The 121,896-nt window shown below is 36.7% G+C and overlaps 8 protein-coding genes across 11 annotated transcripts; 5 read left to right on the forward strand and 3 right to left on the reverse strand.

Moving 5' to 3' along the window:
- Window positions 1-22,352: 22,352 nt before the first annotated feature.
- Window positions 22,353-52,359, forward strand: shisal1a (shisa like 1a; the record flags this gene model as incomplete). 4 transcript variants are annotated; one of them, XM_079818180.1, is made up of 5 exons in its annotated part: window positions 22,353-23,179; window positions 32,539-32,699; window positions 39,141-39,354; window positions 41,460-41,753; window positions 50,439-52,359. In XM_079818180.1, coding segments are annotated over exons 2-5 (576 nt in total). In that variant the 5' UTR covers window positions 22,353-23,179; window positions 32,539-32,632. The 4 variants fall into 4 exon arrangements, with proteins under 4 accessions (XP_079674306.1, XP_079674304.1, XP_079674307.1 ...); XM_079818181.1 differs by lacking the exon at window positions 22,353-23,179 and adding an exon at window positions 24,631-24,777; XM_079818178.1 differs by lacking the exon at window positions 50,439-52,359 and having other exon boundaries at window positions 22,964-23,179; window positions 41,460-41,757.
- A 10,920-nt stretch (window positions 52,360-63,279) lies between these two features.
- Window positions 63,280-67,146, forward strand: akr1b1.1 (aldo-keto reductase family 1, member B1 (aldose reductase), tandem duplicate 1). The gene is made up of 10 exons (XM_079816867.1): window positions 63,280-63,485; window positions 63,743-63,910; window positions 64,239-64,355; window positions 64,445-64,522; window positions 64,641-64,763; window positions 64,865-64,971; window positions 66,078-66,159; window positions 66,246-66,329; window positions 66,475-66,557; window positions 66,650-67,146. Exons 1-10 carry the CDS (start codon window positions 63,423-63,425, stop codon window positions 66,690-66,692), a joined length of 948 nt encoding a protein of 315 aa, XP_079672993.1. The 5' UTR covers window positions 63,280-63,422; the 3' UTR covers window positions 66,693-67,146.
- akr1b1.2 (aldo-keto reductase family 1, member B1 (aldose reductase), tandem duplicate 2) lies at window positions 66,907-73,013 on the reverse strand. The gene is made up of 10 exons (XM_079816866.1): window positions 72,800-73,013; window positions 71,739-71,906; window positions 71,499-71,615; window positions 71,277-71,354; window positions 69,823-69,945; window positions 68,337-68,443; window positions 68,125-68,206; window positions 67,963-68,046; window positions 67,803-67,885; window positions 66,907-67,488 (listed from the first exon to the last, which is right to left on the reverse strand). The coding sequence occupies exons 1-10, from the start codon at window positions 72,863-72,865 to the stop codon at window positions 67,446-67,448; spliced, it is 951 nt and encodes a 316-aa protein (XP_079672992.1). The 5' UTR covers window positions 72,866-73,013; the 3' UTR covers window positions 66,907-67,445.
- A 174-nt stretch (window positions 73,014-73,187) lies between these two features.
- On the reverse strand, window positions 73,188-80,063 carry prdm4 (PR domain containing 4). The gene is made up of 12 exons (XM_079816914.1): window positions 79,963-80,063; window positions 79,571-79,621; window positions 79,377-79,489; window positions 79,075-79,263; window positions 77,592-78,344; window positions 77,371-77,520; window positions 76,607-76,725; window positions 76,117-76,202; window positions 75,863-75,990; window positions 75,361-75,786; window positions 74,910-75,078; window positions 73,188-74,170 (listed from the first exon to the last, which is right to left on the reverse strand). The coding sequence occupies exons 3-12, from the start codon at window positions 79,486-79,488 to the stop codon at window positions 73,837-73,839; spliced, it is 2,466 nt and encodes an 821-aa protein (XP_079673040.1). The 5' UTR covers window position 79,489; window positions 79,571-79,621; window positions 79,963-80,063; the 3' UTR covers window positions 73,188-73,836.
- A 197-nt stretch (window positions 80,064-80,260) lies between these two features.
- Window positions 80,261-84,842, forward strand: psmc2 (proteasome 26S subunit, ATPase 2). Its single transcript, XM_079817410.1, has 12 exons — window positions 80,261-80,431; window positions 80,802-80,839; window positions 80,935-81,016; window positions 81,105-81,204; window positions 82,622-82,753; window positions 82,834-82,906; window positions 82,990-83,085; window positions 83,204-83,368; window positions 83,465-83,552; window positions 84,026-84,228; window positions 84,339-84,435; window positions 84,554-84,842. Exons 1-12 carry the CDS (start codon window positions 80,362-80,364, stop codon window positions 84,709-84,711), a joined length of 1,302 nt encoding a protein of 433 aa, XP_079673536.1. The 5' UTR covers window positions 80,261-80,361; the 3' UTR covers window positions 84,712-84,842.
- A 1,069-nt stretch (window positions 84,843-85,911) lies between these two features.
- Window positions 85,912-100,334, reverse strand: slc26a5 (solute carrier family 26 member 5). Its single transcript, XM_079817411.1, is given in 20 exon segments — window positions 85,912-86,089; window positions 86,091-86,200; window positions 89,600-89,654; window positions 90,136-90,342; window positions 90,631-90,759; window positions 91,030-91,122; window positions 91,357-91,426; window positions 91,866-91,972; window positions 92,140-92,235; window positions 92,383-92,460; window positions 92,673-92,786; window positions 93,877-94,024; window positions 94,126-94,208; window positions 94,303-94,455; window positions 94,736-94,900; window positions 95,477-95,649; window positions 97,627-97,737; window positions 97,907-98,046; window positions 98,785-99,047; window positions 100,216-100,334. Coding segments are annotated over 19 exon segments (2,217 nt in total). The 5' UTR covers window positions 98,940-99,047; window positions 100,216-100,334; the 3' UTR covers window positions 85,912-86,059.
- Window positions 100,335-101,735: 1,401 nt separating this feature from the next.
- Window positions 101,736-109,898, forward strand: tspan33a (tetraspanin 33a). Its single transcript, XM_079816367.1, has 8 exons — window positions 101,736-102,056; window positions 104,032-104,086; window positions 105,560-105,690; window positions 107,191-107,265; window positions 107,682-107,777; window positions 107,859-107,987; window positions 108,434-108,595; window positions 109,337-109,898. Exons 1-8 carry the CDS (start codon window positions 101,970-101,972, stop codon window positions 109,436-109,438), a joined length of 837 nt encoding a protein of 278 aa, XP_079672493.1. The 5' UTR covers window positions 101,736-101,969; the 3' UTR covers window positions 109,439-109,898.
- Window positions 109,899-113,134: 3,236 nt separating this feature from the next.
- Window positions 113,135-121,298, forward strand: smo (smoothened, frizzled class receptor). Its single transcript, XM_079817241.1, has 12 exons — window positions 113,135-114,001; window positions 114,565-114,773; window positions 114,850-115,059; window positions 115,183-115,355; window positions 115,543-115,762; window positions 115,858-115,981; window positions 116,080-116,172; window positions 116,601-116,709; window positions 117,348-117,533; window positions 117,632-117,780; window positions 117,931-118,065; window positions 118,526-121,298. The coding sequence occupies exons 1-12, from the start codon at window positions 113,737-113,739 to the stop codon at window positions 119,110-119,112; spliced, it is 2,460 nt and encodes an 819-aa protein (XP_079673367.1). The 5' UTR covers window positions 113,135-113,736; the 3' UTR covers window positions 119,113-121,298.
- The last annotated feature ends 598 nt before the right edge of the window (window positions 121,299-121,896 follow it).

The raw sequence follows: 121,896 nt of genomic DNA on the forward strand, positions 1-121,896 counted from the left end.
TTTGCATTGAGTGTGCTTGCAAGCTCATGAAAACTAGCTTGTATAATATATTTTTTTAATTGAGTAAAAAGGAACTTGCATCTGTATGATTCAGCTGTGGATGCCAGGATATTGGGGCGATTTCAGACACAGGATTTTGCAAAACTTCAGAAATGGACAACTCCCATTGAAAATGAATGACTTGAGGTTGCTTTGTCGGTGCAAATCACTGTCAAGAGTCAACGTGCCTGAAGGCAGCCTCCTAACTGAAATGGAAGTGACTGATTTCAAATGCTATACATAGGCAGCAACTTTGTACAGCACAGCATACTAAAAGTCCTTACAAGATCTACTATCGTTTGACTAGTAGCAGGCTAAAATCAATAATGATTTTATTGGGTAAAACACCCATTGTTGGGTAAAAGGTTCCCATTTTAATTAGACTGAAAAATGTTTGCAGTGCTGAATGAAATAATCAAAAATGATCACTGAGCTTATCACAATGCATTCTGGGTTTGCCATGTCCATGAAGGATGCAATGCGGCCAAAATGTGACATCTTATCTTAGCTCTTTGAGTCTGGAGTGCACCTGCGACATCTTAAAATCCTGTCTAGGTAGTCAGCTCACTAGGTGTCCTATATGTACCTATATACAGACCTCTTTTCATTGCGCTATTGTGCTCTGCAAGAGAAGGTGATTGGAAAAGAGTGAAATTGTGTATTATTATCACTTGAGAGCAGTGCTCTCATTCAACTCTTTTGTAGTAAGGATGTCAAGGACTGACTCTCACAGCAATTTTGGATGGGTGCTCTGTGATCTTGTTTTCATGAACACCGCAATTACTTGCCCATCTTTTCCCCATGGACCCTTTGCTCCACATACACTTGTTCTCTTTGATTTGCTGTCTGCTTTTCCTCTTTTATTTAATTTATATACACTATTCAGCCAGTTCAGGGTGCCTCAAATTCAGCATGTTTTTTTAAAAATAGTTCTGGACGAGTTTTGTATGTCACCCTTTTTCTTTATGATCAGACAATTTAATAAACTTTGCAAAGTTTGCTTGCTACTGGGGTTTTTTAAACAACGTTTTTGACAGCTGATGGCAGTCTGAAAGTTATTGCTGCTACTGAAAATGCATGATTTTGCTAAATTGTTGCATATTCAATGTTCAAAGTAGAAGAGTGCCTATAGGGCAAAGCGTTTAAATTGAAATATTATCTCTTGCAACGTTCCATGCTCCATTGCTGATGCAGATTAATACATTTTTCCACTGGTTAAGAACCTTCTTAGTTTGCCGTCATTAGGCAGGTTTACTGTAGATATAATTAAAATATTTAATACTTGCTGTCCAGGCACTCGCTTGTTCTCTAGAGATTAGTTCAGGAACAACAGGAGCACATCGAAACTGAAATTAAAAAGTTGTTGTTTGTAAAACAGATTCAAAATTTTAAGTGCTTCCTAGTGAAACTCTAAATTAAAACATCCTGCACAGTGTGCTTCATTTGGTTCCAACCAAATTAACTTTCAGTAATCAAACTAATGGAGGGGTGGAACGGATGTTGTCAAAAGATGTTCACGGAGTCTCCAGCCAAACCTAAATGTTTGATAAACAAAGGATTGTCTCCCTCCTGATTTTTAACAGGATCACCATGAGCTCTGGCTGTGAGCCTATATTACTGGATAAAACTTGTAATACCAATTAAAGATGCTTTTAATCAAATCTTTTTCATATTTGAACTTTCTCTAAATAAATCTTTTTATTGGAAGATGGCCTGATGGCTGCAAGTCATGTTTTGTGTTATTAAAGTGCTGTCTGTTGCTTGAGTGCGTAGGAGATTTAAATTTTCTGTATTTGCCAAACACTCCTCAGACTACTGAGTCATGCCTCGGATATCTGTCAGTGGACTTCAAGAAAATTCAGAAAAACACGCCTGTACACAGCGGCTTAATATTAAACAATGTTGATCTTCACATTCTCATAATAATGATTAATACTGGGGGAAGAGTGAAAATATCTTCAATACTGGGCCTATGTTTAATCATAAAACCAAACTGACATAGACTCCAATTACCCTACAAGAGGAAAAACTAATAAAGCAAATGAGAAATATTTATCACTGTTCACAGATTGTGTATATACAGTCTGAAACTCTTAATAAATGAAAGAATGATTTTCTAATAAACAATAAATATAAAAATGAAATAAAATGAAACTCTAGAGGGCGCAGGCTGATCCTTTACATGCAATTTCCAAGCATTGATGCATTGCACAAGATGATTGGCTAGCTCAACCTTTAAATAGTCTGGGTTATTATTGATTGCTGTAAGCTAGTCCTGCAGCAAACTATCTGAGTTTCTCTGAAACCCTCCACCTCCCCCAGCTCCACCTGCCTAGATCTACTATGGGATTTATGTACGTCTTATGCAGCAGCAGCATATCTTACATGCTCACCGCAGCATGTTGTGTATCTATTAGCAGTAGTAAATCCATACTTGTTCTAGCCTGGATGCCAGCCGAATTTAGCCCCGCCCACAACATTTGAGGTCGGGATGATCGGTCTGGACTTGATCCGTTGTGGAGCAATTATGCTCGAACCAAAGCTGTTTGGACCAATGAAATTGTCAGGGCGGGCTTTATACGATGATGGACAGTGACGTAACTATCCACGTCATGAGCGCTTGGGTTGAATTCATTTGAATCTGAGTATGACAACGTCAGGCTAAAGTACTCTGTGTATCCTTAAATTATTTTTACAACACCGGCAAAGATCGTTTACACTCATCTTCTTCTACTTCTTCCAGCGTGTGTGCTGTTGAGTTCTGTTGACAACTATGCAGGTTTTTGTATATGTATTAAACATTACTAAACATCACAGTATTAAAGCAATACAGATAGACATGTAAACGAAAACTATGCGTTAGTGATGTGTCGTTCATGAACGATTCATTCTTTTTGAACTAATTTTTAATGTGACAACGAGTTGTTTCAGAGAGCCATTAGTTCATTTTGTGTTGACTGCGCATGCACTACATGCCATCGGTTCTGTTCAGGATCGAACGAATTACTCAAACCTGAAGACTCGAGAGGTGAACTAATCTTTCCAGGGAACAGACGTGATTAAATGTGAAGTGACAAAAAGAAAGAACGACTCGGATTCGGAGCTGAGGTGAACTACTAACAGACTGCATAGCCGGAATACCCAGCTAAGCTATTAATGAATCATTTCTTTCTTAAAGTCTGGCCTTGGCTGCATTAGCTTATAATTTATAATTTATTCTAAATGTGATCAACATTTGCATAAATACTAGATGTATTGGGGAATTTAACATGTGACATTTGAATTATATTCTGCTGAAATGAACGAAATGACTTGACGAAAGATCCGAGTCCGTAAAATGATCCCAACTTCCCACTACTACTATGCGTCGCTCAACATACGTCACTTACTCCGTTGCTCTGATTGGTTGTAGGTCTATCCAATTGAGTGCAGAGGCATTTCGGTTGAGTCACGCCCCATAATCGCAGCCCAATGTAGCAGTATCAGACTCATATTCTGACTATAATTGAGTATGACAACGTCAGGCTATACTTGTTCTATAGCAGCAGCAATAACCTATAGCAGCAGCAATAACCAACAGCAGCAGCAGCATAGCATATCTAGTCTGCCAAGTCCAAATACTTTAACATTGCCATATTTAATAACATGCTAAAACTATTCCAAGAGTTTTCGTGATTGAAATATAAATATGCATGGGTAACAGGGTTGCAAATTTTGCCTAAATTAAGCTGTCACTCAGTAGAAAGTTGCTAATTTGGGATCAAATGCTACTTTGTAGTTAGTTATAAACTATGATTTATCATAAATGAATTTGTATTTGATAATTTTTTCTTACAATTAATTGAGTAACAGTGTAGGTTTAGATTGACCAAAGCAATTTGTGTTAAAATAGAATACAATTATTTACTTCAATCATGTGGTAACAGCTTTGGGCAAAATGTGTCATAGCTAAATACATTTTTTTTTTGGTAATTGAAATTAGTTAATAATGGAAAACAATTGAAAAATGGATAACATTAAATAATGGAAAACAAGATGTGCGCAAGACTAAATCATTCATGTCACTCTTTCCCACTCTTCCCTTCTCAAATGTTATTAAATGTTTGTTTTCATACAATGAACCTGACTTCTGCCAGCTACCATGGGCTTCTACATGAGACTGACCGCACAAGCCCTCAGCTGTGAGTCACTATTTCCTCATTAAAGGCCCAACGTTTCTGAGCAAGATTAAAAACTCAGACCAGGATAAAATGTTGCTTTTAGTCTGCTTTAAGGGGTCATGTAATGTTGGATAATTTCATGATAATGCTTCATTTGGCCTATTTCAGCATCATAAGCTCATTCTTTTTTGCACACAGGTCAGAGGCTAATATGGTAACACATGGTAATGTGAAACAAAAGTAGATATTTTATTATGATGTTATGCACAATCAGGTAAATGCGAAATCACAATGTGAGATATAAAGCCACATTGTGAGATATAATAACGTCGCATTTGGGACATATAGAGTCACATTGTGAGATATTATATAAAATCACATTTTGACACTGAGATATTATGGGATATGAAGTCACAATTGTGAGATATAAAGTCACAAATGGGAGATATGAAGTCATATTTTGATATATATAAAGCCACATTTTGAGATATAAAGTCACATTATCCGATATTAAGCCACATTGTGAGATATAGGCCTGGTTTCACAGACAGGGCTTAGACTAAGCCAGGATTAGGGCTGGGTATTGTTCAAAATCTTTCGATCCGGTGCCAATTTCGATACTTTTTTCGATACCATATGTTTTAAAATCCATTTCAACATCAACAAAAATACATTAAACACAAAAAATTTTTTTTTTACCTTAATTAAAACTAATTCTGGTAACACTTCTCACTCAGGGTAACATTATTAATAAAACTGGTTGTGCTTTTTGTAAGGGTGCTCAGATCAGGATTTTTGGAGCCGATCACCGATCGTCGATCACAGGAAGCAGTATCTGCCGATACGATCACTGATACAGATCTATTTGAAGCCTTCTTTTTATCATGTAGAATTATTTATAGGGAATTTTACAGACATTCATTCAGGGCCTGAATTTTATTTCTGACAATGGGGGAATCCCCCCCTTAGGTGACTCTTGTCATATAAATGTATATAATTATCTCACCTAAATATTTGATCATGCAGTGCATTTTTGTTTTTAAAGACAAATTTTCAGGTAGGTCTAACATTAGTATTTAGGTAAGAAATACTAAAGACATTTAATAAGAAATCAAATGTAAATTAATATTAGTCTTCCCTGAATAAATTACATTAGATTAATACTTACACTTAAGGTTGCAAAAGTTAGTCATTCAAGAGCAGTGAGTGTCATAAAGGTTAATCAAACAACACAAGACAAAGAGAAACTCAGAGACATCAGCAGTTTATTCGACAGCGAACATGGATACGGTTACATGAGAGGTGTAAAGTCACCCTTTTTTTAGTATACCATAGACAGGTCACATCTGTAAAGGAAAAAATAACAATAGTCCAAATGACTTGAGTGCTATATTCAGAGTTGCCAAACAATACTACTTTGATGTTCCACTGAGAGATTCACAAAATAACGGGGTTTAGAAGGGTGAGTGTGAGAAAATAATGACTGAAATTTCATTTTTAAGTTAACTATCCCTTTAAGCTGAGATAGAGCTGGTTCTTGGTTCATTTCGCTTATGCACTGCTTGTGCAAAACCAGACTTCAGGCATTGTGTGTAATTCCAAAGATTAAATGCAGCTGTAAAATGTCAGCCGCTAATACTGAAAAATGAAGATAAATGCCGCTCTCCACAAAGCATAAAAACAGGGAGAGAACCATATTACAACAACTTTGCTTAATATTCTCCATTTTAGTCACTTCCATCAAGCATTCAGAGAAAAACATCCAGCTGGCTGCTTTAATTATGCTTCACCTCTTTGCCACGGACTGGCAGGCCATTGTGTTCCCCAGACTTTTGTTGTACGGGTGCTGTTGCCGTCGATGACTACGGGCTCCGTAGTGACAGGCTGCCCGGTGACAGTTTCCGTGGTGTTATCTCTCTGAGCAGACCACTCTATGACAAGCTTATTCTCAAAGCCAGGTGGGCCACAATTTCGGAGCATTATGACAACAGGCATTGTGTGTATGTCAAAGAGATGAGAGGACACGACAGCTCCATTAATGCCGGTGTAAATAGGACTCGACCGAGAGGTTATGTCTCCGAAATTGAGGCCCCATATCAGCCCACTGTTACCAGTAAGCTGCCCACAAGCCTGAATGGTCTTTTTATAACCATCCAGGAGACCGTAATCGGCATCTCATAATGGGGTTCAATAATAATGCAGGAGAATTTTAACCTTGATCAAACCATTCATGACACTTTCCATCATTTCACACCTTCATGCGGATTCATTGTCTAGCGTCTTCGTGTTCTGCTCTGACAGCTTTAAAACCTCGGCCAATCATTGGTTATCCAGGACAGCAATCTGACTGTAATGAATTGGAATATTCTTTGAATAGCTGTGGATGAAATGAAAGCATCCCTCATCTGACTGACATTTCATCCTTTATCCACCTCTCTTTCGTCTCACCACTTGAGTCAACATAATGGATGCCTTTTTAAAGTTTCCATTATCTGGACCCCAAAGTGATGCATCAAATTCATAGAGAAGGACCAGGCAGAAAATGCCAACTACCCACAAACGGCATGAGCGACATCAGCATAACAATCTCTGAAAGTGCAGGTTAAATGAACCATCTCTGTCCAAAGATTTATCGTTGTTTGGAACAAAAATTGTGACTGAAATTTAGAGGCCAACCAACTTGCGTGCCTGCAGCCTGTAAGGCTGTTGAATTGATTTCACTAAACAGCAGTGATTTTCCATAAAAAAAATATTGTTCAATAACCACCAGGTTAAACCAGATGCAAAATGCTCTAAAATAAATGTGCAGTTTTTGTATTTAAATTAAGTAATTTGCATTATCAGTGCAAACACTCCTCAGTCAGTATCGGGCTTGTGCTTTCGTCACAAAAGTTAATTATAGCTTTATAATCAGATGTGTGATGTAGATACGCACATTTTGTGTTTTTAAGATATTTATTTTTGACTTTATTTTGACAGGACAGTTCAAAGAGACCAGTAGCAAGAGCAAAGGTTTTAAGAAATGTCCATAAGCCAGGATTTAAACTCAGTCATCTAAAGCAATCGTATGAGGCATATGTCAGAGAGCTTCCCACAAGGCCATTGCTCAGACCGATGAACACATTTCAGATGAGCAATTCATACTTTTATTCTGCATGGATGCATTAAAGGCACAAAATGTAAGATTTTTGGATTAAAACATCCAAAAACCACTAGAACAATGTTATATATTTTGTTGACTTGTGTACTTACATTATCCAAAATGTTTCCAAGAATGTTTAAATCCAGAGGAATAAGCTATTTTAACCAGGACACGGGCCGCGTCCATGCGTTGTATATCAATCACATCATACCAGCGTTACCCATGATTTCTGGTTTTATTTTGTAGAAACCTTGGAAACACACAAGACGCTTTAATATATTATGTGTTTTATTAGACCAGTGAGCAACTGTTTGGATACATTCATCGACAGAAAGCGAATCATTGTTATATAGCTCAACACAGTTAGTCTTATTGTTTAAATCTTGTTTTCTTGATTTACCGCAAACACGTTTTACCATGACTAATATCGATCTAGCTTACTGCAGTGTGCAACAAGTGTCTCATAGTGGCACTGAGTGAACACACAGAGTAGCATTATAACATAACTTTCAACACACTCAAATGTATCTAATATGATCAACAGCTCTGCGTTACCCAACATACTCATGACCGAAAGGAGCAGAAGCCACGACTGTGGCATAATAAAAACTCCACTGCTCTTGTTCCGCTCCAGCGGCTTTCAGCCCCACTCTGCTTCATACTACAGTAACGTTAATGCATCTTTAATACATTAGCTCATCCATGAATATGATTTCTGCCTGAGTCCCGTCGGCTGTAGAGGTAATGACAACAACTCCCATGATTCCGCAAAATCAAGGTTTCATCAAGCTACGCCTTTGTTTTGAATAAGCGACTTTTAGCGGCGAAAATTACACATTGTGGCATTAATTTGATCACAAGCGACAGTAGACATTAATAATGTAATGTATCTATTTCAAATAAATGCTGTTCTACTAAACCTTCATCAAAAAATCTAGAAAAAAAATCTGTTTCCACAAAAATATTAAGCAGCACAACTGTTTTCAACACTGATAATAATAAGAAATGTTTCCTGAGCAGCAAATCAGCATATCAGAATGATTTCAGAAGGATAATTTGACACTGAAGACTGGAATTTACTGGATTTATTCTAGTTTATAAATAACTAGAATAAATTACATTTTCAAATATATTTCAAAAAAACAACAACACCATTTGAGCTACACTACATATTTTGTGGGTCCATTTGCACCATTAACTGATGCAAGCTGTTTGTAATTACTGCTGTTAGTTGGTGAGCCAAGCAGCCAAAAAACAAATAGTGAATTCATGTACATAGGAAGAATTTATGGTAAGAAGAACACTAATATTGATTTTAGATCTATTATTATAAGCGAATATCTTTAACACAGATGCCAGACACCAGCGCGTTATCATAGGATGCTTTACACAGGCAAACACAATCACAATGTCTCTCTTTCTTTCTTCCTCCCTCTCTCACACCACAAATCTTCCTGATCATTGCAGGTCTTATCAGGCAGTCTCTTTGTATTGCGGCCAGATACATAAATTCCTTCCGTGAGCCCAAGTAAGAGTTTCTGTTTATTCTACTCCTGGAGGACACCTGAAATTCGAATTCAAGGTTATCACTCTTTTCTGGAAGTTTGGAGGATTTGGAGAGAGCAAACAGAACCAAAACAAATGTTTCTATATAACGACAAATTCCTTTGAGAGCTTGAGCTATGGGCTTCGAAATATCCTGTTCTCCTTCACGCTGTAAAATAACAGCCGTCTAGCCGCTTTCCACTTTGGCGTGTGGTGAACATTAGCTGAAAAGATTAAGACAAATTAAGAGCGGATTAATGATTACTGAGATAGTTTTATTGCTTTGAATGTGCTATTGCGCCCTTCGTTGAGCCTAAAATCTCCCTCATTCAGAGCAAAGAGATTTACGCCGCCGAGTTTGACTGATGTGCCACCCTGTCATGTTTACTCCGACCCTTAACAGCCGGCTCGTTCTGAGAAGCTCTTCACTTCTCTCAGAGCACTTGACCTCTCTCACAGTCTCTCTGTTCGCGGTACAGTCGCCATGGAATCTCTGGCACTAGCGAGCCGGCTCTCTGAACATGGTAGAAATCCAAATGCCATCTGCCATCTCTGAGGACATCACCGAAGAGGACTTGGAACAACGGAGCGATATGAAAAGCCTTGTCGAATGCATGAATCTTTCAGTATGGATGGCCACTTCCACTCTGACAGAAGGTCGGGCCTCTGGTCCTGCTGCTTAATATAATGCTTGAATATTCAAGAACAACTGAAGCTTTTCAACACAGGGGCAACATTAGCTGGTCCTCACCATGGAAACCTTCCGGCCAAGATCGAGAGGTAAAAGAGTGTCTGCGTACAAATCATCTTAATTGTGTCAACAGGCATCATAATTGAATTTCTTGCAAAATTTTAAACCTGGGCGAAGCAGCTCTAGTTTGTTCTCAAAATGAATGACCAAATCAGTGACTTGTCACTGTGAATGCAACATTCAGCAAAGGTAATCACAGCCTTTTGTTTAATGTTTTTTTCAACATAGGCTCACTGAAAAAAACGCGCCTCTACCTACATTTTTGCAAAACTCCAACAGCGTACATTCAATTCACTGCAGTTTCCTGCTGAAATTAACACTAGAGGCAATAAAACACCAACCTGTTTTACTTTTTCACACAAATTATTATTATCGACTAAATAAATATGTCCGCAAAACACTTACCACAGTGCACAGACATTTTAGAAATCCTGACCAGGCGATGTTTTACGGCCATGTCTAGGATAAGGAGTATATGGTCACCCAATATACATACAGTTAGGGTGATATTAAATGACTTCATCTGTGATATAAGATTTTGGCCATATTGGCCATCTCTAATGCTGGGTACACACTACAAGATAATTGGGGCGATTTTGGTCCGATTTCTCCTCTTCCGACAATCCTAGGTAAAGTCCCGATTCTCTTGATGGTTCTACAGATTATTTCAAAAGATTTTCCTGTGGTGTGAAGTGTGTTAAAAGTGACTGAATCTGCTCGGAAGAACATCAGAGGCGCCCCAATCTCAAATCGTAAATATTCAGAATGTTGAATACTTACGATCAGAAATCCTGTTGTGTGGGGGGAACCCTGAGGACAAATGCGCGCATGCTTTGGAGATTATCACGTGAAACGAAACAATACCCAATCAGAAAGCGAGCTGACGGAAGACTCACCTCCAGCTCACACTGTAACATGTACAATCCATGGTCACACCCTTGCCACGACTTCTAAACATTTAAAGAAAATTCCCCCGCAAAAAGCTGTCCATATACTATAAGTGTCATTTCTTCTTGCCAGTCGTCCGCCATGTTTGTTTATTTTAAAGTCACATTTGATGCGAGAGACTTTGAGAGATTTGCCATGTTCACAGGCAGGACTCTTGTTTGTGAATGGAATCTGTTAGTGTGTGGTGTGCTTTCTTGATCACTCCACACACTAGAGGAACAAAACGGTTAAATCTATGATTTCTAATCGTCATTTTTGTGGTCGCTCACATTTTGAAAATCTTATAAGATTTAAAAAAAAACTTTTAGAAATGTCGTCACAGGCACATTTTTTTCCAATGAGCCTTGCTTGGATTTCTTCCATATTTTGGAAGGCAGGGTCGTTCCCACCATCGACATTGAGGGGGACAAGTCCCCTCCAATAATTAGACTTGGCCAAATTGTCCTCCCCAATATTTGAGATTCTTGCACTGCTCTGCTGCACTTCATTACGCAGAGCTCTGTATGTTGTTGTTAGGATGACAAAAAGGTTTAAAGATAAAAATTTCAGTCTCGTCTGCCTCTGTGGTCCAAAGGCCAAAGTATACTAGGGTCAGTGTACAGTGCACGTCAGTGATGCGCGGGTCAATGTATAAACAACCCGCACCCGACCGACGTTTTCAACTAACCCGCCCGCAACTCGGACCGCAAAAAAAAAGAAGAAAATATTGTACCCGACCCGCTTCCTGACCCGCATTTTTTAAAAGTAGTAAATGCTCATCGTAGCTCATTGGGCCATTGAGAAAATGTTTCAGGCCCTGGCGTGGTGCTCAGAGGTGCAGCAGCGAGAGCAGGAAGTTCTTGAGGCGGCCCATCATTTTCCATTTCAGCTCCAGATGCATATTATTGATGAACGCGATGTTTATGTTTCGACCCGGCTTGAAGAATTCATCAGCCCACATTTGGAAAACATTTGGAAAAGTGTGAAAGCCCTTAGGAGCGCAAACTGTTATTTTTCTGAATGCTGTATGATATAGCCTAGTGTTATGTAATACAGGCTTGATTTATTCATTTATTTCGTTTAATTTTCTTAACAATTAAGATGCTGCATGTGTTTATCCAGTCTAATCGAAGTGTGCGTCTCTCCCCCGACTTTCCCAACAAAAATCCCGCCCCCTCTCAGAAAATACATAAAACTGACTTTAAATGCGTTTAAAAGTAGCCTATTAAAATGGTACAATGGCATTGCTCAGTTCAACGTTTTGGGAAATCGGGCATTTTGTCCCGCGTCAGCATTTATTCAAAAGTTAATAACGCTCAACATTCAAAAGGTAAATAAGGATTTATTGACGATCCGACCGACCGTGACCCGAATATCATTAAAAATATTTTTGGATGACTCGTAACCGCGGGTAACCGCGGGTGGCCGCGGGCACCCGCTCATTTTGGATCAACCCGCGCATCACTGGTATGCGTGTACTGAACACACACCGCCGGATTTTTGTAACCACGCGTACTTTGTATGCGCAGGTTGCACATGTGCATTAAAACATTTTTGCAGTATTGACATGGGTTGGAAATCGTGCCGAGCGATTGCTCAAAACTGAACATGCGTTGAACGCCTGTGTACGCCTTAAAAGAAGTATATTTTGCCAGGCTGTGCGTTTGACTGTGCGCATATGCTCGCGTCCGTGTAAAAAAACAAACTATACTTGTCAAAATGATTGAGATGGCCAATCAAATCAAAATAACATCCAGTGATGCACACTCAACTTTTTTTCTTAAATATGGCAGTTTTGAAATGAAAATAAGCATTTGTGTGATTGATGTCATTCCAAAGTGTGAAGAGACAAGAAACGTTTCACGTTTTCGACATTTTAGGCATACAAATTAAAGTACATATATGCATATTTGAATGAAAATTAATACAAATATTATTTGCAAATAGTTTAAAATGATTATTTTCCAATTAGACCTAGAATTTCCTTAACTGTTTCTATAGGCTTTATAAAAAATTGGTCGCCCCCAATGTTTAAGACATGGTTACGGCCTTGCTCAAAAAGGTTCAAACCCCCGATTACATTTTCCTCCATCAACAACATCTATTTAACTTTGTAAACAGGCTAATGCACAACACAGCCTCTGTGGCTCTACGAATGCTTCTAAACTTTATTAATCATCAGTGGTTTTAACATTCCCCTACTTCTCAGCCTCACCATTCTGAAAATAACTCCACCTGATTAAGATTATTGACTTTGTGGATTTCATTTTTCTCATTAACGGCGATGCCAGTCAGAGCTCTGTGAGAATAGTTTTCGTCAGAAATTCTGCAAAGGAAAAAATGATCCATTTAATGGGGCACTTTTTTGTCTCTAGGGAGCCAATTGTCCTGTAGCTACCAAAAACTTCCCTCAATCCACATGTTGCCATTTCGGTGATAACATTTTCCGTCCCATAGCCTGCTCATCTGGTCCAGGGTGACAGATGGTGACCTATCAGCAAATACAATTCACGGGTCGATGATACACCAGCCATTGGCATAAAGGACACCCCTGCTGCTCTCGCTCGAATGGCAGCAAATCACTCAGCGAGCTAAAACGGATAGAAATGTCTGGCTTGTTTTCTGAGGAAGTCAAGTTTCTTTTTGAGAGAATAATAGCTTGAGAAATGTCATATTTGACTTTATTCAGACTCCAAAATATCAAATGCATTTCTCTAAGCTGCTTGGTGAGATGTGATGTGAAGACGTATACCAGTAGAAGGCGAGCAGATTTTTAACGCTGATTAGGCCTGATTAAATGCTCTGGAAAGCGAGGGTACTCATACATACTCCTGATTAGCTGAGAGGAAGCATCATTCATACAAACACCAATCATTAAAATGAACGAAGGTGATGATGATAGTGGTGTTGACGAGGATTTTCCTTTAGAGCTCAACCTGCATTCGGTACAATGCTTATTATCATTTTATCCCCTCTCCATCATCCCATCCCCTCCATCCTCTTTCCTCTTTAATTATTCGCCTGACCTGTTGATTGCAATCTGCCATCAGTGCAAATGAGGCCATGTGAAGTATCTCAAAGCATCACCTGTGTCTCGAGATGAGGAGAGATTAAGAACTGGAAGGGTGGGAGGGAGGGGAAGAAATAAACCAATGATCAGTTTTAGAGATGTTTTTCTCATATTTAGAAGAACCTGAAATGAAAGAATCAGATATAAAATCACCATGCAGAGACTGCAAGGAAACATTATATTAATATTCCTCAAAAAAGATAAAAAAATATTAAACTATGTGTTTTTATATCTTTACCTTTCTATTTAATATATTTTGTAATGTAATATTTTTCAATTTATTTATATTACATTTATTTGTATTATGTATACATATCTTAACAAGTATTAAATATATTCATTGACTTAGTATATTCAAGTGACTATATATACTGTATAATTTAATCAATTAAATTAAATATATATAAATAAAATACCATAAAATTATAATATATACATTTTATTTTAACATTTTATTTGATATAATATAATTGTTAATTTTATATCTTTTATTTGATTCTTAAAGATAAATTCTGATTGACAACAGCAAAGCGGATCTAAAGGAGCGTTTCATTTACGCAGGACCTAAACTCTAAACTTACCCGGCAAGTTTAACACTATTTCTTTGCTATATTCCAGCACAGAAATTTCATTTCGAAAAGGCAAATTTAGTTAACTACTATTTTTTCCCAGACAGGAAAGTCTCACATTAGCTGTCCATGAGCAATTCCTCTGAAGGAAAATATATAATAGAGATGTACAGTATTGTCATGCATTTTGAATTTTTATAAGCCAAGCCATTTAGAGTTAGTATTTCTCTAAGTAAATATATGATTGACATGCCATAATGTCATTGCATTTATTGATTCTCCTCAAGCTTCACTACGATAAGAACCTAAATGAGTTTATCCCAATGCAATCAGCCTCTAATGAAAAGTAAGTAAAAATCATTTTATGGAATTCCTCTCGAATCCTAAGGTCCACTTTACCAGAGCAGATGCATCGCCATGGTAACAGCTACATCCTGTCAACCTTGCAGGGTAGGAAACAGACATTTGAGAAGACAAGCTGACCGACAAAATCATCATTGACTGTATTATCCACCCAATTAGTGCTTACAAAAAATTTAGTATATCCACTGATTGCATTTATTCATTTGTACATGCTGTCTGCATTGTTTTAGCACCAGATTCACTGAAGCAACAATTATGCAAATTAGGTAATGCCACAAACAATAGTGCCATACTTAAATAGTGCCATACTTAAACTTTCAAAGTAAAGTGAATGTGAATGTGATTGTTTCTGCATTTGCCATAAATTAATCTCATAAATACTTTCATTGCACCATGGAACTTTTCTACGAAAAGCAGGAACGTAGCATTAAGCCCCAAACAGCTCAACGACCCAGGCTGCATCTATAAAAGAAATGTGTATTTCTTTAATAAATAAATAAATAAAATGAATAACAGTTTTCATGAACGGCAGAATGGGGCCAAAACAGCTGCTTTGTGTTTGTGTGCGCCTTTAAAGTCTGTCCTCTTCCAGCACTCTTGGGTTGGATTAACAGGCTTAATCGCATCAAAACGAGGATGGCCTTATAATCATTCCAGGAATTTTGGATTTCCATTTATTAAAAACTCTTTTTAGATTCTTTTTTGGCCAAAAAAGCTCTTGCCCCTTTTTCCATCCATTTCGATCTACCTCTAATCGCTTTCATTCCACATGAAATGTTGGTAATATCTAACAGCTTTCTGCAGGTACAAATAATAAATCATTAGCCATGCGACTATCATAATCACAGCAAAAGCATAAGCAATGTCACTTTCTCAGGTCTTGTGTTAGAGAGGTGACTGTCACCTTCAGTTGCCGTGCAGATCTGGACATCAGCCAGCGTTGCTCTGGAGCCTGGGGTAACGTACCTATTTTTACCGATTGTCCTCAGAGGACATGTTAGCATGCGTTTTCTATGTATCTATGCATAGATGACCTTGTGAAGGCACTATACAGCAAACATGAGACAAGGAGACCTATAGGAGAGGCCGTAGTAGTTGCAGATGATTTTGAGTTTGATGTTTGAGCATTAATGGTTGATGAATGGATTATTAACTGAAATCCCTGTTGTAAATCAGCTTAAAACAACCTTAGATGGTTAGACAGTCTCCAAACCAGCTGCACTGCTGCAGAAAATGTTGACCAGTATTTGAAGTTTGAGCAACAAGCTCATGATACAGCTACTGATACAGCAGGAATCAAACAGCGGTGCCCTATAGAGAATGATGTCATTGCAAGCAGATTGCGTTAAGGACCTATCAGCCTGTGCCATCTAGAGTTTCATATTAGAACTTTGTATTTAAACCAAACTAAAAAAAGACCAAAAAGACACTTTAGACAGCATTTATTTTTGTCTGACAGGGATGGTAATCTAGTTTTGCTATTTAGTAGAAAAAAGAAAGTCAAAGTGTTTCCATAGTTACTAGAGACAGGCACAAGATGTACCATGTTTGAGCCTGGAAAAGCATTGTATTTTTTGCATCCTCAGACGCATTACCCTCAGAGTCCAGCTGTAATGCTTAATAGTCATGTGTTCCAACTCTTGTTAAAAAAAAGGAACAAAAATAGATCTTGTCCTCCACCCACACGCCCCTCACACTGGCCCATTCATTTACTTTTCTTTTTCTCCTCCTACTTAGATTTAAAGTTACATCATAATCAAGTGCATTTGTCAGGTGTTGAATGACTTGAATGAAACTCATCATTAAGGAAGTTAACATCTGGAAAGGCATCTGGATAGATTTATGCCACTTATATTGATGTTGACCAAATCAATGGGCTGTATATCCTGACAAAATTATTGTAAGCAACATACAATGAATTAATTAATTATGCTATAGTAGATAATTTGCCAGTGCCCATTTTTATGTAATGTGAAGATAGAAGATGCTCTGTGTCTGCCACTGGATAACAAACTGTAGACTGACACTAACACTCATTCAGTCTTTCAAATGAAGGCTTGTAAACAGCTGTGTTTGTCTTGCCATGGTAACAGGAGTGGTGGTGATGACAGTACTTGTCATCTCTAAACAGTCAAATAATATCCGTCCTGACCTTGTGCATCAATAATCTGTACCCTACCTATTGGTCTGGGTACAGGTCAATTGAGGTCTGAACCTTATGATGGAAATATGATTGCAAAAATAGTTTAAAATCTAGGGGTTTTGTATATACACAACTTTTTGTATACAAACCGATCAATCATAACGTTATGACAGGTGAAGTGAATAACACTGATTATCTCTTCATCACAGCACCTGTTAGTGGGTGGGATATATTAGGCAGCAAGAGAACACTTCGTCCTCAAAGTTGATGTGTTAGAAGCAGGAAAAATGGGCAAGCGTAAGGATTTGAACAAGTTTGACAAGGGCCAAATTGCAAATGGGTCAGAGCATCTCCAAAACTGCAGCTCTTGTGGGGTGTTCCTGGTCTGCAGTGGTCAGTATCTATCAAAAGTTGTCAGAAGAAGGAACAGTGGTGAACCGGCGACCAAGGCTCATTGATGCACATGGGGAGCGAAGGCTGGCCCGTGTGGTCCGATCAAACAGACAAGCTACTGTAGCTCAAATTGCTCAAGAAGTTAATGCTGGTTCTGATAGAAAGGTGACAGAAATCACAGTGCATCACAGTTTGTTGTGGGGCAACATAGCCACAGATCAGTCAGGGTGCCCATGCTGACCCCTGTCCACCGCCGAAAGTGCCAACAGTGGGCACGTGAGCAATCGAACTGGACCACAGAGCAATGGAAGAAGGTGGCCTGGTCTGATGAATCACGTTTTCTTTTACATCACGTGGATGGCCGGGTGCGTGTGCGTAAAATATAGCATTACTGATGAACTGACTCTACTGACTTTAAGAGAGTCTCAGATGTAAACCGTTTAAGGTACAGTCAGCTGTTCTCTCCCGAGTCTCCTTTACCTTGCCCAAAGCCTTTAGCCTTTATTATTCATTGGTTGTGTTCTGTTGCTCATTGGCTCACATTAATTTTTACATCACTCGGTCCTCATTATAGGACAGTTAAAACCCTGCCTTCAGGAAAACCAAATGGAAGATGAATATTTGCTTACACTCCTCTTGATGAGGCTAACTTTAATGTAACTAGCTGACTTATGCCTCAAAACTGTGCAAGATCATTTACAGTATGTCAAGACTGAAAGCACAAAATGAACCATTTCTGACAGATTTTCCACAATATTCATGATCAAATCAGTTATTATAAAGTGATGAATCGCAGTTGAATTAGTATTTTCTTCCATTGTTGTTCCTCTAGCACACACACACCATATGCTAATATGAAATACTGGCACATTTACAAGACTGAAATGAGCTAAATGATTTAGCTTAAATCGATGCTCTGTTAGCATCAGGGTTTACAGAGTCCAGATTGATTTACCTTTAATTAGCAGTTCTTTGGAGATCAGTGAAAACCTGCAGCTAAATGTATTCTGTGCGATTAGAAAGAGAGCAAGCCACTGTGCCACTCTGTCTCACAATAACCAAAAGCTTAAATCTAATAGTTGTACAGTTCTTCTTGAAATTATTTGATTCCGGCTATGAACAAGTTTGAAGGAATGTATAGTTTTGATGCGACATGAAACTGATGATAAAAATTCTCTCTCAGTATGAATAGGACCTTATTATTCTGTCAAACAAATTTCGTTTCCACTGTCAGTATGTCCATAGGAAAGCATTGCTTTGGTTTTTGTGGCCGAAATTCACGCTATTCCACAACATCACTCACCAATCTATGGCTTTTAACATTGATCTTTTTCTGCTTGCTTTCTTTTTTCTGTCACTATCTCAGTGCATTCTTCTAGGCAGCTGGTGATCTTGATAAAATCCAGCTCCACTAACAGGAAGGTGAGGAGGAGGTCTTTGCTAAACTGTATTTCACCTGACAAACTTTGGCAGGAGCAACTCCCTCCCTCAGATTTCATCTCTAGTCTCTTTATCTCTTTCTCTTTATCGGTCTTTCTCCTTATAATTACCTATGTTTCCTTCAGTCGCTATCTATGCGAGATGTCCAAATGGTTGGCCACAGTAAAACATAGTTTAAAATGTTACAATAGCCCATATGGTCTGCTTTGGGGTGATGTGAAAAAAATAACCATTTCCATATAGAGATAATGAGGATAGCATATATCCTCATGTATCATATATAACAAGACATCAAAATAGTTTCCTTCTTGAATGTTTTTTTTTATTCGCTCTCTTTCATTCACTTTCATTTATATCTTTATGGACTCATATTCATTGCCTGTAATGCCTCCTCCTCACCTATTCGTTATTTCCCCAGACCTCAAGAGTTTTGTCATTCTGCTCAACAACAACAACAAAAAAAAACTACAGATTACAAGCCTGTCACACTTGCCTGCTGTGAAACATGAGATGCCACCAACATCTTCATGAAATAATGATGTGGTACATACTAGCACAGGATGCGTTTTCATTCACATGCTTATAAAGGGCCATTCACAAAGAACCCGTTTTTCCATTCCACTGCGCAACTTTTCTATGTGAGCACACATTAGACGGACCGCTGCACTCACGTCATACGTCTTTTGCAGCGTCTCACAATTGAAACGGCATTATATGCCGTATTTCAACACGTTCAAAAACAGGTCTCTAGAACTTGCCTTTTTCTCTCTTTTTTTGTTTTGTTCGATTGACCTAACCGCAAAAATGTTCTGTGTGAACCAGCCCTAACAGGGTATAAAATGACAGATGTTTACAATCACTAAGACAAATTTCTCAATACTTGGGTCACTTTTTCACAACAGACAGCAGTCAGAGAGATTCAGATTCAGAAAGCCACTTGTAATCAGGCGCTAAAGAGAGTACCTATTGAAAGTAATTTGAGCCAATTGGATAGCTCAGGGTCCTAACAGAGACCTGATTTCGAGGGAGGACCTGATTTGTCAACACACCAGTCTTAAAAGAATTATGAAAATAGGATGCGTGTCAGATCTGAGTCATGTGCGCCAGGTCTTAAAGTGACAGCAGCCTAATAAGCACGCTGATGTCTGTCAGTAATGTTAATCAAAGAACAAAAGAAAAAGAGGAAATCACTCACTACTGAATAACTTTTGTAGCTTTAATAAAAATGTATCTATATTTAATTCATAATTAATGCAGTGAAAACTGTTAAATGTTTGATAACTATTCAATTTCTGTATAATTCCTACCTGTTAGATCAAATATTTAAAATATACTGTCTTTATGTTGTTTCTATGTTAATTTGAAGCTTGAATGTGAAATTATTGCAATATAAAAATATATTACAAATGTTAATGTTAGGTGTGATTAATCACAATTAATTACAGAAAAAGGTGCGATAAATTAGTAATTTTTTTACCGATTGACAGCACTAATGTTAATATAAAATATCATTGGTTGTGAATTTTTTACATTTTAGCTGTTTTAGAAAACAGCGATGTGGGATGTGAAGTGATGTGATGACATTTATCTGTCATCAACAGTAATCTGAAGAAAAACAATACTGAATTGCTGAGTAAGTTTCCTTTCTCAGCCGACGCTTAACCTCATCAGGTCTTTCTCAGACTGTGCAGACAGACACATTTGCTTATGTGCGATCAGATACTGCTGCGGCATCTTTACAATTTCATGCTTGCACCTCATCAAAACAAATCATGTTCGTTTGTGGCAGAGTTTCAGAGTGAATGGTGAATATGTGTTTGTCGATGTGGGTGTGACATTGGAGATATTTTAATAACTGTGGGCAAATGTAACCCATTAGATGTGAACATGATGTGGAACTGTATCTGCTGGTGTGTGGGGGGGAGAAAGAGATTGAAAAGGAGGAAACACACCTGAATTAAAGTTTCTGTGGGTATTCATAGTGTGTGTGTGTTGGTGCGTGTCATGCGGACTGCAGAGGTGTGTCATAATGCAGTTGTCCTGCTTCAGGTGCTCGATGCAGTACTGCGTATTGCAGTAGCGAAGCATTCTGCTGCAACTGCAAAGGTGTGTGTAGGGTGTTTTAGTGAATAAACTGGAGTTAAAAAAAAAGCCTGCTTCTACAAGATTTAAGTCGTGTTTCACAGGAGGTGCTGAGCAAGTTTACGATGAAAAGCCATAAATAAAATCCATAAATATGGATCTGGTTATGTGATGCGAACATCAAAATGCATTAGTTTAGAAACCATGCTCTTACGGTTACAGTCTTTTGAGGTCATAATGTACAAACTGCACAGAAATAAGTCTTTATTAATCAATAATCTGCCTTGCAATCATAATTTGTGTATAAAGGAATAAAAGTTTTTAATGTTTTATTGCCTCTAGTGTTCAGTTCAGCTGGAAACTGCAGTGACTTGTATGTATTGGAACGTTTTTGGAGTTCAACCCATTGGTTGAAAAAATGAGTATCACGCTATTAATTTTAATAATAATTCAATGGTAACTGGCAGTAACTGCCTTACTTTCTTGTTTTTCGACTTTACAAAGTCGTGAAAAGTTGCAGCTTCCTTGTTTTTGTCAGACTGACCTCACAAATATTATCTGGAGTCTCCAAACCTAGATTGAGCCGTCGTGTTCCCATAAAGTTTGAATGATTGATTTTGTATCTAGGTCATTGAAGATTTATGCATGATGTTCTTTTAGTTTATTGGTTTGAAGAGAAACATGCGTGTCGTTAAACCGCAGTTCTGCACATGGGCCTTTATTACAGATACAGGTCTTCATAATGGCAGCTAATAAGAGAACTTTCATTTTGGATTTGGGAGTGTGGTCAGGGATATGCCCACACTTTTATGCCTTTACTAAATATCAGATAACATATGTTACCTAAATGTAACCACACAACATGTACTGAGACTTTCCTTTATCCTGCAATGACCCATGTTCACGTTGCATTTATATGACCTTCTAGCTCTCGAGCTTCTGTTTTGTATTCTAGCTTCACGCAGAGATCAAGTAGAATAAATGTAATACTGATACTTTACAACTGAGAGAACTGAACTGTATTAATATTGGGTTTTGGATGTTCTTATTTGGGTTAGATGAGGACAGAAAGATCTTGACCTCACACACATATGCTATTTATCTCTCTCTTTTTCTCTTTTTTCTATCAGGAAGGGGAGACCTTCATCCATGGAATGAGTGATTTTGAGCTGCACTGAGGAGGACGATTGTGTGTGTGTGTGTGTGTGTGTGTGTGTGTGTGTGTGTGTGTGTTAGAGAAAGACTGGTTGATTGAGCTCTAGTGAGCTGTCAGAATCACACCCAGACCATCCCTCATTAGTGAGCCAATACTGACCTTCTGCCTTCAACTGTTGGACTATATCCAGATCCTGCTACACATGTTGAAGAACTCACCCACTCACACACACACACACTCACACACAGAGATTCAGTAGCATTCACCCACTCACAAATACCACACACACATTGATGTGTGCATTGTGCTTTCTATTCATTTCAATACCTTTTATTGATATTTTACCGACTTAATGATATTTTCTATCCACTAACCCAGTGTTTTCCAACTCGTGACTGTAATTTTAATTTTATTTTATAAATATTAACATTCTCTCCGGTACCAATAAACTGAAAATTATTTTCATGTTATGGCTGATAACTGAAAATTAACATTTTATATTACATAAATAAATTAAAAATAAATATATTAATAAAGAATCATTTCAAATGCTACAACTGAATTCACATTCAGTGGTAATAAATGGGTTTTTAAAAGGTTAACCTTAAGAGAGTATTAGATGGCAGCAAAGTAAAAACAGAAATGAGCATGCATAATCAAATATCCAATTACGGCAGATATATATCTCCAACATTGGCCAGTAAATAAAAACAAAAAACAGAAATATAATATCGTCAACAACCCATATGGTACCAATATATTGTACATCCCCATATACAAATAAAGCAATCAAACAGACCACAAAAAGTGTCTTTTAAAATGGATAAATTAATTTTGATCGTTTGCTACGTGAAGTTTAAACAAAATGTTACATTTTTATAAAATGTATAAAATGCTCAGGGGGTACTTCAAGTAAATAATTTAAGTTGCAAACCTCTGAATATTTTCGCCATATTTAAATTTGAACGTTATTCAACATCTTTTAAGCTATTTTCCTAATGGAGAACATTAACTTCACACAATGTAGGTGATTTCAGGTTTTACTATCCCCTCAATAGGCAAAACTTAACCCCCCCACACACACACACGCTGCTCCCTCTCATCCTCTCTGCCTCTCACTCTCTCTCTCTCTCTCTCTCTCTCACACTCGCTCCGTCTGCGCTCAGTTTAAGTGCAGGGATCCAGTGCATGGAAGGTAGAGGGCAGAAGTGCGCATTTCCTCTCCTCCCCTTTACCTCCGTTCATCTTCTCATTCAGATGACAGCCTGAACGCTCACTGGAAACAGCAGGATGAGTGTGTACCTGTGCATGTGTGGCGTACTCCACCGGAGAGTCTCATTCAACATGCTGTAACATCAAGCAAACTGGCTCTACAAGAGAAAAAGAGACACAGAAAGAGGTAAGACTGACTCTGCTTCTCATTAACATGAAAACACGCTCTTTTCTATCTGTTTTCAAAAGCACTGCCAAATTCCCTGCTTAACTCACATGTGGAGAACTTGGAACAGACCTCTTGGTTTTTACTCTCACAGGCAAGTTACAGTACGTTATTGATATTTCTGATCTGACTGAAAAGCACATTGATTGGAAGGGGATTGGAAGGGGTGGAATTGACTGGCAACTAATGTGGAATATCGTGGGAACGGCGGAGCGGACAGATGATGCTCACATGATATCAATACATCAGCTCTTCGCGCTTTAGATAATTAGACAGGTTAAAGAGGAACTGCTAATTTGTTTGCGTTTCCTGAGTGTCTGATTTGCTTGTTTGCTCGGCAGTGGAAATGGAATGTCGGGAGAGATGGTAACTTGGAAACAAGAGTGTGGAAAGCGACTAGGGATCAGGGGGGAAATGTAATGAACTTGTCTAAGTCAACAGCAGATGGGCATCCATTCAGTCTCTGTTTGCATTTGTGGATGACAGAAGCATCCCAGCAGCACTTCACAACTAATAATTGGGTTCCCCACCTCTGTTATTTCTCTGACTATACGAGTCTATGTGTTTGACAGCTCTCTTATCTCTTTGAGTAGTTGAGATGTCAGTTGGTATACTCAAGCATATAGTTTATCAGAAGCTGAGCAGTGATGAGTGATTTTGGACGGAGCCCTCAAGCTGGTTTTTATAGAGTGCCACAGCATGTCAGAAACCCTCACAGATTGATTAGACACAGCTAGGGACTGACATGACCAGCATACTACAACCCTAAGCTTTGGGGTTTGGGTTTAAGCTTATGATGTATTGTTTAAGGACATTGTTTAATAATAAAAATAAATAAATAAATAAAAATAGTGTGTGTGTATATATATATATATATATATATATATATATATATATATATATATATATACACACTATTTTTTTGTGTGTGTGTGTGTGTGTGTGTGTGTGTGTGTGTGTGTGTGTGTGTGTGTGTGTGTGTGTGTGTGTGTGTGTGTGTGTGTGTGTGTGTGTGTGTGTGTGTGTGTGTGTTTAAATATAATATAATATAATATTAAATATAATAATTTTGCTTTTAATAATTTATTTAAATATTGTGTTATGAGTTTTACATCTAAAATTAAATTTTACCCAAATCTCACTCATTCTCACAGTATTTATTAATATTTTGAATTAGCATTCATAGTTAGATTTTCATTTTGCATATTACTTTAACTTATAGTAATTTGGTTGTGCTTTTGTAGCTTTAATTTATTTTACTTTTTGTACTTAAACTTATTCAGCTAGTTGCCAACAGTGCCAAGGCATTTCTATTTTTTCATCTAATATTTATATTTTATTGTAATGAAGCTTTATTTTTTTTATTAATTTTATTTAACAATAACTTGAGTTTGTGGTGTTGTCATGATCAGGTTATGCAAACACACACGAAGATGAAGATGAAGATGCGAGTTAAGTCTTTAATAATCTACCCTGGGTAAATCCAACAACTGTAATAAAGAGAAGACCAGACAACTGAGAACAGAAACACATGAACTTAAATACAGGTGACAAACAAGGTAATTAATCACACAATGAATGACAAATCAAATTAACATCCATGACAACAAACTAACGGTGCAAACTGAAAACAAAGTCCATGTGATGAGTGTGTGAGACAGGTGTGATACCAAAGACATGAAAGAAGCATTGATTTCAGTTACCATTTGCGGTCTGATATATAGCATTGTCATGTACGACAGCAAATCTTAGGAGATATCTGCATATTGACCAATCAGAATTAAGTATTTCAAAAAGCTGTTTGTCAAAAAGCCCAGGTGTGATCTGAGGCATTGAGGTTTTTGTGAATGAAGCTGGATTTCCAACATAGGCTTAGATATTTTTGGAAATCCTAAAGTTTAAATTCAGCAATGTGGCATTATTATTTAGTCTCTGACCTTTTTGGAAACACAGTCAAAAAATGTTCTCTCTGAATCAGAAGCTAAATTTAGGCTCCTAATTTTAGTCTCGACATGTCATCTCTCTTAGGTGAGAAATACATTTAGGAGGAGAATAAAAGGGGCTAGTATTAATGAGAGCCATATTTCAGTCCCCTTTTGCATTGGTTATCTGCCTTTCACAGAAACAGAAAGAAAAAGAGATTATTCTCAATTACAAACAACCCACTCTGGGTGTCTCTAAACAGTTTGCTATGAATACATGACTTGAAAGGCAAAAATCCTCTAATTTCGGTAATCCACGGTCTTATATTACACCTGATGCTCTGCTTTAAACACCAATATGCCTGAGGCACAGTTACAGCTAATAGCTTAAAGCTAAGAGCAGTCGATCACACTGCAGGTAAGTCTTCCCTCAGACTCGCGGATGGTGTGTACACACAGGGGCATCCGAGTCGCTTAAAGACAATGTGTGTTAACGCGTGTAATGAATAAGCCTGTCTCTATCGTTTTCACATTACAGAAGAAAACGGACACAGAGGAGTAATAAAGGAGCTCTTTAGTAACACAGCAATGAAAAGTGAGAAAGGGAGTGAATTAGGCATAAATGGACAGAGAAAGAGGGGATATAAAAGCTATTTGCAGCTGTTGATCTCCCATTTAAATAGACAATCAGTGCAGTCACCTCCCATGATTGGAAAATGGAGGATGAAACCCAGGCCAGTTGCATAAACATAAACTATGTTAAGATTGTGTCTTAAGAACTGCTACTTTTCGGATTCAAATTAGACCAGTCTACCTTTTTTCTGTAACTGACTTGTTAATGGCTTGTTACTAAAAGTTGGACCAGTCTTGTGGAAACTTGTAAGACTAGTCTAAGCAGTTTATGCAACCGGCCACAGGTCACAGTTAAACGACCAATTTATGACCATACTCCCCCTATACTCTTATTTTAGGATGATTTCCCACAAAGAGGTAATTTATTATTACCTTTTTAATGTATAGTTGTTATTATTATAGACAAATTTATATTTGAATAATATTAAAATAACATTTTATGAGCCATTTTAATATAACAATAGTGTTATATTAAAATGGCTCATAATAAAATATTTAATTTTATAACTGGGTATCAACCCAGTTCATAATAAAACGACAAATTTATGGCCATATTCTCCCCAGACTCTCTTCTTTTTTTTTTTTTTTTGATGTTTTCCCATCAATTATAGACACAATTACATTTTGGTATGAGCATTTATTATTATGTAATTATATTTTAATTTTGCATTTTACTTTAAGTTTTAGTCAGTTAGTTGTGGTTTTGTTTTTTGTTATGTCTATTTAGCTTTTATTTATTTCAGTTTTAGTACTTTTTGTACTTATTCAGTTAGTTGCCAAGGCAATATTTCTAGTTTTTAATCTAATATTTATATTTTATTGAAGCTTTTTTTCATGATTGTTATCATTATAGACAAAACTATATTTTAATAATATTAAAATAATAGTTTATTATGAGCTTTTTTAAAATAACTTATTTTAAAATGGCTCATAATAAAATATTTTAATTGTACAATAATAACAATATTTATGATTCGAAAATTGAGGATGAAACTATGTTCATAATTAAACGACACATTTATGGCCATATTCTCCCCAGACTCTCTTTTTCCCAGCAATGAGCCACCACTTTATTGTGACCTTTTTTTAAATATAGATTATCATTATTAAAAGACACAATTATATTTTTTTAGCCTTTATTATTATGATTATTCCATTATATATTATAAAAATAACATAAAAGTTGCACTTTATTTTAAGGTGTCCTTGTTAGAATGTAATTATTCATTTAAGTACTGATATATATTATTTAACATGGTTAATGTGGGTTAGGGTTAGTTGGGTTTGGTTTAAGGGTAGTAGCATGTAATTATGCATAATTTTTCCAAAGTAAGTACATGTAACTATAAAATAAAGTGTTATAAAAAACTAAAACAATAAACAAAAATATTTACAACAATAATAGTACATTCTGGATAGCAAAGGGTAAATCTAAGCAGAATACAACAATGCCTGTAATCTGATGTTTGAGGTGTTTGAATCGCTGTGCCATTCTTTCTGATTTTAGGTAAGGGGTGTATTGATGGTAACTATGGGGATGAGCAGAGAACAGACTGTACCATCTGCAGTGCTAATGACGTTAGTTCATGTTATCTAAATGTAACCTTCCCTCTCTCCTCAGTGTTCAATACGCATCTCAATTCAACCTAACACATTCTCAGAATTAAAGCCTGCATGCAGTCTAAATGGGGGTTTTTTCTTCCCAAAAACACAAAATTAAAAATCATTTGGTGGAATCTATGACATTTTGGATAAACAATTTTGATTCCATCACCCTCATAGATTTGCATTTGAATAGACCGCTTTTTGTGAGCTGACAGCTGACTTTATCTTTTCACTGTAGAGTTAGTGCTAGTGGATATTTTTGCAGTTTCAAATTGTCAAGTCATGCAGGCAGAAAGCAAAAGACCAATAACTGAGGGACATTTTTTTAAATTCAGGACCACTTTGCATTTAGTCCTGTGGTGCTTTTGAGCTCTGTAAGGGCTTCTACTGCATGCACCATCCACAGCTCAGAGTCAGATGTAATGAGCCAAACGATCCAAAATCATGATGCAGTGACTGTTTTTTGAATAGAGTCTTACTTTTACATTAATTTTCCTTTAAATGGGAAGTCTATAGAGTCTCTTCAGTCAGATCAGCCGCTATCCTCAACAGGTTTGGCTAGTTAGCACAGCCCCTGCCAATGCCATAATTACTCTGTGGACAAAAAGTATCTTTCTCCAACGATGGCCATTAAAAAGTATGTATTCTCTGAATATTTTTCTTGTCTGCTACTTCTGGGAGTCGTGCGCCAGAAACTGCCACTGAGATGAATGGGAATGCTAATGGATACCTCTCTCCAGGTATTATATACCTCCATACCCAATTCTGTCAAAAAAAGTCCCCTTGAAACCAGAAGAACAGAAAGGAACTTGTTCACACAACATTCGTAAGTCTCAGAGGATGATGTTGCATCTTCTCGCAATCTGGCATTGCTTCCTTCTAAAGTCACATTAGTTTACAAAGCTTTCTGTAATAAAAAATTAACAAGCAATAGAACACATTCACAAACAATTAGTAAGTAGCTACTCTATTATGCAGTATTCGGTGGCAGGGGGTATGTGGATGAGCATATGATTATAAATATTAATTGATCTTCAGAGAGGAACAATGACTTTAGTGAAGCTCGAGCTAAATTTTGTGATTCTCGTTTGCTCAAAGGCAATAGGAGCATCTCCCATTCTCTCCTACATTCTCACACATGCACAACGGTCCGGAGGGGATAGATAAACACACTGTGGTAAAGCCTTGGGAAAAGAAAGTCCTTCACACTCTTCTCTGCTTCTGTGAAGCGCTATGTGATGAACTGCCAGGAGAGACACAGCTAGTGGATTTGGACACAAATGTCAGAATTCAGAGCCATATGTACCACACTCTGTTTCAGAGGGATTGATCCATCTGAGGAACACTGTATCTAGCTTTGTTTTCAATTGTGTTGAAAAGACAGATTTTACAGGTTTAAATGGGAGTCGTTCAAAATGCTGCATCTGTCATTAAAAGAGGATATTTTGAAAAATGTCATCTTGTTATAAAAAGCGGAGTAAAAAAAAAAAGATACTTTGAAAAATGCCTCTGTCTGTTTGTTTTGTGCATACAAAAGTCCATGTTTTGGACCCCACTTTCTTTCAATGTATGGACAAAAAGGTAAACATTCTTCAAAATATCTTCTCTAGAAAAAATAATAATAAATGAATAATCAATAATCATTAATAATCATTTTTTTACATCAAATTAATAATTGACAATTTAATTAAACTGGCTAATATTATAATTAATAAAAAAAATTTTATATATATATTACATTTATAGTTACTAAACTAATATCTTAAAATAAATAAATGTATAATACTTAATCAATATTAATACACTATATGCCAAAAGTTTTGGGACGTCTGCCTTTACATGCACATGACCTTTAATGACATCCCATTCTTAATCTGTAGGGTTTAATATGGAGTTTTAACCCTTTGTACCCTTTGCAGCTATAACAGCTTCAACTCTTCTGGGAAGGCTTTCCACAAGGTTTAGGAGTGTGTTTATGGGAATTTTTGACCATTCTTCTAGAAGCACATTTGTAAGGTCAGGTACAGAAGTAAGACGAGAAGGCCTGGCTCACAGTCTCCACTCTAATTCATCCCAAAGGTGTCCTATCAGGTTGAGGTCAATTCCTCCACACCAAACTCACACATCCATGTCTTTGTGGACCCTGCTTTGTGCACTAATGCGCAGTTATTTTGGAACAGGAAGGGGCCATTCCCAAACTGTTCCCACAAAGTTGGGAGCATGAAATTGTCCAAAATGTCTTGGTATGCTGAAGCATTAAGAGTTTCTTTCACTGGAACTAAGGGGCCAAGCCCAACCCCTGAAAAACCACCCCACAACATAATCCCCCCTCCACCAAACTTTACACTTGGCACAGTGCAGTCAGGCAAGTACCGTTCTCCTGGCAACCGGCAAACCCAGACTCGTCCATTGGCTTGCCAGACAGAGAACCGTGATTTGTCACTCCAGAAGACACGTCTCCACTGCCACTGAGTCCAGCGGTGGCGTGCTTTACACCACTGCATTCAACGCTTTGCATTGCACTTGGTGATGTAATGCTTGGATGCAGCTGCTCGGTCATGGAGATCTCTACACACTGTTCGAGCGCATATGAAGGCCACATGAAGTTTCGAGGTCTGTAGCTATTTACTATACAGAAAGTTCTGAGCACGACTTCTGCGCACTGTGCGCCTCAGCGTGCGCTGACCCCGCTCTGTGATTTTACGTGGCTCCTGAGAGATACCCATTATTTCACAAGCAGTCTGCATGCCTAGATGCTTGATTTTATACACCTGTGGCCATGGAAGGGATTGGAACACCTGAATTCAATGATTTGGAGGGGTGTCCCAATACTTTTGGCAATATAGTGTATATTATAAATTATATAAATTATATTTCATATCAATAATCTTGTTTATATCACAAATAGAAGATAATTAAAAAAAATTGTCTGTTTTGTTTATTTGTTTGTATGTTTTTGCCGATATAAAATGTCCATGCAATGTTACTTTAGACCCCTGACTTCTATGGTGGACAAAAAAAATAGTTTTTCGTGATCCATTGAAGAATGAAAGTCATACAGGTCTGGAACAACATGAGGCTGAGAGTACAGTTATTTTTATTTTTGGGTGAACTGTTCTTTTAATGTTCACATACTTTCAGAATGTCCCTGAGTTACCACGGTAACACTAAAGCTGTTTGCATGTGCGTAGGATAGTGGGATTTTTTTACCGTATGTTTTTTGTTTTCTGGTTTAAGCATATAAAAGTACAATGTTGGTTTCATCTGAGCCGCACAGCAGATGTTCGGTATCTCCTCAGACCTCTGTGAAGTATTAAAGGAACAATAAATGCAAACAGAGCTGCTTTTTTTATAAGATTAAGGTATGAAGATATCAGTTCTGACTTACGGCATAATGACTGAGTAAACAGACATCACCTCATTTGGAATTCAGAAAAAAGTGGTATCTGATTGTTGATACTCAGGGGTGTTTTTTGCTGCAATATTATATAATTTATGATTCAGTAACCGCACATACCTGTAAAAACATGAGGCAGTATATGATAATACACAGTGTTGATTATTGATCATTTCTGCACTGGAAACAGACATACCTTATGAAGGGGGGTGGGGGGGACTAATCTGTTGAAATCAAATATTATGTAAAATACTATAGACTAAACCATAGATAGACAATGTCAGGAAGTGAATATTTTAAGGAGAATTTATCTTTGCCATAGGCTTGTGAATATGAATGCATATTGATGCACAGTATTGGCTTCTGGTGTGTTTTGTGTGTATGTAACTGTGTGCGGTTTGTTTCCTTCATGTTGGCAAGGGGGAGTGTTTGTGACTGCCAACAAGGCATTCAGAGGCCTGTACGGGTGACAGAGGCGGATTGGCATGATGACGTGTTATGACAGACGGCCAGCTCAGAGCGACCAGGCTGTTAGTGTAGCTGTAAACCAAACACAGACATGCTGACTGCTGTTTAAACACAGAGAGAAAGATAAGAAAGATGGATGATATAAATATATATCTAGAGAGAGAGACACATTCACACACCAAGCACATATTCCCATAAACTCTGTTAGCTCATCACATGTATTATGCAATGCAGCTCCATTTAACCAATAGTTGGTTGTCCTTAAGGGTCACATTTCCCCTCATCCTGCCTGAAGATCTCTGTCTTAGGTAGGCCACATGTATCTATTCCTTATGGTCCTCCTGCCAGCCCCTTTTACCATCCTGTGCTTAGAGTCTCAAGGTATGTTCAAAATAGCATAGTGCTTTTAGTATGTTTGCATTATGCAGTACACACACTGTGAACAGTATGAGAACTTTCTGTATGCATGGGAAACCCGGATGACCTACAACATTTGACAAAATGTGCCACATGCATCCTGATCACACTGCATAGGATATAGCATTCCAGAATACAATGTGCTCGACTTGACAGAGGATGTATGTTAAGGGGGCATAAGGCCGTGATATTAGAGATACTGCCCTAACAAAAGCCAAGTTTTGAGCAAATACAACTTTATTAATTCATATGCACCCATACTCTTGTTTTCTTCATAGTAGATAGCATTCTTTTTTATGCGTCTCATGACAGTCGCACCAGGATCTATGAGGATGGAAGCTTTGAAAAGGCTTTAGACAGAGAGATTTGATTTGAGATGTTGTGTGGGGACTGGAAGGCTTTTTTCATATTGCTCTGTTAAAAAATATGCTTTTCATCAGAGAAAGCACATGCTGAGACAAGCATGGATGGAATCATCAATAAAGAATTATCGCACTTAATCCTTTGCAACATGTTGTATCTATTTGTCTTGAGTGCATATTGTGTTATTTTTCATGCCAAGATTCCCTTCATCAATATTCTCATAGTCATATCTCATGTCTTTATCAGCAATCTCTCACATTTCCCCTTTGACAGCAATAATGAAAGAATTGTTGTAACACCAGCTGTCCGTCTTATCATGCGTAACTCAATCAATAACTTGATAAATATAAATATCAAGCCCAACAGATGTCTTTGTTCAAACAACGCATGAGTCCTTCACTCCATTGCATTTTATGTTGGAACAACATGAGGGTTAATAACTTATGACTGAAATTTTACTGTCTTGTTTTGAGAATGTAGGGTTTACCTGTAGTCTATCTTTGTGTGTGTTTCAGAACTTGCAGAACAAAATGACCACCAGGCGGTGAACAATGAGTGCGTGTTGACTTGCTCTCTCTCCTCACACTGTTTCTTCATGAGGGCTGAGAGATGACCATGAACGGCCGCTGGTCCTTCAACACTCTGACCGTCATCTTTATCCTGCTGTCCACTGCAGGTAAGGCCAGTACTTATAGATGCCTTTAAAGGTGCAGTAAGCGATTTCTGAGAAACACTATCGATATCATCATTCATTGCTCCGTCCACAAAACGCATCTTAAAATTGTCCAAATGAGGTGCGGAGACCAAAAACTCCAATTTGGGAAACACTTTAAAAAAATAAGGCATTGGGAAAGGTCACATATGACTGAAATATTTGCCACCTTTTCATTAAAGCAGTGGTTTTATCTTGCAATTGGTGGTTCCCCTTCATTGTTAGAGTGTGCAGATAGTTTAAGTGTCTTTCTGTCACTAGAGCTAACATTACAGCAACAGGTTGTGTGAAACATAGCAAAGCCAATGTTAGTCACATATTGAGCAGAAACAACACAACCTCTGCGTTCATTTTTTCGGGCCTCCCCGCTTAGGTCTCTCCAGCGCTGGAAAGCTTTTCTAATGTTAATGCGGGTCCTAAAGCTGTTGCCTGATCATAACCCTTATTTTTCCAGGGATCTGACCTTTTCTCTTTTGTAATGTCTCTCAGCCATCTCTCTGACAGAGTGACCTGTCCCTGTTGGTTAGAGCAGCACACACACACACTCACTCCATCTTACACACGCACGCCATTAACACGCTGGTCTTCAAACACGCAAACATATCAACTCCATTTCCATCCCCATCAGAATCCACGCTGCGCATTACAACACACGCGTCGGCACGAAGCAACCAGAAGTCGGCTCGTCCATTGTCTTGTTAATAAGGGGGGGTTAATGGAAATTTGGCATTATTATTATGTGTTTATTATTCTTTATGTCTACCTTTGTATTTGTTATTTTTGACTGAATTTTGTTTCTATAAAGGTGTTGTGAAAATGTATACTCACATGTATACTTACCCACCCATGTTTGTAATGGTTTTAACAAAAGGGGCAGGGCAGGCCTTGGACTATAAAGAGGAGCCCCAAAGTAGTATGTGTGGTCAGTTAACCTGGCGAGCGAGCGTGCAAGTGTGGTGCCGTGACCGATTTAATTTTCATTGGAGTAGTTTGCGTGTATATATTTATATATATTTTTTTTTATTTTCTCTGTTTTTTTGTACAGTTTTTGTTTGCTATTTGATTTTTCTCTGTTACTTTTTGTATATAGCTTTGGTCGTTAGTCTACTGGGACTGTTTCACCTCTCGAGCGCTGAAAAATAAACATCACTTTGCACCTACATCACTGCGCGAGTATTGCCATATTTCTTAGGAATTTTTTTTTTCTCTGTAAAAAAAAAAGTCATATGCACCCACACAATCTCAGTCAGACACATGCGACTTGGACTTGAGGCACAAATTATAAGGATCTGACTTGGCAAAAACTAATTCAACTTTGACTTTCTTACAGTTACTAATGACTGCATTTGGACTGATTACTCACATGAGTCATTCAAGATTGAACATTGGCCTATTTGCTCTTTCTGCCAGGCAAAGTGTGCAGTGATTTGTTCAACAATCATCAAACGTGTGGAGGGAGAAATAATGGCTATGATGTCATTGAAAGCAATTTATGGGCCATCAACCATGCGCAAAATAAAATGCAATGTACTAACAAGCAAGTTTAACATTTTTGTAGCATTTCCAATAAGCATTTGCCAAAAAAATATGCTTTTATTAATATTTTACAATAATGATCAAATATGATACATTAATACATGATTAATTTAAATACTCTCCTCCCATAAATGTTGTGCCTGAAAGGGAAACTCCTACAAATACATATATGCAAAAAGGTCAGCCGCAAAAATAACCCTGTCCATGCCTTTTCAGCGCTAATTTATCAGCGCGTGTCTTTAGTAAATCCTGACAGTAGTTTTTTAACGCCAAAAGAGGGTTTGCGCTGACGCAAGCTGTTAGTAAATCTGGCCCTATATATATAAATATATATACATATATACTGTACACACACACACACACACACACACACAGCAATGTAGAAAAATATGGATTGCTGATTAAAAATCATTGTTGACATCAGAAATCTCTACATGGAACTCTTTATGCAAAGGAGCTGCTACTCCAGTTCATCTGCTCAATAGGGACCCGCAGAGTATTTCATCAAATGGTCCTCACATGAATTTAATACCTACAACCATATTTCCCATAAGACAAACAGTCAGTACAAAAGCCTCAAGCCTGATTTTGCCGCTATACTAAAGGCCAGGGCGATAACAGATGTGTGTTTGGATTGAGCTCAGAAGACTATGCTGTTGTAACAGGATGTAAGAATGGGAGAGGAATTGAATGAGAGACATATTTAGAGAAATATTTGGGGAATATTTATACAAATACCTTTTCATTTTTTGGCCCTGTTCACTCACTCTGTAATATTTCAAGACAAGAGGAGCCACACTCAGGGGGATTCACGAAAAATGAACTGTGCCTGCTGATAGTCGTTTATTTGCAAATGCTGTTTGTGTTGTTTTAGCACCCGCTTCACTAAAGGAATTATGCTAAACAGGGAACGGCCCAAACACGGCCAAAAAAAAAAAAAAAATCAGCTGAATGCAATTTGCACAGAGCAATTCCCAATCTTGTATTGCTCCACTACGATATATATATATACACACTCCCATTCAAAAGGTTTTTTTTTTCTTTTGAAAGATATTAATATATTTATTTAGCATGGACGCATTATACAAATCAAAAGTGACATTTAAAGTTATAACATTTCCATTCAAAGAGTCCTTCAAATAAATGTATTTTGCTTTCCACAAAAATATTAAGCAGCACAACTGTTTTCAACATTGATAATAATATGAAATGTTACTGATTTCTGAAGGATCATGTGACACTGAAGACTGGAGTAATGATGCTGAAAATTCAGCTTTGTTATCAATGAAATAATTACATTTTAAAATCTGGACTGAGTGTAAGTTGTGCTGAATTAGTGCACACTGAAATGGCACAACTGTTTAGATAGGATATTTCAACAGACAAGCAGAGCCAGAAGTATCACACTCAGACTTTTGAGATTGTTTATGTAACTCCTGAGCCATAGCTCAACCGACAAGAAGAGATAAATATCTCAAATGAACCGAAACCTGTCCTCAAAGTGAGCATGGAAAGAAGTAGAGAAATATAGTTTTTTTCCACAGACTAAATGACTGAAAGAAATGGCGCACAGTGGCATTCATAAAACAGTTTGCTGCCATTCTCCAGTGAGTGCAGACATGTTAATTCTAACATCAACAGACACAATTACCCAGAAGTAACTTGAGGACAAGGCTCTTTTTCAAACATCTGTGAATATTTAATATTTCTTTCATGGAATGTTTTTCGCAATCATGTAACTAGTTATAATGAGCGAGAGCTACAGTCCACCATCATTATAAAACACAACCAGGTAGATCTACTCTCTCTCTGCCAGAAAACACATGCTGATTTCCTTCATCTGCCAAAACTCCCACAAAAGGGTGAACCTTCACCTTTATGAGTCCACACAGCTCGTGTTAGGCTTGATGCGGCATTATACCCCATCCAAAATCTGCCGTTCCCTGAGGTTAATAGTCATAAACCTATCCATTTATGGTAGCGTCAGTATCCTTAAAACATTTAGCGGACTCTCTTGACTGAGCTCACTTCGATAAGCATGAATGATTTCACTATTTGTTTTCGGTTTTCTCTGAGCAAATGTCTTATGCGCCTTTTGTATGAGGCATTAGCAGTAAGACTCGTCTCTCTCAGCTGAACTATCTGAAATAGCAAAGTCTGAGGAAGAGCCCTTGCCAAGGCCAGTGTTAAGTAGAACCGGGAACCGGTTCCAAAGTTTAAAAATACCAGAACGGAATGATTTATGACTTTTGGTTCGGTTTACGGTTCTTGAATGTGCATTCTTTCATCAATGCGGATAAAACACAAAGTACGTTACTAAAACCGCAGCATTGCTACGGAATCTGGAATTTCGCAAAACATACAGTGGACCCAGTAGTCTTTAGTTTTTTTTGTGAACCAACAACACTTATGAATCAATGTGAATGGCTTCTCACTGAACATTTTGCTTTTGACTAGTTGTTCATATGACAATATTTATTTACTGATACACATTATGAGTTTTGTATTAAGTAGTTATTTATATAAGTGACTGAATTAATCAATGAACAAATGAACAATATTTGTGGTTTAGTGTTTTTATTTATATATGTATTCAGGACCAATTAATGGATTGGATTAATGTCACCTACTGTATGTGTCGCATTAAACAGAATAAAAAGGTTAAAAAGTTAACCATGATGTTGCTCTTTGCAAGCAAGAAAATTGCATTAGATTTATCCATGATTTGCTATTTTTGTTTTGTTGAGGACTGAAACATTTATTAGACTGCTGAGGGCAATAAATGCAATAAGAATTACATAACTTATTTCCAAATATTTATTTTACTAACAAGACTAGCACCAAAATATTAAGCTATGAAAATCTGTTTCCACCTTAAAATACAAAATCAAAAATTTAATGGTGAGAAAAAAAAGAGGGAAAAAAAAGATATATCACACTGCGAGTTATAAAGCCACATTGTGGAGACAGTCACAATTACCTTGATCAAAAAATACAGTAAAAACAATGTTGTGAAATATTATTGCAATTTATTAAAAGTTTTTAGTTTTAACAGATTTTCCTGTGATGGTAAAATATCATTATTCCAGTCTTCAGTGTCACATGATCCTTCGAAAATCATTCTAATATGGTGATATTATATACTATATGGTGATAATATGATTTGGTGATCAAGAAACATTTCTTATTATCAATGTTGAAAACAGTTTTACTGTTTAATATTTTTGTGGAAACAGTAATACATTTTTTTCAGGATTCTTTCATACATTTCATTAAAGTTCAAAACATCAGCATTTATTTAAAACAGTAAAGACGTAGTATTACAAACGTTTTCTGTCACTTTTGTTTGTTTCAATGCATCCTTGCTGAATAAAAGTATTTATCTCACTGAACTGTAGTGTACACACCAAAAATGGTTTCTGTGGTTAAATTTGGCTCTCAAAGAGACAGTCATGATTTTGTCAGACAGGTATCTGTCCACTGTCTCACTTTACTTCTGGTGAAATGAGCAAGAACCGAGGTGTTGCCTGTCAGTGCAGAAAACTGGCGTACCAAAATAAAAACACTTAAATACTCCTGTTGCCACAATGAAAAAGAGAATGAAAAAATCTCCAACAGGTGGTTTTCATTTCACACCCCAGTTCTTTCTTTTGTTCTTTTTTTGTTCTTATTGCCTGAGTTTTTGCCTATTTGGTTGATGGATACATAGTTTGAGCACTGCCAAATAACTTCCCATGCAGTACTGGGCTCTTTATGGGGTCAAAGGTGGCACTGGAGGGCTCTCTGGCCCACACTGCTGTCAGCACTGATTTATTCCGATCATTACCAGCCTCTCTGTGTGCCTGCGCACTCACGTAATTGGGCGTTTTGGTCATTAGCGAGAGGTCAAATACGGCAAACATTAAATTGTTTCCTGTGTCATAATATTTTTGCCTCTCTTATTCAACTTCGATTCCACGGCAATTAACGTTAAATGTTCTTGTTTCCATTCCAGTTCTTGTGAGTCTTTTCCAGGCCTGAACCCCTTCTCTGCTCATTCATTGGTTCTACTGTGAATGGGAATCATTGCCTTGATACAGTATAACTGGAAAACTTAACCGGTGGGTTCTAAAGAGAAAGCTTGAGATTGACTCTGGTGTACAGTTCAGCCTCAACAAATATCAATCCACTGTAAAAACAGACAGTGAGGTCCATCAAATTCACAGAGATCCAACTCTAGTGTTCCTGTCCATTCCACTTACCAAACGTGCATTCTCAGACAGCTCTCATCTATATGCAAATGATGGCACAGTGCTTTCTTATTTTCGTATAGCCCAATATGAAGCTTTAGAAATGAGCAGGTGCACTTTGGGAGTGAGTCTATGGGCATTGCTGACGAGCACCGAATTTTGCATAGAAAAAAAGTAGGAATGGCCAAGATACTTGCTAGTTCATTTGCCTTGTCATTAGAATGTTTCCGAGACTCTGCGAACTTCATTATCTGAGCAATTACTGGTGCCAGGATTGTTCGATGGGGAGTTAGTTCACAAGCTGAAAGGCTGTCTGTTTTGGTGCATGTCTGTTATGTCACTTGTGATATTAAAAACTCTCACTTTTGCAGTGCTTATGGTTCTGGAGTTGTAATGTACCATATGACAGACTTCAGAAAGTCAGAAAGGACATATTTAATGAATCTGGCAGCGTTTAGCAGCCAAAGCTCTAATTACTGGAGACATGAAAGATCTGCTCCGTAAAGCTCTCCCTCTGTTCCACCCCAATAATCTCTATCGAGCACATATCAGAAGTCATTCATCCTACCTTGAATCAGATCACTCAGCTTTATCGACCTTGCTTTATTCCCTAATCTTCCAGTGTTTTATCTCTCTGCAGCTCTCTCGGCACACTTCAGAGTGTGTGAGCCTTACTCCGACCACAAGGGGCGCTATCACTTTGGTTTCCACTGCCCTCGACTCTCGGACAACAAGACCTACATTTTCTGCTGTCATCATAACCACACAACCTTCAAGTACTGCTGCAACGAAACTGAGTTTCAGAGCGTGATGCAGCTCAACCTCACCACCAACTCAGACGGCTATGCCCACAAGTGAGCACTTCTAACATTTTTAACATAACTTTGTTTGGTTTTTTTTTTTTTTTGGGGGGGGGGGGTCCTAAACCAATAACTTTTTTTTTTTTTTTTTCAAATTATGCACCCTCATCTAAATATTTCTAGGAGGTAACAACCAGTTAATTTCTTCAACAAAATTATTTAATTAATTTGTTTTGGTTATAACGAAGACATGACAAAAAAAGACAATTGAATAAAATTTAAATATACTGTTGGCAAAAAATATGACCATAATAATATAAAAAAACAATAAAATGATAAAAAGTATTCACTTTAAATGTTATATTTTAAATGTTTATATTTTGTTTTTCCATGTGAGTAAAACGGACTCAAATTAATGAATATTGACTAATGACTACCTTTTAAAGGATTTTTCTTCAATAGACAAAAAGTCTGACTAAAATAGAAATTTATGTAGTAGCAAATTTTGGCTACTTATATACCCATATAATGAATATACAAAACTAATCTATTATATGTAACAGTCTCCATCTCCATTACAAACTCTATATAGTTTTAAATATGACAAACAACCTCTGATATATCTTAGTGTGAAATAATTCTACATTTTCTGAATATTTCTCATTCACACTTTCTCTTGTACTTGTTATTTTAATCTTTGGGTGATAAAGATACAGTGTACTCTCAGTGCACACTTCTATCCTACATATTAATTCGCAGCTAGTCCATCCATCTAAACCTTACCACAGCCAGTCCGCACCAGACTGAAAACTTCCTCTGACAAGGTTCTGACCCGTACGCTGTGCTGTTAAAGCACTCTCTGTGCTGTAATGACCACAGAAGGCTAGCAGTGCCATTCAGATTTTCCCTGTTAAAGTAACGAAGCCTGAAAAATGACTCCCAATCTCTAAAGCAGTGAGCAAGACCAGAGATCAGTAAAGTGATGCTTTTCTTCTGAATATTATCATGGCTTGTTTATCCCTCCAGCTGACTGCGAGGGAGGTGAGAAAAATGTGACAATCAGATGGACTTGCATATTTGCGGAAAGCCTGGTTTTGTCTGCCATCTTCACACATATGCAAACACGGTTCAAAATGCATAATACAGCAGATACTAACCATATGCACACAAAATACATTTATGACAGAACAGGTGTATTTAAGTCAATCTTCAAACTTTTTTGATGTCAAGAACCCGCAAATATGATGGCCCAATTGTGAAGGATCCCCTTTTTCCTAATAACATTTTTGTAAAATAATTTGTTTAGCAGCCCCTTTCAAAATCCCTGATTTAAATGACATTCATTTATTTTTTTTAAATTAGTATTACATTAGTATTGCCCCTTTTAATCCTGAATATTTTAGTACATCCATGACTGTAGGAAATGATATAAATTCATTTTTAAAAGTTGAAAATATCAGTGCAATATCTTACGAAAAACAAAAGTGATGTATGATTGTATTGTCACAGCCTGCGTCAGCAGTTTTGAAACATTGCTGTTGATGTCTGCTGTGTGTGCGTTTTATTAATCATTTTGTACTGAGCATCCAGATCAAACTGTCTGTTCTTTTGATGAAAGAATCCCTCTGACATTAAGCCATCGCAAAAGAGACTACACTCGTGTGCGTATGAAAAACTAAGACCTTGTTGTTTCAGTCGTGCATCGGAGATATCCCTCAGAGAAACATTGGCGTACTAATCCAAAACAAATCAATTAATTTTCAGCCCCACAATGGGGCATAAACAATGAAGCAGTGACATAAAGGCCAGCTTGTCACCGTGCCCTGACTCTAGTCAAGCATGAAAATGTTATTTCACCCCTCAAGATCAAATTAATCCCTCTGTGTGACAGTGGAATCCCAGACCACTGGGAAGCTGTACAATGTCTGCCTGACCCACACCCTATCCAGCCAAAGCAATCACAAAGACCAGTGGAAAGCAATTACAGCACTTTACTGGCACTGAATTTTCATTGCAATTAAATGAGGAAAGAAATCAGGCCCATTCTCCCTTGTATTGATATAACTATACCAGTTTCTCATTCAAAATGAACTTTTTGTAGAGCACAAGTATAAACATCATCACTAACTTCCATCTCTTTGTCGCTCCTGTCTCTTTAGTAACTACACCGCCCTCATCGGTGTGTGGATTTATGGCTTTTTCGTCATGGTCCTTCTGGCTTTGGACTTCCTGTACTACTCAGCTATGAACTACGAGTTGTGCCGGGTCTACCTGGAGAAATGGGGACTGGGAGGACGGTGGCTCAAACAGGCCAGGAGTCAGTGGCACAGTGTAGCTCAGGAGGGTGAACACAATATGGGATCAGGCCTGAGTCACCACCAACATCCACGGCACAGCTTGAGAGGCGAAGCACAGAGCCCTACACTCCTGACCTTCCAGACCTCAACAGCCTGGTGAGTCAACGAACAGGGATAAAGGAGAGCTCCCAGATAACTAAACACCCAGGAACCTTATGTTATGTCCGGAGAGTCACTGTAGCATAACCCTAATTCATTTCTGATCTTGATGGATTGTGTCGAACTCTGACACAAAAATGAGCTTGAGTGAACGTTGGATAAAACATAAATGTAAACTATAACAACAATATATATACAATAAGATATAAGAAGATGGATATATTCTAAGACATATTCACTGCCTCTGTTAACTATAGACCCGATATAGTCTGGCAATGAGTAACCCACTTCTAGCCAAAATAACTAGCCTGAATTTGGTTACATGTTTTTGCCAAAATAAGAGATATGATATTCCATCATGTAAGCAAAGTCAACAGTGATTGCAAGGTGTTTGGCTTCCTTTCTTTAGTTAGACGTCTATAAAATTTTCACTGACAGTCCAAATTTTGCCTCGTTTTAGCCTAGACGTCAGGGCTGTGTTTGGATGGCTATTAGACATCTTTTAAATGCAAAATTGCTTGCTGGGTTTAATTAACAATGAACAAAACTTTGCATAAAGTAGCATTAACCTAGATTAATAAATGCTGCAAAAATGTTCATGAACCGTATTTTAAAGTGGCACCAAAACGTTATCATACACAAAAAAAGGTTCTATATGGCACCAAAAATGGTTCTTGGCTCGTAATCATAGGGGAACCTTTTTTAGTGCTATATAGCACCAGTTTTGGTGCTTCAGTGGTTCTTCAGCAGTTCTAGTTAATAGATTAAACTCGGCAAAATCCGAACACATCTTCCTTTTTTAAGAATGACTTCAGTGCCGTTCTTTGTTCTTTTCTCAAAGAAAAGCTGAACTCTAAGTCTTCCAGAGTCGCGGCCAAGGCCGATTCAAGACCGCTGTTCGCCTGCTTCCTTGTTTTCAAGTAGCATGCGGAACCGCCGCAACTCTGCCGTCATAATGTTAAGCCCGCCCACCGACTCTATACACTATGAGATTGGCCTGACTAGAGTTTGCTTTTTACAGCTCGCAAGCCAACGGAGAGTTGCTAGACGCCCTGGCTCCAAATTATATTTGCTGCCGCTAGTGGTGCGTCTAGATTTCTAGGCTACCAGGATACACCTTAGACACAGAATTTACCAACTAATCACATATTAAAGAACGGTGAAAAGCTGACCTTTTAAAACTCTGCAAATTCTTGGCTCAAGCAGAGGAACTATTCAGACACCACAGAAATTGTTTCAGATGGGATTGAAGGGGAAACTTCTAACTGCAGCTGTTGGCCACATGGGTCTCTCATGGCTAATCTGGCTCAGTATGAGGTAGCATTCGCTCTGCCATCTGTTGAATCTGTCACTCACTGTTGCCTGGCATGACCTTGACATGGCGACCCTTGGCATCCAATTCAAACCCAAACCAAAGCTTTTGCACCTTTGCCCACACAAAACCCAAAAAATTAAATACTGTAAAATGTGCACAAACAACAAATAATTTTTTTTAAGTCTTAGCTAACATACGGTTTAAAAATTTTAGATCGATTTTGAAATAAGTCTCCTGCAAGGTTGCATTTAATTGAAACAAATCCAGTAAAAACAGTACAATTACACAAATATTTATTCTTAGTATAAATGTTGAAAACAGTTGTGCTGCTTATTAATTTTGTGGAAACTTTGATACATTTTTGATGAATTTTTGAAGTTCAAAACAACAGTATTTATTTGAAACAATTGATTTTTTGTGTAGCAAACATGTTTTTACAACCACTTTTCATCAATATAATATAATATAATATATATATATATATATATATATATATATATATATATATATATATATATATATATATATATATATATATATATATATATATATATATATATATATATATATATATATATATATATATATATATATATATATATATATATATATATATATATATATATATATATATATATTCATCCTTGCTGAATAAAAGCTATAATTTTTTTTTTAAGTCTTACTGACCCCAAACTTTGAATGTTAGAGTATATATCATAACATAAAATACAATTGATGTCTGCCTTCGCTTTTCCCGAAGATGTCACCCAGATCACATCATACACTAAACAGGTATCAAATGCAAAAGCCGGGGAAAAAATTACAGTGTACACACTGATTTAGAGTTATTTTTGAAGCTGCATTTCTGAAATGCACACTGAACTCCGAAACGAGCCAATGAGCTTTCCATTCTCTCATTCTCGCCCCTCCCCTTCCACACCTGTCCTGTCATCTGAGAGTGGAACGTCTGGAGGCAGGCGAGTGGAATCTAGCGTGTAATATGATGATGATGCGTCTCGCACTTTGAAGAAGCTGGAGAAATAGAGCTCTTGCAGCTCAGAGATAAGATGCGTGAGAGCAATACGTTTGTCTGGCTTTTCCGACTCCAAAAGAATTTTGAAGAATAAGGTTAATTGAATATTGGCATACTTGAGATGTAATTGATCTCAAAGCATCTGAAATGCAGTTTCTCTCATGTCTGTGTTCACGATCACTATGCTAAAGTGTGCTTTAAATCAATACCATGAACTTGTACTACAAATAATAGACAATGATCACTTTAAAACTTGGATCTCAACAGCGCCTAAAATGTAATTTAATATGCAAGTGAAATGTGATTTTTCTCTGCCCCCTTCCACCTGGTCCATCTTTGTGTGTGTGTGTGTGTGTGTGTGTGTGTGTGTGTGTGTGTGTGTGTCTGTTGTGCAGGTGCTGCTAATTAAAGTCCTGCACCTGCATGCTGTTGGCAGGAGATAATTTAGAAGTTAAAGCCTCCCTCTGCCCTCCTTTAGACTGTCTACTGTGTCAAGATTTTCTTTTTGAATGATTATTTCAAAGATAGATTTCAAAAAGGTTCAAATGTCATTACTATGAAGTAGCAGGCAGATTAAAGGATTATCCACAAACCCCATTTTGTGTAATATTGAATTTAATTGTAGTCCAGCCACATTTTCCCAAATCTAAGCAACAACAAAAAAATCTACATCCCTCTGGTTTTGAAGCAGAAAATTAAGCAATTTGTTAAAGCTGTGGTTCTCAACCTTTTTGACTCCAAAGCTCCATATTGTCCAAGAATATATTTAATGGGCCCCAAGATATTTCTGGTACTTACTCTAATGACAAAGCTTCTTCTTTTTTCATTTATAGAAACGAGGGTTGGCAATATATTACTATATTAAAATAATTAAATTCTGACATTTCAAAAAGTTAATGTTCAATAACACTATTTTACAGTGTCCTTGTTACACGTTACATTAGTTACTATAGTGATAACTGCAAATTATGCATAATTACATCATGCAACTTACCCTAAACCAAACCCTAATCCAACAATAAATACATGTAGTTAATTAATATTACTCAGTTCTTAAATGTATAATTGCACTGTAACAAGGACACCTTAAAATAAAAAGGGTAACCAAATGTTCTTCATGTTCTTTATGACCAAAGAATTGGTGGTTCATTTGTGATTATCTGTTATTTAAACACTTTTTAATAATTGCAAATTTCTCAGTAATTTGTACCTGATAAAATATTTTTGAGTTTGACATAACTACAAAAAAAAATCATTAATTATATTTTTTAAGATTTTATTACCAAACCTGTGTGACTTTAACACAAAAGACGATATTATGAAAAATGTATCAGTGCAATGTTTGTTTGTTTACAATAAAACTCAATAGGGGCACTGACTAGGGGCACTCAAAAAGCGTATTTAAAGGGATAGTTCACCCAAAAATTATGTTCTCCCCCTCATGTCATTCCAGACCCGTAAGATCTTTGTTCATCTTCGGAACAAAAATGAGGATATTTTTGATGAAATCCGAGAGCTCTCTGTCCCCTCCATAGACAGCAATTTAATTAACACTCTCAAGGCCAGAAAGGTAGTAAAAACAATGTTAAAATAGTCCATGTGACTCCAGTGGTTCAACCTTAATTTCATGAAGTGACGAGGATACTTCTAGTGTGCAAAAACAAAACAAAAAAACGACTTTATTCAACTATTTCGTTCAAGCCTGTGCCAGTCTCCTACGCAGTTTACGTTGTAAAAAAGGGGCAGCTTCTGCGTCATAACACGCATCGTGGTGCTCATGTGAACAGCATCGGCTGCGTAGAACTCGAAAACACTGCACTATTTACAATGTAAACTGCGTAGGAGATTGACACAGGCTAGAACGAATTTGTTGAATAAAGTCGTTTTAAAAATATTCTCAAAAAATTAAGGTTGAACCGCTGGAGTCACATGGCCTATTTTACATATGATTATAGGGAACTGAATACCCTGCTGGCTATGCAAAATGAAAAACACTTGCGCTACATGCCTGGATGTTTAGAGTTTTACTACAGTCCAGCCTTATACATTCGGGAGCATGGCTACCAGCAGGCTCTGGACTGTTGTTGGCACTGGCTGCAAACCAGATTGCATCACTGAATAAAATTACATTTTTCATGGAATTGCATAAGAGAGAATCCATCTGATAATAATTAAACAATTTCTCCAATAGTGGAGAGTGATTTCCCGTAGCTTTCATGATTGTATTTCTTTTGATTCCAGATGGCAATGGTATTGGATTGGCACTTAAGAAAAAAAAAATTGGGAATATTTTTTGAATACCCTAAAGGCTTTAATGAAATTAAAGACAAAAATCACAACCGCTGGGTAATGGCAAAAGCATCATTATGTCTTCAACAGGCATTTAATAAGAATAATGAGGCGGTAAGCTGTTTAGGAGCTAGAATCTGCACTTCTACTTTAATAACAAGCCTTTAAGCCAATTAGAACGTGTAAAAAGCAGAGAATTTGACACACTATGCAAAGCCGACACTCAATTTTGATTATGTAATGGAGTGTAGCAGTGAGCGTTGTTTTAAAATTACCAGTCAATTTGCATTTGATACTGAGAGCCTTCGACTTTTGTAATTCAAACAAATTAACTATTTTCCTCTGAAAGCACTCGAGTCGCAGAAAACTGATACTTTCATCTGAATGTCACCAACTCGGAACACTTCCCATCAGAACGCCTCTGCTTCATTTCCCAAAACAATCATCTCTCAGGGGTTGTGGAGTGGAGGCAAGCCCAGTGGGGGCAGTTGGTATTTCTATTGCACACAGAGGGCAGTGCTCATCTTGTGTAAATATCTCAGTGTGAAGTGACTCACCATTGTCTCATACTCGCAGGGTTTGGTTTGGATTAAGACCTCCTGTTTGGTTTAGAAGAACTCTCTTTCTTTCACATATACAGACATAATCAGCTGTTTCTGCTTTTCAGTTTACCTTTTAATACTGTTTTTTAATGAAAATTTTACATTCATTGATTTAGTTGGTATACATTTTATGGCCTTGCAAATTACACTTCTGCTGATATTATCGAGCTGGCAAACATAGATGAGGTTTTGTCTAAATTTTGGAAATTACTTGGGGTTGTCTTGGAATAAGCAGTAAGAATGTGCTGAAAACTACAAACTATTCAGTAATGTTTTGCATTGTGCATGCCGCCATTTTCCAGCAAAGGTGTGCTTATGACTTAATACAGCTGCATTGTATAATTATTTTTGTAAATAAAAAAATTATTTTAGTGAACAAAAAAAGTATTAAATCTTTTATGCTATTTTAAAGGCTCCTAATTTTGTTTTTCGAGGTCTCCTACATTTACATGCATCCACAGTGTTTGAAACAGTTCAATAAAGGATCTGGTCTCTCTAAACCCCTCCTTTCAGGAAACCTACTCTACTCTGATTGGTCAGATGGCCCAGTCTGTTGTGATTGGTCTACTGCTTACAGTGCAAGTCAGAAACAAAACGACCATTACCGTATTTGAATTTCAGCTCCAGGGTTTCCTCAGCCCTTGTACACACAGTTATACGAACAGTAACAATGGCGTTGGGTTTTACCGTATCAATTCGAGCCTGTGTCCTCATCGTTTGGAAGTGCATGGAAAGTGGATTTGCTATGGCTGCACAGAAAACAACGTCTAATCGGCATGTCAACAACACAAAACAAACTCATGGGTAGCCAATGAAGACCAAATATACACTATATTGTCAAAAGTCATTGAATTCATGTGTTCCAATCACTTCCATGGCCAGGGGTGTATAAAATGAAGCACCTAGGAATGCAGACGCTTCTACAAACATTTGTTAAAGAATGGGTCGCTCTCAGGAGCTCAGTGAATTCAAGCATGGTACCGTGATAGGTTGCCACCTGTGCAATCCATTCGTGAAATTTCCTCACTACTAAATATTCTACGGTCAACTGTTAGTGGTATTATAACAAAGTGGAAGCAATAGGCAACAACAGTAACTCAGCCACAAAGTGGTAGGCCGATAGATGTGGAGTCGATAGATATAGACCTCCAAACTTCGTGTGGCCTTCAGATTAGCTCAAGAACAGTGCGTAGAGAGCTTCATGGAATGGGTTTCCATGACCGAGCAGCTGCATCCAAGCCTTACATCACCAAGTGCAATGCGAAGCGTCATATGCAGTGGTGTAAAGCAAGCTGCCACTAGACTCTAGAGCAGTGGAGAGGTGTTCTCTGGAGTGACGAATCAAGCTTCTCTGTCTGGCAATCCGATGGATGAGTCTGGGTTTGCCAGTTGCCAGGAGAACGGTACTTGCCTGACTGCATTGTGCCAAGTGTAAAGTTTAGTGGAGGGTGGATTATGGTGTGGGGTTGTTTTTCAGGGGTTGGGCGTGACCCCTTAGTTCCAGTGATAGAAACTCTTAATGCTTCATATCAAGACATTTTGGACAATTTCATTCTCCCAACTTTGTGGGAACAGTTTGGGGATGGCCCCTTCCTGTTCCAACATGACTGCGCACCAGTGCACAAAGCAAGGTCCATAAAGACATGGATGAGCGAGTTTGGTGTGGAGGAACTTGACTGGCCTGCACAGAATCCTGACCTCAACCCAAAAGAACACCTTTGGATGAATTAAGAGTGGAGACTGCGAGCCAGGCCTCCTCGCCCAGCATCAGTGCCTGACCTCACAAATGCGCTTTAGAAGAATGGCAAAAAAAATTCCCATAAACGCACTCCTAAACCATGTGGAAAGACTTCCCAGAAGAGTTGAAGCTGTTATAGCTGCAAAGGGTGGGCCAACTCCATATTAAACACTACGGATTAAGAATGGTATGTCATTAAAGTTCATGTGCATGTAAAGGCAGGCGTCCCAAAACTTTTGGCAATATAGTGCATGTATATATATTCTATCTATTCTATTCTCATTTAGTGGAGAGTGTTCCATTTTGAGTATTTTCCAGGATGCCTGTGGAGTAAGGGAAGACCTGTGTGTGACATTTCAACTGTTTTCATGAACAGCGGTGTGTTCCTTAGAGGCGTGTTCTCCAAGACCAGCAAACCTGTCTGCGCTCCTGGCCTACATTGCTTAAAAGCGTTCTGTAATGCATTATAAATGACCATGGTGCTCTGTGCAGACAGCCCCTTCTCTAAAGTAGGCCAAAGCTCTGGACATTCCCGAAACTTTTGCCAAGACTAAATTCTTGAAAATCTGACCACGTTCAGAGTAGCATAAGGATCAGGCAGTTGAACGGAGTCAGGCATTCATCATTGCAAACAGGATTAGTTTGTAGAAACGGGTTGATTAAATGTCCTGTCTTTATCTGACATTTCCATTTATGAGACTCACAAGTCTCACTCAAGTGGCAGAGGGATCCAAATGTTTATGCCATTTATAAGTAACTCAAGTCAAGTGTTTCAGCAGTCAAGTGACCGTTCTAGCTCTACCAAAATTGACATTTACTATGCAACACTTAAAGGGATAATGCACCCAAAAAAGGAACATTTTGTTATTATTTACTAACATCCCATTAAATAAACAGTTTGGGGATGTTAGATACGGACGGACGGATGGATTTTATAGAGGATTTAAAAGCATAAATGTGAAGCTTATTTTATTAATTCTCTTACATTATCTCATTAGCTCTTATCATTTTAGGTTAAGGTTTTACTAGTTATGTTGACATGGCAGAAAAGTTGTAAACTTGGAATTAGCAAGTGATTTTTTTTCACACCAAAATCATGTGTTTGTGCATATTGTTTACATCTTGTGGCTATGCTTTTAAAATGTTGACTATTTTAACATTTACAGATTGGTCCCATTCCCTTCCAGATTTTAGCTGACTTAGTTTTGAAGAAAGGAGGGACAAATTTAAGTAAAATTTGTTTTACAACTGTGTTGTGTCAGTCTGACTTGTATTAGGCATTATTATGAAGTCTGTGCGAGGATGCTGTCTCTCCGTACAGTGAAGTAGATCAACATGAAAACAGGTTGAGATCTGATCTGAGATTGTTTGTTAATGCACAACTCAATCGTGCTCTGGCTTGCCCATGGCTACAGAGCTGGTGCATGATTATTGTAGAACATCCACAAGGGCCTAATCAACACATCCGTTCCACTGGGAGATCATGTTTTCCCTTTAAAGATCATCATCCATCACTGACAGAGAATACATGCTTGTATTGTAAAATACCAAGATTATATTCTCCATGTATTTAATACTTATATTAGAACTTCTGATGCGTAAACCACCAAAAAATATGGGTGTCAACTGACAGATCTTTATAATAAGCGAGATAATTTTTTTAAATTATTTTAATCTTGATCTCTTTCTCTCTCCGTTTCTCTAGACGTCCAGCTTTGATCCCAAGTATATACTTAATATGACAAAGGAGGAACAGCCAGGAAATGGAGATTTAGTTTCTGAGACTCTTTTTCTGGCCCCATCTACATTTATGACAGGGACTGTGCCGGCGACCTCCTGCAGCTCTGCTGGATGGCATTTTCTCCACATGCTGATGCTGAGACTGACAGCTGCAAATGAGTTTCTCTGGCCAATCAGAGGAGGCTTTTTCAGCTGGATCTACTTTTCAACAGCTGTTGAAGGACTTTAATGAGAATGTTGTCCCACTACCTTGCCTTGTCATTTCGGAAGTTAAGGTTTAGATGCAAGGAATAGGACTTTGTGAAAAGATAGAGAAAAGGCCGATGGGTCTGTAAATCTCTACAGTACATGTCATGTTTGCACTGCTCTGAAGCCATTGGTTGGCTTTTCTTGAAGTAGCGAAAATAGATTTTTTACATATTAATTTGACCCAATAGGATTAAACACAACATCTTCTTACATACGGTATTTATAGGTGCAGTCACATGTTCTGCAAATTTTCTAGGGTGAAATCCAGGCATTTCAATAGACTGGGGATTTCACAACACAGATTTTACAACGGATTCGCCGTGTTGACCAACAGAAATGCTTGGTTTGGTTTAAACGTGACTTTACATGGCAACAGTACAATAAACAATACAGCAAAAAAAAAAATTTGCTCATGTGATCACACATCTAGGGCCAGATTTGCTAAAAGCTAGCGTCAGCGCAAACCCTCTTTTGGCGTTAAAAAACTACTGTCAGGATTTACTAAAGACACGCAGTGAAAAATTTGCGCTGAAAAGGCTTGGACAGGGTTATTTTTGCAGCTAACCTTTTTGCAAATGCATTTGTAGGAGTTTCCCCTTCAGACGCTAAATTTATGGAAGGAGAGTATTGAAATGAATCATGCAAGGTGATTTACTAAGTTTTGTGCTAGTTAATTTACTGGTATTTGTACCATTATTTAACGGCCAAAAAAAGCAGGTCTTAAACCAGATGCTTATTTTTGTGCTACTCTTGGTAGATAGCGCTGCGGTTGCGTCTTTGTTCTTTAATGTGCGCATTGTTAGTAAAACACGCAGAACTTTTCACTGCCATCTGTTCTTTTTTGGATTTGCGCTCTCACACTAATATGCCCTATTTAGTAAATCTGGCCCTTAGACTTCAAGACTGGCTTAAACATGATTTGGAAATTTCTCATTCTGTTTTAAGGAAGTGACATAACCATTTAGAACACATTTAGAACTACTGACATTATAGGCTGGGGAAATAATTTCGACAAAGCAATAGATAATAATGAAGAACTATTAAGATAAATGTCATTTATCGACCATAACTTTGCCTGAAACTTGACTAAGTGGCACTGCTTCATGGAGTGTGGCTCTGGATAATCAGATGCCTAAGGGTCCCTTCATTGTAGAAATACAACAACATAATTTTTATCCCTATTGAATTTGTGCACTGAGTCGAAACCAACTAGACATAGGTAAAAGTAGCCACTGTTAGGCTGTGAGTATTCACCTGCAATAACACACAGCGTTGTGCTGAGTTGTGTTGTGTATAGAGGAGAAATTGTTGTGATTTCGTTTATCTATTTAAGGTGAAACTAATAGTTTTCCCCTCGTGGAGGGAAGAGAGATATGTTATGTTCTGGAGTAATAAGTTATAATGGTTATAAATTGCCTTACGGTAAATCTGTAGTACATGCCTAGCACCTTGTTCTGTGATAGTGGTTGGTACCTCAGTTGAAATGTGATATGGCCGTCCACCTGTTAAAAATTCTCTCTGTTTTTATTATGAGGTAAGTGGGTGGGGGTGAGGGGGGGCAGCGGAGATGTATTTGCACTTGTTAACTTTTTATTGTTACAGTCTGGGAGAAATAAAGATTTATCTTTTGCAGTGTTTTTGGATGTCTATACGATCTCTCTCTCTCTATATCTATATATATCTATATATATCTATCTATCTATCTATCTATCTATCTATCTATCTATCTATCTATCTATCTATCTATCTATCTATCTATCTATCTATCTATCTATCTATCTATCTATCTATCTATCTATCTATCTATCTATCTATCTATCTATCTATCTATCTATCTATCTATCTATCTATCTATCTATCTATCTATCTATCTATCTATCTATATATATATATATATATATATATATATATATATACATATACACACATATACACACATTTACACACATTTACACACATATACACACATTTACACACACAGACAGTATATCTCCTGAACTTAATTTATAAACTACCGTTCAAAAGTTTGGAATCAGTAAGACTTTTTTTTTTAAATAATTGAATACTTTTATTCATCAAGGATGCATTAAATTGATGAAAGCGCATTATATGTTACAAAAAAAATAAAAATTTAAATGTACAAAATAATTGAAGAATCTTGAAAAAAAAGTATCACTGTTTCCACAAAAATATTAAGCAGCACAACTGGTTCCAACATTGTTAATAATAAGAAATGTTTCTTGAGCAGCAAATCAGCAAATTAGAATGATTTCTAAAGGATCAAGTGACACTGAAGACTGGAGTTGATTCTGAAAATTCAGCTTTGCCATCACAAGAATAAATTACATTTTAAAATAAATTAAAAAAGAAAACAGCTATTTTAAATTACAATAATATTTCACAATATTACTGTTTTGTTTTTGTATTTTTGATCAAATTATTGCAGTCTTGGTGGGCATAAAAGCATCTTATAAAAACATGAACAACTCCAAACTTCTGAAAGGTAATGTATATCTTTTGTATTTTATTTTATTCATATTTTATATATTTTTAACTATATATTTATAAGGTTATACTTCTTGAAATTGTCCATATCACTCTTTTTTCCCTTTTATTTTTGGTAACTTTACAGTAAAAATCACTTCGTTAACATTAGTTAATGAATTAGGTATCATGAACTAACCATGAACAAAAATCAAGAACATATTTTTGAATCTAGGTTAATCTTCTTTTTTTAAAATACACTACTAATATATTTCAAGTTGTATAAATTAACATATGCATTATCAACAAATATGAATACTAAACAATATCACAGACAGTTACATCATGATCATTTTCCATCCTCTCAGACTCACATCATTGACTATAACCATTTTTGCTGCTGTGCCTTTAAGACTGCTATGTAAATGTCTTGTCCTGACTCCTGTATGTTTTATAGTTCAACAAATTCTGTTATCTCAAAGGAAAATATGATTCCTCATGGTAAGACATTTCTTTCACATGCCAGTCTGTCAAAGATGAGTGAGACCCAGCACTCTCCAAAGTTTTCCATCTCACCTTAGAACAGAGGTGCTGTTGATTACATCTCCAGAGGAACGACGGCAGCACCTGCCTCTGTCTTCACACCGAAGGCGCCTCTGGTGGACTGGTGGAGGGACTCCTCCTGCTCTAATTGGTTCCAGGGCTGGAAGTTTGTCTCTGAGGGGATAACACAGCTCAAATGAGTTTGTGCGACCGGCTATTTCTGAACTTCCTGTCTGAACATGGAACCCTAGGCCACAAAAGTGGCACAGCCGCCGACTGGCGCTCTTGGCACACTGGCCCTGTCTGAGTGTTCGAAAGAGAGTCACATCATTAAAGTTAGAGAGATGACAAGAGAACTGCATAGAAACATGTGGCACAGGTGTGAAACTCAAAAAAAGAAAAAGTCAAGCCACAGATCAGAAGGTAAAAAAAAGACTGAGATAAAAAAATGATAAAAAAGAATAATAGAGGAAGGGAATGAGGCAGAGAAAAAACAACAGGCAATAATCAGAAAATCGCCTTCATTTGTCATTTGGATCCGACCTCAACAACAAATCACAGAAACTGCATTAATCTATTAAAGGTCTATTTATAGTCATGCCGCCGTCTCGTGTCTAAGGGGAGACTGGAAGCGATTCTTTGGTGGGTGTGAAGTTAGCATTAAACGGATTAGCTCATTAAGCAAAGGGAGGGCTCTTTACGTATGCATTAAAACTTCATCACGGTCTCGGAAGAGCTATTAAATATCACAAAGCCCACTAGACACACACCCAAGTTACATTCACCTCATATAGGCAATGACCCTCACGGGACCGTGTTTGATCGTATGTGAATCCATTACAAATTTTTCATCCGAACTAATGACTTCCTAAAACCGAGACACACTGTCTGCCCCAGTTTGAGTGTCATTAAAGTGCATTTCAGTGGTGTCCCTTCACAGCACGTCTCTTTATCTTTTCTGATACACATTGCCACAAGTGGGATATTCACTGTAGCGTTCCACACCTGTTCAAATGTAGATGCTCTCCAAACAAATGCAACTTGGGCAACAATATATGTCAGCTGGAAAAATGCATTGATCTGATGATAAAAATTAAATGCACCATGCACTTTCAGAGTTAATAATCAATAAGATTGTTGTTTTTCTTTCCAAATTGAGAATTAATATTATTATTATTATACATTATATTTATAGGCGTCTTACATGACACTCAAGGACACCTTACAAACACAATAAAACAATCAACATTAAACATCAAATAATCATTATTACAACCTGGAGAGACTGGATACAAGCATAAAGTAATCACATAAAAGAGTAAAAACAGTCTGCCTAAAAAAAGGTCTTAAGGCGAGACACTTTCACTGTTTCACACATTCTGTGGCAACAAGTTCCATAAATAAGGAGCTGCATGACTAAAGGCTCGGGACCTCTTAGAAGTAGAGCGGGTTTGAGGGAGAACAAGAGTGAGTGCAGATGATGATCTTAAAATACGAGTAGGAGCGTAAATATGAAGGTCAGATACGTATAAAGGGGCAATTGAGTGCCTTATAAGTAAGAATAAGAATTATAATACATATTCTGGCAGGGTTTTCATAGTTAACTAAAACGACAACTAAAACTAATTCTGGAATAAGGAATCTGGAATATGTGGAAGATATACCGGAAACGTGCTTTAACAAGCCTCGACTTGTTCATTATACGCCATTAATATGTAGGTGTTAATTCTATAACCCTGTTTGATTATATTCCCCTATGAATGACAGGCTTCAATTATGTTTTAATTACATGGTTCAATCATTTACATTTTCACATAATAAATAAATTATACATATTCATCAGTCTACTTAATGTCTTTAGTGTTAGTTATCCCAGTTTTTTTTTCTATTAAAAAAAATACATATATATTAATGTTTTATTCAAAACCTGAAGCTGTGAATGTAAACCCTGTCTTATTTTGACAATAAATCAATAACCAATATCGGGAAAATTAGATTTTTTTTTAAAAGGCACATAATCTACATGTCAAATACAGCTTTCAAATGAGCATAGGAAACATAAAAACAATATTTTGTTTAAGTGACAATACTGTTTGTGAAAGCTATGAAGATTTGTGATGTTTCTTGACAATATTATATAATATTTGTATATAGTCCAAACTGTTTTGTCATCAGCATATTTTCCTAAATAATTCAATTGAATCGATTTTCAACAATTTCAGGTTTTAAGAACTTGAATTGAACTGAAGAAGCTCAGAAAAATATTTACACTTCTAGATCAAATGTTTCCTGCAGTAAAGTGACTGACTGTGACCCCAAGCCACATTACAGAGTTTGTGTCGAGGTGTGTTTGTGCCTTTCATTCATCAGGGGGGCATTCCAGAAAGCAGGTTATGGGACATACCTGGGTATGTTTAAGGGTGAGTAAGCTGATAACCTCAACTTTCGGTTCCAAAAACAGAGGTAACTTTCAGGGTATGTAAGTAGCCATAGACACTCCCTCTCTGAACATAACCTGCTCCGTTCCAGGGTTAGTTTGCTTAACCCTCAAGCCACCCTCGCACAACTGCCCTTAATCCCGCCCTCGTGAATCATCGATTCGTTGCTCTGTTGCGAATGTCTTGTCTGTTCACTTTTAACATACTTTTGAGTTGTCTGAACTTACTCACGGACGCGTTTTTCGAGTAAGCCAGGTTTGGGTAAATCAACCGAGAGTTCAAGGTATATATGGCGGTAGGTTTACCTTGCTTTCTGGAATACCCCCCAGGACTTAATTCAATATACTAAGAAAGAAAGACAGACAGACAGACGCACACACACATATACATACATATATAGCATATATATAATTGTTTTTTTTTTTCTATACACACACACCTTCTGTTGTCACACTTCTGTCCCCGATTCTTCAGTAACAAATCCCTGGAAAACCAGATAGGGTCTGCAATTCGCTCTATGAAACAAAGCAAAAACACAAACAGGGACACAGTTCGTGAGCTGTTCGCCCCAGACTTATCGGCTGAATGCTGCAGGAGTTTGGCAGATGAGGAAATTTGTCCTCGTCAGGGTCTCGGCCCTATGGAATTCAATCACCACTGGCTAATCTGGTTTATTTGGCTCGCACGGGCGCAAAGGCAATTTCCAGCTAAAGGCATTAAGGGCTTACTTCAGCCAGGTAATTGATTGTTTGAGATGAGAGGGGAAATTAGATAACAGAAATGGAGGGAGAGAGAAGGAGAAGACAGAAAACATGAAGTTAAGGACGAATGTCAAATTAAATTGGACAAACATTTAAATAGCCTTTTTTTGTCGCTTAGTATTGAGGTGCCCCTTTTCATTCACCTGTGTTTTAGGAAACTCATTATACTGTTATAGAGAACTGCAGGCCTTCAGAATTAATCAAACTTTTCTGAACTGTGATAAGTCATACAATCCAAGGGATTCAAGCGCATGCTAATGCTCAACTTGAATTGAATTACATGTACAGGTTGCCTCACATTCTTGTGTTTAATTTAGGAACTTGAAATGTTTAACTAACTAAGCTTTAAATGTCAGATCATCCAGCTGGTTTATATACAGAAATGATATTTCTATCATTGATTACTGTGATGAAGCCAATTTTGTAAGGCTTTCATAAAAAATCTTCATATGCAAATGTATTGCTTAGTTTGAGATAAAAAGCCTCTAACATATAGCCTGCAAATGCAGAGTTCATGTAAAATTTCCTCTGGCAAACTTAGTAAATGACTCCTGTTGTAAGTGGAAGGTCAATGCACAGCAGCTGGACAGGCGCCTGTCTCTCCCCATCCCAGCTGGAAACACTTAGAGAGTGAATGGACCAAAGGCCTCCAAACAACCACCCACAAGTGTCTGCCCTTTGCTGCTTTGTGTTCTAGTATAGCAATATTGATTTAATTTTTCTCTGTGAGGGGAAAAAAAGTAAGAAAGGCAGGAGTCTTACTTTTTGGGAGTCCATTAATGACGGCTTGCTTATTGCTGTAGAAACTAAAAGGAAAAGGAACGGTTTTGAAGGGTCGCAAGCAGCCAATGAAATTCATGCACTATATTCCTAGCATATGTATTCAAAAGAGTTCAAATAAGTCTTATAGACGATTTTTTAAATAACGTTTAAACATGTCAGCCTTTCAAAAGCATGGAAAGTGCTGCATTACTTCTGAGTGGGGCGTAAATCTTCAATACATGTAATGGATTTTTGCACGCTGGGATTTCTGAATCACAGCTTACACATTACACAGAGCACTGAAATACTTTTAAGACCTGTCTAGAACCAGCTTTTCTTATAGGGTCATGGACAGCAGGAAATAAAAAACAATGCTAAATGCAACTAGCCGTATAAGATTGTCTATTTGGATATGTTTTAATTGATTTTTCAGTAATGCTTCTTTGCTGGGGCCAGTGACCCAGAACAGAAACATATGAGGGTTAAATTTGATTCAGTATGATTTTGAGTTTCAAAATCATCTGCTGTTAATCTTATTCTTAATTAATAACTATATCCAGAGCCAGAAAGATGGTGGTAAACAAATAATAATAACGTTTTCATACCAGTTTCCTTCTGCTCGTTGTTGTTGGCTTGTTATTGAGCGTGGCTGGCACTGCTGAAAACACAGTAGAGCAACAGTAATAAGGCTGAGCACGTGGAACACATTTAATTGGCGATGTGCTGCTGCCATCTGGCGGACGGTACATGTAGTGCAGAGAATATAAGTATATTTGTTAGAATTTATGATAAAACGTTAACCATATGATGAAATGAAGCTCACCAACTTGCTTTCGAGGAACAGTCTGTCGAGGTCCGTCAAAAATTATCCAAATGTCAACTATCTAACTCTTCAAAAATGTTTGTGAAACTTGTATCTAAATATATAATAAATAAAACTGTATAAATGACAATGCTGAACGAGACCTTTTAGCTATTTTGCGAACATCTACTTGACATTAGATCAAAACGTCCGGGAACCATGGATCCTTTTCGAGGACGTTGCGTCGAAGAAACACGATGGGGAAACGATTGATTTATTTGCACCTGCGGGAATTTAAGTACTTTGTTGTTGGCAAAAACAGGAACCATGGAGACCAGCCATGCCTCTCAATCAGCTCCCTAGTTCAGTAGTCAGGGCACTGATCAGGTTATAAGTCAATGGCCTGATTCATCTTCCAGAATTTGACAGTATGCCAAATTCTGGAAGCTGAATTACGAGAGGATGTGTGGTGCTGGTCCGTCAAGAGTCACTCTCAACCTATCTGTCTATAAAGCCGATACAAAACCAGTTTCATGTATTTTACAACACTTCAGCTTGTGATTCTTATTAAGTGGGGGTCATTTTTTAGGATTCTTTACCTAACTTAAAGGGTTAGTTCACCCAAAAATGAAAATTCTGTCATTAATTACTTACCCTCATGTCGTTCGACACCCGCCAGATCTTCGGAACAGAAATGAAGATATTTTATTTGAAATCTGATGGCTCTGAAAGGCCTCCATTGACACAATGGCACGGTTCACTCTCAAGACCCTTAAAAGGTAGCCTACTAAAGACGTCGTTACAAAGTCCATCTCACTACAGTGGTTCTAAAATAACTTTATGAATCGCCGACAATAGTTTTTGTGTGCAAAAAAACCCTTAATAACGACTTACATAGTGATGACGATTTCAAAACAAGGCATCATGAAGCATCATGAAGCTTCGAAGCGTTATGAATCAGTGAGCCGAATAATGATTAGGATCGCGTGTCAAACCGCCAAACTGCAGAAATTTGGCGATTCAAACCGCTGAATCGACTCACTGATTCATAACGCTTCGAATCTTCATGAGGCCGTGTTTTGAAATCGTCATCACTATGTAAGTCGTTATTTAGGGTTTTTTTGCGCACAAAAACTATTGTCGCCGATTCATAAAGTTATTTTAGAACCACTGTAGTGAGATGGACTTTGTAACGACGTCTTTAGTACCTTTTAAGGGTCTTGAGAGTGAACCGTGCCATTGTGTCAATGGAGGCCTTTCAGAGCCATCAGATTTCAACTAAAATATCTTCATTTCTGTTCCGAAGATGAACGGAGGTCTGACGGGTGTCGAACGACATGAGGGTAAGTAATTAATGACAGAATTTTCATTTTTGGGTGAACTAACCCTTTAAGTCTCTGAGATCCTGACACCTTGCACTTCTGGAGACTCCAGGTTGCAGTTCTGGAAAATGGTGGCGCTGGAGACTAAAGGGTTCCTGATGGTTTCACACGTAGCCTAATTCTTCACCTTATTTCTTAATTCTTTTGCAGTTAACGTGTCTTTTCTTCGCCACCTGTTTTTGTCTGACCCTGCTGACCCAATGAGCATTTCACTGTCCAATGGTCATGCCTTAACTGCAATGTCCAGTATTGCATTAGCATCGTATCCTTCTCATGGGCATTTAATAATTGTTGACTTTTCAGCCTGTCAAATCTCTTTTTTTAGCTCATTTTATCTGTAAAAGAAAACGTGTCTAATAATTCTGCACACCTGAATATAAGGTGTTTTTCATTTACAGCCTTCATGAACAATTATATATCACTTATGAATGATTAAATACAAAATTAATAGTAGTTATTAAGATTAATGTGGTTTGGAATTGGTAAAATGTGCCTGGAAAAAAAATATGATCAGAAAATCAACGTGCCTAATAATTCTGCACACGGTATATAGCGGCCAGCCTTCCTGCGCTTGAACGCCATTGGCTATTGCAGGTGCTTGTATCAGGCTTCAGCATTTTCCCCATCTTGACAGCTTCGATGCAATGTTGAGAGACCAATCTCGAAAGGTATAACACGTATTTACCCTTTATATAATGTAGAGAGAAAGGTTATAATATAAACATTACTGTAATATGTGGAATTGACCCTTTTAGCTAAGACTGCACCGCACACTGAACAGTTTGTGTTCCAAAGACCCTAATTTTAACTTTTGAAATATTAACATTAATATGACTATAAGACCTGTGTGCACTTCAAACACTGATATAAAACATAACATGAACCACATTATTACAAGTTCTTGTTTGAATGAGAACAAATATGAAAAACAAAAATGCAAAACTGTAACCTTCCCTTGTGAAAAAACCTATACCAAAATGTATTTAAAGTCCAAGATGAGATTGTGTGGGTGCTTATGAGTTTTTGTTCAGTCTAATGTAAAACACAATGCTGCATTGTACTTATAGCCTGTGCAGTAAGGGATTTCTGAGAAACGCTGTTGTAGATAATAGAATTACAAGCTGAATGGCTGGAGGTGTCTGGATTGTGTCGGAGATGTCGTCTCTCACACAATTTCAAAATAAACTGAATGCAAGAGGAAGGTGTTATCAGTCAACAGTTCCACTACTGAAGAATCTGACCAACTCATCTATGGTCATTCTTGCACGCAATCCAAGAATTAGCTGGACTCCATGTCTACAACTAATCAATTCTGGGACTGCTTCTGACACCAATGAAACTAAATGTGCCAGCATCCCATACAGCATCACATCCTTTTGCTGCATAGCTCTCCACATGAAAGCAAATGAGGCGTACAGGAGTGCCTGGAACCAAGTCATTTTAAGACAGTCAAAACATGTACAAAATCAGTGGGTTTGGTTGAGCTTTCAAGTCTAAATATTATAACAAACAGTTGTTTGGGAAGTATTTAATTCTCCGGTCTTCTGGGTCTTTTCTGACCCCAAAGGACGTTTGCTCAAATAAAAAAATGTTTTCCCTTTGTCCAAATGGCATGAGACTTTGTACGTCTGTCAACACTCTCTAGATCTACAAATAAAAAAAAATATTGGATTGATATCTGTTTTTATGTTCGTGTGACAAAAAAAAGTCACAGGGACCCCGCTTAGAAAATGGACAAAATTTGAGAGAAATTCATCCTCAAAAACAGAAACAACACAGAACACGCATACAGAACCAACAATGCATAAAACATCCACAATGCAAAAGGGTCATGCTCACACACACACACACACACAGGAATACATTTGTTATTGCTTGTTATTGTTCAGTTCATTTTGATGTTCATTTTGTGTATTTTTTACTCAATATGTAATATAATTGTTAATTTCTGTAAATTTTTGTTCTGTTACAGTTAGTAACTGAAGTGTAGTTTAAATTTGTAGAATTATAAGAAAATCAGATGTTTGAAATAAATGATAAACTCTAAAGACTCCAACTTTTCTCTTGTTCAGGTTTGATTCTAATCATAATGTAACATCATTGAAAAAAATATTTTTTTCAGTTCAAAAAAATGCTAAACTTTGACAAAATGTATTAATTGTGTGATTTCATAACATTTAGATATGAATCCAACTGAAGAATCTTGTGAAAAGATGTCTTTCAGTCAGTCAAATATAGCAAATAAATAGTGGAGCTCTAGCCATTTACTGGTAAAAGTTTTATTTTTTATTTTAAAACTGTATTTTCCAAAAGATGGGCAAAAATCTTACACTAAACCATGTCAAATTATCCATGTTATCCCCCACGAATGAAAGTTAGAAATTTGGGTCTTTTTTTTAAAGTGAATTTTACATAAAAAACTGATTTTGAGTGAAAATCCATTAAAAAATATATTTTCTAATTTATTTATTTATATACATTTAAACATTCTTATAAATACCCCAACAGATGTTGAGTAAAAACATTAATAAACAGAGTAAAATTACATTTGTTCTAAAAAACCAATTGTTTTGTTACTAAATTAAATGTTGTTGCCTGGGGTCTGTGGAGACACCAAAGACCCTGAGTGTAACTCCCAAACGAAGACCGTACAAGGGTTAAAGATTTAGTTCAAACATCTGTAGAGAGAGAGAGAGAGAATTTTTTTTTTTTGCAGAATATCTGTTATGAATATTATGAATAATTGATGAATCTCACCAATTGCTCTTGTTGTTTGTGGGAATCCAGTATGATGTTGTTATTTAACTTCAATCACTGAAGTAAAGAAGTGCACATCTCATGAGTTGTGTGTTAAATCGCTCATTTTAGTTGTATAGGATTGGCTGATTTACCATGCATAATTACATTATAGTCACAGTTTTTGGATTTCAGGGTTGACATTTATGAAAACCAGGAATACAGTTTTAAAATAAAATGAATACTGTTTAAATTAAATAACAATCTCAAAATGGTGTAAATAAATAAAATAGAAAACAAATAAAGTGTTATACTGTACAAAACAATCACAGGTGCAATTATTTTATTGCTATGATGAATCATGTCATTCACGGTATACAAATCATTAGCAATCTAATATCTGTCTAAATAAATAATGTTATAGGCCTACTGTGCAAATATGCAAATACGTGTAATTGATACAATTATTGTTTTATGATATATCATGCAACTCACTTCTTTTATTATCAAAACACACTCTCAAACTGTCTGCACATTTTAAATATTCATTTCCATTAAAAATCTCACTGAACTACAAGCACATTTGCTTTATGTTTGAATGATGGAGGAACTGCACCAACCTCTTAAAGGGGCGTTTCCACATCTGACCAATCAAATTTACGTACAAGCCCGTGTGATAGCAAGCAAGCTTCAAAAGAACAGGCTTCGCTTCTATAGTGAGAACACTGACAGTGTGCAGACGAACAACTGCTTTATTTCATATCTGTTAAGTGATTTATAGTAAAAGTCACCATGACATTTGTAACTCTCAATAATGGAGCTAAAATGCCCATTGTTGGACTGGGAACATGGAGGGTGAGTACTTCCTTTTTTTATTTTTTTGTGCAGTAGAGTGTTATTCTGTATGGTATTATTATGGTAAATGTTTGTTTTTCTGCTGTTGCTTTTGTTTTTCTTTGCCATTTAAACACTAGAGGTTTATTCTTTTATTTAAAACCATTCTTTGATTAATTATGTAATGCTTTTCTTTTCACCTGATCTTTTTTCCTCCATTTTAGAGATTTGATAATAATTGTCTACTAAGATAAGATTTAATGTTAATGTTCCTCCAGTCTGCTCCAGGTGAGGTAACAGAGGCTGTGAAGGCAGCCATTCTGGCCGGCTACCATCACATTGATGGGGCCCTTGTCTATGAAAATGAGAATGAAGTTGGGGACGGCGTAAATGCCATGATTAACCAAGGAGTGGTGAAAAGAGAGGACCTTTTCATAGTCAGCAAGGTAGTAGCACATTTCAATGTAAAGATTTGTCTCTGAGGCACATGACAGGAGACATGGTTTCATAAGGCCAGTCATGTGCTTTGTATATTTCACACAGCATGAACTATGTCACAGATCATACAGAGTTGTGCATTTATATAACCTGTATTGGTATGTTTTAATAATGCAGTGTTAAGTCATGCCATAATTGATAATTAGAGAAATGCAAGTCATGATTACAACATGATTTAGCAATAAATCTTGTGGGGGGGAAAGCTTAACAAATACATTATTTGAAAGTGACTTTGGCCATAAACAAATGCAAAACTAAATCCTGAATCTTTTGAAGCTGTGGTGCACTTACCATGAGAAACAGTTGGTAAGAGGAGCCTGTGAAAAGACCCTAAGTGACCTTAAACTGGACTACGTTGATCTCTACCTAATGCACTTTCCCATGGGCACTAAGGTAGTACTAATTAAGAATTGCTTATATTATATATAATGTATTTATATTAAGCTATATTTATTTGTATTTCTACTGATTCAAATTGCCAGCCTGGAAAGGACCTTTTCCCATGCGATAAGGATGGCCATGTATTTCCAGACAACAGCAACTTTCTGGAAACATGGGAGGTAATGAGCAGTGGATTAAACACAAAATTAATGTGAGATTCCTGTAACTCAGACTCACATTTGATAGTTGATAAAAGAACAATTGCCGGTTACGTTAGTGTTATTTTGTTCTCATAAGGCAATGGAGGAGTTAGTGGATGCAGGGTTGGTCAAGGCCATCGGTATCTCCAACTTCAACCGGGATCAGATTGAGACAATCCTGAATAAACCAGGACTCAAGTACAAACCTGCCAACAACCAGGTATTGTGTTGGTTACAATGCATCTGAAGAATTAAAAACAGATTAAGACTTCGTTGTTCACAAGAGCCAAAATCTTTGCAAAAATTGCTTTTCACCTCCAGATCGAGTGCCATCCATATCTGACTCAGGAGAAGCTGATTAACTACTGTCAGTCCAAAGGCATCACAGTCACTGCATACAGTCCTCTGGGTTCTCCAACCAGACCATGGTAAGTACTTTCTTTCTTTCATTCATTCATTCATTCATTCATTCATCCATCCATCCATCCATCCACATTCATCCATTCATTCAATCGATGGATGGATGGATGGATATGGGGGTAACATAAGTACTTTGGATTACATTATCAGATTACTTTTTGTAATCTGATGAGTAAAGTAACCTGTTACTTTATAAATTTACACATTAATATTTGAGTTACTAGCAATGCATGTTACTTTTTAGTTTAATTAATATGCTTAAATGTTTTTTTTTTTTCAAATAGGATCAAATTCATTTCTCCATAACAGTCACTTAGATATGTGTGCGCACTGCGCAGTAACAAACAAAAAGTACAAAAGTAACAAAACACTTTACTTTCACCATTCAAAACAAAGAGTTGTACAGTAAGTAACATAACCTGAATATTAAGAGATGTTTTGTATGGTATACATAGCTGTAGGGGACAGGAAATATTCTAAGTTATCAGAATATAATAATATTCTAAATGTGTTTTTAAAATAAAATGAAGGTGTGTGTGATATAAGCCATGTTATTGAATATGGAGGACCAGGAGTGACCATTTTAAAAGCATTTGGCCACTCCTGGTCCTCCATAGTTGAACGCATTACTGCATTACAATAAAAAACAAAAAACAAAGAAAACACCTACCAATGTCACGAAATGAGCAAGCCTCATCCAGGTGAGGAAAAGTAACACAAAAGTAACGTAATGCATTACTTTCCATAAAAAGTAAATAAGTAATAAAATGAGTTATTTTTAGGGAGTAATCCAATATTGTAATGCTGTATACCCTTACGAAAGGAAAATATATTTACCAATATATTACTTGAAATATATTATAATATATTGATGGTACATATATACAATATATTATATATTCATGTAATATATCGCTAAATATACAAATGATTGCCGCTTTCAATATATTGGAAAATATAAATATTAAATCACATATATGGGAATATATTGCCTAATGTATTACATTATATTTTCCAATATACTGCAATATATTTTTGTTTCGTAAGGGTATCTATCCATCTAAAATACAGTATTGGCCTATACATTTCTACATCTTGATTTGACTTTCTTTAGGGCAAAGGCAGATGAGCCATCACTGCTGGAGGACCCAAAGATCAAGGCCATTGCAGATAAGCATGGTAAAACCACAGCACAGGTAGGTGTAAATGTGCACTTTTTAGTTCATTTTATGTATCAATCAACCTTGAAATACAACTTGTCAGCTGGGAACTTTCATTCTAGGTCTTAATCCGGTTCCACATGCAGAGGAATGTTGTGGTCATTCCCAAATCTGTAAACCCCACCAGAATCAAAGAGAATTTCAAGGTATTCTCACTTGAATTAAACCATGTGCATGGATTCATTCTACATGTTGCACCAAAACTGATATACAAGAATAACCCAATCAGTTTTCATGATGGTCAACATATACTTATAGTATTATCAAGATGTAGTTCTTTTATTCCTGCAGGTCTTTGATTTTGAGCTGAGCAAAGAGGAGATGAACACTATACTGAGTTTTAACAGAAACTGGAGGGCTTTTATGCTGGAATGGTGAGTCATCGTTATGCAAATTTGCAGTGGACTTTGTATCCGTTTGTGTAGTATTAGGTTAACTAATGGCCTCCTTTGCTTTTTTATTGCAGGGCTTCAAAGCATAAGGATTATCCACTGAATGCAGAATTCTAAAGCTTTGGAAAATGCATAATAACTGATTTTAAATATGATCCATGCATTTCCCAATGGGGATAAATGAAGTATGTAAATTACGTTTTATAAAAGGTTATGAGCAAAACCACATTATCAGCATTTAATCAAGTGTAATACAACCATTTAAGGGACTAAATGTGGTTAAATGTAAAAGGTCAAGCGAGCTGTTAAAGAGAAGAGAAAGATTTTCTTAACATAAGCCAGACAGCTGTTTGACGCAGAGCTTTATTTGGATTTTTAAAGCATACCATACATCAATACCTTAAACAAAGCTGCGAACTGAAAGTGCTTTGTTGTCATTTTGAAAATAAGGAGTGTGCATTAATTCATATAAAAAAAATATTCTCAGGACCAATACTTTCTCGTTATCTGCCCAACTGTGCAAAACTTGTGACATTGTTCAAATAAAAAAATAAAAATGTTACTAGTGCATATGTTTTTCAAAGACTTCATTATGATTCATTGGGTTGTTTTGTCGTGAGCCTTTTTACATTTCCGTGAACTCTAAACAGCTAGTAGTAACAGTGTCAATGCCTCCATGTCTATAGTAAAAAAAAGAGCATTCATTAGAAGCATATGTGCTGCTATAATAAGACTACAAATCACTTATCAGGGACATTTCTCAGTAACAATTTTTGTAATGCAAAATGAAGAGCATTTTCACACTGATCAATGACAAAACAGCATTTTCAGGAACAGAGGAGTTATTTTCATCAAACAGCATGTCTTCTTTTAATACTCGGCATTAAACGGGTAGTCTTTGTGCTTCACACCCCTGTGTTGACAGATGTAGAGAATTGCATGTTAAGTTTAATGATAAATAATATATAATATAATAAAAAATTATAATAATTTAATATACGTATAGCGTATAGCGTAAAAATAGAGTTCCCATCCTTTTTACTGGATATTGATTTTTTAAACAATTTTACATAGATAGTACTTCCTAACAGCTACTTCTAGTTTATTAAATATTTCAGAAAAGACCATACATTGACTACATTTATTTTACTTCCCTAGCACTTCAATAGAATTTCCTGATATTTCCCAGTTGTCCATGACATTGGGATCCTTGTAAAACATACTCACCAATGCATTGGACAAGCCCTGAAGTTCTTGTTGAAGCCCAAAATGGTCTTCATATCATCCTCACTCAGTTGAAAATCAAAAACCTGTGGATAGAAAATAATAAAAAATACAAGCAGCACTGCGATTCTAAAACATTAATGACCTCTGATGATGAACTTACTTGAAAGTTCTCTTGAATACGCTGAGGTGTGATGGACTTGGGGATGACGATGACATTCCTCTGAATTTGGAAGCGGATGAGGACCTGTGCATTGATGTCAAATTGACATTATTATATGAAATAAATAACAAACTATGACATAACGAAGACGGGAGACTCTGCCTGGGCGGTTGTCTTTTTGTGCTTCTCTGCAATGGCCTTAATGTTTGGGTCATCAAGCAGTGAGGGATCTTCAGGTTTAGCCCTGAGGTTTAAGACAAAGTCCAGTGTTATTCATTTAACCAATTATAAAAAGCACCAACTGCACTTTAAACCTTCACAGCAAATAAATGTTGCACGCAACAAAGCTTTGACATGTGGGAACGGCCGCCTACCAAGGTCTGTCTGGAGAACCCAGAGGACTGTATGCAGTGACTGTGATGCCTTTGGACTGACAGAAGCTAATCAGCTTATCCTGAGTCAGATATGGATGGCACTCGACCTGAAGAGGAAAAAAAATATGCATAAAATTATATTTAAAAAAAAGTTTCTATAATAAAATTTGTAACTAGACTGGGTAAACCCAGCCTGATCTGCCAGCGATTTGATTTCGCCCGGCAACTCAGTCTGGAAACCCGTACATTGATTTCTACTGCTTCTGTTACACTTTTGCGGGAACCAATCACAGACTGGCTTATCCACCTGGCCTGCTATTGGAGGGATTATCACGATGACGGATAGAGAAGTGATGGGTCTTTGCCCGTTGATCACGCCTCTTGTGGTCTGATTGGTTGAAGGACTATCCAATTGCGTACAGAGTCATTTCATTTATGCGCGTTTATGCTCGCGTGTGCAGTAGAAAATGCAGAGCAGACTCCCCAGACCAATGTTCAATCTTAAATTGAGCTTGGTCTGGTGATAGCCAGACAAATTTGTAACTGTATTAAATACAAACACACACATTCAAAACTATGGGATTAGTACGATTGTTTGGTCCAACTATATTAGGTGTCTTTAACTACTATGTGCTAAAATTTGAATTAATAATTTGATACAATGCATTTATTGTGTACATTATGTACATGTTATATTTTAAAAATACCAGCATGTAATTACACATTTATATTACATCTATAAATACAGCCTTTCCTTACACCTTAACCCACCCGGAAACCTACCCACCTCAATAGCAGCAAAAGTGTTTTGCAATAGAACATTAACACAATAAGTACATTGTACTTACATTTTGATGTAAGTACATAGAAGTTAAGGACACCTCATATAAAGAGTGAAACGATTATTTTAATGTAAGAAGTCTCTTATGCTCACTAAGGCCGAATAAAGTAAAAATACAGTACAAATAGTAATATTGTTACATAATCAGTTACCATAACATAATCAGTGTCACATGATTCTTCAGAAATCATTCTAATATGCTGATTTGGTGCTCAAAAATTATTATTATCAATGTTGAAAACAACTTGCTTAATAACTTTATTTTAAATTTCAACTTCTGTATCAATGGAAATGTCTTTCGTATCACTTCAATTTTTTTATAAAAGTATACATTTCTTTAAAAGCATATCTTAGATACATAAGATACATTTCAGATTATTCAATTCAAAGAACAGTCTTCCCTGTACTAAAAGCCTGCCCCAAACCACAACCACAAAGCAAGCATTGTCCTAATGATATTTTAAGACTATCCAGACAAATAACTGCCTGTCCTGGCCAAGTAGCAGGAAATTAAAGGGGCAATTGCATTACACAGTTGCTGGAGGCAAAATGTTGATCTTTGGATAGAGGTTGGCCTTTTTTTGGTCCATCTGTAATTGTCAAATTAAACCACACTGATGCCCTTTAAGGAGTACCGGTACCGACCTGATTGTTGGCAGGTTTGTACTTGAGTCCTGGTTTATTCAGGATGGCTTCGATTTGTTCTCGATTAAAGTTGGAGATGCCAATGGCCTTGACCAACCCAGCATCCACTAACTCCTCCATGGCCTACAGTACAAGTATTATACCATAAGTATTGTTAATTAAATAAAGCTAAAAAGATTAGCCAATGTACAATAGAATTGCAATGTAAAGCAGTTATTATAATGATGCAGTATATGTAAAACAGATCCATTCGTTCATATGAATGTGAATGAAAACTTAAAGAGCACCTATCATGGCATTTAAAATGTTCCAAATATTGTTTTAGAAGTCCCCAACAACAGTCTTGCATGCATGCAATGACAAAAAAGACTTTAGTTTTCTAATAATATGCATTTATTTTTACCTGTTTTGACAGCGATTCTCAAATGATTCCTTTAGTGATTCACTTTTCAAAACCCCGCCTTTACGTGACGCTAATCTGCGGTGATTGGTCCGATGACCCAGTCAGTTGTGATTGGTATAGTCTGTGCAGATATTTTCGGAAACGGAACGCCCATCAAAGTCTTATAGTGACAGTAATTTGTTAATATGTGTCAGGAGTTATGAATATGAAAACCGCGTCGGTACTGTTTGATTGTAATATGAGCCTCAGCTGATCTCATTCATAAAAAAACTCCTCACGAAGACTCGCGACAAATCAACATCCCTCAGGGCTTTTAGTTCAAAAGTGTGCAGATGAGGAGACATATTGATAGATTCTCATATGTCTGTGTCAAATTTCTAAACAGAGGAGTATTTTTTATTCAATACTTCCTCAAAATGGGCAGTTATAGCCTAATCATGAGCGATTGAGTCTCTTATGTGTTGTTTTCAATTCATACAGGCAGCCGGAGGGCGCTCTGTGCACATGTAGTCCATATATGGTACAGACAGACGAAGAAGAACCATGTGCCATAATAGAAGTCCATAATAAAAACTTCCTGAGATCGCGAAACATACATTTGACGACTAATAAACACACAATCGCGACGATGTATGGTTTGTCTTCAAGCCACTTAGTTTTCAAATGCTCATCCTTGGGCAGATGAAAGAAGTTTGCTTTTGAGTGGCACTTCAGAACACAGCGTCTCGTCGCCATGATGTTTTCTAGTTTTCACTGGCGTCTTGGAGCGCAATAAGTGGGCGTATCGTATTCAAATAACTTGACAAGTTGACGTCATCTAGTCAGAGAAAAAGCTTCGGTCTTCTAACGATTCTTAAAAATGACTCCGAGTCGACTCTTACTTTTGAAAGAAAATAACTATATATACGGTGCACTGTCATATTTCAAGCTATCACAGGATGTTTTTGTTCACTTAGATCTATGTTACACACTACATGAAAGGTAAATTTCAAAATTCCATGATAGGTGCTCTTTAAATCAAATAGGCTAAATCCAATGCATGTATTCTTACCACCCAGGTGTCCAAGAAACTGGTATCATCACCGATGGTTAACCCTTCACTGTCCAATGGAAACTGATCTGGCCCAGACTGAAAAGCAATGATGACAATGCATTACTGAATGGTGTTACAGTGAGATCTTAGCTTTCATTATGGAGGTCAACACTGAGTGCTGAATGAGTGAGTGACAGGACTTAAAAAAAAAAAAAAAAAAACATTAAAAAAAAAATTAACCTTAAGGCCCATTGGCCAGTGAACCAGGTAAAGATCCAGGTAGTCCAGTTTTAGGTCACTTAAAGTCTTCTGACAAGCTCCCTTTACTAAAGCCTTCTCGTGAAAGGTGCACCAGAGCTGTGAATCAAAAATACATGATGCAGTGTATTAATTTTCCTTCATAATAAAGCTACTAAATCAGCACATAATCTTCCATTTGTCAATCAAATTCTTGAGATAAAACAGTGCAGCTTGACATACCTTGCTGACCACAAACAGTTCTTCTCTTTTAACCACACCATCTTTTATCATGGTCTGAATTCCCTCTCCGACCTCCGTTTCATTGTTGTACACCGCGGCGCCATCGATGTGTCTGTAACCCGCAGCGATAGCTGCCTTCACAGCCTCTGTCACTTTACCTGGAGGAGACTGGAGGGGATACATAGCAGAAAAAATATAGACACCAAAAAGGAAAGGAAAAATGGGAATGATATGGAAAATGGGAAAGGAGAGGGAAATTGGAATGATAGGGGGAATGTGAAAGAAAAGAATGGATGGGAGAAAGGCAAGGAAAAGAAAGGGAAATGGGAATGATAGGGAAAATGAGAAAGGAAAGGAAATGATAGGGAACATGGCAAAGGAATGGAAAAGGAATGAAAGAAAAATGGGAATGTTAAGGAAAATGGGAAAGGAAAGGATGAGAGAAAAGGAAAGAAAGGAACAGATAGCAAAACATAGTAAAGAGAAGCGAACAGGAAAGGACAAGAAAGAGGAAGAACATGAAAAACAAGTTAGGCGTTGCACTAAGACTAAAATTGCTGATTTTGTATTATTATATTGTTTTCCAACATGAGTCTACTAACTGTGGAGAACAAAGTTCTTTAGTCATTTTAATATTAATTCTACTCACAATATCTCATCTTATCTATGAAAAGGACTTGAATGTTATCAGTTAAAAGCCACACACAGGACTGATATCGGTAAACTTGCTTAGTCACTATGATCAAACTACTTTCTCTAGACACAAACATTCATATTTTTGTGATTGCTCTATATAGTTTATGGCCCATAATTTCAAATCGTAAAACAACCAAACTTTTCATAACCGCCTATGCAGCTTCTTTTAATCTTTCCCCATTTAACGATTCATTCAGAATGTTTGTGCAGCCTCGTGCAAATCCTATAAAACATTTAAACTTAATATTTCCTTTTTGCGTGTATTTTAAAACTTTTTGGCCATGCATTCAACGTGCAACGTGCCAGATAAATGAATGCACTTATGTAATGTAACACGATCACTCACAAAAGTAACCACACCATACCTTCCAAGTTCCCAGCCCAACGATGGGCATATCAGCCCCGGTATTCAGCTTCACAGACGTTGCCATGGTGAAAGAGAGATTAATCACGGGCTGTTTGACCAATAGACTGTAAAAGATTTCAACAGAACAACTCCAACCAAGCCTGTGCAGCAGAAAAGGAGGTGAAGGTGTTCGTAGCTCTGGATCGACTGCTTCAGTCTGAACGACGTCATTTTGAGGGAGGGACGTGAGCTTACGTACCTGAATATTTACCAATAAAACCCTGTTGTGAGAAAAATTTGCTTTTCATTTGCAATAAGTGTAGTTTATTATAATTATCTATTTAGAAACAATCATTTACAATTTATAATGCATATTATTTTCATTATGAACGACAATATTTGCATTTAATAGGTTATATTAATTTATTTACAATATAAATACAGAGTACAGAATAGGCATGGCTGCTGTGAACAAATTAACTGAACAAACACGTTAAGCAACAAACAAATAAAAAAAATGGGCACAAAATGTTCCTCTTTTTTTATTTACAAAAAGGCAATGTCTTTAGTTCATTTTTGACTACTGATTTATAAATTTAACAGTGACAGTTGACTTGAAAACATATAATGCCAATTTTTTCTTATTTAAATATTATTACATTTCTATTGGCCAGGTGACAGGGATACATTTTGGCAACAGGAATTAAAGGCTGCTGGGCAGAACAAGAATACACACACACACACACACACACACACACACACACACACACACACACACACACACACACACACACACACACACACACACACACACACACACACACACACACACACACACACACACACACACACACACACACACACACACACACACACACACACACACACACACACACACACACACACACACACACACACACACACACACACACACACACACACACACACACACACACACACACACACACACACACACACACACACACACAAAGACAAAGACAAACAGGCTAGACACAGCTTGGGCTTGGATTAGTCTCGTTACATTTAAGAGGAAAGTTACATTGTTTTTTCAGCATATCCTCCCATGCCTATTCCACACTCCTCCTCATTGGCTGGATCGATCGGTCCTTCAACTTCCCTCTCTTCCTCCTCATCCTCTTCCTCATCATCCTCCTCCTCCTCCCCTTCCTCACTCTGCGCTGTGCCTCGACCGATCTTAGGACCCTTGCAGATTTTGAGGTGGCGTGTGAGGTGGTATTTAGTGAGAAAGCCCTTGTTGCACTTTTCACAGATGAAGTCCCGTTTCCCGTTGTGAGAGTTTAAGTGTTTTTTGAGATGGTCGGTCTTCAAGAACTGTTTGTCACACTTTGGACAGGTTATCTGGCGGTCTCTGGAAAAGAGAAAAGATAAGCAAGGAAAAAAGCAAGGTTGCTATTAGAATAATGGAGAGTATTAAATCCAACATGAAACAGCATTCTCAACCTATTTTATATCCGTAATGTCACATGATTGTTCAGAATGAAACATTATTCAACAAGAAAAATAATGTAGGGCAAGACTTGATTTAAAGGTGCAGTGTGTAAAGTTTAGCTGCATCTAGCAGTGAGATTGCGAATTGCAACCATCCACCACTCATCCGTCCCTTTCGAAGCACATAGAGAAGCTACGGTGGCCGACACAGGACAAAGATGTTGTCGTATGAGACAACAGAGAGTAGCTAGCGCTCTGTAGAGAAGTTTGTCCGTTTAGGGCTACTGTAGAAACATGGTGGCGCAAAATGCCAACTTCACTGTAAGGGGACCCGCGGTGTATGGAGATAGAAATGACTCATTCTAAGGTAATAAAAACATAACAGTTCATTATGTATGGTCTTTATACACCACTGAAAACATAGTTATGTATATTATATTGCATTTCTGTCAATAGATTCTAATAAATATTACACACTGCACCTTTAACTAATCAGGATTTTATTGGATCATGAAATGTATTGATAGTTAATATTTATATTAATAATATTTTCAATCATTATATATTATGTTATTATTATATCATATATTATAATATATAATTCTTTAAAATTATATTTATAATATATATTAAAAATAAAATATGAAATACAGCCTTACAGTGAATGTGAATACATGTGCTGTTTGAGATCTTGTTTCCGCACAAACATCTTGTCACAATGGTCACATTTAATGTTCTTGGCACCAGTGTGTATAACCATATGAGATTCCACATGCGCTTTCTGAGTAAAAGACTTCCCACACACTGTACACCTGAAGTTCTTCTGACCTGCAGCAAATAAAATACATATTTCATGAGCACAATAGTAATGATGACAGTGTATTTCTCTGGCTAATTAAAACTAGCTAACAGTGGTTCTCTACTGGTCAAGTTCATTTCACTAAAAACAACATGAACAGGCATTCAAAAATGATTATATTGATATAACTTGTTATTACAGTTTGATGGATACCTTTTTTCACGTTTGGATTGAATAAATGGTAAAAGAAAAAATGGTTATAAGAATTTCGAATGCAATTTTCATGTAAACATCAAGACATGCACATGTACCTGTGTGGATTCTCAGGTGTTTTCTGAGATTGCTGGGATCACTGAAGGCTTTGCTGCAGTAGCTGCACTTGTGTGGTCTCATGCCCATGTGGCCCATGAAATGCACGTTTAGCTTAGTGGACGTAGTGAACGCTCGTGTGCACATGCTGCATTTAAACTTCCTCTCGCGGCCGTGCCCGTTGCCGCTGCTGGAATGTTCATTCACATCTGAGTGGCACTGCCATTGTGGGGAGGAAGCGGACCGGGATGGCTCATTGGTCACCTTCTCCTGCGACTGGGATTGGCTGTGTGTAGCATGAGCAGAGTGGTCCTGGGGTCCGGGGCTATGGCTCTGAGCGTGGCTGCTGAGGTGAGATTTAAATTCTGAAAAAGAGGCACACTCTTTTCCACAATGACATATCTGGCCCTCAGGCACTCTGGGTACACCTGAAATACAGACAAAGCACCATTGAATAGATCATATATGGATATATACAGTACAGTTATCTTCAGGAAGTCCCACCTAGTTGTCTACTATAGTCCCTGCTGAAATAAAACAGCAGCTCCTGATCTGGCAGAATCTCTCTGGACGTGCAGAAATAAAGCTTCCCATTGTCAATATATGCCACGAGATTCTGCTCCTCTGTAGTCCTGCAAATAGAGTCGATTTTAGTTCACAACTAATTCATTGTTTCCATACCGTGCACGGTTTTCAATATAGAGCTTCTTGATTTAAGTGATATGGGGAAAAGTTTCACGATAAAGTGAGGTGCTTACCTTGCTTTCCGTACAAACATCATCCAGTTGCATTCATGCTCATCTGTCGTCACAATACAGAACTCTTGGATATCGTTATGGAACATCTACATTAGATTAAAGTCACTATTAAAGCCATTTTAGGATTACAACATGATATATCAGTGTAATAGTGAATAAAATATGTAGATGAGGCTTGATTAGCTACCATGCAAACGTTTGGGATCTGGAGTTTTTAATGTTTTTCAAAGAAGCATCTTATGCTCACCAAGGATGGGGTTTTGTTTTGTTTTTTTGTACCAAAGATACATTAAAACAGTAATATTGTGCAAAAAAATGTCAATTTAAATTAACTGTTTCCAATTGTAATGTATTCCTGTGATGGCATAGCTGAATTTTCAGCATCATTTCCCCAAACGTGTATCAGTAAAGATTGTATAAGTAAAGATAAAAGGAGTAAAAAAATGTTTTGCCAATTTAATAGACTTGTATTTAAAAATGTGGCAAGGACCTTCCATATTTGAGGGGTGTCCTTGTCAGACCAGTCTGTAAGTTCTACACTGCTACAGTGCTGTCCAACCATCGGCCCAAAGCAGGTCCTGGAGGTTATGGTCTCTCTAGCAAACACACCTGCAGAAAACAAAAAATGGCTTCAGCAATGCAAATAAATCTTCAGTTTTCAAAAACAAACACACTTTTCTATTAACTACATTTAACAAGCTAACTGATGATATCCCTGACCCAAACATCTTTTGTCAATTGTTTTTGACCAGCAATAAGATACTATACAATTAGGTGCATATTTATTGGTACATGTAGATTATTAGTTAATATTAGTGATTTTTTTTATTTATCAGTATCAGTTCACAGTATAGTGGATATATATTGGATATTTAATAGTGCAATTAATTTCGGTCTATTTTTACATTTAGATTACCTTTGCCCTCATCTTTCACTCACTTAGGGTTAATCTTTAAAAACACTAATAATTTTATGAATATCCTTTTTTATACTGTACATTATAATGTTGTGATGCCTAAATTCACCTCCACTAGGTAGCATTTAAAACTATTAATTTTATTTTTTGTTTTATTTCTGGGTTGTTGTTTTTTTGGAAACACTAAAATAGTTCATGAAAGTTTTAATATCAGTGCATCATAATAACAAAATGTTGATAATTATACACAAAGCATCAGTTTTTGTTGAATAGTTCAGTTATTTTGGATAGTTTCAGCGTTTCAGGACTGAACTTTAAAAACAAAACACTTCACTTACCAATGGGCTCATCAGCTACAGAAATGCGGAGGCACAGGGGGCGAGGCAGAGAGAGGCGGGCTCTGCTCTGAATGGGCGTGTCTGGGATGAATGTGACAGGTCCATGCTCAGGGCAGTCCGAGGGATAAGACTGCTCACATAAAGTGCACCCTAAATGAAAATAAAACGCATGAAAGTGGAACGAAACATTGCATAATTCAAGATCACCAAGTAAAACTTACATATGTTGAAGGCAGTAGCCATGTTTTCCTTATTAGATGTTGAGTCTTCTAGTTGTAAGGTAGAGTTCACCAGCACTAGGCTGTTGTCCGGCCCAAGAGACACTTCGGCAGTGATGGGTGACACGTTGACAGGTTCGAGTCCCATACCTGAAGGTCCGTGTAGAGATACTGATTCTAGTTGAGTCTGTGGCGGCATGGCCCCCGTGAGCACCACACTAACCACCCCAGAGTTCAGTTCATTGGAGTGCAAGGCTTCACCCAGCGTCCTTGGACCGCCCGCTCCTGTAGTGCTGGTTCCTACTCGGCCGCCCATGTGCTCCTGTTCCATCAGCTCCAGCCCTCCTCCATGCAGGGGCATAACACCTCCTGAAGAGTCCACACCTGTCAATCCCTCATGAGGCTGAGATCTGGAACCCAGCTGCTGCTGGGTATCTGCCACCACAACACCCTCCATAGTGGCCAAGTCCTCTTCCATTCCATCAGGAGACATCGGACTACTGACACGTGACTCCATGGTTAGTCCCGAGGCATCCAGCTGCACTTCGTGAGAGCCTCCCTGGTGGAGATCAGCCTGGCCTCCTACCTGCCGTGTGTCTAAGGTCACCAGGCCTTGTTCTAAAGGGCCACCAGGGCCGCTGTACGGGTCTAATCCAGAGGGGTTGTTGTTGGACACGGAAAGAGTCCCATCCATATTAAGGCTGCTGGGATGAATGTATTGGGGAGGGGGACGATCTGCCAAATATGACAGAATACCTAAAGAGATAAAAAAGGCCAGATTTCATTAATTTGATTAATTGGTGTACTAACACAAATATAAATAAAGAGATTTAACGCCCCCTGGGGTTCCATGAAGGCACTGCACATGTTCAGTGATCGGATTAACAGATATTCAAAATGAATTTTAAATGTGATTAATTTGCTTTTTAAAAAGTATTTTTGCAGAAATAAAATATTTTAGAGGATATATCTCTGCCAACAATACATTTTAAATAAAGCTTTAGGGCAAATTAAGCACTAACATGGATTTTATAATATAGAATTTATAAAAATGTATTTCAAATTAGAATAATTATTATCTAAAGCTTTACTTAAATATAATGTTTAAAAAGTAATTTACTATATTTAAAAATGTATTTTAAATATGATTAAATTTGCTCTATTGCTTTATGTAAAATGTATTTTGGAAGAAATGTTATATAATACACACACATTTTTACATAAAGCTATTGAGCAAAGTATAGACATTTTAAAATTCATTGAAAAGATATCAGTGATTCAACAAAAAAAATCTCTCTCAGTGTTTGACAATAAAGTGGCACCATGAATCAAAGATCCTTGCAAAGTTTGTGAAGATATGTTAGTAGTTCATTAAAAAAAATATTATAGATTTTAATTTATTTTGTACATTGAGGGATCCCTAGGTCTGGAAAGATTGTCAGCACTTGGTTTAAAGTGTATCTTAACACGTTTTCTGTAACATTACCTGGAAGGATATGTCTGAAATAGCTGCTCTCCAGGTGCGGGTATGGAGGAGGTGGTAATGAATAATTTCTCTCTGGAAGGCCACACATAACACCTCTGTCCCCTAAAGGACCCATGGGTAACATCAGGGACAGTGCAGAAGGAAGAGGCCCAAGTGATGGACCCAAGCTGGGTATTGCGACCGGCATGCCTGAAATAATACCGGATAGTGTTACTTCTCCATACACCAGACGTCCCACACCATACCAAACAAATGGCATGCCCATGTATATATACACATCCAAGAGGCATTTAAGTCCTTACCTGAAGCTGTGATGGGATTGTGGGATGGGGATGTGGGAAGGCCGAGGTGGCTTGCACTCACGGGCACACTGAGCTGGTCCATGCCCACCGGGCTGAGGTTCATGTCGTTCATGCTGAACAGAAGAATTGTTATTGCATTTAAAATACAATGAGTCTACCATAGTGCTTGCACGGAAACAGGTATGTTTGTTTACCTGACAGCAAAGATCACTTAAGGCATTGATGTGATGTATGCATTCTTGGATCTGGAAAAGGGAAATATTCATCCTATTAGTAATGAAAACATTTATTTGTGGATCACACAACACTCTTATCATAAGCCTCATTGAAGGTTTTAAGACACATTTAAAAGTCTTTCTGGCTATACGTGTACTCAGTACGCTAATAAATACAAAGACCTACATAATATTGCAAGAAATATGTATTTAATCAACCAGAAATGGACAAGGAAGAGCCCATAATGCAGCCAGTGTTTGAAGCTACTAAGTTAGCCAGTTAACGAGCTTAAGAGAAATGCAATAACAGATGGCAAGGTGTTCACTGCAAAGTATATATCTTTTAAAAGTCAACCAAATCATTTACTTACTATAAAGACCAAATATCAATCCCTCCGTGGAAGATTTGTGGTATGAAAACAATAACATGGCTAAAGGCAAACAAGGCGGGTTATAATTCAAAATAAGAGTCCCGTAATGCGTCCTGCCAGTGCAGTCAAGCCAAAGGCAAATGCTAAATTTACTTAATAAATAATTAAATGTCCCTTATTGCATGTATGACCACAAAGTTTTGTTCAATACAAAGAATATATGTATGTATTTATGAGAGGGGTGTCTAAATTATATTTTGAAACGTAAACTCAGTTTCCTGTTCCCTTATGCACCGGAACACAAAAGCGCTGTGACTGTTCGTCTGAAAACCTGCTGTGTAATCTCGACTCTCTACAGTCACTAACCGACTTTATTCCAAAGAAAGAAAGAAAGCAGTCATGCCTGATTATTTAGGAACCGAACAACGCAAAGTTAAAGAAGAGGAAAAAGAGGACAAACCAATTCGAGGTATTATATGCGAGGACTTTCGGGTGGAATTTAAATTAAGCGAATTAGCAGACAAGTTAGCATTTGTTGACTAGCCGCACAGCAGTGTCAATTTGTCAACAAAAAGGCGAATCGTCTAAGCTAAATCTATTTTAATGTTATGCTATTGTTATTATTCCACCCATTTGCTCTGGCACGTTCATGATATGAGTTGTCAAATGTCTCAGTAGTAGTTAAATCAGTCTCTGTTACCCTGAACAGACTGATTAGAGAATAATAAACACGTTAATTGTCAGTTTTGACTAATTTGGGTAATTTAGTAATATATCATCATGTGGCATAAGTATATCTCATAATTTTTTTATTTATTATTATCTGTTTTATTTCTCAGCTTTGGATGAAGGAGATATTGCTCTGCTGAAAACCTATGTAAGTATTGGCTTGTTTTGACATTCAGGTGGACTTTATTTAATATAAATTGTATGTTATTTGTTAATTATTCAATGTTTTTTGTTTGTGAATAGGGCCAAAGCACATATTCCAGACAGATCAAACAAGTAGAGGATGATATTCAACAGCTTCTGAAGAAAATAAATGAGCTCACTGGTAAGTGCCCTGACATTGTGGTTGTGGAGAACTAGTTTTGTGGATCACACTACGTAATAAAACAAATGCATTGATGCTGTCTTAACAGGTATTAAAGAGTCTGACACCGGTCTGGCTCCACCAGCACTATGGGATCTGGCTGCAGACAAACAGACTCTACAGAGTGAACAGCCTCTGCAGGTGGCCAGGTATTAACCTCAGTTTTATTAGAAAATAAGTAGTTTATGTGCTTGGAATACACTACCTTGCTTTAAAATAAATGAATACTTTTATTCAGCTAAGATGCATAAAATTGATCAAGAGTGACAGTAAAGACGTGTAATGTTACAAAAGATTTCCAGTTCAAATAAATGTGGTTCTTTTTAATTTTTTATTAATCAAAGAATCCTGAAACAAATGTATCACTTTTCTACAAAAATGTTAAAGGCACAATATGTAAGATTTTTGGATTCGAATATCCGCTAAAAAACCACTAGAACAGTGTTATATTACATTATCCCAGATGTTTCCAAGAATGTATAAAGCCAAAAAAAAAGCAATTTTAACTAGGGCACGGACCGCCTATAAGTAACATCATACCTGTGTTACCCTCAATTTCCTGTTTTATTTTGTAGAAAAACAGTGGAAACATCAAAGACGCTTAAATATGTGATATGTTTTATTAGACAAGGAAACAACTGTTTGATTGGATTTATAGACCGAAAACAAATTATTTTTATATACCTTAGCTTTACCTGTAAATATGAAGATACATTTCTAGCTCTGAGTGATTTTAAATTGTAATTTTGTTCAGTCTCGTTTTCTTGATTTTCCATGACTGCATGTTTTCACCATGCCTCAGAGAAAAACACTATTTTGTCAAGTGGCTAACATAGCATAATCAGATGCAGCTTTATTTTCAGTAACAGCAATACAGCATTTTCTCCGTCATATTAATTGCATGCCATTTAGCAACACAAGCCATCCAGCATTTATTAATATGATATTTTAATATCGATCTAGCTTACTGCAGTGTGCAACAAGTGTCTCATAGCAGCCATGGAGAGAACGCACAGAGTAATGTTATTACATAATTTTCAACACACTCAAATGTATCTAATATGATAAAACAGCGCTACATGACCGGAAGAAGCAGAAGCGTCGACTGGCATAATAAAATCTTCGGTGCTCGAGCCGAGTGTCACGCTCGTCTCTCATTAACAATCTCTTCAGCGATCTCGGTCAGCTTCCACAGCACTTGGTCCTGCTCTGCTTCATACTACAGTAACATTAATATTCTCATTCATGAACATGATTTCTGCCCAAGTCCCGTTCCGATTCTTTTCCACCGGCTGTGAGATGAAGACGACAACTCCCAAGATTCCGCTCTCAATCTTGGCATCAACAAGCTACGCTTTTGCTTTGAATAGGCGACCTCTAGTGGCAAAAAAACGACATATTGTGACTTTAAGTAGCACAAATGTTTCTCATGCAGCAAATCAGATCATTCATGTGACACTGAAGACTGGAGTAATCATGCTGAAAATTAGAATGGTAGTGTATGTAATAAAGTGGTCAAATTATATAATACTGAGCTACTTTTTTTCTCTTTTTTTTCATTTATAGATGCACCAAGATAATCAATGCTGACTCGGAGGATCCAAAGTATATCATTAATGTAAAACAGTTTGCCAAGTTTGTGGTGGACCTGAGCGATCAGGTCGCTCCGACTGACATTGAAGAAGGAATGAGGGTTGGGTAAGCAGGAAATGATGGATCATTCATTTCAATGTGTTACAGAGTAGCATCTGATCTAAAACAGTTGTATCTGTTAACAGTGTTGACAGGAATAAGTATCAGATCCATATTCCACTGCCACCCAAAATCGATCCCACTGTCACTATGATGCAGGTATGAAACGGCTCAGGTTGCTTGCTATCATGTACATTATCAAGGCAGTACTGTAGGAGTAATTATGTACTGTACATAAACAGGTGGAGGAGAAGCCTGATGTGACCTACAGTGATGTTGGAGGCTGCAAAGAGCAGATAGAGAAGCTCAGAGAAGTGGTCGAAACCCCTCTGCTCCACGTGAGTCATAAGTGCATCCAAATGTACCAGTTCAAAATAAACAGAAGGTATTATATGTCTGTAGATATTTAAGATTCTACATAGTTTCTATAATCATCCTCCATCTTTTTAATTCCAGCCTGAGCGCTTTGTGAACCTGGGTATTGAGCCTCCAAAGGGTGTGTTGCTGTTCGGGCCACCCGGTACAGGGAAAACCCTTTGTGCAAGAGCCGTGGCTAACCGCACTGATGCCTGCTTCATAAGAGTCATTGGATCCGAGCTTGTTCAGAAGTATGTTGGAGAGGTAAGTGCTTTTTCTATTCAGAAGAAAGATTTGAATTAAAAAAAAATCTTTACTAGTAAGATCTATATAATACCATGTTTTTTTTGTCTAACCCAGGGTGCCCGGATGGTTCGTGAACTGTTTGAGATGGCAAGGACTAAGAAAGCCTGTCTGATTTTCTTTGATGAAATCGACGCCATTGGAGGTAAAAATGTCCTATTTGCTACAGTCAGGATCGGATGATTTCAGCTTCCTTTGGGGGTCTATAAGTCTTATTACATTTAAAAAGGTAGTCTACCCCCAAAAAATTACAATTCTATCATTTACTCACCCTCATGTTGTTCCAGACCTGTATGCATTTTTTTCTTCTGCTGAACACAAAATATATTTTGAAGAATCTTGGTATACAAACAATTTTGGTCCCCATTGACTTCCATTGTCTTTTTTTTGTCCATACAATGGAAGTCAAAGGGAAGCGAAACTCTTTGGTTACCAAAATATCTTCTTTTGCATTCAGCTGTAGAAAGAAATGCATACAGGTTTGGAACAACATGAGGGTGAATAAACAATGACAATCTTCATTTTTGGGTGGACTATCCATTTAACATCTCAGTCACAACAGCTTTTGCATGATCTCAAAGAAGTCTCAGTTACTATGCTTACGCTGCCCTCTTATAGGTGCCCGTTTTGACGATGGAGCTGGAGGAGACAATGAAGTGCAGAGAACTATGCTGGAGCTGATTAACCAGCTGGATGGATTCGATCCCAGAGGAAACATTAAAGTCCTGATGGCCACCAACAGACCAGACACCCTGGATCCGGCTCTGATGAGACCCGGACGTCTGGACAGAAAGATTGAGTTCAGCCTGCCTGACTTGGAAGTGAGTATTAGCCACAATAGGGACAAAAACAGCTACCATTTACTAAAAATAGACCGGTATCATATAACGTCATTCTGAACTGATAGATGTATGCAATACTCTGTTTTCAGGGACGTACTCACATCTTCAAGATTCATGCCCGTTCCATGAGTGTGGAAAGAGATATCCGCTTCGAGCTTCTTGCACGTCTCTGTCCTAACAGCACAGGTGAGTTGAAAATGTCACAGCACACAATTTAAATAGACTATTCACATACAGGCTTAAACTGACCCATACGTGGAGGCTTTCAACAATAGTTAATGCTAACTGTGTTTTCTTCTCCTAGGTGCTGAGATTCGCAGTGTGTGTACAGAGGCAGGCATGTTTGCCATCAGAGCTCGTAGAAAAATCGCCACAGAGAAAGACTTTCTGGAGGCCGTGAACAAGGTCATCAAATCCTACGCCAAGTTCAGCGCCACCCCTCGCTATATGACCTATAACTAAACATAGGTTTTTTCCTCTTATATGCCTTTTCCCCACCTAAATGTTTTCTGCCTGATAGTTCAAGGATTCTCATGTGTCATGTCACCGTTCTGTGATTTACCACTGATTAAATAAAAATATTATCCATACTACATCGTCTACTTGTATATATTTTTAAATTAATGTTTCATAGTTTTTCTGCTTCTTTGGGATAGTTATACCGGTTATAAAATGTAATTAGTAATTCAACAAACTAGAAGGCGTGAGAAAAAACATTTAATTTAGAGTCATGATTTGCATTTATTATACAAAAATACCTTAAATCCACAAAAGCATAAAAAGACAATAAAATGCACTACATTTATATGCAGTTGCAACTGATTGTTGAACTTTGGCCTTCATTACTGTAATGAAACAGCATCTAAATATTAGGACAGAATAATATTAGTAATTCTTTGTATGCACTTTCTGTGCTCGGAGTGATCATTCCAGGATCTGTGTCAAAGGTGCCCGAGACAGTCTCTGTCTGTGGGCTTTCCATGTCATGTTCTAAAGACAAGAACACCTGAAATTAATTTAAGACTTCATGGAATCAGCTGTTTCAATAAACATTAACTAAGACCCCTTGTTAAATGTTAATGTCCGTTGTAGCCACAAAAATGAATTGCAGTAGGTTCCAAGAAACCCTGGAGCGACCTAGATAAATATTTAATAAACACTTTTTTTTTTTTATTTAAATCAATTTCTGGCACAAAAAAAAAATCTGATTAAAGTATATAATGAAACAGAATGCAGCATATTTGTCAACAGTGCAATTCTGCGATCAGGTCTTTAAATAATATGTAACATGTTAAGCCTTTTTTCCTGAATACTACAGCCAGAACTGTGGACTTTCCAAAAAAAAAAGTAAATACTGCTAAAAGAAAATAATTTGTAGAAACAAACAGCAAGCACATTGCGTACAACTGTAAAAACTACATTTCTATCATAAAAATAAGCTTACTGGAATGTCAATAACAGATTTAGACTAATTGCACTTAAAAGAACTGAAGGTACAGAGTGTTTTATAGTCGTTCGTAACAAGTTTTGGTAGAGCTTAAGATCACAGTTAGTGCAATAAACAAGAGCACCGATGATATTAAGCCCAACATTTGCTGGCATATTCACATTAAATAAAGTGTTTACATCTAAAACATTTTGGCCTGCTCATTGCTAAAACTTTCCCAGCCTCCTTTAGTTAATGTGACATCCATCCTAAAGTGACTCCAAAAGTAACAGTACTTGTGCTCGTTCCAGCACAACGCATTCATATTCGACCACTCAAGCCGTACCCTCTCAAACAGAGTTGAAATGTCAGTTTTGTTTGTGTTCAAAGGATTTCAGGACAGACAGGGGAGGTCCCTCCTGCGCTCACAGTGCAACACTGCGTCATGAATGGTAGGGAAAATGAGGTCAGGGGTCACAGGCTCACAGAAGAATTGTAGTGTCCTGAGATCAGAGAGAAGGGTCCCTGCACAACACGGAAGCATAAAAGGTCTTGTAAGGATCTTGTGAAAGACTCAAGTGACATTATTGTTAATGTTAACATGCATTTTTGGCCTGGCCATATGACCATTTATTAGTTCCAACTCTAGGTGGAGATGTTTACCACATACAACAAATCAGAATGAACTTTAACCTACATAAAGCATATGAACTCTGATGGACTATATTATTTTATTTTATTTAGGTCCTCAGTTATACACCCATATTCCCACATTTACCAAATATATCAGAATTAACTTTAACCTAAATAAAGCATATGAACTCTGATGGACTATATATTAATTATATTATATTGGTCCTCAGTTATATGCCCATATTCCCACATTTAACAAATATATCAGAATTAACTTTAACCTAAATAAAGCATATGAACTCTGATGGACTATATATTAATTATATTATATTGGTCCTCAGTTATATGCCCATATTCCCACATTTAACAAATATATCAGAATTAACTTTAACCTAAATAAAGCATATGAACTCTGATGGACTGTATATTTATTATATTATATTATATTGGTCCTCAGTTATATCCCCATATTCCCACATTTAACAAATATATCAGAATTAACTTTAACCTAAATAAAGCATATGAACTCTGATGGACTGTATATTTATTATATTATATTATATTGGTCCTCAGTTATATCCCCATATTCCCACATTTAACAAATATATCAGAATGAACTTTAACCTAAATAAAGCATATTAACTCTGATGGACTATTATATTATATTATATTATATTATATTATATTATATTATATTATATTATATTATATTATATTATATTTATTATATTATATTATATTATATTATATTGGTCCTCAGTTATATCCCCATATTCCCACATTTACCAAATATATCAGAATGAAATTTAACCTACATAAAGCATGTGAACTTTGATGAATTTCAATTATATTATATACATTTTTAAATGTTTATAAATGTAATTACCCATTGCTACATATAGTATGAATGCTTATGGAGTACAAATATTATATATTATATATTAATTTAACCACATTTAACAAATATATCAGAATAAACTTGAACCTAAATAAAGCATATGATCTCTGATGGACTGTATATTTATTATATTATATTATATTGGTCCTCAGTTATATCCCCATATTCCCACATTTAACAAATATATCAGAATGAACTTTAACCTAAATAAAGCATATGTTGCTATGTCTATAATATTATATTATACTACCACATTTACCAAATATATCAGAATGAAATTTAACCTACATGAAGCATGTGAACTTTGATGAATTTCAATTATATTATATACATTTTTAAATGTTTATAAATGTAATTACCCATTGCTACATATAGTATGAATGCTTATGGAGTAAAAATATTATATATTAATTTAACCACATTTAACAAATATATCAGAATAAACTTGAACCTAAATAAAGCATATGATCTCTGATGGACTGTATATTTATTATATTATATTATATTGGTCCTCAGTTATATCCCCATATTCCCACATTTAACAAATATATCAGAATGAACTTTAACCTAAATAAAGCATATTAACTCTGATGGACTATTATATTATATTATATTATATTATATTATATTATATTATATTATATTATATTATATTATATTATATTATATTATATTATATTATATTTATTTTATTATATTATATATTATATTATATTATATTATATTGGTCCTCAGTTATATCCCCATATTCCCACATTTACCAAATATATCAGAATGAAATTTAACCTACATAAAGCATGTGAACTTTGATGGACTATATATTAATTATATTATATTGGTCCTCAGTTATATGCCCATATTCCCACATTTAACAAATATATCAGAATTAACTTTAACCTAAATAAAGCATGTGAACTTTGATGAATTTCAATTATATTATATACATTTTTAAATGTTTATAAATGTAATTACCCATTGCTACAAATAGTATGAATGCTTATGAAGTAAAAATATTATATATTAATTTAACCACATTTACCAAATATATCAGAATGAAATTTAACCTACATGAAGCATGTGAACTTTGATGAATTTCAATTATATTATATACATTTTTAAATGTTTATAAATGTAATTACCCATTGCTACATATAGTATGAATGCTTATGGAGTAAAAATATTATATATTAATTTAACCACATTTAACAAATATATCAGAATAAACTTGAACCTAAATAAAGCATATGATCTCTGATGGACTGTATATTTATTATATTATATTATATTGGTCCTCAGTTATATCCCCATATTCCCACATTTAACAAATATATCAGAATGAACTTTAACCTAAATAAAGCATATTAACTCTGATGGACTATTATATTATATTATATTATATCATATTATATTATATTATATCATATTATATCATATTATATCATATTATATTATATTATATTATATTATATTATATTATATTATATTATATTATATTATATTATATTATATTATATTATATCATATCATATTGGTCCTCAGTTATATCCCCATATTCCCACATTTACCAAATATATCAGAATGAAATTTAACCTACATAAAGCATGTGAACTTTGATGAATTTCAATTATATTATATACATTTTTAAATGTTTATAAATGTAATTACCCATTGCTACATATAGTATGAATGCTTATGGAGTACAAATATTATATATTATATATTAATTTAACCACATTTAACAAATATATCAGAATAAACTTTAACCTAAATAAAGCATATGAACTCTGATGGACTGTATATTTATTATATTATATTATATTGGTCCTCAGTTATATCCCCATATTCCCACATTTAACAAATATATCAGAATGAACTTTAACCTAAATAAAGCATATGAACTCTGATGGACTGTATATTTATTATATTATATTATATTGGTCCTCAGTTATATCCCCATATTCCCACATTTAACAAATATATCAGAATTAACTTTAACCTAAATAAAGCATATGTTGCTATGTCTATAATATTATATTATACTACCACATTTACCAAATATAATCAGAATGAAACTTAACCTACATGAAGCATGTGAACTTTGATGAATTTGAATTATATTATATACATTTTAAAATGTTTATAAATGTAATCACTCATTGCTATATATAGTATGAAAGCTTATGGAGTAAAAACATTATATTATATATTCATTTAAACCACATTTAACAAATATATCATAATAAACTTTAACCTTCATAACATTGATGAACTTTTTACACATTTATAAATGTTTAAAATCATTGCTATATATAGTAAGCATGAACTCTGATGGAGTAAAAAAAACTATGAGATGATATATGATGATATATAAAAAAATTGAATTAATTACTTACTGCTACATCCAGCAAGTACAACTTTCACGTCGACTGTTGCATACTCCTTGATCACCTGTAGGACAAAGAAGAACTATTGCAAAATGTATAACAAATAAAGGCTGAACATTTTTGTACTAGATTTCTGCAATGTTGTGTGTGGGTGGTTACAGCTGCTAAGGTGTTCAGTTTGTTTTAACGCACTAGATATATGGTAGTTGCTCATTTTATCATCTCCGGTGTGAATATCATAAATCGGATCACTTTGAAAGTAACCGCACACCTTTTCTCAATAAGCTCTGTCATATCTGTACCACAAACAATGGTGGGAAAGTAATGGGTTAAAGTTAAGAGTTAAATTAAACCGAAACCCCAAATATGAGAAATAGTAAAACTGTTGTAATAATAAATGGCAATCGTATCTAAAAAGAAAAAGCTGGTCAGTATGTAGCAGCACAGCATGTGGTCTAACGTATTAAATCAGATCTCAGTCAGATCAGACTGTTTGTCTTTACAGAGGTACGCTTCATCTTTGAGAATAAAATCTATCAACTTACTGATTTAATGGTTTTGGCTCCTACAGAGTCAATAAAGTTAACAGGAGTAAAGTCCAGTATGATGGAGTGAATGGGGGTTAGACGCTGCAGAAAGAAGTCGTCCTCAGATTCAGATTCAGTGTGGTTCTCCGTTGCTCCATTGCTGAACACTTGCATCTGTTTTTGCGACCCATTCACCACCTCATGAGTGACACCAAGCTCCACATCCTGTTGTGGCACCACAGAACATGTCAGGTCAGAAATGTTGCATCACCAAACCACCACATTACGAGGCAGAAAATCTAAGCTATAGTGCTGTATTTTAGAAGCCAGGGTGAAGTTTCGAGTTTGCATGCTTTAATTTGCATATACTTAAAATGACATTTGTCTTGCAAACATAAATGTATAAAACAGTGAGTAATAATATGGTGCAACATGTAACCCATGATGAGGTTCAAATGTAAAGGTAAAGAAGATGTTATTGACTGAAGTGTCACAGATCAAATATATTCATACCAATAAGACAACTGCTTGTTTCTTCTGCGAACAGGCGTGGTTTATGGTCTTACTCTCCCCGGTGTCTCTTTTTGCATACTTTAGCTGTGATTGCCTGGCAGTGAGCAGTTGTGCCGGGTCAATTCCGGTCTGTAGTCAAACAAAGCAAAATGTACAGAATAACTATAATATCTGCAAAATACACTGAACTTTGTGAGGCCAAACACTTGTTGTTCATGGGAGCTTTTTTCCCCACAATAAAATGTACCAAACATACTCAAGGACAGAACAATAAAACACACACACACACACACACACACACACACACACACACACACACACACACACACACACACACACACACACACACACACACACAAGAACATTTTCTAAAACACAAGTTAATCATAACAGACTTACCTTTGCCTTGAGGGAGCTCACATACAGGTCACTGTTTGCAAAGTAGATGGAGGAATTGGACTGAAAAATCTTAATCCCTGAGCATTCCTCAGCCTTGAGAAAGAGAACAAACGGCAGATAAGAGGACAAAGATTTGTGGGTGGAAAAAAGATGGATTAAATCAAGACTAATTGGGTGCCTGTGACCAAGAAAAAGATGAGAACAACAGTTTTGGAGTGGAGCAAGCTCATGTTAATGAGATAGTTATGGGTTCAGTCTCATGTAAAGATGACACAGGAACTAGAAAGTTATGATGGTTTAATGTCTTTTAGAAGCAATGTTTCTTACCTCTTCATACTCATCCACATCAAAGTACAATCCCGTATCTGGGATTTGTCCAAGAATAACATTCTTAGGGCTTAAAAGAAAAAGATCTGAATTGGACATTTTCTTTGGCAAAGTAATAACAAGGTAATCAATTCAGAAAATAAATATATAAAAATTTTACTATATAACATAATAAATGAAGAAATACAAGTTCAAATATACGTTGTATTCAAGATTACAGGATTTAATATTTAAAAACAAAAATTAAATATATAGATTATATCTAAAAAAAAGGTTTCATGCTGAAATACAAGAAAAAAAAAAAACTCTAGTCTAGTGCATAAATTGCCATTAGAACAGTATGAATTAATACACTGAATATGTAAACACAAATTATTTAATAATATTTTCTATGAACTTAATACAATTAAAAAAAATATTTATACATTATTTTAGCTGTAAAGAGCTTGAGATTTGTTTGTATATCTTGATTGAATTATTTTGCACCAGAGCAGGAAGACGTGTTTTACCACTGTGTTCTGTAAATAACTGTGAGCATGGCAAAGCCCATGGAAACCACCAGACCATAATCCAGACCAAGGAAAACCGATGCAAAAAAGGACACCAGCCAAATTGCCTGAAGAAAACATGTCAGATATTTCATCATGTCCCAAAAAAATAACCCAAACATGAAGTTTATTGAGTGGAAAGAGCCATTCAAAGCAAAGAGGTTCATTTTAATAGATGGAAATCGTTTGGAACAGTATGTTGAACAACCAAATGAGAAGTGCCTCTGACGCTCACCAGTTCAATCTTGCTGGTTCTCCATAATGCAGGAATGTCTCTCATTTGCTTAAACATCCCCAGGAGATTGACCATGATGATAGCAGCCAACACAGTCTAATGGGAGTACAAAGAGGACACTAAATAAACACCATGTGATCTCTGACTTCTTTTGCACGTAGACAGACATTTTAGGTGGTTTTCTTTGATTGCACAAAATCAATGAGCCCCAATGGTAAACATATCAGAAAGCTCTTTGCATACCGTAGGTAATGGCTGAAAGACAAATCCAATGGCCACCACCACCAGTAGCACGAGTAAGGACGCCAACAGTCCTGCAATCTGTAGAAACGCGCATATCAACATAATTGAATTGAGTCTTTTAGGAGGCAAGACTGTCTTATCTTATCTTTAAGGTTTTACAGCAGCGATAGAGCCATTGTGATGAGGTCATTATCAGAGGGACACTCCACTTCAGGAAATGTACTTTTGCAATAACCAGTAAGTACATAGCATCATCGATATGTCATCTTACACAAATATGTCTCACTTACTTGAGTGTGTCCTCCTGTGCTCTCCTGTACCAGGCTGCGAGACATTGAGGCAGTCACGACAAAGGTGTGGAAGAATGAACTCATAAAGTTACAAAGTCCCAGCGCCATGAGCTCCTAGTCACATCAAACACAAAATGATTTCATAAGACCATCTGGTTTTACCCTCAGGATCATAAAAATACTGTATAACTTGAAGTCATGTGATTTGCAATGATCATGTGACACTGAATACAGGAATATATTGCATTTTAAGATATAATAAAATAGAAAACAGGTATTTTAAATTGTAATATTTTACAGTCTTACTGTTTTAATTATCAAATAAATATGATCTAAACAGCAGAAGAGGCTTCTTCCAAAAACGTTTTAAAAAAATCTTACTGACCATCTTTTGAACAGAACAGTAGCGTACATGTTAGCATGCTATCCTAAAAATAGCCCTGATTTTCTATATAATGGGAACTTCTGGAAGTTGAGAATCTTGGCTCCTCACACAAAAGTTCAGTCCTAAACAGACGAACTGGTGAGTTACTGAGGTCACAATCCATCTTTATTACTGTTGTCCAGTCTTAAGCAAGCCTCTTTGCATTATGTTGCCCCATATAAATGCAATTTGTGCACTAGAAGTCATTTTGGACAAAAGGATTAGCCAAATGGCAAGTAACTGTGGTGTCTGGCTTATTCAGTAAACCAAAATAAAGGGCAGCTAAATAAAATCCATGTCCCTGCTTCTAGGAAACATAGAATCAAATTACTTCGACAATGAAGTATGGGACAACTGAATTACAGACAGTGTAGCAGTACGTCTATTTTTGTATCACTTCAAAACTAACAAACTTCAAACTTTGCTTGAAAAGTCAATTCCACTTGGTTTGACATTTTGTTTTATCACATTATTTAGAGCACAAAGTGTAGCATAGTGGTTGAATGTTTTTTAGGGCTAATGTACAACGTTTACATTTATTAATTTTGAAGATGCTTTTATCCAAAACGACTTACAACTGAGGAAGCGATCTGACATGAAAAGGCAAAAAAAAAAAAAAACGCAAAAAGTTCTTAAAATACTATGTTTCGGACATTGCTTAGAGTAGCATAAACTAGAATAGGGAGGAAATAGATGAAAATGAAGGGATCAGGTGCTCACGGAAGAGATGAGTTTTCAGCTGTACAAGGCAGAACTATGACATTTCATTTCATTCTCTACCTGATTTCCATCCACACTGTAGCCATGCTTGAGAGCAAAGATTTTGGCTAATGATATTGCAATCGAGAAGCCAACAACAGCTATAGCAATGGCGTCTGGGAGGAGGTTAGGAAAGACTGAGAAGTCTGGAATCTTGGGTGGCAGCAACCTTAAAACAAGACATTAAGAAAGAAATATTAAAATGTAAACATTTATAAAAATGTAAACAGTTTCAGTTCAGAACCTTTAAGAAAGGTTGCATGATCTTACCCGGTGGGAATTGTACCCACAACTTCAACTCCATAGTTCTCAGACATAAGCATCCCGTACGAGATTCCAGTGGACACAATTACCTTTAAAGAACAAGAACATCATGGATTTACACAAAGGGATTTTGAGTGCATGCGTGAGAACAGTGTTTCATGGAAAGGGCTTTTAAAGTTTTACCACTATGATTTCTCCAGGGATGGGGATAGGTAGCTTCTTTTTGAAGCGTTCATTGAGATCTTTGATGATATAGAGGAACACAGTGCACGCCAGTCCAATAACTAGCGTGACAACATTAGTGCTTGCAATGTTCCTGAAGACGGCATCAATGCTCTGGGGGAAAACAAAATAAATGCAACACAAAAGAACAAATCACAGATCAGTACACAGTCTTCCTAGTTATTAATCTTATTTCAGCTTTGTTTCAACTAACAAAATGTTTTGTTTAGTTAACAAGGATCTTTATTCATTCACTATTCAAGTAATACCATAAGCAAACACCTTAAGCAATGAGAGTGTTTATGAAGTAATGTGAAACATGCTCATAGGTGCAACCGTGTCACATATCAAAAACAAACACCCTGGAGTTTCCCTAGGGTCAAAGGTTACTTACATACACTACAGAGAGAGGCCCATTGAAGCGCGCAGTGTGCACTCCCAGCAGGTACTTGAGCTGCGACACTGAGACGTGCACAGCGGCAGCTGTAGTGAAACCTCGCACCAGTGGCTCAGTCAGGTAAATAGCCAGGAAGCCGAATCTCAGCAGACCCAGAACAAACTACAGGTGATCAGAACACAATTATGTTCCCAAACATCAATCTGGAAGTACCTCTGGTTACAGTAACTTGAGGAGAATCACATGAAGTCATCCACCTGAGCAGGTTTACAGTATTCCATGAAAGGTGTCTATATAAACACTGTGTAGGCCTGCATGATATGACTGTAATGTATACCATAAACTTGTTTTAATAGGTTTATGGTAATATTATACTGCTGAAAGTGAGCTGAGTGAGCTGAGCTGAGTGACTGAGAATTGCACTAGAATGTTTTTCAGATGGTTTATCTACAAAAGACAGGGGCATGATCACAATCATGCTGTTATCACATGTCTGCTTCGTAATGGTGACATACAACTGTGTTGCAGGAATTTACTTGGATGCCTAATACAGACACTAGTTTTGATCTACTTCAGTTCTAATGGGGGAATCAAATGACATTTCAAGACTTAAATAATAATTCGTTCTTTGATTTCAGAAATTACACACTTGAACTTCACACTTAATAAAATTAAATAAGTAGATTATACACTCTTTGCGATGTTCAAAACTGTGGGTAAGATCAGACAGTGGCCCACCTGAATTATTCCTACTAGGGTTGTCAGAGCTACAACCACCTCCACTCTTCTGGCATCACGGCCCACAAAATCCACAGCCTGTGATGCGTTGGTCCCATTGACTGCAAACATGGAGTCTGGGACCTCCCTTACAGCCACCCCGCCAATCATCAGACTGATTACTGCAAACGTGCCTGAAGAAAAAAAACATCATCAATAAAACCGTTTTAAAGAAAACATTTAAGGATACTGTGCTAAAGTTATGCATGGATGACAATTTTTGTAATTATTTAGTAGAAGTAATATTATATATATATATATATACATATATACACACATACTGACACACATTCTATATTTTTACAAATAACTATTGTATGATTATTTCAAACCTCACAACCTTTTTTATGTTAAATGCTTTGCTTGAAAAGTGTGATTGGACTATATTTAATTATAATAAATGCAACAAAATATTATAATCTATATCAAGTAGTGCTATCAAACGAAAAGTTTGTGTTTACATAATACGCAAGTGTGTACTGTGTATAATTATTTTGTGTATATAATATATATATTATATATACACACACACGTATATATTTAAGAAAAATAATTTAATTTTTTTTCTTAAATAAATAAAATATATATATATATATATATATATATATATTTATTTAAAAAAAAAAATCTTAAATATATACACCTGTATATGTGTGTATTCAAAAGATACATAATAATTATACACAGTACACACACATAACTTTAGTAAACGAAAACTTTTATTTTGGATGCGATTTATCGTGATTAATCGTTTGACAGCCATAATATCAAGTAATATTACTTATAAAAAATAAAAACATAAATGCAACTTAAAATATTATAATCTGCATTTATATCTATAAGTAGTATTAGTAATTATATCTATTTATTTCTATAATAATAAAACAAACGCAGATATTATATTCTGTATTAAATATCATTACATCTCATAATTATTGTTATCTAAATATTAATAATAATAATATACTCATATTGCTTCTCATTTATTAAATGCAATGGGATTTATACTGTTTTAAGTGTGTCTTTACGGAGTCATTGTGTAAGAAAGTAACAGGTGGTGTAATTGCTCTAAGGCACACGATGTGTGGTGGCTGAGTGTCATTTGTCATGTGAGCAAATATTTATGGGTGCATTTACGCAAGTGAGCTGGCTCGCCATCTAGATAAAACCATGCAACTGGGTCAGTTTTACATTGCCATTACACTGTAGAGGGACAGAGCGTGAGTGTTGTTTAAACAGGAGGCAGCATGCCTCTGTGCAGCAGGACCTGGACAAACATTTGGACTATCGCCCATTCTCTCGCACTCAATTCACGCCACAGGGGCAGAGAATGCAAGATATTGAAGCAACAACTCTGGTTTGGGTAACCTTTTGACTTTTGAACCTTTGATCTATCTTCTCAGTGGTGTTTCTAAAATCCTACAGGGATTTCGGAGGGTTTGAAGATCCCCACATAAAACAGGACAAAAACAAAACTGCAGGGAATCTACCCACCCATAAAACAGTGCATTCACGTCTTAGAAAGTTTCTTAGAAATAACACTTTCTTTTCATTCTTATGAAAGTCAGGACATTGAAATCAGAGCGTCAACCTTTACATTTGGCAGGAACAATGAAAAACTGACTTCCTAATGAGACTATGCCACAAGGCCCCAGAGTTCACGGAAGCGTTGGGATAAACAGACTAAGGATTTTAGATCTTATCCAAATGAACTACATTGTTTAGTCTGACAGTAATGCTTTGCTTAATAAGACTGACTCAGCAAAACTGAATAGAGGAATGTCATATTTCAGGTAGTCTTTTGAAAATTTTTAATAAAAACAGGCCCACATGACAGACTAACTTCAGTTTGTATTGTGCTGCATGGTGTGGGTTTATCCAAAATAAATAATACTACAATAATAGACAGGTGTGAAAAAACATTGCGCGACAGTCTCTATGAAGTCTTCTGTAAATTCACTGCATAGAGTCAACCGATCCGATTACAACTTTCCATGCCACTTTCAATTTATGCAAACAATTTGCATGTGGGTGGTCCGGCTGAAGCTGAGACTATATTTCAAGTCAAAAGTATGTATTAAAAGCACGGCATGCATGCAATTGAGTCTCACCTATTGATATATGTCTGGAGGTACCGAAGAATGTGTATAATAGGACGGGATAAAATGACGAATATAACCCAAACACTGGAGGAACAGCGGCCAACATCGCATAAGCAAGACCTGTTGAATGTGAGAAAGAGAAGCAAATTATCAACTTGCACAGTGATCAATAACTCAATAGCATAGGAGTAAACTAAATGTATTAATAACAACATTACTAAAACAACTACTACTAATAATAATAAACACATTAATATTTAATATTGAACAATTTTCAATAACATCTGACCTTGAGGTAGCTGCATTACACCTGTGCTGATGCCAGAAACTATGTCCCCAAACAGGTATTCCTTCAGTGGATATGATGGCAGCCATGTTATAATTGGGAAAAAACTAAGTACAGCAGATTTGGCTTTCCCAGACGAGCAGCTGAAATATAAGGGAGAGATGGCTGTTAGTACAAATACATCATCATAGTTGTGTGATTTGAATACTTGCATAATCAAACTCTGCAGATATTTTGTATCCTTGACATCAAATCAGATGTGACACATTTTGAATACATGTTTACAAGATTATAGAGCGATGACGGAGGAGAAGATTATCAGTGAATGACAACTTAAATTAGTCTGTCCTTGCCCATTGAAACGGCGTCATCAATTCATTCAGCTCAGACGGGGATTGTGGTGTAATACTAGTAGTACTCCAATCTTATATGGAGGATATGATTAAATAATTAATATATTATGGCTGTTGTTTTATCAGTCGAAGCTGATTTTCTGAAGTTCAGATAAGACGCAAACCAGATACCATTACTGAAGTTATAAAACACAGCGGAGAAAAATCACAGTAAGAGCACGATTAAAAACACTTTTTTATTATTTAATACACTTTTCCATTACTAATAATTTTTTAGTATTTGGTTTGTCTCTCAGCACTCACGCTGCATGAACTCCAAAAGTTAGAGTACACACGATTTGAGAATGATCATCTTGTGTTTCAGTGGATGAACATCTGATAATGTGTACAAAGTGTCATTTGATCAATATCACAAATTTGCTTATATGATAAGTGACCTAGAAATGCGGTCTCAGACTTTTGGACTCCACTGTAACGCAGACTTCTCATCAGTAACTATGAAAGCAGAATCTATTGAAATAGCCCTACCGCAGCTGCTCAGCTATTCTCCGTCTGCATGACTTGGGTGTCCTCTTCTTTCTATGCAGAAGCTCCGAGTCAATATAGCCTTCATTGAACACGGGCCGTTCCACGCGGTACATCAACGTACCAGATGGTTCCTCGCTAGCAGTTACGTGCTCCATAGCAGCAGTGGAAACACAGGCATGTCAGGCTAGGATGACCTCGAGAATGAACGTGCTCTTGCTTTACTTCCTCTTCCTGTTTTCAGTGAATAGTTGAGAGAGCGCACTCTGTGGAGAAAGAAAAGGTTTAAGAATCAACTTCAAACCATCACACACAACGCTGATTTCATTCAAGCATGTTCTGATGATCAGCTATTAGGTAACAAAACATTTTACGTCACACTGACAACCCACTTGGTTTTATTTGGAGACTTGCAGAGGTCAAACACTGTTGGTCTATAATTACAAGCCCTCAAAATAATCTTGAATGACAGCCAGTTTTAGTCTGCACAGCCTGCTAGAGATGACAGTGATGATCTATCATGCAACCTACAGGCAGGGGGAAAAAAATCTGTTTCACCTGACTTTTTTTACAGAAAAATGTTGTATCCTTAAGTTATATGAAGTGTAATATTATGGTTTTATGATTTAATCCACACATTAGTGTGTCTAAAACACACAACCTGTACTCAGGACACGGTGTAGAGCTTAAGCAATAACAACCCATCCATGGATCCAGTCCATTTTTAGTACGGTCCACTGCCAATCACAAGACCATAGTAAAATGCAGTGGATATGACCGATGTTGCTGGAATAGGTTGACAAAGCAGTGGTATAAACATTACAAGCCCTGCACACTACAACAGATGAACTTGTGACATTCAAGGGTCATGCCACAAAACTGCTGCTTTATCCATTTTAAAAAGGCAATTTTTAAAGATTTTAAAGCATGCATTCTATCACAAAGAATGGGTTGGAGTGCAAATAAATTCTCAACCTAAATGTAAGCATTATACTGAGGTGCTTTATATATAAATAAAAAACAGCAACAGGAGTGAGAGTAAGTGTAAAGTAGCAAACATAAAATAAAGTAATTTTACTGACGTATTTAGGCTATTTAGACTAGTAAAAGATGCTTTCAGCTATCCATCGTTGAAGTCATTGTTTACATATGTTCATGAGAAAACATAGAGGAAAAATCAACATGCATCGCATGTGTCAAATGCACAGTCATGATGTAATGACAAACAGTGAGTTTCAATAGCGTACGTGTGTTTCCGCCATAACCTCAAACTTTTAAAAACATAAGGCAACCAGAAATAATTTGTAAGAACGTCCTCGTTCGGTTCGTACCTACGACTCCACAAACCTGTTAAGCAGGTACGATCCAGTGTAACCAAAGAGCTTTGCTCAATTATTGCATTTTTAAGGATGAGAAAAAAACTAAGCATCTTACCTCTCTCTGCCTCCGTCCTGAAAATGACCCAAGGTCGATAAACTGGGCTGAGAAGAGCGCGGGCATCGACAGTCCTGTTACTGTATAACATGTGAAAGCCCTTTAACTGCCGACGACAGTTGCGTCATCTGCGTCCGCTGATAAGAGAAGCGTACGTAACCTCATACGTCACTACACAAACCTAAACGCCACATGGGACATGTAGTTCTCTTCACTAACGCATCCGTATCAGATAAAGGAGATAAATACTGCACACCTGATATCAGGCAGATTATAGAGAGATTGATAAACAAGTAAATAATGTTTTTATAAGTAATTGTGATTAGAAAAAAAACTATTTTATAAATATTTTTTTTACAAAAAGATTTCCCTAACATGACAATGCAAGGGTGCAAATGCAATGTAAGCGCGCCCTCTTGTGTAACAACTATGCAACAACAAGTTAATACCATTAAAACGTATTATTAAAACGAATAAGACATTAAATAGGACACTTTGGACTTTTCCCATTGGTATTTTAAAATAAACGTTTAAAATGTTCAAAATAAATTGCCATTCACACTATACCTTTTTAAATGGGTGTGATGTGGGCAGATTGGGACAGTCAATGGAGAATCTGATTCCTGCTGTATCATAATTCAAAATATATAAACATTATAGAGTATCCATCACAGGCCACAGTTTTATAACTTCATCATGATTTAGTTCATCATAATATCATCAAAGTATTTCCCATTACTGCACACAAATGATGATGTCAGAACTAAATAAGCCTTTTTCTCACATGGAGAAACGTAAGCTTCAAACATTTAGTATTATGTTACACTTTTAAAAGTTGAAGAAGCCTAGTAATAAAAGCATGTCATCTGGCTGTCTCTTAAGCCTACCTGTCTGTAGTCTGTACAACTATTGAGTCACGAGTCTACCACATAAAAACAAGGAAACAGACATACACAATGGAGAACAATTGTACACTGAAGCTATTCAGAGTCAAATGACGGTACAACAATCGCAGACTGCTCATCTTGGAGTTTTGAAACGCCCAATTCAAATTGAAAGTATTGCACAGAAATGTTGAATTGCAATACTGATTGCAATTTATTGTGTAATCGTTGTGCAGGATGCGATGACATGACATGAACCCTGTTCTGCCTCATTTCAACTACTAAAAGACCATATTTGTACATGCATTTACATTTGTAGAACTGTGAGATATCACAAAATAAAGGTTCCAAAAAGGGGTCAGGTGGATTGAATTTGTGAGGGCCCCTCATGGTGTCTCCAGGAGGGGTCATCATCCCATCATCTCCATACAAATTCAACAGGAGAATAAAAAGTTCGTTTTTCTTATAGAGTAGGCTAGGCATATAATGCTGATAGAATAGTATAGTAGTAGTGAATGTTTTGCTTGGTCTCACCTTGAAAAAGATTCAAACGCACTCACATGGTGATCTTTGGAAAGGTAAAGTAAACGCCCACTTGGTGCTTCAATAGGCTACCCGCACATACGATCGCTGTTCGGCTTTCTCAGAGTTCACTGACTGAGCCAAATCAGGAAATACCTTTTAAGACAAGACAACAAGCCCAGATTCAACGCGATGCGTTCGTGTGATTTTAGTCGCTCGAGCGTGTTAAACACCGAGAGACTTGACGAGTCGTTTTAGAAAGAGCCGAGTGGATGATTTGATTCAGCAGGATGAAAATCTAGATAGATAAAGCGGTTTGTAGGTGAGAGAGATCACACACCTTTAATCATGCCGAGCGCGAAAAGAGACAAGGAGTACAGTTTCGTCAGTCCAGTGGTGAAATACTTACTTTTCATCTTTAATATGATATTTTGGGTAAGTGTTGCTCACTTTTACATGTTTATATTATATTACATTATATATGCACACAATATAGCCTATTATATTACATACCAAAATATAAAACATAGCATACTTTTTTACACTCTCTGGGTTTTAAGAACAAAGAGACTAATGCTGCATAATAGAGCTGCTTTTAACTCCTCACATGATGAGGTTTAATGATTAATATATTTCACCAAATTACTTTTGAAGCTTTTCATATAGGCTACAAACAGAATGAATGATTATCAAGTCAGTGTTTTAAAAGCAACTTGACTTATGTGTATTCATAAAGGCAGACATTCATTCATGATATTTAGGTATGGACAAACCATGAAAACATCACCCATGGGCATGTCTCAACACCAATGTGCATTACAGCACCACAGGCTAGATTCTCTGAATAGCTTGAAAACAGTTCATGACTCATCCTGCAACCTAATCTGTTTGATCTTGACTTGATGTACTCAGTAACACTGCATTGTGCCCCCCCAAAATTGGACCTGCTGCATGATAAGATCTTGCTGGAATAATAATGAGTTCATATTAGACCCCGTCGACAAAACCCTCTTTTGTGAAGTTCTTGATACTGCCAGTTTACTTTCCCAAACTTTTCTGAACTTGAGGCTGTTGCTAAGCAGCGGGTCTCATTTATTCATATGCTGATAGAGCCATGCAGGGTGTTTGGACGAGTGAGGGCCCCATGCTTCTTTTATTTGTTGCCCTGTAGCATTTAGTGAATAATAGACCTAAATGAATAACGCCTCTTCAGAGGGAGAATCAGACACCCAAAATATTTAAAACAGTCTTGGGATAATTACTTCAGATGTTTGCAGAAGGACATCAAGAACGATGTAAATGGCCCGAGTCAGTTGATTTAAGTTAAAGTCAGTTGATTTGAGCTGTTTTGAGTTTACTGCGTGCTTGCTGGTGCAAATATGCACATGCAAATACCTAAGGAGATTTCACGCCGAAAGCCTTGAGAACAACTCACTTTTTTTTTATAATGCTGTATAATACTGAGCAGTAACTACTGGGTCTCAATGCATTATAGAAAATCACCAAACTCAATTCTGCGCTGATACTTTCACCTTTGTGAAACCTTTGAGAAGTGATGCAATTGGCCTGTTAGTGTGTGGGTGTTGGAACACAGGAAATGAGCAAACTAGCATCTTATATCAGTGTCGTGCATATGACAGTTAAAAAAAAGAACATCCATTTTAAATGATTACTGCTTGGAATGGCAAAAACAAAAAATGCATGGAAATGTAGTTTAATTGTACATCATTATAATGCAATATGAGCTCTGAATTATACTATTATAAAATTATAATCTAAAAAGAATTATTATTATTTAATCAATTCAATTATTATTTAACCTTTATTATTTTATCTTGCCATTTAAGTACTTTTCCAATGCAATAAAAAGCTCCTTCAGGTGACGACTAGGAATTATTCTGGCTTTGAAGTGATCTCAGTCTATGACGGACACTGCTTTCTCAGGGAAAAACTATGTGGAGTTTCGGAGTAACCCGATAGCTGTGTCAGAGAAAGGGGGCTACATTGTGTCAGACAAACTGGGACCTTTAGTTGTGTGCGAAACAGAGTGACTGCATCTTCACTTCTTTATATACAATCTGTTTTTCTTCTTCTCATGTACTTTCATTCTCTATATAAAAGTATGTCAAAACCGCATACATTTTCCACTTTGAAATGTCAGGTGGTTTTTTTTCTCCCACAATGCAGTTTGAGGTAAGCAACAGGCCTTTCGCTTCAACTTGACAACAGAGTCTTTACTTAGTCAGGCCTTTTACACACTTACCCCCTTTTTATATTTATGAAAACTGATGAATAAGGATGTTATCCAGCCACACCCTGTAGAGGAATGACATTGACATCAGATTTATCCTGTGTTTCTATACAACATCTGTTCTAACAAACAGACTCACTCCTTATCTTTCTTTTATAGGTAATTGCACTGGTCCTGATATCTATTGGAGTTTATTCCAGGATAGTTAAACACGGTAAGTGTGTTTACTTGCAAGACCACTGCTTGTTTTACAGCAGAACAGTTTATATCCTCAGATATCTGTATTTATGTAGCTTTCTTCCGAGACATTTCAGCTACTTTATATGGTGATGCTGCTAACATATGCAGTGTTTGGTGTAGAAGCAGCAAGTAAGGATCTTACATATGTTATATCATAAACTTGCCTTATGCTTGCCTCACGTTAGTGCCCAACATAGCCATATTATCGTACACATTCACTTGACATTAAAGGGATAGTTCAATTCTGTCATCATTTACTCACCCTCAAGTTGTTCCAAACCTGTATGAGTTTCTTTGTTCTGCTGAACAGAAAAGAAGATATTTTGAAGAATGTTTGTAACAAAGCAGATAGAGCAACCATTGACTACCCTAGTATTTTTTCCCCTACTATGGTAGTCAATTGTTGCTCTATCTGCTTGGTTACAAATATTCTTCAAAATATCTTCTTTTGTGTTCAGCAGAACAAAGAAACTCATACAGGTTTTGAACAACTTGTGGGTGAGTAAAGGATGACAGAATTTTCCTTTTTGGGTGAATTTTCCCTTTAAAGGTTTAGGCAGTCTGATATTATAAAAGCAATAATTTTCAGTAACCAGTGTCATGCCATTGTTGAATTTCAGCTAATAATTGATTCCACGATTGAAAGTGTACAGTAATACATTAGTTACCGAGATAAAGCGAATCTTTTGTAGGTAAAATTACATACACTACCTGTCATAAGTCTCTTATGCTCAGCAAGTTTGCATTTATTTGATGAAAAATAAAGTAAAATCAATACCGTGAAATATTACAATTTTAAATAACTGTTGTCTATAATATATTTTAAAAATGTGATTTATTCCTGTCTTCAGTGTCACATTATCCTTCAGAAATCATTCTAATATGGTGATTTGTTGCTTAAGAAACATTTATTATTATTATCAATGTTGAAAACAGTTGTGCTGCTTAATATTTTTGTCTGTGATACACTACTATTCAAAATAATTAATACTTTTCAGCAAGGACACATTCAATTGATCAAAAGTGACAGTAAAGACATTTTTAAAGATTTATTTCAAATAAATGCTGGGGGGGGGGGGGGGGTTCAATTCATTGGAAAAAAATCAAATAATCTTGGTTTCCACACAAATATTAAGTAGCAAAAACAGTTTTCAGCTAATAATGAGACCCATTATTAAAAATTGAGCAATTTATAATAATTGAGCACCAGAATGATTTTTTAATTATCATATAACACTGAAGACCGAAGTAATGGCAATTACATGTTAAACAGTGAACAGTTATTTTAAATCATAATAATATTTCACAATAACACTTCTTTAACTGTACTTTTGATCAAATAAATGCAAAACATTTTTTTTAACTATTTCAAATGTTCTATCCTTAGTGTAAGTATGCCACAAAACTGTCGCTATATATCTATCTTTTCTGTCTCTGTTTTGCTCAGCGGAGACAATATTGGCCTGCCTGACAGTGGATCCTGCTCTGTTACTGATGATAGTGGGCATTCTCATGTTCTTCATCACGTTCTGTGGCTGTGTGGGTTCTCTGAGGGAGAACATATGCTTACTACAGACGGTCAGTAATAAAGCCAGCTGCCTGATCAAAAGTGTCACATCAGGACAGGACTGTTTCTTTGGCATTTTTAGATGATTTTACAGAATGGTACATCAGAATTTGGCTACATTATACACAAAAAAAATGGTGCTATATAACACTGAAAGTGTTTTTTGGCTCGTAATCATGGTGCTAAAAACACTTTTGGTGCTATTAAGCATTATATCTTTAAAGGTGCTCTACTACAGCACCTTTGTCAAATGGTGCTATGTAGAACCCATAGGAGGTGCCATATTACATATTATTTCTGCCGCAAAAATGGTGCTAAACAGCACTAACAGTGGTTCTTTGGCTCGTAAAGAACCTTTAAAGGGGCATAACAGGTTCTTTGTACAGCAGTGGTGCTATATAGCATCTTAACCACTCCAAAGAGCCACTGAAGAACCGCTGAAGAACCATACAGGGGCTTAACAGGTTCTGTATATAGTAGCTTTGATTTATAGCACCTCTGTCAACCACTGAAGCACCAAGATTTGGTGCTATACAGCACTTAAAGGTGCAGTGTGTAGTATTTATGAGGATCTATTGACAAAAATGCAATATAATATACATAACTATGTTTTCAGTGGAGTATGTTATGTTTTTATTACCTTGAATGATCCATTTCTATTCTGCATACACCGTGGGTGGTTTCACTTACAGTGAAACTGCCATTTTGCATCGTCATGCTTCTACAGTAGCCCTGAACCGTCCGACGAACTTCTCTACAGAGCGCTAGTCTCTCTGCTCTCTCCGACAACAACAATTTTGTTGGGAGGGGTGAGTGTTTGGGGAGTTGCAATTCACAACCTCACCACTAGATGCCGCTAAAATTCACACACTGCACCTTTAAAGTGGTTCCCCTATGGTTACAAGCAAAAGAACCACGTTTAGTAGTATAAAGCTCAATTTTTCTTTTAGAGTGTACAGTCAAACCAAAAATTACTGTGGACTACCAGTAAAATTGATAAAAAAAATTATTCAGACACTTTGACCTGGCCATGTTTTGCTTAAGTGTTTTTTTCTTTAATTGCTAATGCGACCTTCTACACCACAGACTGAACAAAATTAAGCATTGCTTGACCTAAATTGGTATTATCTAATTGTGTACTTAAATTTAACAGTGTAATCCATTACATACCTTTCTATCAAAGTTATCTGACATTACCAAGATTAATTTGTTCTGACACATTTTAACTTCTTGTCATATTTTATTACCATTTTCTAAACTATAGCGAATAAACTGTGATAATGTGAGAAAATGTTGAAGGTGTCTGAATACATTTTGGTTTGACTGTATGTGCAATTTGTGTTTTTGAATCAGAAAAATAGGATGCGCCCCCGCTATAGTACATTTTTAATCAAGACAAAGTTGGTCATAAGTGGAGATAAAACTACAAACAGAATCAAACAAGATACATTTTACATAGAAAATGTCAAATACAAAGCAATCCCTAATAGCAAACTCTAATTCCCCTGCAGTTCTGCATCATCTTGACTATCATCTTTCTGCTGCAGCTAGTGGCTGGTGTTCTGGGTTTTGTCTTCTCGGACAAGGTAAAAAGCATCATGAATGATCAATGCAAGCTTGAATATATCCATTTTTAGAGCTAATGTGAACTGCTCATTTAAATCAAAATTGTTCCTTTTATTTGTCGGATTTACCTTTAATTCGTCAGATTAAAGTATAGTATTTCAGTGCACTATTAAATGCCCCTGTCTTTGTGAAGGCTTTGTATAAACAGGCATAAGTGCAGTATTTAAACAGTCTGGACATGCTATAACGAAACCCCTTAGTCCCAAACACACTGGATTTTTAGTTGACACGGTGCGCCCTCTACTGTCTGCCACCTACTAGTGTAATTAGCTAACAACAACAATTGACCAAAAGTATCATCTCTGTAAATGGCCATTCTAATAAATCTGACACACACAAAAACCCCATTGTTTTCAATTAACGTTGTGCATTACAGGCACGTGGCAAAGTAACAGAAATGGTTGACAATGCCATCAAGCATTACAGGGATGATTTAGACCTACAGAACCTCATCGACTATGGACAAAAACAGGTCAGGGTTATGTATGTATTTAATGTATAACAATAGTTTGAAATGGCTGGTATTGATGTTTTTGTTTTATGATATGATCAGTTTAACTGCTGCGGAGGGGTCTCTTACATGGATTGGTCTCAGAACATATACTTCAATTGTTCACAAGAGAACCCGAGCAGAGAGCGCTGTTCTGTTCCCTTCTCCTGCTGTCTGCTCTCCAATGTGGAGGTGAGAATGGGCCTCCAAAAAGATGTTTTTCATTCAATATTTTATATCTAAATGTTGAATATATATATATATATATATATATATATATATATATATATATATATATATATATATATATATATATATATATATATATATATATATATATATATATATATATATATATATATATATTCAGTTTTAGGGATATAAAGACACAAAAAGGATGTTTGTACTTTTAAATATTATATATGTAATATATATTCAATAATATATATTGACATTTGAGTGTATTAAAAAACAATGAATTGTTAAATATTTAAAATATATTAATTATAAATATTTTATAAATAAAATAGTTCATATATTACATGTTATTGATAATATTGTGGTATGTAATTAATATTATAAAAATATTAATAATATATTAAATGTCCCTCTCTTTTGCCTTTTGTCTGTTTTGTCAGACTGTCATAAATACCATGTGTGGTCATGAGATGCAGGTGCATGATTATCTTGCAGCTAGTGCCTTCATCAATACCAATGGCTGCATTGATAATGTGGTGAACTGGATCCATAGTAACCTGTTCCTGTTGGGAGGCATCGCACTGGGCCTGGCCATCCCACAGGTACCCCATGACATGGGATAAGAGGGCAATCTGCTTATAGTCGACATGAAAGGGAAGTTGCGATAGTCTTTTCTTCCCTTGTGACATATAGTCAAACCAAAATGTATTCAGACACCTTCAACATTTTCTCACATTATCACAGTTTATTCGCTATAGTTTAGAAAATGGTAATAAAATATGACAAGAACTCAGAGTTAAACTGTGTCAGAACAAATTAATCTTGATAATGTCAGATAACTTTGATATAAAGGTATGTAATGGATTACAATCAACCAATCAGCTTTCAGCTGTTAAATTTAAGCACACAATTAGATCATACCAATTTAGGTCAACCAATTACCAAGCAATGCTTCATTTTGCTCAGTCTGTGGTGTAAAAGGTCACATTAGCAATTAAAGGAAAAACACTTAAGCAATACATGGTCAGGTCAAAGTGTCTGAATAATTTTGGTCCCAAATGTTTATTAATTTTAATGGTAGTCCACTGTATGAAGAATTTTTGGGTCTAATATGTCACAGTTTACTTTATTTTGCTATCCTCGCTTACATAAATGAACTATAGTGTCCTGCACCCACTAGTAAAATGTTTCTATCTATCTATCTATCTATCTATCTATCTATCTATCTATCTATCTATCTATCTATCTATCTATCTATCTATCTATCTATCTATCTATCTATCTATCTATCTAAGCATCTAGATTTAGTTTGAACTGACAGCCTGTTCTCTTCTCTTTTTCAGCTGGTTGGGATCCTCCTCTCTCAGATCCTTATTAATCAAATTCGGGATCAGATTAAACTTCAGAATTACAACCAACTACATCGCTCAGACCCCTGGAGCTGAAACGGGCGAGAAAAAGACAATATATGCATTTCTATAGGAAACTCATTGCTGCCTGGAGTGACTGACATGGACTGGCTTTTGAATAAGAAGTCTTAAGAACAGGCAGTAGAGTGGTGTTTTCAGATATAAAGTCATTGTATATTTTATGAACGAGAATGTTTGTATGAATAGTGTAAGCACACTTAAGATCAATAGGTCAATAAAAGATATTTTATGAGCAGGAAATTTCAGTTTTCGAGGAGTGTTATCCTAGCAAAAAATGATAATAGTCTGATATTTATTGATTTCCATTTTTTATTAAAATTATGTTGGCAGATATCATGAGCATCTGAGGTCAAATACTAAGTATAATTTGCTTAACACATTAATTTAATAATGAAATGTATTTTTAACAAGCACAATACATTTAAAGAGCATTGGTTTTGTAACATTATCCACTAATCAACTAAATATAAATACCATTAAAAAAATTTAATATATGTATTTTTTATATTAGTATTAATTATATAATATATAAACAAAATGGAACTTAAGTTTTCTGCTCTGTATTAATATTGTTATTAGAATTAATAAATATTTATATTTTATTTGAACAAAATGTATTATTATTATTCACATGTTATAGGGATGCAAATACACATGCAAACACTCACGTAATTGATTCCCCATTTCATTAGCCAGTGTTGCACATGGATGCTCAGGGATTTTATTGGTGGTAAGTTTAAGTCTAACACGTTACAAAGACGCATTCATAGACATGGTAGGAAATGCATACCAGGTGCAGTGCACTCAGCAGCGAAACCAAGAGTGCAGCGTATTGAGAACAGCCGAGAGCCGGTAACTCATGAGGCTTTTATCCAAAACTCATTTGGAAATCCAAACAGACAGTGTGGCAGACACCTTCAGTTTGTTAATGTTGTTTAAAGGCCAGTAGGGCCAATGAAATGTGAAAACGGTATTTTAAACAGGTATTTTATGACAATGTATAGGAGGAAGGCAATAGACTGTGCGTGTGTAGAGAGAGAGAGCGAGACTTTGGGCCAGGTTCTCCCATTTGGAGCTTGAGTGTGTGTGTGAGTGTTTGTGTGTGGTCCCTGGTCTGTGCCTCTCTCTGACTCATTCTACAGCAGCCATGTTAGACAGGCTTTTTAAGGAGGCCCTGTGCTGGGAACATGCAGCAGAGCTTACCAACCACATTGACACCAACAAGTGCTGCTGTCTAATTCTGATACACCAAACTACACAAAGTTTATTCTCCTCCCTTGAGAATTCATTTTCGTTTCCATCGCAACGGGCCAAATTGGGAATAAGATGAAAAGAAAATAGCGATTTGAAACGATTAAATGAGAAAAACTCACAATCACTATAAACACACTGCAAAGTGCCCTAAAGGTGCATCACCAACATAAAAGTCTTGTTTGTTTTGTGTCTACACCACAAGATTTCACTCAGATTGACACTCCAAGTAAAACAATTGTGTATTACTGTCTATCCTGTGCATTGCGTTCTTCACTACACAAGATTTTTAACCATCATTACACTTGTGTAGCCATATATATACACTCACCTAAAGGATTATTAGGAACACCATACCAATACTGTGTTTGACCCCCTTTCGCCTTCAGAACTGCCTTAATTGTACGTGGCATTGATTCAACAAGGTGCTGAAAGCATTCTTTAGAAATGTTGGCCCATATTGATAGGATAGCATCTTGCAGTTGATGGAGATTTGTGGGATGCACATCCAGGGCATGAAGCTCCCGTTACACCACATCCCAAAGATCCTCTATTGGGTTGAGATCTGGTGACTGTGGGGGCCATTTTAGTCCAGTGAACTCATTGTCATGTTCAAGAAACCAATTTGAAATGATTGGAGCTTTGTGACATGGTGCATTATCCTGCTGGAAGTAGCCATCAGAGGATGGGTACATGGTGGTCATAAAGGGATGGACATGGTCAGAAACAATGCTCAGGTAGGCCGTGGCATTTAAACGATGCCCAATTGGCACTAAGGGGCCTAAAGTGTGCCAATAAAACATCCCCCACACCATTACACCACCACCACCAGCCTGCACAGTGGTAAAAAGGCATGATGGATCCATGTTCTCATTCTGTTTACACCAAATTCTGACTCTACCATCTGAATTTCTCAACAGAAATCGAGACTCATCAGACCAGGCAACATTTTTCCAGTCTTCAACTGTCCAATTTGGTGAGCTTGTGCAAATTGTAGCCTCTTTTTCCTATTTGTAGTGGAGATGAGTGGTACCCGGTGGGGTCTTCTGCTGTTGTAGCCCATCCGCCTCAAGGTTGTGCGTGTTGTGGCTTCACAAATGCTTTGCTGCATACCTCGGTTGTAACGAGTGGTTATTTCAGTCAAAGTTGCTCTTCTATCAGCTTGAATCAGTCGGCCCATTCTCCTCTGACCTCTAGCATCAACAAGGCATTTTCGCCCACAGCACTGCCTCAATCCCAGTAACTGAGCAGATTGTGAAATACTCAGACCGGCCCGTCTGGCACCAACAACCATGCCACGCTCAAAATTGCTTAAATCACCTTTCTCTCCCATTCTGACATTCAGTTTGGAGTTCAGGAGATTGTCTTGACCAGGACCACACCCCTAAATGCATTGAAGCAACTGCCATGTGATTGGTTGATTAGATAATTGCATTAATGAGAAATTGAACAGGTGTTCCTAATAATCCTTTAGGTGAGTGTATATTGAATTGACAACATCATGTTCCTCTCTTATCACTATGAAAGCCTGTTTCAAAATTATGAGATACAAAGTCATAATTATGAGATAAAAAGTCAAACGTAAGAGATACAACGACATTATGAGATAAGTCAATTATGAAATGAAAAGTTGAAATTTTGAAATACTTAAGTCTAAATTATGAGATAATTATGACATAATCGTGATATCAATTTTTTATGTTTATGCCATAATTATGACTATTTATGACATAATTAGAATTTACCAAGTTATGTGGATCTGAATAAAGGCAAAATTGACCAAAAAAGTAAATTAGAGATATTTAGCAAATAAGATATATAAATATTAGGGCTGTCAAAAGATTAATATGTGTTTGCATAATATATGTGTGTGTACTCTGTTAATTATTATTTATATATAAATACACACACATTCATGTTTATATTTAAGAAATATTTGCATGTATATACTGTATATACATTTATATAATCTATAATATATATAAATATAAATGTTTTATATATCAAAAAATATTATTTTTTTCTTAAATATATTCATGCTTGTGTGTGTATTTATATATAAATAATAATTAACAGAGTACACACACAAATATTATGTAAACACAAACTTTTATTTTGGATGCGATTAATCGCGATTCATCTTTTGACAGCCCTAATAAATATATATTTATTTATGTTACATAGTAAATAAACAGTATTTTATCATAACACTTTCATAACACTCTTTTAGTACACAACATTTCTCTCAGTCTTTATTTATCATGTAGCTCGAAGAAATAAAGGCAAATATCCGCAAAAGGCAGAGGGTAAATATGATCATATTAAGGTATGAGAGAAGCATGTAAATATTCTGTAGGCTGGCATGGATTGCTTTTCCCCAGCATGAGGGGGATGGGAGGGGAGCAGAAGTTTTTGTTATTTGTGTGTGTGTGTGTGTGTGTGTGCGCGCACCCTCTCTGTGCATACCAGAGACAAGAAAAAAAAAACAGATTCTTGTGAAAGTGAAAGACATGTTAGGATCACTGGATCTCAGGTCTCCATCCGATGAGCAGATTAGTTTTGACAACATTTCTCGCACTCTGATTTTGCTGTAAACTGGGGGGCGCGGGGACGCGCTGAAGGGGGACGGAGCGCGCAGCCCCGGGATCAAGTTACAGTCCCAGTCCCAGACTTTTCAAGGCAACATTTTTTTTCCTCCATCACAAAAGTGGGGGATGGTGAACGCTATTTGGTGTCTTCCCAATTTTAGAGTAAGGAAAAACGGAGCTGAGCTAAACTTTTCGCTGGAGCTTAAAAAGAAACTTTTGTTTACTACTTTTACGCGGCGCATTTGTATGATGACGAGATTTTCAGTAGTATGTGAGCGAGAAAAGAGGCATAAAAAACTTTGGAATCGGACGAAAAGACATTTCTTTTAACGGGGGAAATGTCGATTCAGGAATCTAGCAAATATCCACACGTTGGCTTTGTTTGAAAGCTTCAAGCGCATCGCGCACGGGTGGAGAACGAGAGTTTATTTGGGAACATTTGATGAAACATCGCTACATTGTTGCGCCTCCAAGATGTCCTCCAAGCGCCTCTGCTCCATTGTTGGAGGCTTTTGGATGCTTTGGATCTGGGCAGCCACCTCTATGGTCGCTCGGGCGGTCATCTTGCACCCAAATGAGACGGTATTCAACGACTTTTGTAAGAAATCAACAACTTGCGAAGTGCTAAAATACAACACGTGCCTAGGTTCACCTTTGCCGTACACACACACTTCTCTGATTCTGGCTGAAGACTCAGAAACTCAGGAGGAAGCCTTTGAGAAACTGGCCATGTGGTCTGGTAAGTTACAGTTTTATTATAAAATGCACAAATGCAGTGAAATAGCTTTTTGAAAATGCATGTTCCCCTTTGAAGTAAATTACAATATTTTAGTTATTGTACAATTGAATAAAATTGCCATGATTTTTTCGATAGTAGCCTAGTGCTGAACACAATTTTTTCTCGGCAAATTGGTTGCAGAACATAAATAATATTACGTTTATTAAAATATTTTGGTGCACATATTAGACAAACGTAGTTATTACAAATTATTAAATAATAAAAATACATGCTTAGATGACTTTTGCATCAGTTATGAACGCCACCCTGTTCTTAATGTTCTCATGCACCACCTAATGAGCAATCCACCCTTTTCCTGTCACATTCACACCTTAATCCCAAAGTTCTTAGTATTGTTCCTGAAAGTCCATTGCCCATGGGCCATTTCCCATACATAAACAAAAAAAAAACTTCCAGAATACTACTTTGACAAACTATTAGTAATTTTAACCAGACAGCCAATGAGAATTAGACACTATTTTCTCAGACAATTAACGTCTGATCTCTCAATCTCTTGTGCCCAGGGTTGAGAAATGCTCCTCGCTGTTGGGCCGTCATTCAGCCATTGCTGTGTGCCGTTTACATGCCAAAGTGTGAGAATGGAAAGGTCGAACTGCCCAGCCAACACCTATGCCAAGCTACACGCAAACCTTGCAGTATTGTGGAGCGGGAGAGGGGCTGGCCCAACTTCCTCAAGTGTGAAACCAAGGAGCAGTTCCCTAAGGGTTGCCAGGTAAGTCATTCATTTCCGTACGCTCAAAATGGTCTGGATTTCCTGTCATGTGACCAAATTGACTTTTGACATTCAGAATGAGGTCCAGAAGATCAAATTCAACACATCAGGACAGTGCGAGGCTCCCCTTGTCAAAACGGACATCCAGGCAAGTTGGTACAAGGACGTGGAAGGCTGTGGGATCCAGTGCAACAATCCCCTGTTCACGGAAGACGAGCACTCGGACATGCATAGCTACATCGCCATCTTCGGCTCCATCACTCTCCTATGTACCTTCTTCACACTGGTAGGTCTTCGTAATCTCAGGCTGGCTGACTTCCTGGTATGCAGTATTTTGACAGACATTAGCTCACTTTTTGGGCTACAGTCTTTAATTTGGAATGTTATTCCCGTTTACAATTTACCACAGGCCACATTTCTCGCCGACTGGAAGAATTCCAACCGTTACCCCGCTGTGATCCTCTTTTACGTCAACGCGTGTTTCTTTATCGGAAGTATTGGATGGCTCGCTCAGTTCATGGATGGAGCCCGCAAGGAGATTGTGTGCAAAAGTGACGACACTATGCGGCTTGGAGAGCCATCGTAAGTGTCAAGCCAATGGAAAATCCACTTTTCAAAATTTGAGTCACGCTGCATATTACAAATATTGACTGTCAAGAACATTTGATAGCCAAGGAAATAATTGGACTGAACAATAATAAAAAAATTGTCGCTCACCAAATATTTCAGTATGAATAATGCCCATTTTCCATGGCTTATTTTTCTCTAGGTCCACCGAGACGCTGTCATGTGTGATTATCTTTGTCATTGTGTATTACTCTCTTATGTCTGGGGTCATTTGGTTCGTTATGCTGACTTATGCCTGGCACACATCATTCAAAGCCCTAGGCACTACCCATCAGCCTCTGTTTGGAAAAACGTCCTATTTCCACCTGGTCACATGGTCTATTCCTTTCATACTGACAGTTGCTATACTGGCCATTGCAGAGGTGAGGCTACTCTTGTCATTTTTTTTTTGCATGGTTAATATCAGCATATTCACAGTGATTATTTTGAATATATGAAACTATGAAATATTCCACAGGTGGATGGAGATTCAGTAAGTGGCATTTGCTTTGTCGGCTATAAGAACTATAGATACCGTGCAGGGTTTGTTCTGGCCCCTATCGGGGTGGTCCTTGTCGTTGGCGGCTATTTCCTGATACGAGGTGAGAGAAATATTTTCATTTTGTTTCACAGTTGCCGTAAAGAGATATGCCTAGATGCATTAATCTATGTGGATTGATACAAGAATCTCGTTTTCCAGGGGTTATGACATTGTTTTCCATTAAGAGTAACCACCCGGGGCTACTCAGTGAAAAAGCTGCTAGTAAAATCAATGAAACCATGCTGAGGCTTGGTAAGTTTGGGTTTCCTCTTTAAATTCTTTGTACATTACACAGCATGAAATGCTCTCATCGAAAACAAAATGAAAAGCACACCAAATTATGACAGTACAAATGTCAGTAATAGGTAAGTTATTATACTGAGGCTATTGTAATACAATTATGGTATTTAATCTATCTATCTATCTATCTATCTATCTATCTATCTATCTATCTATCTATCTATCTATCTATCTATCTATCTATCTATCTATCTATCTATCTATCTATCTATCTGTCTGTCTGTCTGTCTGTCTGTCTGTCTGTCTGTCTGTCTGTCTGTCTGTCTGTCTGTCTGTCTGTCTGTCTGTCTGTCTGTCTGTCTGTCTGTCTGTCTGTCTGTCTGTCTGTCTGTCTGTCTGTCTGTCTGTCTATCTATAATTGCAATGTTTTAATTTTTCAGGTATATTTGGATTCTTGGCCTTTGGTTTTGTTTTGATCACTTTCGGCTGCCATTTCTATGACTTTTTCAACCAAGCTGAGTGGGAAAGAAGCTTCAGGGAATATGTACTGTGAGTCCTTTTCTACAATACTTCTATACAAAAGACGCGTTTCCACTGCAGGAACTTTCCCCAGGAACTAGGGACTTTGGGGTGGTACTCTGTGTGTTTCGACCGCAGGGTCTAAATGAAGTTCCGGGTAAATATTTCCCCCTCAGAAAGTCCCTGCTCGGGAGGTAGTACAGGAACTTTCCGGGGTGGGACTTGGGTGCTGAACATGCTGATTGGTTGACTCCACGCAGCATTTTTTTTCAACCACCATTTTTAAAATCTGTTGCAGTAAGAGTTGTTTGCTATTCGAATCAACAATGGAGTTCAAAAAATACGACCGATTGACCGACGACGAGGTTCAGGCTTTATCAAGCTTATATGCGGAGGATGAAATCCACCGGGAGCTGTAAAGTCGCACGCTGTCCTACATCACTACTGTGCCTAATCTTCACGGTACTTTAGACTGCGATGGAAATGCAGACAGCAACAGGTCTAGGGGGAAAAAGTTCCTGGGACAAATTGTTCCGGGTAATTTCGGTGGAAACGCAGCTAAAATAGCATTTTAGAGACAGGGACAATCCATGTCTAACTTTACCTACCATACAGTGTTTTGTGGAGCTATTAGTGCTGTCATGTAACAAATGTGTTTTTTAATACAGATGTGAGGCTAATGTCACCATAGCTCACCAGACCAACAAGCCAATCCCAGAGTGTGCCATCAAGAACAGGCCAAGTCTTATGGTAGAGAAGATTAATCTCTTCTCAATGTTCGGCACTGGCATTGCAATGAGCACATGGGTTTGGACGAAGGCCACAATCCTTATTTGGAAACGTACCTGGTTCAGGTATTTAACAAACATAAAAAAAAATGTATTTAATATGTAATATTTTGTGTTATAATAAATAAAAAAAGTCTAATGAACTATTTTATTTAAATTCTAAGAATCATTGGACGAAGCGATGATGAGCCGAAACGCATTAAGAAGAGTAAAATGATTGCCAAGGCATTTTCAAAGCGAAAAGAATTGCAGAAGGATCCGGAGAAAGAGCTGTCCTTCAGCATGCACACTGTTTCTCATGAGGGACCTGTGGGTAAGCACCTTTGTCAACTTTTAGGAGTACGCTAGAATATTGAAAGCTAAAAGACATGCCACAAACTGTCAACCAGTCATATCTGAAAATGTTTTTGCTTCCTATATAAGACACAAATAACTATCATACTTTTTTTTTTAACCCTTTCAGCGGGTATCAACTTTGACCTGAATGAACCATCAATGGAAATGTCTTCTGCATGGGCCCAACATGTGACCAAGATGGTGGCTAGAAGAGGGGCAATTTTACCGCAGGATATCTCAGTGACACCCACCGGAACGCCTGGTTAGTGCTCTAGTTCTTAAATAATAATTGATTAATGTATAATCAATAGTTAAAGGGATAGTTCACCCAAAAATTAAAATTCTGTCATCATTTACTCACCCTCAAGTTGTTTCAAACCTGTATGCTAAACACAGAAGAAACACAAAAGATATTTTGAAGAATGTGGGTAACCAAACAGTGAAAGTAGCCATTGACTTCCATAGTATGAACAAAATACTATGGATGTCAATGGCTACCATAAACTGTTTATCTTCATTCTTCAAAACATTTGTCTTTGTGTTCAGCAGAAGAAAGAAATTCATACAGGTTTGAAACAATCCTAAAACTATCCTATCTAACTGAAGGCAAATAGCAGAATTTTTGTATAATTTATTAACAATAATAAATAATTTTATTATAACGTTTACTGTGTAATAATTATTATATTTACTACAGTAATTAATTGCATTTTCCCTTGCAGTTCCACCTCCAGATGAAAGGAACAAACTTTGGATGGTTGAAGCAGAAATTTCTCCTGAAATGATGAAAAGAAAGAAGAAGAAGAAAAAAAGAAGAAAGGAAATGCGGCCAATGGGTTCTGCAGCGGACGAAGGGAATCCTGCCTACCACCGGAGGGAGTTTGGCTCCAGTGCAGTGCCGCGCCTTCCAAAACTTCCTAGTCATCGGAGTCTGGTAGCAAACCTGTGGGAGAAGCAGCGACAGCAGCAGGAGGAACAGGATATGCTACCTGGAGCCTTCCCAGAATTCAGGCCTTCGTGTCCTATTCCTTATCAGGAGAGGTACGGTGGGTTGGGATACTTGCGCAATAAACCCTCCAGCCTCCCCCTTGCCAATCCCCTGACACTAAGAGATAGTGTGCAAGATGACTTCCAGCAATCATCATGGCAACCTAATGGAGTTTTCCGGCACCTTGGACCGGAGGCTTCTGTGATGGATGCTGGCAGGACTGCCGTTGTGCCACGGGCAGATGCCAGGAGGGGTGTACCAATACACTCCAGAACCAATTTAATGGAGGCTGAGCTATTGGATGCTGACTCGGATTTTTAAGTCTTGGAGTTGTTGGTGCTCATTTTGTGCATAAAAGCAAAAGGTGCTGGATACTCATGCCAAACTATGAACCTGGAGCAGGAGTGAACTGCTGTGTCAGCTCCGCTTTTCTAAAGGATATTGCTTTTTTTATGCAACCCTTAAGATATTACGAATTTGAACTGGATTTATGAAACATTATTAACAAGTCATAGACATTAGTGAGAATGGATTGCCTAACATCCCGCTTGTGATTCTGCACTTTTATGGTGGCAATTCATATTGTTCAGTTTGCCAAGTGGGCTAATATGTTTGGAAACAGGTTAGTGTTTATTTAAGAATGCTGCATAATTCAGATCTTGGCTTCGAGGGTAAGTGTGTAATTTCTGCAGCACTGGAGTCACCAAATGGAATCGCAAAAAAAAATAACCGACAAACTGATCAAACAGGTTTCCCCATCTGTCATTGGTCACTTAAACGGATATCCCACCCAGAACACACGCCATTGGTTGAGCCAATGCTGCTGTGTCGGCATTTTCATAAATAGACCATTTTCAGATCACTTGACCTCTAGGTGACGCTGTGACCAAATTTGGCATTTGCCCTTAGATCATGGTGCTGATGAAGTGTACCAAGTTTCGTTTCGATAGATCAAAGTATTGTTGAGATACACCCTCTCATTTAATTTTGGATCGACATTGTTGACTTTGCTTCAGTGTATCTTTTGAGCCAAGGTAAAAATAAAAATTCTGTTCAGGCATTTATTTGTGACTCAGTCCAGCGATCCAATTTTGGTAAAAATGATCAAACAGATTTCCGCGTTAGCCATGTCAGTAAAAATAATCCATTGATTGAGCCAATGTTGCTGCCATGTTCAAACAAACACACATTCAGTGTTCACACTTTTCGGGGGAATCAGTGTTTTTTTTATTAAAAATTGTCCTCACATATTACACTGAGATGTGTAAAAGTTTTTTTAACACATTGGTCTGAAAGAAAACCAAACAAACAGTCTGTATTGTATCTGTTTGAGAACCTCACAATTGGACATTATTGGCCACGCTTTGATAGGCGTAAAGAAAAGGAGCTGACAAAAGTGCTGTTTCGTCAGAAAAAGAGAATTTATTCATAGATGTTATTGTTACTTTTTGTTTTGAAAAAAATTGCCTGGTGCAATTACAAACAAGTCCACCTCTCACTCAAAGAGTAAGAGAAAATAAAGGGCATTGTTTTTGTTTGTTTAAAAAGTATTTTTAAAATTTTAGCTCAAAATGCCAATGGTTATGTAAGATTCTGTTTCCATTGACAATTATTTCTGTACAGTGCTATTACAAAAACTATTTTTGTATTTTCGATCATTTTTTCTTCCGCCAGTTTTATTTTATATTATTTTAAACTGTACATACTTTAGATCACATTTTGTTTCTTACACCCTTAGGAGTGATTTTTCTTATACACATACAGATTTGTTTCTCTGTGTGCATTTTGTTTGAGATGTTAAGCTTATTGACGCTTTTTATCTTTTTTGCCTAGATCGTTATCAGTGGAAATATTAACAAACAAAAAAAAGCAGCTGTGCAGCATTTTTATGACAATTTGAAGCTGTTCTTCAAGAATGTATTTTAAGAAAAAGTGTTTAATGAAGATGCGTGTGCTCTGTGACTGCGACGATATATTTTTCCCCATCACTGTTGCTGTTATTCTCTAATAAGAGCCAGTAGGCCCTCGTCAATACTCTTTTATGTCAGTATTTTCATGTGTTTGTGTGTATCTTTGCTGTTTTCTGCCAAAGTTTCATTCTATTGTATATATTTGTAATATTGACACACCATTAATAAATAAAATGTACTGAAAATGGGTAAAACAAAAGGATTCAGATTATAAAATGTTCAATGCTTCAAGGTTACTTTTATTATACACCTGAAAAAGGAAATTGTTTAGTGATTAAATCAATTTCATGTCACTGAGAGTATATTTTTTTATTTTGCAGATAGATGGTGCATCTCTACTCCATAATACAAAAGACTATTTAGTAGTACATAAAGATGAAAGATATATCTTTCTCTCATTGTTATTCCTGTACTCACAGATACTTATAAAGCTGAATCATAATAACATTCAATCAGCTGATAGCTGGCAGTGTTTTGAAAGAGTGGTCATATTTGTACATAGTTTATATACAAATAAACACAAAAAATATGTAATTGTGTCTGTGTTACTGTTCATTCTCAAACCAGTGAGATAATATTTAGATTATATTTACTCCATAAAATAGATTGAACAAAAGTGTTCTGCTTGCGAGTGTGATTTTGATTATACCACGGTTCAATAAGCAAAAAGCTAATACTGAGTTGCTAACTTACATTTTAGATGTCATTTAGTCTGCTTTTTTCCCCCACCAATAAAGTTTTAAACAAAGCCACATCTAATGTAACCATCGCATCTTTGAGAAATACATCAGTGGTGTTTTATTGCTGAATGAATCTGTGTTTTTGAAAAAGTCGGCTAAGTAAATGATTCACGTCGCCACATTCAAAGGGATAGTTCACCCTAAAATGAAAATTCTTGAAAAACCATTTACTCACCCTCAAGTTGTTCTAAATTTGAATACATTTCTTTGTTCTGCTGCACACAAAAGAAGATATTTTGAAGAATATGGGGAACTAAACAGTTGATGGACCCCATTGACTTGGGGAAAAAAATACTATGGGAGTCAATGGGGTCCATCAACTGTTTGGTTACCGACATTCTTCAAAATATCTTTATGTGTGTGTGTGTGTTTGTGTGTGTGTGTGTGTGTGTGTA

Source organism: Gobio gobio, assembly GCF_949357685.1.
Source record: "Gobio gobio genome assembly, chromosome: 5".
In the NCBI taxonomy this organism is placed as follows: domain Eukaryota; kingdom Metazoa; phylum Chordata; class Actinopteri; order Cypriniformes; family Gobionidae; genus Gobio; species Gobio gobio.

Excerpts from the sequence above, each read along its gene's own strand:
- akr1b1.1 (XM_079816867.1), top strand. The coding sequence starts at position 63,423 with ATGACATTTGTAACTCTCAATAATGGAGCTAAAATGCCCATTGTTGGA. Across the intron at positions 63,911-64,238 it reads ACCTTTTCATAGTCAGCAAG|CTGTGGTGCACTTACCATGA; the intron begins GTAGTAGCACAT and ends AATCTTTTGAAG. Across the intron at positions 64,764-64,864 it reads ACAAACCTGCCAACAACCAG|ATCGAGTGCCATCCATATCT; the intron begins GTATTGTGTTGG and ends TTTCACCTCCAG.
- prdm4 (XM_079816914.1), bottom strand. The coding sequence starts at position 79,488 with ATGAACGACATGAACCTCAGCCCGGTGGGCATGGACCAGCTCAGTGTG. Across the intron at positions 76,726-77,370 it reads TGTAGCTGATGAGCCCATTG|GTGTGTTTGCTAGAGAGACC; the intron begins GTAAGTGAAGTG and ends TGTTTTCTGCAG. Across the intron at positions 76,203-76,606 it reads ACACCCCTCAAATATGGAAG|ATGTTCCATAACGATATCCA; the intron begins GTCCTTGCCACA and ends AATCTAATGTAG.
- akr1b1.2 (XM_079816866.1), bottom strand. The coding sequence starts at position 72,865 with ATGGCAACGTCTGTGAAGCTGAATACCGGGGCTGATATGCCCATCGTT. Across the intron at positions 68,444-69,822 it reads ACAAACCTGCCAACAATCAG|GTCGAGTGCCATCCATATCT; the intron begins GTCGGTACCGGT and ends TTTCCTCTTCAG. Across the intron at positions 68,207-68,336 it reads GGTTCTCCAGACAGACCTTG|GGCTAAACCTGAAGATCCCT; the intron begins GTAGGCGGCCGT and ends CTTAAACCTCAG.
- tspan33a (XM_079816367.1), top strand. The coding sequence starts at position 101,970 with ATGCCGAGCGCGAAAAGAGACAAGGAGTACAGTTTCGTCAGTCCAGTG. Across the intron at positions 107,778-107,858 it reads TCGACTATGGACAAAAACAG|TTTAACTGCTGCGGAGGGGT; the intron begins GTCAGGGTTATG and ends TGATATGATCAG. Across the intron at positions 108,596-109,336 it reads TGGGCCTGGCCATCCCACAG|CTGGTTGGGATCCTCCTCTC; the intron begins GTACCCCATGAC and ends TCTCTTTTTCAG.
- smo (XM_079817241.1), top strand. The coding sequence starts at position 113,737 with ATGTCCTCCAAGCGCCTCTGCTCCATTGTTGGAGGCTTTTGGATGCTT. Across the intron at positions 115,763-115,857 it reads CTATACTGGCCATTGCAGAG|GTGGATGGAGATTCAGTAAG; the intron begins GTGAGGCTACTC and ends AATATTCCACAG. Across the intron at positions 117,781-117,930 it reads TTCTCATGAGGGACCTGTGG|CGGGTATCAACTTTGACCTG; the intron begins GTAAGCACCTTT and ends TAACCCTTTCAG.
- psmc2 (XM_079817410.1), top strand. The coding sequence starts at position 80,362 with ATGCCTGATTATTTAGGAACCGAACAACGCAAAGTTAAAGAAGAGGAA. Across the intron at positions 82,907-82,989 it reads CCACTGTCACTATGATGCAG|GTGGAGGAGAAGCCTGATGT; the intron begins GTATGAAACGGC and ends GTACATAAACAG. Across the intron at positions 84,229-84,338 it reads TCAGCCTGCCTGACTTGGAA|GGACGTACTCACATCTTCAA; the intron begins GTGAGTATTAGC and ends CTCTGTTTTCAG.